The following is a 139,442-nucleotide window of genomic DNA, read 5'->3' as shown; positions in this document are numbered from 1 at the left end:
CACGCCTGCAACGCATGTTGCACGCGCTGACTGCCCCCACCTGTCTGACCCAGAGTGGGAGGCCCTCCAACGACTGTCAACAGTCATTGTGGAGGCGGCCATAGCTACGATGCTGCGTACGCTATCGCCGACAGAGCAACATGGTGTTGCTCTGGGGTTCATCATGAAGGAGCAGCGCGATGCTGCTTCCTCAGCGACGGCGTCGTCGGGGACGACACCGCGTGCTCAATCATTAAAATTGAGCGTGAGCAATTATGTAGGAAGAGAGGGCGAGCCTCTCCTCCGATGGCTTGTCGAACTCGACACAGCCATTGCGGCTCGACGTATCGTCGACCAGTTGTCAAAGGTTGCGTTCGCCATGTCATGTCTTGGCGGACGAGCGAGGGGTTGGGCGTACGGACGCCGACTCTCAGATCCTATGTGCTTTAGCACGTACGATATATTCAAAGAGGAGCTCAAACAAGCGTTTGAGCCCCCGCAAAACGAGTTCCGGTCGAGGGCGGAGTTCCTCGACCTTCAGCAGGGTAAGCATGACGTCCATGCTTACGCGCAGCGCGCACGATATTTGGTATCAAATATCGTGACTAACCCGATTGACGAGGCGACCAAGGTCGTCATGTTCATGAAAGGACTTAGAGATGGGCCTGTGAAGACCTATCTCTTCCGAGAGTACCCGAGTACTCTCGAAGCTGCGATTACTCTTGCCATGCAAGAAGAGTTTAGCCTGCGGCAGGCTAAACTGCATGTGAACGTGCCGAGGCCGCAACTGCGCCCGGTAGCGAGGCCGGGAGGTCCGGAACCAATGGACCTCTCGAACGCAACAACTGCTGGTTACCAGCAGCAGGGAGGTAACGTGCGATGCTTCCGTTGCGGAAGGATCGGTCACTTTGCACGGGAGTGCACAGCTCCCATGCCCCCTGGAGGTGGCCGTCGTGGCGATGTTAGGCATCGCCGCGGACCAACAAAAAACGCGAACATCCAGTAGGCGCGGGGCGCCCTACTGGTAATGCAGTCGCGCGTGCCGACATCGGGCACGCGACACTGAGGACTGCAGCCCCCAGTGAGACCAGCTCTCACTGCAAGAAACAAGATGACAGGCCGAACCTAGTCATCTTGAAGGTTTACTCGAAGAGAGCGAGTGACTCTCTTCGAGCTTTGGTAGATTCAGGCGCGACGAACAACTTTGTTCGACTACGAAGCCTGTCGAGACTTGACTTCGAGGAAGTAAATGTACCTCGAAGTCTTCTGGAGGTACGACTGGCAACAGGTGCCATCGTGAAGACCGAGAAGCGCGTCGTGAACGTGCGCTTCTCGTACAAACAACGAGTGTTTGTCGAACACTTTATCGTCCTGGACCTGGACGATAACTTCGACGTGGTAATGGGCACGCCGTGGCTTGCACGGCATGATCCGGTGATAGACTGGAAGAAGCGCACGCTCGTGCGCTTCGGCCGCGACAGCGGAACAGAGAGCGATGGCCCTGTTACCGCAGCGCATGCACCAGCAGGTCCGCGCGGCTCACCAGTCGAGACAGCGCTAAATGCTGCTGTCCCGGAGTGCCCAAGAAGTGCGCGAGGGCGCGCACAAGCGAAACCAACGTCGGCATTGCTACCGACGTCAGAAGCAAAAGATGTGCTGGTTCCAGGAACCAACACCCACGTTCAAGCGTGTAAGGGACAGTCCCTGACCCGAAGCGGTCAGGTCGACAACGACGCGTCGGCTCCGGGAGCCGACGCACCCTCGGTCATGAGGGGCTCCGCCAATGAATGGCGTCGAGGTGACGAAGGCGTGTCAACTCCGGGAGTTGACGCTGCAAACAGTGCGGACGGTTGCAAACGTACCGCACTGACGCAATTTGCATGCTGTCGTGCAGCCGGGCTGCACGACGAAGCGCCATGCGATCAAGCCGGGCTTGATATCGCGCGCCCGCAGACAGGGTCTGCCGGCGAAGGGACACATTACTGTGCAGCTGGGCTGCACGAAGGAAAATGCGGTCAAGCCGGGCTTGATACCGCGCGCCCGCGGACAGGGTCCGCCGGCGAACAACTGTCCACGGCCGGGCCTGGACCAGAAGAACAACTGTGCGGAGCCGGGCTCCGCACAACAAGAAGACGGCGCAAGCGAAAAACGCTGCGCAAGTCTCGGTCCGGGACCGAGACGCAACAAGAGCAGTCTGCTGGGCAGACTGAGGCGGTGACGCCGGGCGTCGAGACGCTGAACGTCTTGATGCGTATCGATACTGGATTCCAGTATCGTGACATGGAACTCGCTAATCCTCCGACGAAGGCGTAGGAGTTGACTTCGCTTCCAGTCATGAACTGGAATCGCTTCACGCGCGACTTGCACGATGGACGCATCGAGCAAGTCTGCGTTCTTTCGGACAGTGAAAGAACGGCGAGCGAGAGCGAAGGGCTGAGGCAGCTCTTCATGGGAAGTACCACTGAGAGTGAAGACACTCTCAGTGCGAAGACGAAGCGAGAGCGCTTCGAGGAACAAGGTTGGGACTCGCTGAAGTCGAGTCCCTATTACGAATTGTTGAGGGAGTACAAAGACGTACTCCCGGAAGACATTCCTGCGGAGCTTCCGCAGGATAAGGGCATTCAGCACGATATTGATCTCGTGCCAGGCACGAAGTACTGTGTCACGCGGCAGTGGCCACTGCCGCGAGAGCAAGTGAAAGCGATCGACGACTTCTTTGAAAGTCGTCGTAACGCAGGACAAGTGCGGGAATCAAAGTCCCCGCACAGTGATCCGACGTTCTGTGTCAAGAAGCCACAGGGCGGATGGCGCATCGTTCATGCCAACAATAAGCTGGACGATGCGACGGTACCGGCGCAGACGCCGATACCGCGAAAAGATGTTATCATCGATTCGATGGCCGGGAGCACCGTTTACAGTGCTCTCGACTTGCGAGATGGATTTTATCAAATCCTAATGCGTGAGAGCGATATCCCTCTCACGGCAGTGAGCACGCCAAGCGGCATGCTCTGGGAATGGCTAGTAATGCCGCAGGGGCTTACGAACGCCCCTGCGACTTTCAACAGGTGCGTGACGCACTTGTTGCGCTCGGTGCGCGACTTTGCACCGAGCTACTTCGATGATGTATTCATCCACAGCAGGGCTGTGGACGGGAAGACCGACGTAGAGATGCACAGAGTGCATCTCCGGAAGCTACTTGAGCTTATGCGAAAGCATAAGCTCTACGCGAATCTGAAGAAGTGTATCTTCGGGGCGAGCGAGATACCCGTCCTCGGGTGTCTCGTAGGGAAGAATGGTGTTCGCCCTGGCCCGGAAAAGGTCAGAGTGATAAATGAATGGCCAACGCCTTCAAGTGTCAAGGAACTGAGGCAGTTCCTTGGCTTGGCCACGTACTTGTGCAAGTACGTGGAGGATTATGCGGGCAAGATCCGCCCGCTGTCACAGCTTCTTAAGAAAAAAGCTGTGTGGAATTGGATATCCGATTGCCAAAAGGCATTCGATGCAGTCAAGCGGGGCTTGACTGAGGCGCCGATCTTGGCAGTGGCTGACCAAGATCGCCCATTTCACGTATTGTGTGACGCATCCGACTTCGAGATCGGATGTGCGTTGATGCAGCACGATCACGAGGGCCGTGATCGTGTCGTCTACTACCAATCGCGTCAGCTGAAGCCAGCTGAGCGCAACTATCCGGTGCATGACAAGGAACTCCTTGCCATGAAGTACGCACTCGCAAAGTTCCGAGTGTATTTGCTTGGAAGTAGACCATTTGTGGTCTACATCGACCATGCATCACAGCGCACTGCAGTGAAGTCAACACACATATCACAAAGAATGGCGAGATGGCTCTCATTCTTTGCGGAGTATAACTTCCGGGTCGAATACAAACCCGGAAGATTGAACGTGGTGGCCGACGCGTTATCACGTCGGTCGGATTATGCAGAAGTTGCTGACGTCAATGCCATTGACGCCATGCGATCGAGCAAACCCACATCATCTCTGTTGGGCGACGTGAAGGCCGCGTTCGCGCACGACGCGGACGCGAAACTCTTGCTGGCCTATGACACAACACCTTCTGACATGGCTCGTCAGAAGTTGCCCAAGCACCTTCGTGCGCGTGCACACCGATATCGGGTGCACGACGGACTGCTTCTTTATAATGCAGTCGACGACAACGCGGACCGCGTTGTCGTGCCGAATGACCATGACCGGCGACTCAGGATCATGTACGAGTATCACGATGCCCCGACTGCGGGACATCTCGGACGTGAGAAGACATACGTCCTTTTCACGCGCGACTTCTACTGGCACCACCAGTATAAGTGGGTGCGCAAGTACGTCCGTACTTGCGAGGTATGCCAACGCGTAAAGCCTGCGCCATTCGCGCAGGCTCCTTTGCAATCACTACCGACTCCGTCGGAGTGTTGGAAGTCCATGTCATTGGACTTCATCTTTGGTCTTCCCCCGGATAGCGGAGGGAACACCGGTGTTGTGGTCTTTGTAGACCGCTTCAGCAAGATGGTACATCTTGCTGCGGTGCCAGCAGAGGTGACCGCGAAGCAGACCGCCCGTCTGCTCGTCGACATGGTGTTCAAACACCATGGCATGCCGTCCGACATCGTGTCGGACAGAGACCCGCGCTTCACAGCGCACCTGTGGCAAGAAGTGTTTACACGTCTTGGGAGCCAGCTTTCAATGTCGACTGTGGATCATCCGCAGACGGACGGTCAAACCGAGCGCGTGAATCGCGTGCTCGTCGATATGTTGAAGAGCTACGCTCACTCGTTCCAATACTGGGGCGAGTGCTTATCGATGGCAGAGTTTGCCATCAATAACTCAGTGCATGCCTCGACAGGGTATACACCGTTCTACGTGAATGCCATGCGACATCCACGTCTACCGAGTTTACTCGGAGTGATGGCTCCCACTTTAAGTGGGGGAGGATCTACGACTGCAATACAGCAGCCGCAGAAAACCGCTGACACTTGCACAGTGTCAGCTGCAACAATGGACAAACCACATGAGTCTGCGCAGGGCGCAGACTCCCCCAACAACAAGGCCAACGACCACGGGTCTGTGCAGGGCGCAGACACCGCGAAGAACCACGCAGAGGCCGGGCCTCTAGCGGAGAGCGAGTTGAATGACTTCAGCTCGGATGCAATCAATTCCATCACCAAAAGACAAGCCGTAATTCGGTTTGTCCAAGACACAATAGCAGCTTCTGTTGATCAACAGAAGCTGAACGCAGACAATGCGGGCAGAGGCAACACAAATGAATTTAAAGTTGGTTCATTAGTTTTGTTAGCTACACAAAACCTGCCTAGACATGCAGTTTCGGATTTCGGAGCAAGCAACCTTGCTCCGCGCTTCATCGGGCCGTTCACTGTGTTGGCACAGCACGGCAACGCATACACGCTAGACACACCGTCTAGCATGCGCCTCCATCCGACCTTTTACGTCGGACGGCTGAAGCCATACCGGCAGCACGAGCCATCTAGCTCGGCTGACCCGAAGCCTCGGCAGGAGTCGAGGCAGAAGCGGAGGACTTGGCCTCGGCGACGAGCAACCTCTCCTCCAGCGCGCGGACGCGCTGGAGCAACCCCTTCACCCGGGTCCCCAACTCGACTTGGATATTCGAGGCGGTCTGCGAGACCGCCGCGACTTGGGCCTTCTGGTTTGCCAGCTCCTGCTGCACGGCGGCGAACTCAGCGCCCTGCAGACGCTCCACGGCGGTCACCCGGTCGTGGAGAGGCGCATACTGATCAGCCCGGGGCTGATCATACCCGGGCGTGTTCCCACCCCCGCCACCGCCGATCCGTGACGCCCGCGGCTCAACCCGCTGGATTGTTGAGCGGATTGTTGACCATAGTATCCCGAAAACGAACCCTCAAGGGGCTCGTTTTCGTATTCGTTGGAGAGGATTTCCTCCCCATCGAGATACATGGGAGCCGCGGAACGTCTTGCTGGAGGACGTTCCGGAAATGGTGAGGGCGTACGAAGAGCAGTACGCGCTGGCGCAGCGGAAGTAACACGAGCGCTGCGATCATCGCTAGCGCCCGAACCCTCACGTGCTAAGAACTTAGCACGGAGCTCTTTGAGACTCTCAGGCACACGGAACGACGTGTACCCGTTCAGGTCGCGGTCGCTCAAGCGGACCGCGCCTGGAAAGCACTTCGTGCACTGAAAGCCCTCGGGCACAGCGCACGGTACATTCGCCTCCTCAGCAGCAACATGAAGTTGCTCCAGCTTTCCACGCTTCGAGTACGTCTCGAAGCGATCACGCGCTTGCTTAATCCGATCACGGTAAGCACTCGGCCTCTTGTTGAAGTTCTCAACAAAGGCGTTCCAGCTTTGACAAAGTGCCTGCCACTCGGGCACTTTGCTGCGAGAAGAGGTCTTCTTGCTTTGAAACCATCGGAGCTCATGAAAGAGTCCGATATAGTAATCGCGCCTTTGATGCGTGCATCAAAGTGCAGCTCGGCAGCCACAGCGTCATCTTTGATGGCGCTGCATACGTACAGCGGCACCTCATTCGGAGGTACCGAGTTCCCATACCGGTCCGCGATCTCGGGCGTGGACGGCATCCATGGATCGCGCGCTGCACCTGCAGCGCGCGGAGAGCCTTGAGCTTTGACATCACGCGCTGCAGCAGCTGAGGGCCCCAGCGGAAGCGAGTGGGGTATCGCTCTCAGTACGCGAACGCTTCGAGCTCGAAGCGTCCGATTCGTCCCCTTCACGCGGACGAACGTTCTTGGCGTGAGGGTCGAGCGATTCGCTCGACACTGAGTCTTTATGCTTTGAGGGCGAGTCCTCCTCGCCCTCCATGTCTTCATCGTCGTCGTCGAAGTCGACGACGTCGACATACTTCGCCTTCTGACGCTCGAAGTAGTCGTCGATGGAGAGATGACTCCCCACCGACTTCGAGGTCTTCTTCTGTGGCGCGCTCATCGTTGAATGAGCGCGGGTTTCTTCTCCAAACGCGGAGAATTGACGAATGGTCAATTCCAAAAGATTGACGTGCGGGGACCCCGCGCGTCTAACCTTAAGGGGGGGATGGTGTAACGGGGTTCCACGTACAAGTGGCTGCAAGCCACTTGTAAATTTAACAGATAGGTTATCTGTTAAACGTTTTGGATACTTCCTCACATTGGTGTAAGACACACACCGATGGATACATTGAAGTGGACCACCACAGTGAGTGGTCCACATATATCCAAAAGATTCTATTGGTAGAAAGCAGCATCTTTCTACCAATCAGAGACGTGCATATTAACGGGGCTCTGACAGCCAGCCGCTGTCAACCCCTTTCATAGATGATAAACAGTTTTTAGCAGATTTTAGAGGAAGATCAATTTACAAACAATAGAGTTCTCATTTTACCTTAAACTAGCTACTTGGAGTCTTATCTAAGTTAAATTATATTTGTGTATTCAAATATAATTAACCTAAGTAATTACGCTTCGTCATACACGTTGCGCAACGTGTAAGGTAAAGTAGTGAGTCAAGTTAGACCCACTACACCGCCCAATCCCGGCCACAAGATCCTGGCGTAATCAGGATATCACTGATTTGCACCCAGGTGTAATCAGTGTAATCAAGTGATGACTGACCCAGACAGGTCAATGGAAGGACGCCAAGGCAGCGACACGCATTCACGGGCGTCGCCAAACCAGTAGCTTAGTGGGTGTCTCACCCTTGTTCAAGGTGTACCCAGGAGATGTTTGCACCCTTACTTGATAGGCCCTTTGTATGTGCATGTGCATGATAATAATCAGAGTTTGTTTTGCCCGAAGACCGCAAGCTGCGGAGTTCGTCTTGCGCCAACGGGCGTGTTGCTTCACAGGGACCAAGTCCCTGCCCCCGGCGGTGCGCGCAAGGTCAAGTGGAGTCGCTACGAGTGTTCTACGGTCAAGCTCAGCTAACTCCAAATAAATTCTAGTTCAACAACCAAGCCTTTTCGTGTTTCGGCCCGGTTTGCCTTCGTTGTTGTATTTCCACACGCGGGACATTGGTTTTGTTGGTTTTTCGTGCTGGTTGGCTGGTTTCCTGGCGGTGCTTCATATTTTCGGGCGGAAGGTGCTCCGCTCTGAGGTTTCGGCAGAGCAACACCTGGGATAGTGGTTTCTGGGGTTGCTAGTGGTATCCGTGTGGCGCAAATAGTCTGGGATAGTGGTTCCCAGCTTCGCTGTGTCGCCTACATCAAGGCGTGGTGCGCGGAAGTCCCAGGGTGTAGAGCGAGAACCCTGGATCAAGGCAGGCTCAGACCGAGCCAACTCTCGGGGCCACTCTGGTCTGAGGGGCGAGTGAAGACCGTTGTGCGGCTCTCAGTCTGAGCCGCCGGAGAAAGTGTCGTGACTGGAAGCGACTCGAAGCCGGAGTCGCTGAGCAAGGAGGAGGCTGTTCAGGCCCAGAGTCCAAGGGCCTGAAAAGAGAAGTGGACTAAGTGTGTGTGGAGTGAACGTGTTTATATTCAAGAAAACGGGGCACAGCGGACTCAGCACGTGCGTACAAGGGCCTTCCAAGCACGGAGCAAGCTTCGTCTGGGGGCATCTGGGAACTGTCGAGTTCGGAGGCAGCTGGTGTGACCGACGCAAGTCTGGGCCCACAGCGTAGCCTTAGGAAGAACCAAGTCAAGGGATTGCAAGAGTGAGGAACACACGCCTCACCAAGATTGGGATCTGAGATCTAATCTCAGATTCTGAGTTGAGTGGTCTGATATCGAGGTCTAGACGCGAGGCTATTCCCTGGTTTTGCAGCCCGCATCGCCACAGCTGGTGCGCGTGCCCGGATCAGGAAATGACTTTGGTGACGGACGTGTGCAAGTCATGTCAACTGCTCCCGACTCGAAAGTTTCCCAGACAAGTGGTGAGATGCCTGAGTCTTCGCTTCGGCGAAGTCTCAGAGTTGCTGGTTTGCCGGCTGAAGTGATGACGGAAAATGCTGGGACGCCCAGGTCCAGCAAGTCGGAAAGGGTCCCAGAAAGTGATGATCTGAGCGTATTTGCGGAGGAAGAAGCTGAGATGAGTGCTGAACCTGAAGCTGCGCCCAAAACGGAGGATGCCGAGCTGCCGCCCAGCTCGCCTGTGAAGAAGCAAGCTGAGACTGGCCGATATTCGGATCCAAGGCATGGTGTTCCGAGAAATGATGGTCCGAGTCTGGGATTACCCCCAGCGAGTCACAGTTCGACACATCGAGGGAGTTTCTCAGCTGAGATGACCACTGCTCAAGCGCCGAGTCCCAGCCCGGAGCCAACCACTGGGAGTAATCCCGGTAGCCAAGCCAAGGGTGGTGCGCTCAGCCTTTTGGGTAAGCGCGAGCTACATCTGAGAATGAAAAGTGTTTCTGGGGCTGGGACGACCCCTACAAGGCTGAGTTACGCGCCTGGTATCACACTTCACAGCTATGCAAGTGGTGGCGGTGCTTGGCCAAGTACTCTGTGGCCTGAGCAGAGAACCACTCGCAGATTGCAAGGTGTGCCTGAGGGAGAGGCTGAGACTTGGGCTTTGGCCCCACTCCCAAAAATGACTGATGAAGAAATGCTGAGCTACGCGCGATCCCAGTTTGAGATGTGGATGGGAGTCCCAGCTGGGACTGTTCATCCGGTCGACATCGCGTACAACCCGGTTACGACCTGTGGGGATTCATCAAAGCTGCTGAGTCGACCGGTCGACACTTGTTTTCTGTGACCCGGTCGCCTGCCGCTAGGTGGCTGAACGTGTTTCGAGCTCAGCGACGTCGACTCCCCGTCATCTCAGACCTGAGAGCTGTGAAAGTTTCGTTGAAATTGCTTCCACCGATTGCCTGTGTGGCGCTGTTGCAGACTATGCGCTGTGAAGTTAGGTATGAATTTGTGAACCGAGTCCCAGCTTGGCCCAGCTTGGATGAAGTGTCTGGGGTCCCAGATTTTCGGGTCCGAGTTGAGATCGAGCGAATTGCTCATTTCCTTGGCATTGAGCTGGCGACTTGGAAATCCGTGGTTGGTACTGCAGCATACTATGTTCGACAAACCTCAGATTCTCTTCAGACCCAGTCTGCCGCTCAGGGATCTGAGACCCAACTCTGATTCTCAGTTGACCGAGATGGAGATGTGGCTATGGGTGAGGATGCCCAGCTTTTCCTTGGCCCAGAAGTGGTGATGCGTCTTCAGCTTACTGGTCTTCGGCCGAGAAGCCCAGCTTCGAGCTTGGATGAAGAACCAATTCGCAAGAAACCCCAGCTGAGCCATGAACCGGCTGAGATTCCGCTGGCCTCGTCGCCCTCAGATCCTTCGATTCCTTCAACATCTCTGCTATCCTGGCAGGGGTCTGGGAGTGATTCGGATGCTATGCGAAGTGCGAGATCGGGCACAGTTCCAAGTGTGGTCGGTGCAAAAGCTGGTTCTGACGCCTCCATGGCTGGGAATGACCAAGGAACGGACCTGGCTGGATTAAGTTCCTCGGGATCGTCTCTGATGTCCTTCTCAGATTATGGTGTTGGAGCGGGAACGTTTGGACCTTCTTCAAGTGCAACGGTGATGATGGGATCTGTGACCTCAGCCGGGCGGAGCAATTTCCCAGCTGTAATGGTCTCAGTTACACCCCAGACTACTTCAGCCTCAGCTCGGTCTGAGACTGGGACGGCCAGGGACGTGAACCCCTCGAAAGTGCCATTGCCTGGTACACCAGAATCTGAGAAGAACACACTCAGCGGCATGAATGACGCAGAACCTCAGAGAACTGTGACCCCAAACGTGAAGCCGACTTGGGAAATTCGTCAGACCCCGCAATATGATTTCCGGAAATTTCTCAGCCTCCTGTGACTGACACTGAACTGGAGAATTTGTATCAACACGAGATAGCCCGAGTCCGAGCTCAGGCGGAAGCCAGAATTGCTGCGGCTCAGGCAAGACTCGCTGAGCTCGAGGCTGAGCTGAGAACTTTACTTGTGGAGCAAGGAGCTGAGTCGATTGATCACCGCGCTCAGCACTACATTCCCCAAACAAGTTTCAACTCAGCTCCCGGATCTCAGAAGCCAGAGCATCAACTTCAGTTGGAAGCACTTGAGCAATTGGCCAAGCAGAGGGCTGAGGAGGAATCTCAGAAACGCAAGGAAGATGAAACCCGAGCTCGGTATCTCTTGGGTGTGCAACGAAGTCTCAGGGAAGCTGAGGATCGAGCTCGGCAGGCTGAGCGGAAGAAAGCTGAGGAAGCTGAAGCGAGCCGCATTCGAGCCGAATACGAATCTGAGCTGAGAATGATGAATGAGAAATATGCCCAAGCTCAGATCGAACACAAGAAGGCAGTGGCGATCCAAGAAGAGAAAATCTGCCGCTTCCAAGCGGCTCAAGACCAACTTCGCCAAACTGCTGTTTCTCGATCTCAGTTTGAGACCCCAGCTCAGGTTATCCCAGCCATCCCAGTTACATCTCAGACCCCCGGAGACTCTGTGACCGCTCAGATTGCTCAGCTGACGAGTATTGTGCAACAATTGGTAAAAGTCAGTCAAAGCAAGACAAGTTCAGCTGGGAAAGCTCAGACTTCAACCAGGACCAAGATTTCTGAGACCAAATCTGAGACCAGATCTGAGATGAAGTCAGGCTCAGCGTCTCGCCGAAGTCAGAAATCTCGGACGTCGCCGCCAGAAGGCCCAGATGATAGCGGATCTGAGTCAGACGACTCCAGCTCAAGTGACTCTTCTCAGGACGAGCTCGAAAATCAGTTTGGAGCTGTGGCCCAGTCCAAGATTGCTAATCCCAGTTCTGGGACTCGAGTGGTAGTCCAGGCGATGATTCCCCATGATGCTCTGGAGAAGTTCAATGAATATGCACCCCTGGAAGACCGAGTCAACTGGTGGGAGCGTTTCATGTACTATGCTACCATGGCACCCTGGGATGAACGAACTCGGATTGTCCAGCTTCGCATGAGACTCTCAGGTTCTCTGAAAGATTGGTGTACTCAGCTCTCAGATGATGTCCGCTCAGACTGGAAACAGCTTTCTCACATTTTCAAGAAGGAATGGTGCCGAAGCATAGGTTCCAAGGCTGAGCGGTACTATGAGATGAGGATCCGAGACCGGGAGACCCCCCAGAATGTTCTTCTACCGGCTCAACCGTGCTGCAAAGAAGGCCAACATCGCTTATCTGAAGCCAACCCCAGACCGTGAGGCGCATATTAGGCGCTTCATCAACGCTGTGGGTGATTCTCGGCTGAGAACCACTCTGCAAGGTCAGAGGTTTGACACCCTGAGCGAGTTTGAGGAGACTTTGAAACGTATTGAAGCTCTGCAGCGAGATGAAAGCCGGGACGCTCAGCAAAAGCGAAGCCCCTCTCAGACTGTGCAGTTTGACAGGTTTAAGCCTCAGCAACGACGAGCTGAGGGCCGGGCATTCTTGGCTGATGGAGGAAATTTCGACTCAGATCTGAGACGACATGTCCATCTCAATGGTGACTCTGAGACCCCCTCAGATAGCAAAGCTGAGACCGAAACTGAGACCGGAGCTGAGGATCAGAGCTCCAAAGAGGCACAGATGTCCGGGAAGGAGATCACAGAACCATCCGAGCTCAGCTGTACAACAGCCCTGCTGGATGAGGAGATTTACCGAGTTGCTGAGAAATTGGCTTGGAAGCCCAGATCCCAGCCCAGAAGTGATGAGTACCAGCATGCTGAGACTTGTGGAGAATGCGGCAGCAGCCGCCATACTACGGAGAAATGCTGGAGCAAGCTCATCTGTGGACGTTGTCACGAAGAGGGTCACCCGACTCAGTTGTGTCGACACCAACCATGTTCCAAGTGCGGCGGATACCATCGCCGGAGTTTATGCGACATGTGGTTGGCTCTGAAAGCAGTACAGGATGTCATCCGAGCTGGGGGTTCCATCGAGGGCCTCGCTCCTGAGGTAGTTCAAGCTCTGTTGGATGGCCCGGAGTCTGGGATGCCGTTAAACCACTAGGCTCGCTGGTCTGGGAACCAGTCCGTGACGAGCCGAAGTTCAAAGCATGCGGCTTATATGCATATGTGGGTTCTGCCCTTCCATGTTGGCGCAGTTATAACCCCAAATGTATGTCTTCATTTGAGCAAGGATGTGTTTATTCCGTTGGAGCTGACCTCGAAGACCCAGACTCCGAGGCTGAGCTTGAGAACCATCTCGAGTTTGCCCTAGTCCCAGATCAGAGATATGGCTGGTGGAGCAATCACACTTTACTTGGTGAAAACCGGGCGGTGGCAAAGGTGCATGGAGCGATTTTCGATCACAGATTACAGATTATGTTGGATTCTGGGGCTACTACGAGTTTTATGAGCTTAGACCTTGCACGCAGGTTAAGGCTCAAGCTCAGACGCGGTTTCAGACTCAAAGTAACTGGGGTCGGGGACGTTCGCATCTATGTCTCAGCACAAGCTAGGATCAAGTTGACGCTCGGAACTCGGGTTGTTTACATCATGGATATCTGGGTTGGTAATGTTGGAGAAGGTGTCGACTGTCTTCTGGGAATGGACTTCATGATTGCTGCTGGGGTTCGCCTCTGTGCACGCGATGGCTTGGTCCAACTCTTAGATGAGGAAATCCTTTTCTTGGTTGGAGGACCTGAGGTGGATCACATTGGTTTGGAAATCGGAGTCAGAATGTTGGAGACCGCCTGGCTACAACCAGGAGAATCTGCGATTCGCCCTGTGAAGTATGACCGTGCCGACCCTCAGAAAGTCCAGGAATGGGCTGGGAGGGGCAAGCAATGGGTGACACAATTCATCTATGGGGCTGGGAGGAAACCGAAAGCAGTCAAGATTGTCAATACCTCAGACCGGTTGACCCCAGTATATCAACACACCGTAGTTGCTTGTTTGGTGGAGAAGGATTACCTGCCACATGGAGACTTTTTTGTACGGCCGCGATCTCGGAAGTATCGGGAATGGGCACAGTTGATTTTTGAAGCTGAGCCCTCTGAGGATTTTCTGAGACGGGAAGAGGAAGCTGAGAAACTCCGGGAGTTGAACAAACCCCCTGCCGTTGAGAAGCATTCTTATCCTTGGCCTCAGGAGATCCTAACGAACCCGAGATTTGCGCGAAAATCTGAGCCGGAGACCAAAGAAGGCTCTGAGACAGCAGCGGCCTATGTCATTAAGGGCCAATCTGAGTTGAGATCTCAGATTATGGATCCAATTTCAGTTCAATATCAGACCTGTCCGCCATTGCCACCGGAAATTCCTTCTCGGCCTGAGGAGGAGAGTCCCAGAAGTAATGGGGGTCACGCTCAGATTACGGGTCCAGACGTTTCTCTGCCTGAGAGTGACGAATCTCAGAAACGCTTCGATGGTGATGAGTCTGAGACCTGGTCATCTCCGTGACACTTACTGGGGGTGGTGAAACTTCTAAGAGTGCTGATCAGGAACTGAAGAGAGTTTTTTCGAGACAATCTGAGACTTTTGTGGGCAACCCCAGATCTCAGCTGGACGAGATTTTTTCCCGATGTCAGAGAATGGAGGCTGAGATAGATGAAGAAGCTATGGTGTTTTATCACGATGGAAGCGCGCTGCTGAGCGATCTCCGAGATCAACTAGCGGTTCTCCCTGAACTGAAGGAGTTGAACCCCAAAGCGGACCTGAACTCAGTTAACATCGGCGAAGTTGGTGAAACTACACCTGAGATGGACTCCCAGATCCGGGAGATCTTGGAAAGACATCACGCAAGTTTTCTGGGAGATGGGAATGCAGTCCCAGCCCCTGCGTGAGGTGTTGTCTGTGATTTAGATGTTGGTGACGCCAAGCCTATAGCTCAGCGCTTGAGATCGATTCCTCCGCATCTGTTGCCGAAGGTGTACGATCTTCTCAAAAAGTTACTGGAAACTGGACTGATCGATACTTCACACTCAGATTGGGCATCACCCATTGTCATTGTGATGAAGAAGAATGGAGTTGATATTCGACTTTGCATTGACTACAGACTGGTGAACCAGCTGATCTAGCTAATGCATTACCCTCTGCCTTTGATCGATGACTTACTGATTGGGTTTGAGAGTGCGATGTGGTTTCTCAGCCTGGATATGGCTAGTGGATTCTGGGCTGTGCCTATGACGATCAGAGCTAAGCTCATCTCAGCTTTTATTTGCCCGTTAGGCCATTACCAGTGGACTCGCATGCCGTTTGGACTAAAAAATGCCCCGCTGATCTGCCGACAAATGTTGGACAATTGTCTGTGGAGATTTGTCCGCCTCTCGGCCTCGGAAGAGGCTCAGGTGGACCCAGATGTACTGAGGTTTCTGGGGATTAAGCCAGAGGGCTCAGACGGAGTTGAGAGTGAATTGCCGGTGTTGTGCGCAGAGCTGACGGTGTTTCGGAGAAACATCCCAGCCCCTCCTCAGCTGAACTCAGTTCTGGGACGAAGTTCGTATATCGATGACATTGCCTATGGAACTGAGACCTGGGATCAACTGTGTATCGACCTGAATCGATTGTTGTACCGACTGCGATACTGGGGAATTTCTGTGAGCCTACCCAAGAGTGAATTCGGTAAAAAGACGATCTCGTATTTGTCCCACGAAATTGGGGCTGAGGGGATCCGAGCTAACCGAAAATCGCCAAGGGAGTCCGGGGTTTGCCGTTCCCGTCGACTTTGAAGGGGGTTCAGTCTTTTCTGGGAAGTCTCAATAACTACAACAAGTTTATTGAAGACCTCCAAGTTGTAGCCTCTGTCCTCTATGAGTTGACCGACGATCAAGTCCGGGAAGGCCGAGATCTCAGTCGAGCTAAGGAGGCGTTTGGGATCCTGAAAGAGAAAATTGTTTCGACGCCATTGCTCAGACACCCAGGCAGGGAAATGCCGTTTGTGATCATAGGTCACGCTAATCCCTGGGCTGTCTGTGCCGTGCTGGGACAAGAATACGATGGAGTAATCCATCCGGTGCGTTACACCGGAAGAGTGCTTCATGATCAGGAGCTCAGATACCACCCAGCTGAGAAAGAGGTCGTAGCCCTACTCAGGGTTCTCACAGTTTTCTACATAATGCTGGTTGGATGCAAATTGCTGAAAGTCTACACCCGGTATTCAGTTCTGAAGTGGTTGTTCAGGTCTCAGTCCCTGGAAGGTTGCTGTGAGCAATGGGCTGCTCACTTGGCTCCATAGCCCTTGGAGGTTCACAGAATAGAGCGTGACGAAAACGGACTCGCTGCACTTCTGGGAGCTGGGACTACCCCCCGGGAGCAGGTTGACAAAATCGCTGAGAACCTGATCCCAGCTAAGGGACGTGTAGTCCGAGCTCCGCCCATCAGTCTGGAGATGCTTGAAGCTGATTACGAGGGATGGCTGCTTAGTTTTGACGGAGCAGCTAAACTTTCAGATCGGCGAGGCAATTCTGGGTGCATCCTGTGGAAGTTGCCGTCCTGCGACTTTGTAGAAGCTCGAGGTTTTCATTTCGAAGGTGTCACAGTGAATGAAGCCGAGTATCATGGTCTAATCGAGGGCACTCGCATGGCTTTGGAACGTGGAATCTCAGATTTGGTTGTAGTTGGAGATTCTCGAATTGCTATTCAGCAAGCACAGGGTTTGATTCAATGTTTGAACCCTGGGCTTCAATTATTGCTGGCTCAGTTCGAGTCTACCCGCCTCAAGTTTAAATCGCTGAGATTAGTACATGTCAAGCGAGAATTCAATGCTGCCGCAGATTATTTGACCTCAAAGACTCTCCTTGCTAAGGGCCCAGTAGTGGTTGATGACCCGGTGGAACTGAGTCAGCTCAGACAGATGAATCGGATCCCTGAGAAATTGGTGAAATATGAGGTACCTGAACCTGCAAACTCCTATACGGAAAACTCAGTTGTCAAAAAAACTGCGCCCGGACCCGAGACAGAACCAACCTCTCTCGAAGCTGCGGCTGCACCATTGACTCCCGACGCAAAGATTTTTGTGGTCACTCGTAATCAAGCCCGGCGCCAAGAAGCAGGCGCTGATGCAGACAACGAACCCCCAACTGAGACTTCAGAAATCCAGGCTGAAACAGAGCCTAGGTATGTACCTGAGATGACGACACCCGCCGCATCAATAGCCGAAAGGTGGCGACGAATCCTCGTGCAGCAAGAAGCTGAGCCCTGGACAAAACAGCTCAGAGCTTATCTTCAAGGTGAGCTTGAAGACATGTTCGCTGCCGAAGCTGAAGATGTGGCCAAGGTTATGGATCGTTACGTGCTAGACTCTCGGGATATCCTGTATTATCTGAGCCGTCCTACCCAGGTCGACCCAGGGACGCCACTGGGAATCTGAGATTGGTAGTACCTTCCGCTCTCAGGGATGATCTGTTGCAGCAGAGCCATGAAGATTATCAAGGCGGCCATCAGGGAATTACTCGCACCTTCGAGAGACTTCGCCAGGAATACTATTGGCCTGGGATGTATGCAGATGTGGAGCGCTATGTCAAGGAATGTGTGGATTGTGTCACTACTAAAGGAGCTCCGCCCAACCCAGGGCCTTCGTCCGGAAATATTCTGGCGTCTCGGCCCTTTGAGGTGGTCTCTATGGACTTTGTGACACAGCTTCCTAAGTCAGACCGTGGCAATGTATTCCTGCTGCTTTTCCAGTGTGCTTTCTCAGGGTATGTCATTGGGCGACCTATGAGTTCTACTACAGCTCAGGATGTGGCTGAGGTTTACATGGAATATGTCTTTCAGAGGTTTGGAGCGAGAGAAATGCTGCGTCATGACCGAGATCCTCGGTTTATGAGTGAGGTTTTCACCAAGTTCCGGGAAATGCTGGGAAGTCGACAGCGTGCGACCCTAGCCTATCACCCTCAGGCCAATGGCCAGCAAGAACGCTCTGTGCAAACGGTAGTCCGAGCTATCCGAGCTTACGTCTCCGAGCCTGACCAAAGCGACTGGGACGACCAAGTGGAAAAGTTGATGTGGGCTCTGAACACGTCCTTCGACGCTACTCGTCTCGACACTCCATTTTATCTGGTTCACGGTTGGGATCCGAAGAGCACAGTATCAGCTATGCTGGGATCTCCCCCGCTGGGCTGGATCAAAGGACTGCTTACGAGTGGCGACGGAACGTGCAGAGGCAATATGAGTACGCCCAAGCTTGGGCTAAGGATCTCTAAACTAAAGCCAAAGAAAAACGTTCGAAAGCTCAGACTAAGGTCTGGGCTGAACTCTCTGAAAGGCGAAAGTCAGGGTTTGCTGTCGGTGATGCTGTTTGGTTATACCTGGCCCGAGTGCAACCTGGACTAAGCAAGAAATTTGCTCATCTCTGGCATGGGCCGTTCCGGCTCTTGGAAGTCTCAGATGACTATCGGTGCAAGCTGAAAATCGAGGGGACTGGGTAAAAGCTCTACCTGTGGGTTCATGTGAGTCGACTCAAGCCACGAGCACTGTTCCCAGACCGACCCACAGCTGAGATTGATGTTTCTGAGGAAGATGATCTAGACGCAGGTTTACTACCCGAGGATATTGACGAGCCCGATAAAACGCAGCATGTCTATGAGTTTGAGGCCATCCGAGATGTCCGCTGGGTCAAGAGAACCCGGACGTCGAGAAGAATCCGAGAGTATTTGGTAAAGTGGAAGGGTTATTCGGAGTTGGAGTGGCTGCCGATGTCGCAGCTGAATTGTGGAGCTTTACTTTACGAATTCAACAAGAGCATGCGAGCGCAGGCACGGTTTAAAGCTATGCAGTCTGGCGATGAATCTCCTGAGCCTGAGGCTCAGTAGAGGTATTCAGCCTAAACCGTGGATGTGTTAATGTTGCTTTGCGTTTGAAATTTGTTGAAGTTTTACATGTTTACCCTATTCTGAAGATGCCTGGAGTGAGTCGAAGCGGTTCCTAGCTGAGGAAGTGAAAACAAGCTGAGATGCATAAGAACTCAAGTGACACACGCAATGCAAAATTGTGAGGACGTCATATTAAGTTAAAAACGCTACATCTCTGTGGACTACTCATCCTCCTCTCCTCGGTGGCGCCGAAGGCTCTCCAAAACTCTCTCCAACCCAGCTTGATCGTAAATGATGCTTGGGTCGATCGGATTCTGGGCTCGCTCTTCATCGTCCAGTGGGTCTCTTTGGAGCTCGACCGGGGCCAGGTCCAGAAACGCGTCGTCCGAGCTGCGAGTGGCGAATTGCGTGCGAGCCGGCTCCGCATCGTCCAAAGTTTCGAGCTGATCTGGGAGCGAGATCTGGCGACTTGGGTCGCGAAGGATCCAATGACAAGGATCGTGAGGGACGATCCGGAGTCCAGGCTTGTACCAAATATCATCCGTGTAGCCTTTGACGCGTCCCAGATCATCCAGGAGCTCCCGACGTCGAACCTCGAACTCGGCACTGCGCTCCTTGCGGTCACGGTAGAGGCCCACAAGCCCAGTAACACCCATACCTGCAGCCATGGCTTCATAATCAAAACGTGTATCCATCGTGACCCAGTGCAAGCGTTCCCAGTAAGCTCGCCGCCAGAGGCTCATGAAGTTAACAATGTGCTTCAGAGCGCGAACCATGACCGGGCTCAGATCGCGACATCGAAAGAATACCAGAGTCTGGATTCGCTGATTCCACATGGCATCCCAGGGCTTGGTCTTGAGAAGTTCCAAGTACTCGACCGGCTCCCAGCGCTGGTGCAGGTGCTGAATATGTCTCTTGCACGGCGCGTATCTGGGGAAGCCAAACGTCTGCCGAGGAATGTCTTGGACTCTGCTGCTATAATGCAGCCAGCTACCTTGGCCAGGTTGCGGATCTTCGATAACTCCATCGTCTGGGCGCGATGTGAGCCCTGCCTTAGAGCGTCCACTCGAGCGAGCTGAAATCTGCTGCGGAGCCAATGTACGAGCTGGGTCAATCGCTTGGTCAGACACTGGAAGCTGCGGATCAACAGGACTGGACCTACCATGCGAAGTCGTACGGGACGAAGTCTTGCCGCGCTTGGAAGTTGAGCCACCGGCAGACGAAGTTGGGTCGCGTATCCTATTGCCCCCACTCGAGCTTCTCCCTGAAGCGGCACCTGACTTGGAGCTCTTGACTTGGTAGTGCCCGCCACTGCCCAGCTCATCATCATCATCATCGGCATCGTCGTCGACATCTGAGAAGTCAGTGTCGATCGAAGAGTCGTCGTCCTCGTCTTCCGGGCTGGGCTTCTCAGGCAAGGGATCCCAGTTGGGCGGCAGCTGACTCAAGTGTACGTCGCGGACCCGCTTGATCGCTGCCTCGTAGTATGCTGACGGCACGTACGCCAGCCAAGGCGTGGAATCCAGTCGCTCCCAGTTGATCGCCGAGACCAGCATGCTCACGAGGGCCTTCTTCCCAAATTGGTCCTTCAGGAGTTGCGACTTCCCGGCCTGGTCCACGGGGTCCCAGAAGTCGACGCCGGCGCGCATCAATTCCCTGACGTCGCCACGGACATGCTCCCACGGCAGATGTCGTGGGAGTTTGAGCGCTTCCAGACGATCTGAGACCCGGGAAGGAGATTCCTTGGAGGCGCGAACCTTCTGGGGCGAATGGGACGAAGGGTAGCCGGGCAGATTCATCCGATCGTTGATACGCTTGATCCTGAGGTGCTTGGATGGACTAGTGCTGGAAGCGGCGAGAAGACCTGAAGACTTGCTCGGCTGGGCTGGAGCTTTGGCTGCCTTGCCACCAGCCATTCGGGCGCTGCTCAGCGAAGGAGTCCGGGTGGAGCCTGGCTTCTTGTTCTTTTTCTTGCTCGGCTTTGCTGTTGACGTAGCCTTGGGCTGAGCTGACTTGGCGCTGGGCTGCGCCGAGGCTTGAACTAGGTTCGGGGCCGAAGTGGGAACCTGAGCCGATGTCACTGGCGCCGCCGGAGGCACAGCCGAACCCAGGAGAGGCATCAACGTCGAAGCCGCAGTGCTGAGAACGATCGTGGACGCTGGGCTTGATACTGGGTCGGCGGAGTTGAGCGGAACGTAGGGCCCACAGTCACCCGAGGTCTGGTCCCGCGCCGAGATTTGGAGCGTCGTCCTGAAGCTGGCTGTGACGTCCGTCTGGCTCTGGAAACGCTGAAGCAGCTCATACAGGTGCTCCCAGTGCCCCGAATCCCTGCAGTTCGACATCAGGAAGTTCATCAGCGCCTCAGCTGAGAACGGGACCGCGCTCAGTAGCTGGTGCTTGAGCTGCGTGGTGTAGACGTCGCTGGCGTGCAGGGTGCTCTGGCAGGCGGCGAGGTCGCTGCCGCACTTCTTCAGCTGCCCGCAAAGCGCTTGGTTCTCAGCTTGCGCGTAGTTCAGCCTCTTGGTTAGCGCTTAAACTTCAGCTTGAAGTAGTCGAGCCGGACTGCTGGCCGGAGGTGGAGCTGGTGGCTGCGCCCTGAGCTGATCCCGAAGCTTCTTGTTCTCGGACAACTGGAAATTGAGCTGAGCCTCGGCGGCCTGGAGCTCACCACGGACCACCTGTTCTCGCCCGGCTGCGGCAGCGTCGTACTGGTAGGAGCTTTGATAGTCTCGCATCTCCTGAGCATGGCGCTCGCGGTCGCGCTTCAGCTCCACGGTCAGCCGATTGATCTCGGCCGAGAGCTGTCCGACTTGAATGTTGGTCGCACCGCCGGGACTGGGACGCTCGAGCGCTTGAGTGTAGTTCAGCACGCGCTGCAAGCACTGGGCCGTACCGACAACGCGGCGCGCGAAGTGCTCCACGCCGAAACATTGCACCAGAGGGACAGTCTCTCGCTCGAAGCGAATACACGATCTTGGATCCGAAACGTTCAGCGGCGCGAAAGCGACTGGTTGGATCACGTCCTGCGAAGCGGTGACATGTGCCATCCTGTTCAACCACGCCAACTCGTTGCTCGAGAAGCGCGTGACGTCTTCAATGCGCGCGACCCCATCCAACCCTTCAACGAGGTTTGCGCGGTTCTCGATGTCGTCAAGCGTCGCGCGGACCCGAATGGTGGACGGCACGGACGACGGGTGGTGTTGCGAGGGACTGAAGAGCGTGAACGACCGCCGTGGACCCGCCGGAGACGTCGTCGAAGGCGTTGGCAACGCTGGCGGTGGCGTCAAGGCTGCCGTGCTCACTGATGCGAGCGTCGTGGACGCGGAGGGGGGGGTGTAATCGACGTGCAGGAGCTCGTGGTGCTGCCGGACGGTGGCTGCGAAGCCAGTAGTGCCGGTGCAGAGCGCGGGACAGTCGAGGCGGATGCTGGAGTCGCCGGAGACATGCTGGAAGCTGCCGAAGATGTCGTGGAGCCCGTGTGCGCCCTCGTGGATGTCGCCGACGACGCAAACGCGCTTGTGGAGGTCGCCGTCGCCGTGAACACGGTGACGGAAGCCGTGGGAGTGCTGCCAGAGGCCGTGAACGTGCTGCTTGTGGTCGTGGACACACTGCCGGCGATTGTGGGAGCCGCAGGAGCGCCCCGCGACCCCGCGTCTTGTCCGCCGCCACCTTGCGATGGTGCGGGGAGCCGCTGGTCGTCCGCGCGGTCGTCGGCCATCCGAAAATTGTGCTGCGCGTGCCAGCGCTGCAATGTGAAGTTCTGTGACTCCGGACTGGTCGCGAAATGTCTGGGCCCGAGGCCCGGGAGCCGCGGCAAGAGATTTCGCGGCCAGGACGAGTGTGGGCATCTTTCGGTTATGTGCGTTGGGGCCAACTCGAGAATGATCTCTTTGGACCCAGCGCACATAAGGGACGGTTGTGACGAGGTCCGAGCCAATTCTAGGCCAGGACCCATCAGTCAGAAGCCCAAACCCTATCACGTACCGGCCACATGTCACTTGAAACGTGGATATTTCTTGACCCAAGTCTGTTTTTTGTATATAATTCAAGTTGTGCTGGCTACATCTGGAAACTGAGTTCTGCGAACGTCGAGTTGCAGCGACCCCAGCTGAGATTTGGATTCGGTCTGGGGTCTGAGGTCTGATAATCGTTCTAGAGGCCACAGATCTGAGGTTCCAGGCCTTGAGTCGGTCTATAGGCGGAGAGCTGAGCCCTGGCCTTCTGGGTCTGTGATTTGAAGCCCCATGGTTGCTTAAGTCTCGGACCCCAGGTCTCAGATTGGTGACTTCACAGTTTGGAATGCCCGGGGTTCTGAGACCTGAGAGTGATGGCAAAAGTCTGAGACTTTGTGCTTTGGAGTTCGGTCTGGGGTTTGCCTGAGGACCAGACTCTGAGATGTGCAGTCTGGTGTCTGGGAAGAGGGCGTGGCGTGCGGCGCCTGATTTCATCTCGGCTCTGGGGTGCCACAGCTGCGATATGGAGTCAACATCGTAATTTTGCCCCCAGCTCAGATTCCCAGACTCAGAGTCCCAGAAGTTGAACCAAAACTGAGACTCGTCAAATTGGTTGGACAGCCGGGATATGGAATCAACATCGTAATTTTGCCCCCAGCTCAGATTCCCAGACTCAGATTCCCAGAATTCGAGCCAGAATTGAGACATGTCAAATCGGTTGGACAGCCGGGATATGGAATTAACATCGTATTTTTGCCCCCAGCTCAGGTTTTCAGCCCGGCAGTCCCTCAACTTGTGCCAAAACTGAGACACGGTGATTGTGGGCGCAAGTTGGTGTCTGGATGCACGATGTTCGTGAGGATAAGTGGACACTGGTGAAAGACAGCTGACGCTCCGAGCCTAGGACGTGACTAAGAGCCTATGGCGTGCCTGCAGGGCCTGAAGTGCGACTTCGTGGTCTCGCATATGAAGTGGGTACACAACCGATGGCTACATTGCCGGTCTGGGGGCAGCGGTAGTTGCTCTTTGAAGTTGGCGGTTGCCGCTTGGAAGGTCACTCTGAAGGGTCGCCCCGTTGTATCTTTTCGGCCCCTTGTGTCAGGCACACAAGATTCGGCCTGACCAGTCGCCTATGGATCTGGGCCAACGGGAGCCACAGGATCTGGGCGTCATCCGGATTACACCTGATTTGTACCCAGAGAAATCAGTGTAATCAGGTGATGACAGACCAAGTCCGCCCAATCCCGGCCACAAGATCCTGGCGTAATCAGGATATCACTGATTTGCACCCAGGTGTAATCAGTGTAGTCAAGTGATGACTGACCCAGACAGGTCAATGGAAGGACGCCAAGGCAGCGACACGCATTCACGGGCGTCGCCAAACCAGTAGCTTAGTGGGTGTCTCACCCTTGTTCAAGGTGTACCCAGGAGATGTTTGCACCCTTACTTGATAGGCCCTTTGTATGTGCATGTGCATGATAATAATCAGAGTTTTTTTTGCCCGAAGACCGCAAGCTGCGGAGTTCGTCTTGCGCCAACGGGCGTGTTGCTTCACAGGGACCAAGTCCCTGCCCCCGGCGGCGCGCGCAAGGTCAAGTGGAGTCGCTACGAGTGTTCTACGGTCAAGCTCAGCTAACTCCAAATAAATTCAAGTTCAACAACCAAGCCTTTTCGTGTTTCGGCCCGGTTTGCCTTCGTTGTTGTATTTCCACACGCGAGACATTGGTTTTGCTGGTTTTCGTGCTGGTTGGCTGGTTTCCTGGCGGTGCTTCATATTTTCGGGCGGAAGGTACTCCGCTCTGAGGTTTCGGCAGAGCAACACCTGGGATAGTGGTTTCTGGGGTTGCTAGTGGTATCCGTGTGGCGCGAATAGTCTGGGGTAGTGGTTCCCAGCTTCGCTGTGTCGCCTACATCAAGGCGTGGTGCGCGGAAGTCCCAGGGTGTAGAGCGAGAACCCTGGATCAAGGCAGGCTCAGACCGAGCCAACTCTCGGGGCCACTCTGGTCTGAGGGGCGAGTGAAGACCGTTGTGCGGCTCTCAGTCTGAGCCGCCGGAGAAAGTGTCGTGACTGGAAGCGACTCGAAGCCGGAGTCGCTGAGCAAGGAGGAGGCTGTTAAGGCCCAGAGTCCAAGGGTCTGAGAAGAGAAGTGGACTAAGTGTGTGTGGAGTGAACGTGTTTATATTCAAGAAAACGGGGCACAGCGGACTCAGCACGTGCGTACAAGGGCCTTCCAAGCACGGAGCAAGCTTCGTCTGGGGGCATCTGGGAACTGTCGAGTTCGGAGGCAGCTGGTGTGGCCGACGCAAGTCTGGGCCCACAGCGTAGCCTTAGGAAGAACCAAGTCAAGGGATTGCAAGCGTGAGGAACACACGCCTCACCAAGATTGGGATCTGAGATCTAATCTCAGATTCTGAGTTGAGTGGTCTGAGATCGAGGTCTAGCCGCGAGGCTATTCCCTGATTTTGGTGCCCGCATCGCCACACTTCCCCCGGATAGCGGAGGGAATACCGGTGTTGTGGTCTTCGTCGACCGCTTCAGCAAGATGTACCATCTTGCTCCAGTGCCGACAGAAGTGACTGCGAAACAGACGGCCCGTCTGTTCGTCGACATGGTGTTCAAACACCATGCCATGCCGTCCGACATCGTGTCGGACCGAGACCCGCGCTTCACAGCGAACCTGTGGCAAGAAGTGTTTACACTTCTTGGGAGTCAGCTTTCAATATCGACTGCGGACCATCCGCAAACGGACGGCCAAACCGAGCGCGTGAACCGCGTGCTCGTCGACATTCTGAAGAGCTACGCTCACTCGTTCCAAAACTGGAGCGAGTGTTTGTCGATGGCAGAATTCGCCATCAACAACTCGGTGCATGCCTCGACCGGGCATACACCGTTTTATGTGAATGCCATGCGGCATCCCCGTCTGCCGAGTTTACTCGGAGTGGTGGCTCCCACTTTAAGTGGGGGAGGATCTACGACTGCAACACAGCAGTCGCAAAAAGCCGCTGACACCTGCACAGTGTCAGCCGCGACAACAAGGAACAAGACAACCACGTCTGCGCAGGGCGTAGACTTTGGCAGGAAGAATCAAGGGTCAGCGCCCTGCGCTGACCCCCAGAACAAGGAAAACGAGTCTGTGCAGAGCACAGACTCCACAAGGAACAAGGACCACGGGTCTGCACAAGGCGCAGACACCGCGAAGAACCACACAGAGGCCGGGCCTCTTGCGGAGAGCGAGCTGAATGACTTCAGCTCGGATGCAATCAATTTCATCACCAAAAAGACAAGCCGTAATTCGGTTTGTCCAAGACACAATAGCAGCTTCTGTTGATCAACAGAAGCTGAACGCAGACAATGCGGGCAGAGGCAACACAAATGAATTTAAAGTTGGTTCATTAGTTTTGTTAGCTACACAAAACCTGCCTAGACATGCAGTTTCGGATTTCGGAGCAAGTAAGCTTGCTCCGCGCTTCATCGGGCCGTTCACTGTGTTGGCACGGCACGGCAACGCATACACGCTAGACATACCGTCTAGCATGCGCCTCCATCCAACCTTTTACGTCGGACGGCTGAAGCCATACCTGCAGCACGAGCCATCTAGCTCGGCTGACCCGAAGCCTCGGCAGGAGTCGAGGCAGAAGCGGAGGACTTGGCCTCGGCGACGAGCAGCCTCTCCTCCAGCGCGCGGACGCGCTGGAGCAACCCTTCACCCGGGTCCCCAACTCGACTTGGATATTCGAGGCGGTCTGCGAGACCGCCGCGACTTGGGCCTTCTGGTTTGCCAGCTCCTGCTGCAGGGCGGCGAACTCAGCGCCCTGCAGACGCTCCACGGCGGTCACCCGGTCGTGGAGAGGCGCATACTGATCAGCCCGGGGCTGATCATGCGTGTTCCCACCCCGCCACCGCCGATCCGTGACGCCCGCGGCTCAACCCGCTGGATTGTTGAGCGGATTGTTGACCATAGTATCCCGAAAACGAACCATCAAGGGGCTCGTTTTCGTATTCGTTGGAGGATTTCCTCCTCATCGAGATACATGGGAGCCGCGGAACGTCTTGCTGGAGGACGTTCCGGAAATGGTGAGGGCGTACGAGGAGCAATACGCGTTGGTGCAGCAGAAGTAATACGAGCGCTGCGATCATCGCTAGCGCCCGAACCCTCACGTGCTAAGAACTTAGCACGGAGCTCTTTGAGACTCTCGGGCACACGGAACGACGTGTACCCGTTCAGGTCGCAGTCGCTCAAGCGGACCGCGCCTGGGAAGCACTTCGTGCACTGAAAGCCATCGGGCACATCGCACGGCACATTTGCCTCCTCAACAGCAACATGAAGTTGCTCCAGCTTTCCACGCTTCGAGTACGTCTCGAAGCGATCACGCGCTTGCTTAATCCGATCACGGTAAGCACTCGGCCTCTTGTTGAAGTTCTCAACAAAGGCGTTCCAGCTTGACAAAGTGCCTGCCATTCGGGCACTTTGCTGCGAGAAGAGGTCTTCTTGCTTTGAAACCATCGGAGCTCATGAAAGAGTCCGATGTAGTAATCGCGCCTTTGATGCGTTTCCGCATCAAAGTGCAGCTCGGCAGCCACAGCATCATCTTTGATGGCGCTCCATACGTACAGCGGCACCTCATTCGGAGGTACCGAGTTCCCATACCGGTCCGCGATCTCGGACGCGGACGGCATCCATGGATCGCGCGCTGCACCTGCTGCGCGCGGAGTACTGAGGCCCCCAGCGGAAGCGAGTGGGGTATCGCTCTCAGTACGCGAACGCTTCGAACTCGAAGCGTCCGATTCGTCCCCTTCACGCGGACGAACGTTCTTGGCATGAGGGTCGAGCGATTCGCTCGACACTGAGTCTTTACGCTTTGAGGGCGGGTCCTCCTCGCCCTCCATGTCTTCATCGTCGTCGTAGAAGTCGACGACGTCGCCGTACTTCGCCTTCTGACGCTCGAAGTAGTCGTCGATGGAGAGATGACTCCCCACCGACTTTGCGGACTTCTTCTGAGGCGCGCTCATCATTGAATGAGCGTGGGTTTCTTCTCCAAACGCGGAGAATTGACGAATGGTCAATTCCGAAGATTGACGTGCGGAGACCCCGCGCGTCTAACCTTAAGGGGGGGATGGTGTAACGGGGTTACACGCACAAGTGGCTGCAAGCCACTTGTGAATTTAACAGATAGGTTATCTGTTAAACGTTTTGGATGCTTCCTCACCTTGGTGTAAGACACACCAATGGATACAATGAAGTGGACCACCACAATGAGTGGTCCACACATACCCAAAGATCCTATTGGTAGAAAGCAGCATCTTTCTACCAATCAGAGTCATGCATATTGGCGGGGCTCTGACAGCCAGCCGCTGTCAACCCTTTCATAGATGATAAACAGTTTTAGCAGATTTAGGAGGAAGATCAATTCACAAACAATACAGTTCTCATTTTACCTTAAACTAGCTACTTGGTGTTTTATTTGATTTATATTATACTTGTGGACTCAAGTATAATAATTCATATTATTAATAAACTCCTACGCTTCCTCATACACGTAGCGCGACGAGTAAGCTAAAGTAGTGAGCCAAAGTAGGCCCACTACAGCCGCGCCCGTGGCCTCCTTCAGCGCGGCCGACTTATCTTAGCTTTGGCCTTCTAGGCCTTCGGCCTCTCGGTCCGGGGTTTCGAAGGTGCTTTCGCACCGCGCGAGCTGCGCTTGGGAGGCATGCTTCCGGTCGTCGTTGTAGTGGGTCTAACTTGACTCACTACTTTAGCTTACACGTTGCGCAACGTGTATGAGGAAGCGTAAGTACTTAGTAATTACTTAGGTTAATTATATTTGAATACACAAATATAAGTTAAGTAAGAAAGGATTCCAAGTGACTTAGATTAGGTAAAATGAGAACTGTATCGCTTGTAAATTGATCTTCCTCCTAAATCTGCTAAAACTGTTTATCATCTATGAAAGGGTTGACAGCGGCTGGCTGTCAGAGCCCCGCCAATATGCATGACTCTGATTGGTAGAAAGATGCTGCTTTCTACCAATAGGATCTTTGGGTATGTGTGGACCACTCATTGTGGTGGTCCACTTCATTGTATCCATTGGTGTGTCTTACACCAAGGTGAGGAAGCATCCAAAACGTTTAACAGATAACCTATCTGTTAAATTCACAAGTGGCTTGCAGCCACTTGTGCGTGTAACCCCGTTACACCATCCCCCCCTTAAGGTTAGACGCGCGGGGTCTCCGCACGTCAATCTTCGGAATTGACCATTCGTCAATTCTCCGCGTTTGGAGAAGAAACCCACGCTCATTCAATGATGAGCGCGCCTCAGAAGAAGTCCGCAAAGTCGGTGGGGAGTCATCTCTCCATCGACGACTACTTCGAGCGTCAGAAGGCGAAGTACGGCGACGTCGTCGACTTCTACGACGACGATGAAGACATGGAGGGCGAGGAGGACCCGCCCTCAAAGCGTAAAGACTCAGTGTCGAGCGAATCGCTCGACCCTCATGCCAAGAACGTTCGTCCGCGTGAAGGGGACGAATCGGACGCTTCGAGTTCGAAGCGTTCGCGTACTGAGAGCGATACCCCACTCGCTTCCGCTGGGGGCCTCAGTACTCCGCGCGCAGCAGGTGCAGCGCGCGATCCATGGATGCCGTCCGCGTCCGAGATCGCGGACCGGTATGGGAACTCGGTACCTCCGAATGAGGTGCCGCTGTACGTATGGAGCGCCATCGAAGATGATGCTGTGGCTGCCGAGCTGCACTTTGATGCGGAAACGCATCAAAGGCGCGATTACTACATCGGACTCTTTCATGAGCTCCGATGGTTTCAAAGCAAGAAGACCTCTTCTCGCAGCAAAGTGCCCGAATGGCAGGCACTTTGTCAAAGCTGGAACGCCTTTGTTGAGAACTTCAACAAGAGGCCGAGTGCTTACCGTGATCGGATTAAGCAAGCGCGTGATCGCTTCGAGACGTACTCGAAGCGTGGAAAGCTGGAGCAACTTCATGTTGCTGTTGAGGAGGCAAATGTGCCGTGCGATGTGCCCGATGGCTTTCAGTGCACGAAGTGCTTCCCAGGCGCGGTCCGCTTGAGCGACCGCGACCTGAACGGGTACACGTCGTTCCGTGTGCCCGAGAGTCTCAAAGAGCTCCGTGCTAAGTTCTTAGCACGTGAGGGTTCGGGCGCTAGCGATGATCGCAGCGCTCGTATTACTTCTGCTGCACCAACGCGTATTGCTCCTCGTACGCCCTCACCATTTCCGGAACGTCCTCCAGCAAGACGTTCCGCGGCTCCCATGTATCTCGATGAGGAGGAAATCCTCTCCAACGAATACGAAAACGAGCCCCTTGATGGTTCGTTTTCGGGATACTATGGTCAACAATCCGCTCAACAATCCAGCGGGTTGAGCCGCGGGCGTCACGGATCGGCGGTGGCGGGGGTGGGAACACGCCCGGGTATGATCAGCCCCGGGCTGATCAGTATGCGCCTCTCCACGACCGGGTGACCGCCGTGGAGCGTCTGCAGGGCGCTGAGTTCGCCGCCCTGCAGCAGGAGCTGGCAAACCAGAAGGCCCAAGTCGCGGCGGTCTCGCAGACCGCCTCGAATATCCAAGTCGAGTTGGGGACCCGGGTGAAGGGGTTGCTCCAGCGCGTCCGCGCGCTGGAGGAGAGGCTGCTCGTCGCCGAGGCCAAGTCCTCCGCTTCTGCCTCGACTCCTGCCGAGGCTTCGGGTCAGCCGAGCTAGATGGCTCGTGCTGCAGGTATGGCTTCAGCCGTCCGACGTAAAAGGTTGGATGGAGGCGCATGCTAGACGGTATGTCTAGCGTGTATGCGTTGCCGTGCCGTGCCAACACAGTGAACGGCCCGATGAAGCGCGGAGCAAGCTTACTTGCTCCGAAATCCGAAACTGCATGTCTAGGCAGGTTTTGTGTAGCTAACAAAACTAATGAACCAACTTTAAATTCATTTGTGTTGCCTCTGCCCGCATTGTCTGCGTTCAGCTTCTGTTGATCAACAGAAGCTGCTATTGTGTCTTGGACAAACCGAATTACGGCTTGTCTTTTGGTGATGAAATTGATTGCATCCGAGCTGAAGTCATTCAGCTCGCTCTCCGCAAGAGGCCCGGCCTCTGTGTGGTTCTTCGCGGTGTCTGCGCCTTGTGCAGACCCGTGGTCCTTGTTCCTTGTGGAGTCTGTGCTCTGCACAGACTCGTTTTCCTTGTTCTGGGGGTCAGCGCAGGGCGCTGACCCTTGATTCTTCCTGCCAAAGTCTACGCCCTGCGCAGACGTGGTTGTCTTGTTCCTTGTTGTCGCGGCTGACACTGTGCAGGTGTCAGCGGCTTTTTGCGACTGCTGTGTTGCAGTCGTAGATCCTCCCCCACTTAAAGTGGGAGCCACCACTCCGAGTAAACTCGGCAGACGGGGATGTCGCATGGCATTCACATAAAACGGTGTATGCCCGGTCGAGGCATGCACCGAGTTGTTGATGGCGAATTCTGCCATCGACAAACACTCGCTCCAGTTTTGGAACGAGTGAACGTAGCTCTTCAGAATGTCGACGAGCACGCGGTTCACGCGCTCGGTTTGGCCGTCCGTTTGCGGATGGTCCGCAGTCGATATTGAAAGCTGACTCCCAAGAAGTGTAAACACTTCTTGCCACAGGTTCGCTGTGAAGCGCGGGTCTCGGTCCGACACGATGTCGGTCGGCATGCCATGGTGTTTGAACACCATGTCGTCGAATAGACGGGCCGTCTGCTTCGCGGTCACTTCTGCCGGCACCGCAGCAAGATGGTACATCTTGCTGAAGCGGTCGACGAAGACCACAACACCGGTATTCCCTCCGCTGTCCGGGGGAAGACCAAAGATGAAGTCCAAAGACATGGACTTCCAACACTCTGACGGAGTCGGTAGTGATTGCAAAGGAGCCTGCGCGAATGGCGCAGGCTTTACGGGTTGGCATACCTCGCAAGCACGGATGTACTTGCGCACCCACTTGTACTGGTGGTGCCAGTAGAAGTCACGCGTGAGAAGGACGTATGTCTTCTCACGTCCGAGATGTCCCGCAGTCGGGGCATCATGGTACTCGTACATGATCCTGAGTCGCAGGTTATGGTCATTTGGCACGACAACGCGATCCGCGTTGTCGTCGACTGCGTTGTAAAGCAGTAGTCCGTCGTGCACACGAAAGCGGTGTGCACGCGCTCGAAGGTGCTTGGGCAGCTTCTGACGGGACTTGTCAGAAGGCGCTGTGCCATAGGCCAGCAAGAGCTTCGCGTCCGCGTCGTGCGCGTACGCGGCCTTCACATCATCCAACAGAGATGATGTGGGTTTGCTCGATCGCATGGCGTCAATGGCATTGACGTCGACAGCTTCTGCATAGTCCGGCCGACGTGATAACGCGTCGGCCACCACGTTCAATCTTCCGGGTTTGTATTCGACTCGGAAGTTATACTCCGCAAAGAATGAGAGCCATCTCGCCATTCTTTGTGAAATGTGTGGCGACTTCACTGCGGTGCGCAGTGATGTATGGTCGGTGTTGACCACAAATGGTCTACTCCCAAGCAAATACACTCGGAACTTTGCGAGTGCATACTTCATGGCAAGGAGTTCCTTGTCATGCACCGGATAGTTGCGCTCAGCTGGCTTCAGCTGACGCGATTGGTAGTAGACGACACGATCACGGCCCTCGTGATCGTGCTGCATCAACGCGCATCCGATCGCGAAATCGGATGCGTCACACACTACGTGAAATGGGCGATCTTGGTCAGCCACTGCCAAGATCGGCGCCTCAGTCAAGCCCCGCTTGACTACATCGAATGCCTTTTGGCAATCGGGTGTCCAATTCCACACAGCCTCCTTCTTAAGAAGCTGTGACAGCGGGCGGATCTTGCCCGCGTAATCCTCCACTTGCACAAGTACGTGGCCAAGCCAAGGAACCGCCTCAGTTCCTTGACACTTGAAAGCGTTGGCCATTCATTGATCACTCTGACCTTTTCCGGGTCAGGGCGAACACCATTCTTCCCTACGAGACACCCGAGGACGGGTATCTCGCTCGCCCCGAAGATACACTTCTTCAGGTTCGCGTAGAGCTTATGCTTTCGCATAAGCTCAAGTAGCTTCCGGAGATGCACCCTGTGCATCTCTACGTCGGTCTTCCCGTCCACAGCCCGGCTGTGGATGAACACATCATCGAAGTAGCTCGGTGCGAAGTCGCGCACCGAGCGCAACAAGTGCGTCACGCACCTGTTGAAAGTCGCAGGGGCATTCTTAAGCCCCTGTGGCATTACTAGCCATTCCCAGAGCATGCCGCTTGGCGTGCTCACTGCCGTGAGAGGGATATCGCTCTCACGCATTAGGATTTGATAAAATCCATCTCGCAAGTCGAGAGCACTGTAAACGGTGCTCCCGGCCATCGAATCGATGATAACATCTTTTCGCGGTATCGGCGTCTGCGCTGGTACCGTCGCATCGTTCAGCTTGTTGTAGGCATGAACGATGCGCCATCCGCCCTGTGGCTTCTTGACACAGAACGTCGGGGCACTGTGCGGGGACTTTGATTCCCGCACTTGTCCTGCTTTACGACGACTTTCAAAGAAGTCGTCGATCGCTTTCACTTGCTCTCGCGGCAGTGGCCACTGCCGCGTGACACAGTACTTCGTGCCCGGCACGAGATCAATCTCGTGCTGAATGCCCTTATCCTGCGGAAGCTCCGCAGGAATCTCTTCCGGGAGTACGTCTTTGTACTCCCTTAACAATTCGTAATAGGGACTCGACTTCAGCGAGTCCCAACCTTGTTCCTCGAAGCGCTCTCGCTTCGTCTTCGCACTGAGAGTGTCTTCACTCTCAGTGGTACTTCCCATGAAGAGCTGCCTCAGCTCTTCGCTCTCGCTCGCCGTTCTTTCGCTGTCCGAAAGAACGCAGACTTGCTCGATGCGTCCATCGTGCAAGTCGCGCGTGAAGCGATTCCAGTTCATTGCTGGAAGCGAAGTCAACTCCGACGCCGTCGTCGGAGAACTAGCGAGTTCCATCTCTCGATACTGGAATCCAGTATCGGTGCGCGTCAAGACGCTTAGCGTCTTGACATTCGGCGTCACCGCCGCAGTCTGCCCAGCAGACTGCTCTTGTTGCGTCTCGGTCCCGGACCGAGACTTGCGCAGCGTTTTCCGCTTGCGCCGTCTTCTTGTTGTGCGGAGCCCGGCTCTGAACAGTTGTTCTTCTGGTCCAGGCCCGGCCGTGGACAGTTGTTCGCCGGCGGACCCTGTCCGCGGGCACGCGGTATCAAGCCCGGCTTGACCGCATTTTCCTTCGTGCAGCCCGGCTGCACGGTAATGTGTCCCTTCGCCGGCAGACCCTGTCTGCGGGCGCGCGATATCAAGCCCGGCTTGATCGCATGGCGCTTCGTCGTGCAGCCGGGCTGCACGACAGCATGCAAATTGCGTCAGTGCGGTACGTTTGCAACCGTCCGCACTGTTTGCAGCGTCAACCCCCGGAGTTGACACGCCTTCGTCACCTCGACGCCATTCATTGGCGGAGCCCCTCATGACCGAGGGTGCGTCGGCTCCCGGAGCCGACGCGCCGTTGTCGACCTGACCTCTTCGGGTCAGGGACTGTCCCTTACACGCTTGAACGTGGGTGTTGGTTCCCGGAACCAACACATCTTTTTCTTCCGACGTCGGCAGCATTGCCGACGCGGGTTTCACTTGTGCGCGCCCTCGCGCACTTCTTGGGCACTCCGGGACAGCAGCATAAAGCGCTGTCTCGACTGGTGAGCCGCGCGGACCTGTTGGTGCATGCGCTGCGGTAACAGGGCCATCGCTCTCTGTTCCGCTGTCGCGGCCGAAGCGCACGAGCGTGCGCTTCTTCCAGTCTATCACCGGATCATGCCGTGCAAGCCACGGCATGCCCATTACCACGTCGAACTTATCGTCCAGGTCCAGGACGATAAAGTGTTCGACAAACACTCGTTGTTTGTACGAGAAGCGCACGTTCACGACGCGCTTCTCGGTCTTTACGATGGCACCTGTTGCCAGTCGTACCTCCAGAAGACTTCGAGGTACATTTACTTCCTCGAAGTCAAGTCTCGACAGGCTTCGTAGTCGAACAAAGTTGTTCGACGCGCCTGAATCTACCAAAGCTCGAAGAGAGTCACTCGCTCTCTTCGAGTAAACCTTCAGGATGACTAGGTTCGGCCTGTCATCTTGTTTCTTGCAGTGAGAGCTGGTCTCACTGGGGGCTGCAGTCCTCAGTGTCGCGTGCCCGATGTCGGCACGCGCGACTGCATTACCAGTAGGGCGCCCCGCGCCTACTGGATGTTCGCGCTTTTGTTGGTCCGCGGCGATGCCTAGCATCGCCACGACGGCCACCTCCAGGGGGCATGGGAGCTGTACACTCCCGTGCAAAGTGACCGATCCTTCCGCAACGGAAGCATCGCACGTTACCTCCCTGCTGCTGGTAACCAGCAGTTGTTGCGTTCGAGAGGTCCATTGGCTCCGGACCTCCCGTCCTCGCTACCGGGCGCGGTTGCGGCCTCGGCACGTTCACATGCAGTTTAGCCTGCCGCAGGCTAAACTCTTCTTGCATGGCAAGAGTGATCGCAGCTTCGAGAGTACTCGGGTACTCTCGGAAGAGATAGGTCTTCACGGGCCCATCTCTAAGTCCTTTCATGAACGTGACGACCTTGGTCGCCTCGTCAATCGGGTTAGTCACGATATTTGATACCAAATATCGTGCGCGCTGCGCGTAAGCATGGACATCATGCTTACCCTGCTGAAGGTCGAGGAACTCCGCCCTCGACCGGAACTCGTTTTGCGGGGGCTCAAACGCTTGTTTGAGCTCCTCTTTGAACACTTCGTACGTGCTGAAGCACGTAGGATCGGAGAGTCGGCGTCCATACGCCCAACTCCTTGCGCGTCCGCCAAGGCAGGACATGGCGAACGCAACATTTGACAACTGGTCGACGATGCGTCGAGCCGCTATGGCTGTGTCGAGTTCGACAAGCCATCGGAGGAGAGGCTCGCCCTCTCTTCCCACGTAATTGCTTACGCTCAACTTTAATGGTTGAGCACGCGGTGTCGTCCCTGACGACGCCGTCACTGAGGAAGCAGCGTCACGCTGCTCCTTCATGATGAACCCCAGAGCAACACCATGTTGCTCCGTCGGCGATAGCGTACGTAGCATTGTAGCTATCGCCGCTTCTCCAATGACTGTTGACAGTCGTTGGAGGGCCTCCCACTCTGGGTCAGACAGGTGGGGGCAGTCAGCGCGTGCAACATGCGTTGCAGGCGTGTTGGAGCTCTCCATGAGCACCTCCGTGCTCATGTGGTTCTCGGCTCCGCGTTCGTACACCGCGTACGAACGTCAAGCAGTCGGTCGTTGGACGGACTACAAAGAGCTACCAGGTGTAGTGGGTCTAACTTGACTCACTACTTTAGCTTACTCGTTGCGCAACGTGTATGAGGAAGCGTAAGTACTTAGTAATTACTTCGGTTAATTATATTTGAATACACAAATATAAGTTAATTCCGATAAGATTCCAAGGGACTTAGATTAGGTAAAATGAGTACTGTATTTGTTTGTAAATTGATCTTCCTCCTAGAACTGCTAAAACTGTTTATCATCTATAAAAGGGGTTGACAGCGGCTGGCTGTCAGAGCCCCGCTAGTATGCATGACTCTGATTGGTAGAAAGATGCTGCTTTCTACCAATAGGATCTTTGGGTATGTGTGGACCACTCATTGTGGTGGTCCACTTCAATGTATCCATTGGTGTGTCTTACACCAAGGTGAGGAAGCATCCAAAACTTTTAACAGATAACCTATCTGTTAAATTCACAAGTGGCTTGCAGCCACTTGTGCGTGTAACCCCGTTACAAAAGGAGCCTGCGCGAATGGCGCAGGCTTTACGGGTTGGCATACCTCGCAAGCACGGATGTACTTGCGCACCCACTTGTACTGGTGGTGCCAGTAGAAGTCGCGCGTGAGAAGGACGTAAGTCTTCTCACGTCCGAGATGTCCCGCGGTCGGGGCATCATGATACTCGTACATGATCCTGAGTCGCAGGTTATGGTCATTTGGCACGACAACGCGATCCGCGTTGTCGTCGACTGCGTTGTAAAGTAGCAGTCCGTCGTGCACACGAAAGCGGTGTGCACGCGCTCGAAGGTGCTTGGGCAGCTTCTGACGGGACTTGTCAGAAGGCGCTGTGCCATAGGCCAGCAAGAGCTTCGCGTCCGCGTCGTGCGCGTACGCGGCCTTCACATCATCCAACAGAGATGATGTGGGTTTGCTCGATCGCATGGCGTCAATGGCATTGACGTCGACAGCTTCTGCATAGTCCGGCCGACGTGATAACGCGTCGGCCACCACGTTCAATCTTCCGGGTTTGTATTCGACTCGGAAGTTATACTCCGCAAAGAATGAGAGCCATCTCGCCATTCTTTGTGAAATGTGTGGCGACTTCACTGCGGTGCGCAGTGATGTATGGTCGGTGTTGACCACAAATGGTCTACTCCCAAGCAAATACACTCGGAACTTTGCGAGTGCATACTTCATGGCAAGGAGTTCCTTGTCATGCACCGGATAGTTGCGCTCAGCTGGCTTCAGCTGACGCGATTGGTAGTAGACGACACGATCACGGCCCTCGTGATCGTGCTGCATCAACGCGCATCCGATCGCGAAATCGGATGCGTCACACACTACGTGAAATGGGCGATCTTGGTCAGCCACTGCCAAGATCGGCGCCTCAGTCAAGCCCCGCTTGACTACATCGAATGCCTTTTGGCAATCGGGTGTCCAATTCCACACAGCCTCCTTCTTAAGAAGCTGTGACAGCGGGCGGATCTTGCCCGCGTAATCCTCCACTTGCACAAGTACGTGGCCAAGCCAAGGAACCGCCTCAGTTCCTTGACACTTGAAAGCGTTGGCCATTCATTGATCACTCTGACCTTTTCCGGGTCAGGGCGAACACCATTCTTCCCTACGAGACACCCGAGGACGGGTATCTCGCTCGCCCCGAAGATACACTTCTTCAGGTTCGCGTAGAGCTTATGCTTTCGCATAAGCTCAAGTAGCCTCCGGAGATGCACCCTGTGCATCTCTACGTCGGTCTTCCCGTCCACAGCCCGGCTGTGGATGAACACATCATCGAAGTAGCTCGGTGCGAAGTCGCGCACCGAGCGCAACAAGTGCGTCACGCACCTGTTGAAAGTCGCAGGGGCATTCTTAAGCCCCTGTGGCATTACTAGCCATTCCCAGAGCATGCCGCTTGGCGTGCTCACTGCCGTGAGAGGGATATCGCTCTCACGCATTAGGATTTGATAAAATCCATCTCGCAAGTCGAGAGCACTGTAAACGGTGCTCCCGGCCATCGAATCGATGATAACATCTTTTCGCGGTATCGGCGTCTGCGCTGGTACCGTCGCATCGTTCAGCTTGTTGTAGGCATGAACGATGCGCCATCCGCCCTGTGGCTTCTTGACACAGAACGTCGGGGCACTGTGCGGGGACTTTGATTCCCGCACTTGTCCTGTTTTTACGACGACTTTCAAAGAAGTCGTCGATCGCTTTCACTTGCTCTCGCGGCAGTGGCCACTGCCGCGTGACACAGTACTTCGTGCCCGGCACGAGATCAATCTCGTGCTGAATGCCCTTATCCTGCGGAAGCTCCGCAGGAATCTCTTCCGGGAGTACGTCTTTGTACTCCCTTAACAATTCGTAATAGGGACTCGACTTCAGCGAGTCCCAACCTTGTTCCTCGAAGCGCTCTCGCTTCGTCTTCGCACTGAGAGTGTCTTCACTCTCAGTGGTACTTCCCATGAAGAGCTGCCTCAGCTCTTCGCTCTCGCTCGCCGTTCTTTCGCTGTCCGAAAGAACGCAGACTTGCTCGATGCGTCCATCGTGCAAGTCGCGCGTGAAGCGATTCCAGTTCATTGCTGGAAGCGAAGTCAACTCCGACGCCGTCGTCGGAGAACTAGCGAGTTCCATCTCTCGATACTGGAATCCAGTATCGGTGCGCGTCAAGACGCTTAGCGTCTTGACATTCGGCGTCACCGCCGCAGTCTGCCCAGCAGACTGCTCTTGTTGCGTCTCGGTCCCGGACCGAGACTTGCGCAGCGTTTTCCGCTTGCGCCGTCTTCTTGTTGTGCGGAGCCCGGCTCTGAACAGTTGTTCTTCTGGTCCAGGCCCGGCCGTGGACAGTTGTTCGCCGGCGGACCCTGTCCGCGGGCACGCGGTATCAAGCCCGGCTTGACCGCATTTTCCTTCGTGCAGCCCGGCTGCACGGTAATGTGTCCCTTCGCCGGCAGACCCTGTCTGCGGGCGCGCGATATCAAGCCCGGCTTGATCGCATGGCGCTTCGTCGTGCAGCCGGGCTGCACGACAGCATGTAATTGCGTCAGTGCGGTACGTTTGCAACCGTCCGCACTGTTTGCAGCGTCAACCCCCGGAGTTGACACGCCTTCGTCACCTCGACGCCATTCATTGGCGGAGCCCCTCATGACCGAGGGTGCGTCGGCTCCCGGAGCCGACGCGCCGTTGTCGACCTGACCTCTTCGGGTCAGGGACTGTCCCTACACGCTTGAACGTGGGTGTTGGTTCCCGGAACCAACACATCTTTTTTCTTCCGACGTCGGCAGCATTGCCGACGCGGGTTTCACTTGTGCGCGCCCTCGCGCACTTCTTGGGCACTCCGGGACAGCAGCATAAAGCGCTGTCTCGACTGGTGAGCCGCGCGGACCTGTTGGTGCATGCGCTGCGGTAACAGGGCCATCGCTCTCTGTTCCGCTGTCGCGGCCGAAGCGCACGAGCGTGCGCTTCTTCCAGTCTATCACCGGATCATGCCGTGCAAGCCACGGCATGCCCATTACCACGTCGAACTTATCGTCCAGGTCCAGGACGATAAAGTGTTCGACAAACACTCGTTGTTTGTACGAGAAGCGCACGTTCACGACGCGCTTCTCGGTCTTTACGATGGCACCTGTTGCCAGTCGTACCTCCAGAAGACTTCGAGGTACATTTACTTCCTCGAAGTCAAGTCTCGACAGGCTTCGTAGTCGAACAAAGTTGTTCGACGCGCCTGAATCTACCAAAGCTCGAAGAGAGTCACTCGCTCTCTTCGAGTAAACCTTCAGGATGACTAGGTTCGGCCTGTCATCTTGTTTCTTGCAGTGAGAGCTGGTCTCACTGGGGGCTGCAGTCCTCAGTGTCGCGTGCCCGATGTCGGCACGCGCGACTGCATTACCAGTAGGGCGCCCCGCGCCTACTGGATGTTCGCGCTTTTGTTGGTCCGCGGCGATGCCTAGCATCGCCACGACGGCCACCTCCAGGGGGGCATGGGAGCTGTACACTCCCGTGCAAAGTGACCGATCCTTCCGCAACGGAAGCATCGCACGTTACCTCCCTGCTGCTGGTAACCAGCAGTTGTTGCGTTCGAGAGGTCCATTGGCTCCGGACCTCCCGTCCTCGCTACCGGGCGCGGTTGCGGCCTCGGCACGTTCACATGCAGTTTAGCCTGCCGCAGGCTAAACTCTTCTTGCATGGCAAGAGTGATTGCAGCTTCGAGAGTACTCGGGTACTCTCGGAAGAGATAGGTCTTCACGGGCCCATCTCTAAGTCCTTTCATGAACGTGACGACCTTGGTCGCCTCGTCAATCGGGTTAGTCACGATATTTGATACCAAATATCGTGCGCGCTGCGCGTAAGCATGGACGTCATGCTTACCCTGCTGAAGGTCGAGGAACTCCGCCCTCGACCGGAACTCGTTTTGCGGGGGCTCAAACGCTTGTTTGAGCTCCTCTTTGAACACTTCGTACGTGCTGAAGCACGTAGGATCGGAGAGTCGGCGTCCATACGCCCAACTCCTTGCGCGTCCGCCAAGGCAGGACATGGCGAACGCGACCTTCGACAGCGGGTCGACGATGCGTCGAGCCGCTATGGCTGTGTCGAGCTCGACAAGCCATCGGACGAGAGGCTCGCCCTCTCTTCCCACGTAATTGCTTACGCTCAACTTTAATGGTTGAGCACGCGGTGTCGTCCCTGACGACGCCGTCACTGAGGAAGCAGCGTCACGCTGCTCCTTCATGATGAACCCCAGAGCAACACCATGTTGCTCCGTCGGCGATAGCGTACGCAGCATTGTAGCTATCGCCGCTTCTCCAATGACTGTTGACAGTCGTTGGAGGGCCTCCCACTCTGGGTCAGACAGGTGGGGGCAGTCAGCGCGTGCAACATGCGTTGCAGGCGTGTTGGAGCTCTCCATGAGCACCTCCGTGCTCATGTGGTTCTCGGCTCCGCGTTCGTACACCGCGTACGAACGTCAAGCAGTCGGTCGTTGGACGGACTACAAAGTGCTACCAGGTGTAGTGGGTCTAACTTGACTCACTACTTTAGCTTACTCGTTGCGCAACGTGTATGAGGAAGCGTAAGTACTTAGTAATTACTTCGGTTAATTATATTTGAATACACAAATATAAGTTAATTCCGATAAGATTCCAAGGGACTTAGATTAGGTAAAATGAGTACTGTATTTGTTTGTAAATTGATCTTCCTCCTAGAACTGCTAAAACTGTTTATCATCTATAAAAGGGGTTGACAGCGGCTGGCTGTCAGAGCCCCGCTAGTATGCATGACTCTGATTGGTAGAAAGATGCTGTTTTCTACCAATAGGATCTTTGGGTATGTGTGGACCACTCATTGTGGTGGTCCACTTCAATGTATCCATTGGTGTGTCTTACACCAAGGTGAGGAAGCATCCAAAACTTTTAACAGATAACCTATCTGTTAAATTCACAAGTGGCTTGCAGCCACTTGTGCGTGTAACCCCGTTACAGTCGTGGAGACCGTGGGGTTTGCTCGGCGATGCGCCAGTTGCTTTCTGGGGCCCGAGAGCCGAGGCGCAAGAGCTCGCGCCGTTGTCGATGGATTTCGACTGTGCGAGTGAAATGTGCGTCGCCACCGTACCCTCGCTCTGATTGGTCGATATGATCAAATCTAAGTGGAGGAGGATGTAACGGGGTTACATGGAATAGGGGGCACTATTCAGGGATGGCTACATAAGGTCACTCCTCTGAGTAGTGACCCAATAGGCTTGAGAGCCAACCGATACATTTTATATAACGGAAATTCCCGATTAATACCCTCTACCCAAATAGTACCCTCTCAGAGTAACCCGGCAGTAACCCTACAGTAACTCACGTACCCTACCCTGCTCTGATGACCAGTCATCTTGTTACACCTCACTTCACTATAGAACGCAGCCCCAGCCATTCACTAGCGCTGCCTGCACACGTTCGCAGCACCCCAACACCGCCACTGACAGCAACACTGTCATTAACTCAGTCTCTGCTGCTGGGTTTGCAGACAGCTACCTGGACTGGCACGTTGCGAAGCACGACGTGTATGGTGAGCATTTCTGTACAATCTGGGAAGCCGCTGACAAGGACCACGAGGATATGGACGACTTTAACCTGGACGAGCTGCACGACGCTCTTGATGATGCTGCACTGATCGACGAGTAAGCTAAGGTAGCGATGTAACCTTTTGGTAATACAGAGTAACCTTTCGAGATTTTGTGAGGGGTACTATTAAATAGTGCCCGGGGTATTATTCCGTAATTTCCGTTAGTATAAACTATAGGGAACTTCGGATTTGTATGCAGGCCAAATCTGTACTAACCTATAAATACATTCAGTCTTAGATCTACCGTACTTCTGGTCAATCAGTCCCCTTAGGCCAGGGACACGTGAACTGCCGTTTACTGAGAGTTTGTATACTCTCGTTAGCACACTTCCTCTGTGCAAGGTGCTCGTGTGACCCCGTCACACCTGGCGCCAACCAACTTGGCGGGACTACCTGTCCGCACTGCAACTGGATGCTTACCCGCATGTGACTTGATCTGGCTCCTGTCTTACTCCTTCACGCTGGAAACCAATATTTCTGCTACGCCGAAATTCCCAAATGTCACTTGATGACATCCGAAAAACAGCCCAAAACGATAGTTCTTCGAATTGCGAATTTATTTTCCGCGGATAATGCCGTTTGCGTCCAGGGTGCACTCAAGTTCTCCTCCGTACCTGAAGTTGCGGTTGTATTTTTTCTATTTTAGTGGAATATAATATAATATCCATTTACAGAGCTACAGCTACAGTATACCTGACACTCCCAGATTGAAACTCATGTTGCTCACCTTAGCTTATCTACGTTGGACATCGATACTCCCAAGTTCACCAAATAAAAGATCCACTGCCTCAACGATAAAAGTATCGCTTCCCCTGGCCGCCGAATGTGAGCGTCATACCTGTTGGAGTAATGGATCTCACAGAGGAATTAGGACAGAGGAGGACAGTGCGTCATGGACTTGAATCCAAGTTAGCCTAACCTGCCCCGTCATCTGAAGAGCCAAACCATGAAGTTCCCGCCCTCCATCGTCGTTCTCCTTGCTGCCGTGGCTGCCGTGCCCAGCTCTGCCACGCGTGACCTGGGAGAACAAGCTGCTCCGCGTTTCAAGTTTGTGAGGTCATGCGACGTGGATGCCTGTTCCCAGCCAACTACGACAAAAACATTAACACCAGCACATGCTGCAACCCTCCCAGTGATCATCCTGTGTACAAAAACTTTAAGCTCTGCTGTGTCCAAAGCTGCACGATCAACTCCCCGTGTATTGTTAAGTAGACATCAAGTGGGTGGCTGAACAAGCAAATCAAATCAAGGCATACACTTCGTTGGAGTAACCAATTTGAGTACTTAGTATCTTTCCAACGCAAACAATGCACTCGACTACTCGGTGAATCATCAAAATGAATGTGTCAGACAATCATATATTATTGTGTTACTTTCATTTAATGAAGTCCACGCGGAGCGGGACGGTGTCTGGGGGAACAAGACCAGAGCTCGGGAAAGTAATTATTCTAGTTTACTGAGAGAGTGGGTCAACTGTCGCTGGACTCTGTAGCACCCGCGGCCACGACAGGATCACCCGTCACCTTCATCCTCAACTCCACGCCATTTGACGAGCAAAACAGTTAGAGCCCGAGTTCGACTCGCGACCAGCTCGTTTTGGAGCTGCATCGCATGGGTTAACCTTCGTGCAACATCTGATTAATGCGATTGGCTAATATATTTCAAGGTATTTCGCACTTCGCTAAGGTGGCCGACACAGGTAGCATCCAAGTAACTTATCCTTTTGTGCAAGTTATTATAAACACCAAACGGTACTCTCTACACAACTCATATGAGATTTAAAGGGTATTTGACTCGGCAAACTCGCACACCTGCTGGCACCGCCCCTTAGCTCTGAAATAAATTTCAGAGAATTTATTTGTCATACTTGTTGCTAGCGTTGTTGGATGCACACAGTTGGATGCATTGGATACATATTCCCCAAAACCGACCGACGGTACGTCGGTCGTACAAAATAGATCGGATTTAAAAATTCTATGTTCTAATATTCGGGAAACTATGCCCTAGCTCTGAAATAAATTTCCTAAACTATTCTCTGGCCTGCTACTCACCTGTTTTCTTTCATAACTGGTACTCATCCGATTCATTCTGCTGGACACTTATAAAGCAAGTTCTACACAGGATAGTCAAGGGGACAAAGGGAAGTAACCTTTCAGTCCATGTTCGCTGCATGTACCGTATATATCGCTCGGGAATAACTGTGTACCTCAGAATTTTGTTACTGTAACTCGGCATGACTTAGGCCGGCTGAGACTAAAACCCGGGGTGACTGACCCAGAGTAACCTGTCTCACCTGACCGAGACCAGCCAGCAATACATCTCACATACATGTACAGTACTGTCACAGCAATCCTGTCAGCCTGTCAGCATTGCTGGTCCAGCTTGGACCCCAGGCTCAGCCTGCCTGACGCTGGGGCTTAGCATTGCTACATGTACTGTAGAGTCTGCAATAAACCACGGGTTCATTGCAACACTCGTAAAAAGTTCCTGTCCTATATAATTTGTTGGCAAATTCTGAGTTTTTACGGCGTAAAAGCTGGACGTGATCAGTCATTGCGCCTTTTACATACAAACATTAAGATAAAGACGTTGGTATATCTGATCTCTGCATCATTTTTGACGAAAACCTGACAGTTTTTACGTAGGCCGTGCGTTGCAATGAACCTACTGATGAATTTGTCCCTTCTACAACAACAATCTGGGATCGACAAAAGATCTGATTGATTTGCTGCGCCGTCGGGACTTCGGCGAAAACGCCAAGTGGAAAAAATGCCTTTATTTGGTATGTACTGCTCATGTGTTAAATTATAATCCGTGCTCTAATCTACTGTAGCCCCGACTTGTAATGGGAAACAAGTGACCCATGTATTACAGTCATTCCAGGTAACGGGAACATGTAAATTCTGCTAATTTCACGGTGAGTGGACAGTCACCAGTAACGTAACATGTTTTTCATACTAGCGATATTCTTTGTACGTGTACCTTGATACTAGTACATGTGTACATAGGTCGGAATCGCACCAGCCCGTTACATGTACATACAGTACTTACATGTATTTCATGCATATAAAAAACAGACGGACTTCAAATCTAAAGCACCAGCACGCGGCACGCGAAACACATCATTTGGCAGTCGATCAGCCAGCTTTTTTTGCTATTCAGTACGCGAGTCCTCACTTCCTGTTTCGCCATCAAGCAACCAAGTCGTCGTTCCAAGTCACCTAGCAATGCGTCTCTCCTACGTCCTGCTACTGGCTGCGGCTACCCTTCTCGCCCGTGCTGACGCGTTGTCGACTGAAGGAGGCGCTGAAAAGCGGCTTCTCCGAGCGCACAAGACTCACAAGAAGGCTGCCAGTGCCACCGCTGCCGAAGAAGAGCGTGGCGACGGCTTTCTTGGTCTGTTCGGCAAGCTCCCTGAGGAGCTGCCGCAGTTCCAGAGGATGATGATTCAACCAGAGTACAAGAACAACATTTTCGAGTCATGGAGAAAGGGTATGGTCTCTATTGAAGGGGCTACTGCGTTCATGATGTCGGAGAAACTGACAGCTGACGAAATTAAGCTCTGGACAGAGCGCTTTCTTAAATATCTTCATGACCATAAGGCCGCACAAGAGGCCGCTGAGGCCGCCAGAGCCGCTGCTCACGCGAAGTAAATGAGATATTCAATTTGGTACTTCAGTTTCCGTCATTTGCTAGGCTTCGGCAGAAGCAGTACGAAATATTATAGATCCGTTAGAGTTGTTGAACTGCAAATGTTTTACTACTAGTAGTACGAACATACCATACATATGGTATAAGGAATATCTATTATAGCCACCAGTTCCAGAGTAACTCGAAAAGAATTGTCTTTTAATTGAGAGCCAAGGACAGAGTCAATCAACAATTTATGTATTGCCAACTATTGCACCATGTGCGGTGCTGCTAGCTGAGCGTCCCATACGTCTCGATTGTACTACTCAAGCGTCTCAAATATTGTTTCGTGCATCGCGCGGCGGTGAACGCTGAAAACGAGCGCTGCTCGCGAGAACAACCTCTTGGTTTCGCTTGAGGCGACCGACATCCATTTGAGGTCAAAGCTTCTTAACATCCTGGTAGCGGTCAATGGTGGTGGCCCCGCGATGGTGAGTACCAGCCTCCGTCCACGCGTCAATCAGAAAACTCGACGGGATTGGCTGGGAAATCGAGCTTGTACAGCGGATTCAGTAGCGTAGGGCGGGTCGAGCGACGCGTATTTTCGCTTCAGAGGTGACAATGGCAGTTTTTTATAATGAAAAAGTTGAAGTGCGATTCGTAGTTCGGTGCATCGATAGGCAACTCCCTTCACGATTTTCGATCAGCTTTTGGCACACCTGGCGCTACGTCGGGCGGGCCGTAAGGTTCTCCATCGTGTTGGGGAATGCGACAAAAGCTTCGGAGAGAGGTATTGAACAGTGCGCAGGAAATCGAAGAATGAGGTTGCCAAGTACTGCTCGTCGAGCTCACGTCGAGCTCTACACCTTTGCCCGTCCGAACTAAGAATAGTTTTAAGCAAAGCGATACTGTAATATTTGACCTTTTCGCACAATTGACACTACTGCTACTAATCACCAACGAATCAGAGAATACTTGCACACAAACCGAGACTGCCCTCCGGTGTTTGAGTTGACCGCGCACTGTACTTGTAGGTTGGCGCCCTTCGACAGTGGCAGCACCAACGTAGCTCGCTTGCCTTCTTGGCACGACCGCAGCCTCGTTTGCAGGAGACGTTGTAGTTAGTTTCATCGAAGTACTGTAGACAACGAGGTCGTCATCTTGCTGGTGCTTCTTCAGCGCCTTCGCAAAGACCTGGCGCTTAGTCCTGTTGACCAGGTTGTTGCATGTCATAGGCTCAATCCGCGTCTGATTGACCGTGAATGTCAAGCGACTTGGAGCCAGTCAGCGCTGCCGGCGCGGTGGGCAGCGAGGATGCGGAGCTTCTCTCTCGGCTGGCGAGTGCTTGGGGAGTGAGGCTTGGCGGGACATCTGTGCGCGAGGAGGGGGATCGAGTTGTGAGAGACGCCTGCCTGGGTCGGAGCTCAGAGCTTCTCGCCGCGCCTTCGCGCGCATTTTCGTGCTAGGGCGCGCTCACCATTCATTCTGCGAGCGCGGGAGCGCACAAACACCGGAGGCGCAGTCTCGGTTTGTGTGCAAGTATTCTCTGATTCGTTGGTGATTAGTAGCAGTAGTGTCAATTGTGCGAAAAGGTCAAATATTACAGTATCGCTTTGCTTGAAACTATTCTTAGTTCGGACGGGCAAAGGTGTAGTTGTAGATTCAGGCGTGAAGCATGATTGCTAGTGCCAATAGCAGTAATAGGAGTGCCCTAGGTGGAAACGCAAAGCTTCCTGCACGGTAGTCGAGCTCGGCAAAATGAACCTTTATTTGGACGTGGTTGGAGACTTGAGCAAACAATAAATTTCGCGTGTTTTAATTGCAATAATTTTTTGACAGCTTGATTTTCGAGCAACCCTGCACACTCCCCTTTTCGCACTTTGACTATGACTACACCATTTCGTCATAGCTGAAATTGGGCTCATTCCGCAGGAATTATGTTATGCAGCACGCCCCTAAGTCATAAAAGTTATCCCCGAACAGTACAAGTTGTGTTCGCACAAACGCTGGTTATATAGCAAACGCTAGCGTTTGCAAATTGTTAGTTGATAGCAAAAGATACTAACACGTTGGTGGAGTTAGGCGACTTTTCATATAACTAGCATGTTCGACAATATATGTTTAAGTGGTGTTACGTGAACTCATGTTTGACCATTTGCTGGGTTTTGCTATGTTTCCATGAGTGTGGATTTCGATTGACGAAGTAGTGACCTCGAGTAACGAATTCATAGGGGTGGGGTGGGGGGAGGTATTTACGGTTAGTCCAATTTCACAAACATGTCTGCGGATTACACTAAGCATTGACTCTATCTTACCGTTAGCATTGCTGCACGTCATCTATGGTTTCAGTGTTCGCAATTGTACGATATGTATGTCAAAAAGCATCAACAAGCGTAATTAAAGTTATGTTTATTGATGTCAAGACCTGATTTGTGTTTTTTTTACTTCTACCTAGAACTTCCCTCTATGCACTCTTCGTGCTAGCGCATACATGTTTGTGAATTTTACGAGACACTAACTAATTGTAAGTGCTACTTGAAGTATTTGCAGACGTTTGCACCAATTCATAACCCCCTCGAGGTCACTACTTCGTCAATCGAAACTAGTGCTGGTGACAATCACTGCACACAACTACAAAAAACAATTATCCGTATAAAGCGCAGCAAAATTGACGTACAACATGAGTTCACGTCCTACTAAAGTAAGTACCTCAAACGTAAGTTCATCTAACTCCACTAACATACAATTATTCATATCCTTCGCTGGCTTTAGGGTAGTTTCGCCTGACTCCACCAACGCATTACCACATGTATTCCTACTTGTACGTAGTATACACTTTCAAACAGTTTGCAAACGCTCGAGTTTGCTATACAACCAGTGTTACTACTTGGTGTTTATGGTGAGGCTGCAGGTGTTGGACATTCTTTTTCATTCCGTCAGTTTGAGCCTGTAATTCTCTTAGCTTCTTCTCTCGCGTTCACGCACGCATTATTTTCTGGATCTTACAAAGAAGCACAACGACAATTAAACGATGATCTCAAAAGGTAGCAACCGAAGACAAGACAGTCGCTTTCAGATCGGGTATCACGCTGACATTGCCTACATTTCATGTCAGCAGCGCTTACACTACAATCGGTATTTTCATAATCTCGTAAACAGCCGAACATAAACTTATCGTAGCCTTATAGAGCCCGCAGCGCGCATATTCAGGAGAAATCTGCCACATTATGCCAGGAGTTATGTGTGCTTACTTGTGAGGCTACCAGTAAGCAATTAGAGTTGCTCCGTACCGCGTCAAGAGGAAACGAACAGCTAGAAGCAGGTCAGGTCAATTGTGTAGTGCATGAGCAGATCGTTTCCGAAGCTTTCGATCAACGATGTGCAAGTGTAAGCCGGTCCACTGACCACTCCTGCTCCAGCACATGTCCTGATGGGACAAGAGTTTTTACAAGGACCCACACTTCATTGTTCAATCTGCAGCCTTCCACACAAGCGTCATTTGCCCCCTTCTACCCCATCGACACCATACCAACAAGGTCTCATGAGGCTTCCGACTACAATCGGATTAGTCGTCGCCGCTGCATCAGCCTACCCATTTTCGTCGTTGGCGCAGCAACCTGGAGCTCAAGTGCCTGAGGTGCACCCCTCCCTGCCCTCCCAACGGTGCTCAGCCGTAATTGATGTGCTGCAGCAAGTTGGCAAGACGAGCTCGTGTACGACTGAGGAATCGTCCGTGGTAATTGATGCGAATTGGCGCGATGTCAACGCGGTGGGAACGACCAACCCGTGCGTTGCGGATAACAAATGGAATTCGACAACTTGCTCGACCCCGCAAGAGTGTTCTGAGATCTGTGGACTTGAAGGAGCCGACTATTCTGGCAACTTCAGTATCATTACAACTGGTCAAGAGCTCAACCTGAAGCTAGAAAATCCCAGCGGCGTCGGCACACGCGTGTACATGCTGGATGCGTCGGGAGTCAAGTACAAGCAGTTCCAGCTGCTCAACCAGGAGTTCACTTTTGACGTCGACGTATCGAATCTACCGTGCGGCTCCAATGGAGCTCTCTATTTCGTCAAAATGGATGTCGACGGAGGCACTGCGCGTTTCCCAGCGAATACTGCTGGTGCTACGTACGGCACCGGAGCCTGTGGTGCTCAATGCCGCCAAGACGTTCATTTCCTTGATGGCGAGGCTAACCTGGACGGCTCGTTCGGTTCCTGCTGTGCCGAGATGGATATCTGGGAGGCTAATAGTATGGCCATGGCCTACACGAGTCACGCGTGTTCTACGAGAGGCCAGCAGAAATGCACCTCGGTGAAGGACTGCGGAAGCGCGGACGAGACTTGCTACACTGGCTGGTGCGACAAGAACGGCTGCGCCTTTAACGCGTTCCGCATGGGCCACCAGGAGTTCTACGGTCGTGGCAAGGACTTCGACATCGATACGACTCGTCCGTTCACCGTCGTCACACAGTTTGTGGCGGCCGGCAACACCGAGACGGGGGAGCTAGCGGAGATTCGGCGTCTTTACAAGCAGGACGGTCGCGTCTTGGACAACCCCAGTAGCACGTGGCCTACCCTCAACGGCACCGACTCCATCACCGACGCCATGTGCAACACGTCCAAGACGTACTTCGATGATCCTGCGTACTTCTCTAGTGGCCTCGCTGAACTTGGTCGCGACATGGTCGGTGACATGACACTAGCCATGAGCGTCTGGGTTGACTATGGTCTCAATATGAGCTGGTTGGACAGCCACTTCCCGGGAGATGATCCGACGCAGCCCGGTGGTTTGCGTGGCAATTGCCCCTTTCCTGGTGGTGACCCGGAGACGATTTTCGCCGAGAACCCGAACGCCGGAGTTAAGTTCATGAACATCCGTTCGGGAGACTTTGGGTCGACGTACTAGATGTGATGAAGTTTCACAAGGATAATGTTGCATTTGTAGCGGTAACTACACCCAGTGTCACGCGCAACTGCAGCGTTGCCTACGGATCACTTGTCTCCAGGACACGAGCCCGCCGTAGTAAGGCATATTCCAGCCAAAGGCCATTGCGACATCCGACCAAGGTAACCCCTTTAAGGTATGCAAATGCTAACGGGAAAAATGCAACCTGTCCGTCCCGCACTTCAGTCCATAGTCCATCACACTCGGTCATTGACACTTTTCCACGAAGCGTCCAGTAGTAGAATCTAACGATAAACGAGGTGTTTTGATTCAGAACCTAGAGCTACGAAAGAAAGAGATTTCATCAATCGATGTGGTGATTTCAGTGCCATCTGTGTCGAAGGAATGGTATCATTTACGCAAGTAGATTGCGCTCGTGAGCGGCGGCGTAGTCCACGAACGGGCCCTCCGCTACAGCGCCAGGTTTCTTGCTCTCCACGCCGATTTTCAGGTGGTCCCAAGTCACCGTACTCTTCAACCCTGGAATCTGGTACAAGTCTCGCAGGTACTGATCATTGCAAAGCGTTGACACTCAGTAGAACAAAACCAAGTGCTTCACCTAAATTACGGTTGAAACTTACCTCGGCAACGTTCGTGAAGCTTGTCAAGTGCTTCTCGTCAGTCTGAAGTAAGTTGGCTCACGTCCAAACGGATGAGCGAGTGGAACATGCGCACATCCGCTTCGGTCACGCTATCGCCAACCAGGTAGCGCTGCTGGGCAAGAATGTCGTCCAGCTTAGCAACGGCCGCGAAGGCCTGGGCCGTTGCTGACGCAACGTCATCTGCCGATTTGGAGACCAATTTCTTGATCAATGCCATGCTGACCTCCGCCACGATACCATCGTTGGCAGCATCGATCTTCTCCTGTAGGACTTCGGGGTACAAGTGCACATCGGACGGAACCAAGTCGCGGAAACCCGAATCCAATGTGCGCAAGATGCCCGCGGAGTCGTCCGACACGATGGTGCGCTTCACTTAACAGGGTGAACCACAGACAGATCAACAACATCTTCGAGACCCAAGAGGTTGCGAGCAGCAAGAGCTCGGCAAGCAAAGGGGCACGAGAGCGACACGTAAAGGTGATAGCGTCCTGATTCAGCTGGAAACTCGGCGTCAGCGTTCGGTTCAATCCTGAAGTTGTACGGGACGGGTTTGACGGTCATCTTGGAGAGTTAGAGAGTTAGCAGTGGCTTGTAGCGTTTTCACTTGAGTGAATGTTGAAAAAGACAAAGAAAACAATCGAAGTACATGTAGCTTGGGACCCTGATGTTTATGGACAATGTAGCATCATACACGAATCAAACTTTGATGACGTCGATCTGAGACCATCACTTTGGGCGCACTGCAATGAGGTATACCGATATTTCCTCAATTTGTTGCGGATGTTTAAACGACAACAAGCTCTCAGGTGCGTGTGTTTGTGAATAACGTATTTAGGTTACTTACAATGCGCCGATTTCCTGCCATGCTGAATCTGAACTCCTTTCCGTTCTCTGTTTATCATTCATGATCGGGCTAAAAGAAGATGACTACCGAATTCCTAGAAGAGCTAGTAGGTAGGACAAAGGAAAGCCTTGGTCGACATTCTAGTTTGAAAAGAAAAAAAAAACTAGCAGAAAACGAGTTGCGATCACCAGTCTTGCTCGTCACAGCCGGAGGCTGCTACTGACTGAAGCAGCCAATGATCCACATCGTTTGCCAAGAAAAATTGAAACAGTTTCCATCGGAAAAAATGATCCTCATGCCCTGCTGTGGGATCAGACTGCACACTCCGTTATGTATCCATCGCAATGTTAGCCAGACGAACAGCCATTTTGTTGTTACTACGATTGTGGTGGGTAGGTGCGAACACTGGCGCGGTCAGCGTTCTCGATATCTCTGCCAGCAGCATAACCTGGGACGCATGCACGGTACGCGTAACTCCGGGTTGGCGTCGATGTCCGTATCTAACAGATTTGTGTCCGTATCGGTTAGGTCCGATTCCACTTCTAAATTTGCAAAAGCCAAGATAAAGAAAACGAATAGCGTCGGTGCCAAAGTAACACACGATTATTTTGGCGTGTTCAAGATGCTACTTCATAAAGATATCACGTTGCTGCACAACAGGACTAGGAATTCAACCACCCCGCACAACTGCTTACGCGAGCTGGGCACGCTCGTGCGCGGCATCGTAGTCGACGAACGGGCCCTCCGCGGCGGCGTGGGGGGCCTTGTTCACCATGCCGATCTTGAGGTGGTCCCAGTTCACCGTGCTCTTGAGGCCTGGAATCTGGTATAGCTCGCGCAGGTACTGCAATAAATACACAGCAAAATCAACAGGAAGAGACAATATCATGTCAGCAACCTGTCCTCGACTCCAAATATGTCAGCAAGAACTCACCCCGACGATGTTCGGGTACTCCGTCAGGTGCTTGTCGCTCTTCAGCTGGTACACGTCCAGGCGGATGAGCGTGTGGAAGAGGCGCACGTCCGCCTCGGTCACGCCCTCGCCCACTAGGTAGCGTTGCTTGGCCAGGATGGCGTCCAGTTTGGCCAGCGCCTCGTAGGTCTTAGCCTCCGCCAGCGCCGCATCCTCGGGCGACGGGGCGAACAGCTTCTTGAAGAAACCCATGGTGACCTCCGTAACAATGCCGTCATTAGCCGCGTCGATCTCGGCGCGCAGCTCCTCCGGGTACAGGTGCACGTTGGACGGCACCAGCTCCCGGAAGCCCGAGTCCAGCGTGCGCAAGATGCCCGCCGACTCCTCCGACACGATGGTCTGCGTCTTCTTGTCCCACAGCACCGGCACTGAGAACGTGCGCGGCGCGGGGTCCACCTTCTCGTACAGGTCGCGCACGAACTTGACGCCGTTCACCGTGTCGGGGATGCAGTCGGTCGTGGGGTATGTCTTGCCATTGGCGCCCGTGAAGGTGGGGGACGTCTCTGGGTCCACGAAGGTCCAGCCCTTGTGTTCGTCGGCAGCATCGTCGGGCTTGGTCTTCTGGAAGATGGGGTGCGCCACCGACAGGCCGATGACGTCCTCCAGGCCCAGCAGGTTGCGGGCGGCCAGCGCGCGGCAGGCGAACGGGCACGAGTAGGTGACGTAGAGGTGGTAGCGGCCCTTCTCGGCGGGGAACTGGGCGTCGGCGCTGGGCTCGATCTGGAAGTCGTACGGGGCGGGCTTGGCAGCGGCCATGGTGGAGAGGAAGGGAGTTGAGCGCTTGGGCGACAGTTGTCGAATGACCCGTAGCATGACCTGGTGATTGGCAAGTGAGGTGAGCTGCTCATACTAGCACTGTACTGTACTAGTAATACGGTAGGTGACAGTTACCGATGGGTTACGTGATTACGAAGCAGGATTGCGTAGATCGATTGAGGTTTTAAACCAATCACGGCGCTGATATTGGGCGACGAGCCATTTTGTAGTGTTGTGAGTGGTTGAAATCCTTCCATAGGAATGGTGGTCAACTTCAACGTCAAGTACGTCAGCGGATTGCGCGTGATTGCCATCAACGCGGCGTTAAACGGATACCTGGTTTCTGGTGTTCTTGTCCTACTAGAGCTAAGGGTGCTCGGGAAATGAGCCTAACCTGACCGCGTACTAGTATCGCTTGAATGACCACATTCTCTTCCCAGCTTGCTGCAGCTGGTCCTCATCATCGGAACCGTTCTAGCTGTCAGGTTTTATCGTTGATGTTCCGTCGGTTGGCAATTCGTTGCAGAGTGCAACTTGCTGTGTTTTGAGCCGTACAGACAGTGCTATAGTACATGTAGCATGATGCTCACAACCCCATCCTTTTTTTCTTTCTAACGCGTGCATCGATTGCAAGGACCAAGGCAAGGCGGGCGATGGCATCCCATTTCTCTTCCTCCGTCTTGACCCCACGGTACTTGACAACATGCTCCGATCATCGAAGCTCATTTCCCAATTTGCCTTCAAGTGCAAAAGCCTCAACCACCACTGCCGCCCTCTCTCCACCATGGCCGCCGCTAAGCCTGCCCCGTACGACTTCCAGATCGAGCCCAGCGCCGACGCCAAGTTCCTCGCCGAGAAGGGCCGCTACCACCTCTACGTGGCTTACTCGTGCCCTTTTGCCAGCCGTTCGCTAGCGGCTCGCAACCTGTTGGGCCTCGAGGACGTCATCGGCCTGTCGGTGGCGCACCCGGTGCATCAGAAGACCAAGCCGGGCGACGACAGCGACTCGCACTCCGGCTGGGCCTTCGTCGACCCGGAAACCACCCCCACGGTCGTCGGCAAGAACGGCAAGGAGTTTCCCACTGCCGACTGCATCCCCGACACGGTGAACGGCGTCAAGTTCGTGCGCGACCTGTACGAGAAGGTGGACCCCGCGCCGCGCACGTTCTCAGTGCCGGTGCTGTGGGACAAGAAGACGCAGACCATCGTGTCGGAGGAGTCGGCGGGCATCCTGCGCACGCTGGACTCGGGCTTCAGGGAGCTGGTGCCGTCCAACGTGCACCTGTACCCGGAGGAGCTGCGCGCCGAGATCGACGCGGCTAATGACGGTATTGTTACGGAGATTACTATGGGCTTCTTCAAGAAGCTGTTCGCTCGCACTCCGGAGGACGCTGCAGCGTCCGAGGCGAAGGCCTTCGAGGACATTGCCAAGCTCAACGAGCTGCTGACCAAGCAGCGCTATGTTGTGGGAAGCAGCGTTACGGAGGCCGATGTGCGTCTGTTCCACACGCTCATCCGTCTGGACGTGTTCCAGAAGAAGACGAATGAGAAGCAACTGGCCGACTTCCCGAATGTTGTGGGGGTAAGTTGTTTGAATTTGGAGACTGCTTTTCTTCTTTGGGGACAAATACTGACGTCTACTTTGTTATGGATGTGTAGTACCTGCGCGATCTGTACCAGCTCCCTGGACTCAAGAGCACGGTGAACTGGAACCACCTCAAGATCAGCGCTGAGAACACTCAGCCTGATGTTGTTGTGGAGGGTCCATTTGTCGACTACGACGCCGCCCATGAGCGTGCCCAGCTCGCGTAAATGTATCCAAGACAGTTCAGATACTGCATGACAGAAAGTAGCGTTTTCGGCGTGCCGATTCTCTAATCACAATAGCTACTCATTCCCCTCGAGTGACTTTTATTGTGTTTTCAAGAGCGGAGAAGTTGAAACCATGCAAAATAGCAGGCAGAGCACTGTGTTTGAGCACACTCCAAAGCACCAGACTTTGTTTTGAATAAATGTGGCAGATTAGATGTATTTGCTTTCATCTTGCTGGCTTTTCGTGGAGTCAGGCGAATTTAAAAGTGAAATGGGGACCTTGTTGAATCCGCCACCAAAACAATTAGACCTTGCTACAAGTATTATGCTGTCAAACTGAGGGTAATACGTACCGGAGTGTCGGAGCGAGGTAAGTGTTGTGTAGACTGTCCGCGTTAATATTTTGCTAAAGGCAGCCCCCCATTAACGCGACGAGGTGGATAGCGGGCATTCCAAGTTTCCTACTGATAAGGAAGCACATAATCCAGAAGGAGAGGATTTTCAGCAAGCAATAGGCTAGAACGTTGAGAGAATGGTATTGTCCAGGTTGGTGGGGGTGATCGAGTCGAGTTGGCTGTAGTATTGCCGATTTGTCATGTTGTACGCAGTCGCCACAAAGGCCGCTACAGATGGGTTGTCAGTACACCCAATATTCGTAATCTCGATCTAACGAAGACGAACACCTTAACGCACCGTAGAGGACTGGGACCATTGCTTCAACATACTTGTCAAGAAAAACGAATTCAGCTGTGAATAGAACTTGAACTGCTTTGGCGGTGATATTTTCCTTATTTCTTCTTGGTGATACATTGCTTATACGATTCTTTTGAACATGCTTTAAGGCCGACACTGAAGGGCCTGGAGCTGGGTGAATCCGGGTTACGATTTTTGAACTAGACAACAACACGCTGATTGTAGGAAGTAAGGATCCAACAGAGACTGTCGGGGCAACTGTAGATGACATGAAGTTGGTTGAAGCGTGTTTGCTCTGTGCTGTGCAACGTTGCATAGACGCCATCGCTTGAGCTTCATGGTCAACAACCAGTTGACATAAAATTTCGGACCGCTTTGATCTGCTAGAAGTGAAGACTTGATTGATACTCACCACCATCTTGTCGATATCGCTAATACTAGTAGCTACCATCGACTGGACACCATCCACTGCCATCGCCGCAAGTGTGGTCGGTAGCTTCGCGGAATTTTGCAGCGCAACAGACATGTAGAGTGCGCTACATACCTCGACATTGAAAATCAAAATTTCAGCCTTTACGTCGTAGCGGTTACCAATGAGCCAGCTGAGCACGTTGCGACCAATTATTTTTATGAAAGGTAGCAGGCCAACGTAGATAACCTGCCCATTGGGCCAGCTGATGGAACCCATACACGTAGATGGGATAAAGCACGACTGACACGGCGAGCCATCAAACGACACACCAACAACGAATAAACCGCCACATGAGTTCTGGGGAGTATTGGAGTCGAGACTTGTAAATTGCTATCGTTGGTGGAATTATGACGAACAACCACCCAGGAGCACTGACAAGCAGCGTGACAGGTACAGGAAACCCAACAAGCAGTGACGCTACAAATGCTGAGCCCCCCCCCCCCCCCCCCCCCGATGTGAACGTCCCCATCAAGCTTAGTATCGCTACCGTATTCCTGGTAATATCCACTTCGGGTAGGAAAGATTGAAAGTTCGATAGGATGCCTGGTGACAGCACAATTAAAATTGACAAGTGTCGGATCCAGAACGCATAGTTCTCCCGAGTGCCCGCTTCTGGAGATGCCAACGGGATAGCCTCCAACGCAGTTAGGATAAGCACGCACGGAAGTGGTAGCAAGATGCAGATGAACACGGCCTTGGCAAAACTTGTGTCGTTCAAGAATGCCTGCAGATTTTGTATTCGATCACCGCTCACACGGCCGTGCAGTTCGACTTGTGCCAGTTCCCATATCGCAACCGCGGAACGAAGAAATCGCCGACACCTGCCCGTGATCCCCATCAACGACGCTCTGAACTTTGACGAAATACTGTATGTAGCGAACCTCCACGAATAGCGCGCCCTATTTTCAGTGAAAAGCTTTCAGTCAGTCAGCAATGGCTAGCAACACCTCTGTCAGGCATCTTTGGAGGAGAGGAGACAAACCCAAAAGTAAAGCATGGCCAGCAAGAAGGTGCCACACTGCAGTAAATTACTTGATAGATCCTATCATATCACTACTCGTGCTTCAAAGTGGCGCTTGTTCTTCACTACATTATTAATACTATTTCCTGGCATACACTTAGAGAGTTCTAACGCTGAAAGTGTTGAAGAGCCTTCCATGCACTTCGTTAGGTTCAACATCCCAGACGGCAGGTAGACCCTCCTGATTAGCAAAATCAGACCCGCAAACCAATTTCACGTACGGGATCCGCTCGTCACTTGTCCCTTGCCAGGAACGTGACCAACAAGCTGGCTCGGCAGCTCTGAGTCACGCGGCGCTTGCTGAACACGAAGCTCCGTCGCCCTCGATCCATTCTGCCACTTGCCTCCCAGCGCACAAGTCTAAACCACCACCAACTGCACCGCCGTTCTCTCCACCATGGCCGCCGCCAAGCCCGCCCCGTACGACTTCCAGATCGAGCCCAGCGCCGACGCCCAGTTCCCCGCCGAGAAGGGCCGCTACCACCTCTACGTCACCTACTCGTGCCCGTTCGCCTGCCGCGCGCTGGCCGCCCGCAACCTGCTGGGCCTGGAGGACGTCATCGGCCTGTCGGTGGCGCACCCCATCTTCCAGAAGACCAAGCCCGACGATGCTGCCGACGAACACAAGGGCTGGACCTTCGTGGACCCAGAGACGTCCCCCACCTTCACGGGCGCCAATGGCAAGACATACCCCACGACCGACTGCATCCCCGACACGGTGAACGGCGTCAAGTTCGTGCGCGACCTGTACGAGAAGGTGGACCCCGCGCCGCGCACGTTCTCGGTGCCGGTGCTGTGGGACAAGAAGACGCAGACCATCGTGTCGGAGGAGTCGGCGGGCATCCTGCGCACGCTGGACTCGGGCTTCCGGGAGCTGATGCCGTCCAACGTGCACCTGTACCCGGAGGAGCTGCGCGCCGAGATCGACGCGGCTAATGACGGCATCGTGGTGGAGGTCGTCGGCGGGTACTACAAGAGGACGTTCGCGAAGACACCGGAAGATGCTGAGGCAGCGGAGACCAAGATCTTCGATGCAATGGCTAATTTGAATGCGCTGTTGGTCAAGCAGCGCTACTTGGTGGGCAAGGGCATCACGGAAGCCGATGTGCGTCTGTTCCAGGTTCTCATCCGGTTGGATGTGTACCAGAAGAAGACAGACAAGAGGCACCTGACTGACTTCCCCGTTGTTGTCGATGTGAGTCTTTGAGGGGTGTTTGCGATGATGTCGGCGTTTGTACTGATGATATGATCTCTGTGTGCCGTGCAGTACTTGCGTGACCTGTACCAGACCCCGGCGTTGAAGAAGACAGTCAACTGGGATCACTTGAAGCTCGGCGTGGAGAACAAGCACCCCGAAGCTGTTTACGAGGGCCCATTCGTTGACTACGACGCGGCCCATGAGCGTTCTCAACTCGAGTAAGTGCGCTGGCTAATGATACCGGGGACTGCCAACATGTTGAGTAGCGACAAATGCGGATTGCACCGCAACAATTACTTTCTGCTTCACGATATTGGGAAGTGTGGTATTTAGTTCGCTGTGACTCACAACTAGGTAGTGAATGCTGCTTTGGGCGAGTTCGAGGCACGACAAAGCTGCAGCGCACCATCACCCCCAGCATACGCAGTTGTAGTCTGTACTTCATTCGCCGCGCACTATTGTCCGTACAGCCAAGAAAACTCACAGATATTAGATACCGCTAAACGATGTGAATCATACCTTGCATGATTCATGCCATGACGTACGAGCCAGCCGTGGATTGCTTCACTCAATCTCCTGTTCTCTGGCTGGAGTGCCAAACGTGAAATGCGCACTAATTCGGGCATGGAGGTGACAAAAAGAGTTCACCACATAAATGCTGGGCGGACATTGGCCCCACTATTTAATAGTTTAACTACGCACTCTTGTCTTGCTGCTAGTCTACATATCGTTGGTCACTGGATGGTTGCAGGTCGGGCAGCTCATGTTGATGTTAAGCTGCGGGATCAAGCACTCGTCGTGGAAGCGGTGGCCGCAGTGCAGCCTCGTCGTGTAGTAGTATCGGCCATCAGCTGCCTCCATCGCTTCCTCACACAATGCACATGTCTTCACAGTTGTCGAAGAGGCTGGATCCGGAAGAATCTCGGCTTCCGAGATTGTCGTGGATCTCGACTCCAAGAACGAGGACGTCTCCGTGAGGCTACTGCACGACCGCAGACTCCTGATGCTGCGACTGGAGCTAGTCGTCATGGACTCGTCCGCTTCGTCGGAAGTAGCGGTGAGCGAGTGCACGGAGCCGCGGGCGCGGTGCTGCTGGCCGGCAAACGCCCACTGCTTGATGGGGAACTGCCGCGTGTCGCCGCCACAGACGAAGTCCAGCAGCGCGTCCGCCACGGCCTCCGTAAGCACGCGGCACGAGTGGCTGGCTCTGCTCAGCAGCGAGCTCTGCAGCGTCTTGACGTAGGCCACGAGCGCCTCGCAGCGCTTCTGGACGAGGTGGTCGGACGTGGCCGAGTGGAAGAGGCGCGGCTTGGGGAAGTAGCTGCTCACGAAGCTGTAGAGCCACGGGCACGGCGCGTCGCAGCGGTGGCCCACGCACAGCGCGCGCGCCAGTCGCCGCTGGAACACGCGGCAGTCCTCGAAGGAGTAGACGACGGCCCAGCGCCGGCCCGAGGGCAGGTGCTCGGCCGACAGGATGTAGCGCACGTCCCGCTTGACCTTCTGCGCAGAGAAGCCGAAGGAAAGCTGCTCGAGCCACGCGACGGACAGCGGCACGTAGGCGCGGTTCCCCATTGCGTTGGACGCCATGGACAGAAGCGGGAGGGAGGGAAGAGAGCGGCGAGGGCGCAGGAAGCGGACCTGCGCATTAGGTGGAAGGGCGAAAAGTGGCCTCTCGAAGATAGGTACAACGCGCCTGACTTGAAATTTGTATACGCCAAAGTGTAGGCTGAAGGAGATGGGCGCGGATCGACGGAAGGATGCGCCGACGTAATCGAACTATGTCTGAAATGAATTCAACGGGGTATCATGTTTAGTCGATACTTGCTCAGAACAAGCCAATCCCGCTAAAAGATCGCTACAAGCTGAAATGACAGGCTTATTTGTTTTCTGGTTACTGGCCAAACCGTCTGCCCCGTTCTTTCGGGGCAAAGAAAAAGCCCGCGGTGCGTAAACCAGGATGGGCTGAGTGAACGTTGACGCGCTAGGTACGAGTTCGCGTGGTGTACACACTCAAGGTCCGCTACACCAACTATCACCAATCATTTCGATCCGGGTCGAGGGGGCAATTTCTCATGTCCGACTGAAGTCCTACCCGATGCATGCGCCTATTACCCCACCTTACGATGCTGCACTTGCTTTTTGCTGTGCGCCGCCAGCGGTTCTCCTCCATTCGTCTCGGTCCTCTGCGCACGGCGCGACTACCGCAACTACAAAATTAAGCAAATCGGGCGGGCACCGGCGGATCGACTGGCCTCCGAGTGACCTCCGGTGCTCCTGCTGCTTTCTCACCGCGTTCGGTCAGCAGCCTGCAAGGAACGCGTGCGTTTAGTTAGCACCACAGCGCAGGGCTTCGAGAACCATTCGACCCAACGGCCCGTCGGCAGAGCCGTTCCTTTTTCCTCCGCCGGCGTAAGCAGCAGCAACCGAGTGGCAGTCAGCGAGCGAGGGTGGACAGCCCCGCCTTGCAGTGGGTGGAGCCCGAGCCCCGGCCCAGAGCAGCACCAGCAGCGCAAGTCGGTGCCGGCGCGTCAACCTCCTCGTCGGGTAATCCCAGAATGCGGTGCCGAGCGGCCATTGGCCCGAAAAGAGCACTTTGGCGCGCCGCCGTTGGTCGAATCGCGCGGTTAGGGTGCGAAAATTCCCTCGTACATGTAATCACCTCGAATGATGGTCTCTTTCCAGCCACTCAAGGTCGCTGGTCATTCCCCAACTTTCCCTCTAGAGAGCATGCACACGCCAGTGATGAAGGCCGGCAGCCTGAAGCGCAATAAGCCGCTGGCGCTGCCCGCCAGCGTGGCGTGGATGGAGCGCCTCAGCATGGACATGACCACGGCCGCCAACAAGCGCCCCAGCCTCGTCAAGCGCAACAACACGCTCTACCAGCTGCAGCTCACGTACACGCCGGCGCCCGGCCAGCAGCCCACGCGCTGGACCGTGTCGCGCACCTTCGACGAGTACCGCTCGCTGCAGCGGCGGCTCGTGAAGGCGCTGCGGCCCGGCCACAAGTGCAACGCCGAGTGCAAGTGGCTCGTGAACGTGGTCAAGAACCACTTCCCCAAGGCCTCGCTCTTCTGCAAGAACTGCCCCAGCACCGTCGAGAGCCGGCGGTTGTCGCTGCTGCGGCTCATGACCACCGTCAAGGCCTCGCTCGTGAACCACGGCAACGTGGGCTGCGCCGTCTTCCGCGACCACGTGAGCGAAGAGTTCGCCGCCTTCGTGGTGGGCGACTGCAAGGACGCCGACGTGCAGCGGCTGCTCAAGCACACGGCGTCGGCTTCTGCCGCGTCCACGGCCTCGACAACGTCCACCACGTCCCGCGACGAGGGCGCGGCGGAGGACGATCTCACGGCCTCCGCGGTGTCCTTCACCTCGGACGAGGAGAACCTGGTGCTGGACTTCGAGTTCGACAACTTCGCCGACTTCGAGTGCGGCCTCTGCGGGCTCAGCCTGGACGCCGTGGAGGAGGGCGAGGCCGTGTGCTCGTCGCCCTACTGCACCACGGTGACGTTCGAGTGCGGTCACCAGTTCCACGACCTGTGCGTGCTGCCGCGGCTGGACGAGGAGGCCAACTGCCCGATGTGCAAGAGAGTCTAGAGCCGCCACGAAGCGAGAAATGCAATGTTCCAGTAGATAACAATGATAATGTAATGCAAAGCAGTTGCGCAAGAGCAAGCAATCGTTGAGTTGGTCTGCATTCCTGTCTTCCTGTCTTAGTTGCCGTTGCTCGCGAGGCGAGTTCAAGACGGCCTCGGTGATGTGTGGATCGGTCAGGAAACGAGGCCGCGCCGCTGCCCCGTGGAACGCAAGCAGAGGCCCGCGGTGGAGCGCAATCGGGCCGTCTCCGCTCGCCTGGCATGACCGAACTCGACTGTCGCATGTGGCAGCAAAACCACACGCAGCGTCCATGCAGAAGTGCCCCATGCAGAAACGCGTTTAACGCCTGCGCTGCCGGCGATACGACTCGTATTACGAGGCCTGCAAATGTCTCCCCGTCCACTACCGGCGTGGCACCTCGGCCACCAGCGTCGGCACCTTCCTTCAGATTTGGGGGCGAGTCGTTGCGGGGAATCGAGCGGCAACGCAACGCAGTAGAGACCGGTCGCCGTGGCAATTGCCCACGCTCGCTTTCGTCCCTCATTGAAGCTACATATCCAGCAAGCATTGGGTCTCAATTTGGGAGCAATCCGATGACTCCCGAAGCAGCAGGAACTGCACGCGCGACCAAAGCTGTCGACGAACAAGTGCAATTGCAGCGAGTTGAAGTGTGTGTCGCAACATACCCAGCAACGGTTTTGCCGCCGAACAATGAAGGCAGCCACCACGCTGCGAGTCTGCCAACGCAAAAATATTAAAGTGATGCCGCCGCCACAGCAGCGCAACTCTGTCGTCAATAGCCTCTAAGCGAAGTGTTGGTCGTACGAGTTGAAGCGATACATGTACGCTGGTGTCCTCACGCACGCGTTGACGCCGTCGATCACCAAGAGCGCTGTCCTCACGTTGGTAGACGCAGATGCACCCAAATGAAAAAAATGCCGAGCGGATCGGAATCCGGCTCAGGAAGAAATCAGAGCTGCGTCGGCCGTGCAAGAATCAAACTCGCACAGGAATGCTGCTGCTGTAGCTGACAGCCCGAAATTTGGTGCAGTCCGACCGACCTAACGGCCACCACAACGGCTTCGCAGCTCGCTGTCAGCAGCACGGTGATTGCCGGGTGTGTCTGCAATAAATTCCGAGCGCTTCACAAGCGGCGGCACCGCGGCGGATTGGCTGCAACGCGGTGGCAGCCATCAAAATGTCGCGCCCTCCTGGCCGACCTTGGGCCGACCCCACTGCTCAATTTGCCTCATTACGGCCAGGGCGATTCGCCAGTCGAGCAAACCAACGCGATCATGGGTATCTCGTCGTGCGCTTCAACGTGCAGCACGCCGATCATCAACTTCTCGGGCTACTACCGCAAGCGTGCGGCTTCAGTGGAGCTGCCGGAGGCCACGGCGTGGCTTGAACACCTGCAGCTAAACCTGCGCACCGTCACGAACGCCGGCCCCAGCAAGGCCACCCGGGTGCAGTACGAGGTGCGCGCGAGCTACGCGTCGCCGCGCTGCTGCCAGGACGCACCTCAGCTCGTGTGGACGGTCACGCGGCCCTTCGACGCCTACAGGCGCTTCCGCAAGCAGCTGCTGCGCCGCCTGCAGCCCGGCCACGCGTGCCCCGCCGAGTGCAAGTGGCTGTACGCCGTGGTGAAGAACCACTTCCCCAAGCCTAAACTGCTCGCCGCCAACTCGCCGCGCACGGCCGAGGCGCGCAGACAAGCGCTCGTGCGGGTACTGCGGACGCTGCAGGCGTCGCTGGTCAACCGCGGCAACCAAGGCTGCAGCGTGCTGGTGCACGGTGTGTGCCGCGAGTTCGCCACCTTCATCCTGGGCGAAAATGCCAAGCTGCCCGACGTGGCCATGGCGCTGAGCGGCTGCAGCTCGGACCGCAGCACGCGCGACTCGTCCGCGTCCTTCACGTCGGACTGCAGCGACGATGAGGACTACTGCGAGGACATCTCGCCCTTCGACGACCTGTATGGGTGCAGGAGCGGCCGAGGATACTGCAAGTCCGAGTCCGGCCAGTGAAGGAAGAAGCGACGATGACATCGCTACAGAAGCATCATTTACACGGAACACAGCACAGCAGCTTCAACGGAGCAGTGCAGCTCAGGACAAGACATGACAGCTCGTGCCCCGCGCGATGTCGTCGAGAGAACCAAGGCTATCGACAGAGAACTGCGCAGAGCTCCATAGGAGGAGGCCGAGGAGGTCAAGGTCTCGCAAGCAACCCGGTGTGGTGTGGCGTTAGACAGACGTGCCTCTGCGGACCGCGGAGAAAGAGACCGTCGCAGCAGCAATGCAAGCAAGCGTGTACATTTTCAGTCGCCTTAGTACTGTACCATTAGTATCAATCCAGCTTGCGTCGTGTGAATGCTTGTTTAGCTGCCGTCGACGTAACCTATGATGTCGCTCTCGCCATAGACATGCTTGGGCTCTCGGAGTTGGACTGGGCTCCAAGAGCTGCGAGCCTTGAGGCGGGATGACGCTCGCTTTCCTGTCCTGCGGGCAGCACGCACCCTTCAAGCGTATGCACAAGGGTCCCTTGTGCGTACGAGAGATTCAAAGTGCGTTCACGACGCACTTGTTGGACAGACACCGAAGTGCCTCCTGCTGCTGGGACTTCAACGCCCGTTAAACGTAACACCAGCTCGCATGTCCACGTGGTGTCAACTGGCCACGCCACGTGGTTTGTCTCCAGGAGACTCTCCTCCTTGAGCGCTTGTGGGCCAAGCCGCGTGAACCTGGATCGCCTCCATCTGCCGCGAACTAACGCAGCCGTTCCACATGATCAGCAGTGTGATTCCTCTGACAACACCATCGCACTCGTAATCGGCCCGAACTAACGGGTTGTGCTGGGCTGGCGGTGCCGTCGTGCTCGCCATTGAGCGGTGCTTCCAATTCCAACCCTTGTTAAACGCCCTGCAGACGTTCCACTCGACTGACGTGGACCTGCCACATTGATCTGACCCCGATCTTGACTCCACGAGCGCGCCAAGCCTAGCGGAGCTGCAGGTCAGTCTTATCCCGGCCTCTGCGGGTGTATCTGGCCATCTCACCCGCCAAGCAAAGTTTTAAAGTTTGAGCACGCTCTTCTGGTGGTCAGCGCTGTGTGTTCACCACCGCTCGACGACGACAACGACGGGTTGCGCGCCTATCGCCGCGTTGCGAGCGCCGTGCGCCAGGAGCGTTCGTCTCCAAATCTGAACGAACGTCCAACCGACTGATGCCCCGCGGCACGCCGTTGCCGTCGCCGTCGCCCTCGCTGGGATCGCAGGCGTCGCCCGCCTCCTCCATGAGCCTCAAGAGCCTACTGCACACTCCGCTCGCCGAGCCAGATCTGGTGGTCTGGCTGCGCGACCTCACGCTCGACATGACCACGAGCCACAAGCCTCACCAGAATGTCCGCTTCGAGCTCGCGGTGTGCCGCAAGCACCCGAAGGCGCAGCTCTCGGTCGAGGCCGAGTCGTGGACACACAGCCGGCCGTTCAGCGACTACAGCGCGCTCCGGAAGAACCTGCTGCGAGAGCTGCAGCCAGGACACAACTGCTCGGCCGAGTGCAAGTGGCTCTACACGGTCGTGAAGCAGCACTTCCCGAAGACGCAGATGACCTTCGCGCTATGCTCACTCAAGACCGAGCGGCGGCGAGCCGCGCTGCTGCGAGCGATGACCACAATCCAGTCGACCCTCGTGACCCACGGGAACCGCGGCTGCAAGGTGCTCATGGGGGGCGTGCTCAACACTTTCTCAACGTTCCTGGTCGGCGACAGAGTGTCGCTGTCGAGCTCCACCTCACCGGCGCTGCCCTCTCGACAAGGCCTGTTGGGTCTGCCTAGTAGTCTCGGGCGAAGGCTCGCGAGCCTTCGCAGCCTCGCACGCGTGCGCGCCAGATGAGAGGCGCGTGAAGCTCCTTCCGTAGCGTCTCGTAGCAAGTCCTGGCGAGCGAACGAAGCGACCTGGGCGACCAAAGGTAACCGCGTACTATACGAACTTGTCCTATTACCGACCGCCGCAGCGGCCACGGCATTTCAAATCGCTTCCACATCCTTTAGTTGAAGAGCTTGCGCACACGCAGTGAGGTGACTGCGCTCGCCCCACATCCGGGCGATATACACACGCTGGCAACCCACTTTGCAATTCCCAGGAAGCGACAGCACACGCAGGCAGGTGCCATCCTAGCGAGAATCGACTGGATTCGGGTCGATTGACATGGTGGCGGACGGAGTTGACGCGCGCACACATTCTCGTCTCACTTCAACTGCGACCACCACTCTGCACATACAGACCTTACTTGCGGCATCCGGTTCGCCACGTGGGCTTACATTTGGGGCGGACGATCAGCACCCGGGCGTCACTCACGTCGTCAACAACATACTTGCAGCCTACGCGCGTTGAGGGTTCAGCTGGAATCTCGATCCTTGCTTCCGCTCGTGCTGCGTGGATTGCCAACCTGGTCGCACCCTGGCTTACGGGCGTGCTGTAGAGCACGAGTTGAGTCCCATCAACGCGCGCTCTGCTCTGCTCGCTCAATCTCGAGATGGCACGCCGGAAAGCGAGTCCAAGTTGAACATAGCCGGCAGAGCTGAAGCTGAAGCTGCGCGGAGAAGCGTTGCGTGGATTTGCGGGCTATCCAGCGGATTGTGGAGTTCTGCTGCTTCAGCGCGCGCCTCGGCGTCAACACGCGGGCCACCGAGAAAATTCGCTGCGGACAGCGCTTACGGCTCCGGCTCGGAGATTGTGCGGAGCGACCATAATCGTCAGGCCGGAGCCAGCCACCGGTTGTTAAGTCGGCTGTCCGTTTGGCGCGCCGCTCCAGTTGGCTCATTTCAGAACTCACCTCAGTGTACAATGACCTCGCCCACCACAGCACCCCTGCCGGCTTACAACTCGTTCGCCGCGCGCAAACGATCGTCGCCGGCCGTCAAGCCGCTGCCCGAGGCGGTGGCGTGGCTCAAGGACCTCAATCTGGAGATGACCTCTACCAACTCCATCCGCAGCGCCGTGCAGTACAACCTGCGCGTGCAGTACCAGCCTCAGGGTGCCGCCGCCTCGAGCTGGGACGTGCGGCGCTCATTCGACCAGTACCGGTCGTTCCAGAAGCGCCTGCTGCGCAAGCTCCAGCCCAAGCACACCTGCAAGGCCGAGTGCCGCTGGCTCTACAGCACCGTCAAGAAGCACTTCCCCAAGCCCACGCTGCTCGGCTCGCACTGCCCGCCGATCGTGGACCAGCGCCGCCGGGCGCTGCTGCAGCTGCTGAGGACCGTGCAGGCCTCCATCGTCAACCACGGCAACCGCAACTGCAAGATCATGATGGGCGACGTGAGCCAGGAGTTCGCCGCCTTCCTGTCGGGCGACGGCGCCGACGGCGCGACACCCCCGCTCACCCCCACGACGGGCTCCGAGATGGAGACGTCCGCCGGCTCGCTGCCGTCCTTCACCGGCTCCGTCACGTCGGACGACGGCGAGGAGGAAGACACGGTGAGCTACGACATGAACGCGTTCGCCGACTGGAGGCTGCCCGTCGAGCACAGCCTCCTCGAGCGCACCAGCAGCTCGCCCATGTAAGCCAAGTATCTAATATTTAAGCCCATACCTAGAGACCTAAAAGCCTAAACCATAGAACACGTAACCTATGCATCACCTCCAAACATGGTTTGTTTGTTCGCCTGGATTTTGGTATCGGGGTTTGACACCGAGCTGCAGCAGCATGCGGAGTCAAGAAGACCGCGCGTGCCTGCCGACAGCATGACGTGGAGATTCATTCATGTTCACGCAGCCGATTGCACGCAAGCCGGCCGCCACGCACGCGTCAAAGACAAGCTTGCAGCACGATCGAGCGGCGAGCCCAACGATCGTGCCGTGCTGTGCTGGTACAGGTGCAACAGGTCGTTGCAGTCGTTGCAGTTCGTTTTGACGCGGCCTGGCCAGCTGGACGGGTGTGTTTAGCTCCGCGTGGTGGTGGCGGTGCTGCCGGCTGGATTTTTCCAGCGGGCTCGAGTGTGGACGCCTTTTGGCCGCGCTGTTGCCGCGTCGGACCCCGCATCGTCTCATGGGGAGCGAGTGCTCCAAACGACCGCGCGACGTTCAAAGCGAAGCCATCAATCCGAGCGCGGCACTCACGGGGGTAGGAACACGGCGAAGCAGCGGCGACGCCACGACGGACAAGATCAAGATGGGGCCGAAGATTCGGAGCCCGGAGCTCCGTCGGTCTCCGACCGAAGCGCGCTGGCCACGTCAGCGCCGCGGCGCCAGTGCAAGTCCGGGGCTCCGTCTCTCGCCGCCGTCGTCGACGAGCACATGCACTTTGGACATCGACGCCACGTCGTCCACTCGCGCCGGCTGGCAGCAACGGGCCGAAACGCCTGGCCAACCTCTTGATGCTCAACGGCGATGGCTGCTGGTTGCTAGCTGCACTGCTGCCTAGGTGCCTGTATGTAGCTGCTGCATGAGTGCTTCATGGCAGAGAATGAAGCTGCAGCAGGAGAATTTTGTCATATCAGCAGCACACCTAGATACCAAGGAGAAGCAATGTTCTCCTTGGTGTGCGTCACGCAGCTCGTCCGTCCATCACTCGAATGGGTGCGATCCAGGTCGGTGCTGGTCGTTACGGCGCGCGGGCCAATCGCAGGCCGCCAGCGACCCGGACAGGCTCGTAAGCATCGGTCATTCTACAACTGGCGCGCGGCGGAACGTTCACTTCCAGGCTCACAGCGGACCTGCGGCGCAGAAAAGCGCGGAAGGATCTTCAGAGCAGCAGCAGCAGCAACAGTACAGTGCCATTCTCTAAGCAACAGGCAGCAGGCAACAGGGACCGCAGTATGGTCGGCACCATGATCGAGAACTCGTCGTGCAGCACTAGCAGCAGCACGAGCACGAGCACGAGCACTAGCTCGAGCAGCGGCAGTGGCGGCTGCGCCGGCTCGGCGCCGCGCTCGGCCGCATGCCTCAAGCGCGCCGGCCCCATGGCCGTGCCCGAGACGGTGGCGTGGCTGGACCACCTGACGCTCGAGCTGCACACGGCCTCGGAGGGCGGCAAGCCGCAGTACCAGCTCACCATGAAGTACAGCCCGCCGAAGCTGGCGGCCGGCGCGAGCTGGACCATCGGCCGGCCCTTTGACGAGTACCGCGCCTTCCAGAAGCGGCTGCTCAAGCGCATGCAGCACGGCCACTCGTGCGGCGCTGAGTGCAAGTGGCTCTACCGGGTGGTCAAGCACTACTTCCCGCAGAAGTCACTCTTCTGCAACAGCTGCCCCAAGGTGGTGGCGGCGCGCCAGCAGACGCTCATCCGCTGCCTCACCACCGTGCAGGCCTCGCTCGTGAACCGCGGCAACCACGGCTGCCGCGTGCTCGTGCACGACGTGGCCGCCGAGTTCAACCGCTTCGTGGTCAAGGGCATGAAGGACCTGGAGGCCTCGGCCGCCACGGACTCCTCCGAGCTCAGCGCCGTCACGCGCGACTCACTCGACTCGCTCAGCGAGGGCGAGGACGACGACGACGACGACAGCGACTCCGAGAACGAGCAGGAAGAGGAGCACGAGTGCGACGCCTGCCACAGTCGACACGCCGTGTGCCGCACGCACAGCAGCCTCAAGACATAGAGCAGCAGCAGTCAAGCGCAGCCACGAGCGCGAGAAGGGGAAGAGCACCTTCGTGTACACTATTAGTCAAGTACTACGCAGTAGTTAACAGGTTAGTGCCTGGTAGGTGTCGGTAATACAGTCAAGGAGCAGAGCCGCACCATCAACGGGCACCGTCTTAGTCATGCGTGCGACTAGCTACATGTACACCATCAAATGGGTTGGGACATGCCGCCTGATGACTACGATGACTCCGAGCGTCGTCAATGAAGACGCACACCTGAAGACGCACACCTCGCTTGTCGCAGGAAGGAAGGCTGCAGCTCAGCGTGCAGCGAACCCACTTCTTGGGAACGGATATTTGAAGCCATGTGAGGTTGAAGCGGCGCCAAATGAGACCGTCACTTGGCGATCTTCCGGCAGAGAACGATGGTGGGGGCTCGCCGCGTGCGGAAGCGCTCGACGTGCGCGTGCCCGCTGCTGCCGACGTACGTGGGCCTGCTGGAGCCGCTGCAACTGACGCTGCAGGCCGCGCGCGACACCCAACGCCCGCTCTTCGTGCTGCACGTCCAGCGCCGCATCAATCCTTGCTCGGGCGCCTCCAACGGGCGTCAGAGCCCAACCAGCACCAGCAGAAGCAGTTCGTGGAGCTCCACGCACCCCTTTGAGGACTTCGAGGCGCTGCACCGGCGGCTGACGCTGGCGCTGCAGCACGGCCACTTCTGCAACGCCGGCTGTCCGTGGCTCTTCTCGCTCCTGACCAGCGAGTTCCCCAAGAAGCACATTTTCCAGCGCAAATCGAGCCCGCGGACGGTCGAGGCGCGGCGCGCCAAGCTGCTGGAGCTGCTCACATCCACGCTCGAGTTCCTGCTGGACAGGAAGAACCACGCCTGCAGCGTCGCCACGACGGACGTGGCCAAGCTGCTGGCCGAGTTCCTGTACGGCGAGGACGCCGTCGCGCAGTACATCCTCGAGTCGTACTCCGAGACGGAGAGCGCCTCCACGAACAACAGCAGTCGCCGCAGGAGTCTGGGCGTCCTGTGTAGCGAGCAGGAGGACGCTGCGAGCAACCAGGATGCGGCCAGCACCAATAGTGGGGAGTCTGGCGCCGGCCCCAGCATCTGCGGTGTGTGCAGCGGAGCGCTGACCTGCGAAGCCGACACGACCAAGAGCGACAGCGGCACAGAAGCGAGCCCCGCCAGGGAAAGTCGACGCCGGTCTTCCGTCTACGCCACGGTGCTGCGGTGCGGCCACCAGTTCCACGACGAGTGCATCGTGCCCGTGCTGAACGAGACGCTGCGCTGCCCGACCTGCCACCACCTCGAAATCAGCCACGACACCAGCCCTGACTGAAGTGCGCGCGGTGGTAAACATGCCGCTCTGCGCTTTGTCATGATCAAGACAATCCAGTCGCCGTGGGGTCATTTAATACGACGCGGCTAATCGAGCGGTGCAGTCTGATTACACCGCGTGAAGCTGCGCGATCAGAGAGGCATCAACAGCAAATCGCTCGGTACTCTGGAGTCCAGATGCCCGGCGATTGCTGCAATCGGGACACCCGGCGTGGCCGCATAATCCAGCAGACAAGCGCACGACCATTGCTGGTCTCACGTGGCCAGCACCGCCGCGCTGCAGCCTTTCATTGCCCAATTTGCCTCGCAGCAACTACAGCACCCCGCCACCTACGATAACTTCAACGCGTTTCGTTCACGGCGCACAATGATGTCCTCCGGCTCCAGCATGTCGCTCTCCTCGCGTCGTCGCCGCCGTCGACGCGCGACCATCGCCGGACCCCCAGGCACGCCCGCCAAGAGCCCGTTGCCCTCTCCAACTTCGTTCCGAGCGCCGACTATCGCGTACCTGGACCAGTTCGAGCTCAGCATGACGGCCACGAAGGTCAAGCTCGAGCACGGCAAGGACGTTCGCTACGCACTGACCGTGACCCCCACGACGGACAGCTCGCAGCAGTGGACTGTGAGTCGGTCGTTCAAGGAGCTGCAGGCCTTCCAGCAGCGACTGCTCGAGGTCATGCAGCTCGGCCATCTCTGTCACGCCGAGTGTCCGTACTTGTACTCGAGCATCAAGGGCCGATTCCCCAAGGAGTGCTACCTCTACTCGTCCAGCTCATTCGTCATGGGCAAGCGCAGCCACGCCATCGAGGAGTGCTTCAACACGCTGCTGGAGGCGCTCCGCAAGCGCGAGAACCACTCGAACTGCAGCATTCTGCCGGGCATCGTGGCGCAGGAGCTCATCTCGTTCCTAAACGAGGACCTGCCGATCGAGCACGAGTTCCGCTGGGAGAACTTCGGGAGCTTCTCCAAGACGCCGAGCAGCAGCTCGACGTTCTATAGCACGGACGGCAGCAGCCGCAGCTTGACCCCCACGGGTGGGTCGGGCCACTGCTGGCACTCGAACAGCGACAACAGCCTCGAGTCCTTCGGCAGCAGCAACAGCATGAACGTTTTGGACTTGTGCGGGCTGTGCGCCAATGACGACGCGGCCAAGGGGTCGTTGACAGCGCTGAGCTGCGGCCACCGATTCCACGACGAGTGCGTCGTGGCCAAACTCAACGAGACGCTGGCGTGCCCCACGTGCGGCCAAGCTCTGAGCTGAGACCCTACTTGCCTATTCGTAGCGTTTTCATGTACTCCTGCCTTATTCCCAGGGCGCCGAAAGTAATAATTCCGCGCTCCATCAATTAATCGATCGATCAACCGATCAATCAATCAATCAATCGATCAATCACGACTTCATCGGTCTTATTCCTCAAGCTGTTGAGAATTGCGCTAAGTTTTTCTTTCACCTGGGGCCACCCAAAACTATCACATCGACATCAATTCACATCCAAGAGCAATTGCGAGCCCTCAGCTTAGTGGACATCGCCACAAGCTGCTCATCGGACCGTGCGACTCCCTGGGCAGTATCCAGGCCCCCACCTTCAAAAGGCCGCTATGAGTGTTGTGGACGCGCATAAGATGCTGCGATTGGGCTACGGTGCATTTTGGTGAGCTGTGTTTCAAGGTGTCGAGCCGTTACTGATGATGCCGCCCAGCTCAAAATGGTGCAAACCGAACAATCATGTTGGGCGACCTTGACCAGCAGGAGCGCTGCACTGCATTCCCCATTTCCGCCCTCACCAGCAAAATAACACTTGACAGACATCGCTAACGCTGCAAAATGAGCTCGAAACACACTCGGAAGAAGCGATTGCTGCCCGTTGGCCCGCTGCCGCCTCAGGTTGCGTGGCTCGACTGCATTTCGATGGACGTGACGCCGATAACTGCCAACCCGCGGACTTCCTGTCGTCGAGTTGACTACCTGCTCACGGTCAAGTGCCAGTCCCGAGACCCGTCGGAGGTGTCGACCTGGCACCTGGTGCGCTCCTTCGACGAGTTTCGCTTCTTCCGTAAGCGTTTGGTGGCGGCGCTACAGCGTGGCCACTTCTGCCAGGCCGAGTGTCCGTGGCTGTTCACGTTCCTCAATAGCTACTACCCCAAGTCGCAGTTGGTGGGCAGCTCGCTGTCCCGGGTGGTGGCCAGACGCAGGAAGACGCTGACGCGCAGTTTGGCTACGATCCGCAGCTTCCTCCTGAACAGAACCAACCACGTCTGTCCGCTGGTCATGCAGGACGTCGCAAAGGAGCTGCTGGAGTTCGTGGTGGGCGAGCCGCAGGACCGACACGGACAGATACCCGAGTGGCTTCCACAACTGCTGCAGAGGTGGCGGGACGGAGACGTGGAGCTGCTGGAGGACTCGGCCAGCTCGGACGAGACGGCGTCGAGCGACGAGGCGGCAGTGGAGAACTGCGCGCTCTGCGAGAACCCGCTGGTAGGCCCTCATCTGAAGGACAATAGACCCGAGCAGGACGGCGATCGCTGGTCGCAACTAGTTGTGGCGGAGCCGATCTCGACGTTGTCATGCGGCCACCACTTCCACGACGAATGCTTGATCGACAAGCTCAACGAGGCACTGCAGTGCCCGACATGCGGCCACCAGGAGGCTTGGTGAGGCGAGGCTATTGAACATTGACAGCGTATAACAATGTACGGAAGGAGAGGTGTGGACACGAAGTAAGTAGAACCAAACGTGTTGAAGTGCAAAAGCATAACAGACATTTTTTTTACATTGAAACGAAGAGCTCACGCAAAAAATACCGGTGACACTACAGTCCAGTTCTCGACGTCCACTTTCCAAGGCCAGTTCTCGACGTCCAGTTTCCAAGTCCAGTTCCCGCCCGTGAAGAATACTGCAGCGGCATTTGCTGCAGCTGTAGAAGCACTGGTGTTGTAAACACTGAGCTCAAAGTTTTGATTTTTTACAGCTCCAGGCCTTTTCCCGAAGATACTTTCTGGAAGCTTGGGCTCTTCCGCGCGCACCCGAGAGAGCGCGTTGCTGCACCGGCACAGCTTCAGCACTTGCTCGGATGTGTTGTTCAACATACAAATCGCGGAACGTTGGGCAGTCGTGATTCACGATGTGACGGGAGCACTTGTCCAAGAGATCTTCCGCCTTCGCGCTCGCGTCACTGCTATAACTGAGCCTCGACTGGTAATAAATGTATGCGTAAGGAACTCCGACTTGGATGAGCTCACATGGAGCTTCCAACGCAGCTCGTCGCGACACGTTTTGCATCGGGAAATTGGGAACGTATGGAGCTCCATCACATGGTGTCAACCGAGAGCGAGCCATGGAACGGCGCGAGGAGAACGCTCTGCATCTGCTCCAAAGGCACCGAGACCATAACGGCGTTTACGCGCGGTGTGGTCCAGCTGGATGGCGGCTTACGCTCGGCCCCACCTGCCGTGATACATGTATGCGAAGCGAGGCGAGGAGGGCAATGGACGCAGCCTCGCTCTATACGACGAGAAGTAGCATAGCGATTCACCAACGCACGTGCCACCATGGTGGCGACCCTGGAGGTATGTAAACCCTCGGTTCGAGTCCCTCGCACGAGAGTTTCCTCTCGCACTTGGCGTCGCCGCGTTGTGTTTAGCACCTTGGCCAGTGTCGCAATATGTAGGATTCACGAGCCCCCATCCATCGATCGCTGGACTCGGACTTTGGCGGCTGAGACCAAACAAGTCTCTTTTGGTGGAGTGAATAAACTGCGTTACTAACGTTGACCGTCCTGCTGAAAACGCCGCGTCGGGCCGTTCTATTTTCCAACCCATACTGAAACCAAGTCTGGATGGTTCAGAGGGGATCTCAACTGCCGGACGATGGACTTGTTCCGACCCGGACTAAAAAAGCCAGATCCCATCCACCCGATAATTTCGCGAGTGGGTCTCCGCTCTGCAGACTGCAGGCGATGGCTTCCCAGCTGGCCCGTCCACCCAAATGGCAGCGCAGCGAACAAACCCACCGCGAAGAATCCATCGCGCAACTTCATTCAGCAATTCGATCCGTCCGTGCCTGTCAGTCGCTCCCGTTTCGCCAGCGGTTAGACAGTTCTAACCAGTCGCCTGCCTGAGAATGGCCACGGACTCGAACTCGCCCATGCAGCTGCAGCGCCACCCCAAGTGCTCGGCGCTCTACGCCTCGCGCGTCCGCCGCAACTCGCGGGTCGCCGCCCCGGAGCCGCTGGCCGCCAGCGTCGCCTACTTGGCCAACGTGGCGGTGGAGGTGACCACCAAGACGCTGAACCGAGACGCGTCCACCTTCGCGCTGACCGTGCACGACCGCAAGTCCAGCTCCACCTGGCGCCACCTCCGCTCGTACGCGGACTGCCGCGCCTTCCAGGCACGCGTGCTGCAGGCGCTGAGTCGCGGCCACCTCTGCTTCGCCGAGTGCCCCTGGCTCTTCGCCTACGTGCAGCGGGCGCTGCCGACCGAGCGCCCGGCCCACCATTTGCTCCGCGTGGCCGGCCACGGCCCCAAGCCCCGCGTCGTGGAGAACCGGCGCCAAGCGCTCGCTAAGCTCTTCGCGACGTTGCAGCGCGTGCTGCTCAACCCGCTCAACCAAAAGTGCACAGTGCTCATGCAGCAAGTGGCGCCCGAAGTCATGACGTTCATCACGAACCGAAGTGAGGACGCCGGTAAGGAGTCTCTAAACTCGCCGACCAACGACCGACCGCTGGCCAAAACCTTCTCGGAGTCGTTCATGTTCGAGATCGACGAGCACGAGGAAGCAGTGGCAGCTGACGTTGACGCTGACGCAACGTACGGACAGGCGAGCACCGCCACCACGGCGAGTCTCGACGATTTGGAGGAAGAATCGCCACTGGAGGAAGAAGTAGAAGCCACTGCAGCACTGGAGAAAGTGGTGGCCGGCCAGCGCGTGTGCTGCGCCATGTGCGCCCTACACAAAAGTCGGTCGGACGAGCAGGTTTTCGCCTGCTGGCGAGCCGAAACTATGAGCAGTCGGTTTATGAGGCTGCGGGCGGGCGCCGGCGCCGAGCGCGTTTCCATCGTGGCTAAAAGGCAACAGACACCATCACAAGCAGAGCAGGAGACACAGCAGGTTAAGGCCGTGTGGGAATCGCCCACGTATTCGCAACGCGTGACGTCACCCTTGGAATCGATGGCAGTTCTAGGTGGTCGCGGGTCGGACGTCGTCGTCGTGGAACATGACGGAACCCCGAAGGACCCTTTTCCAGGCTCCCCGAGCACGCCCGGCACCCCGCCCCGAGACTCGGTCACGTCGTCCAGGAGCTCGTCGGTCTGCGAAATCGACCTGGCCATGTTGGACTCGTGGAACTTGTCGGGGCCGGCACCAAAATCGAAACCGGCATCGGCGCCGGCGTCGAAATCGTCGCCGTCTGCCGGACTCGAGAACATTCGGCGGATGCCTCGTCGGTCGCTCGTCGTGCTCAACTCGCTGCGCAGCAAATTCTCGACCCGCAAGAACTGCATGGGTGTCGCTATTTAAGAGAAAAAGTATGGTCGCACAATGAAATGCTAAAGAAAATATCAACAACAACGTAGGCAATGCCACCTCACCACTCAACGGCGCTGAGTACTTGGCTTTGTGGACACGGGAATTCCAGATTGATCGATAGGAAGAAGAGATCGCATCGAAGCACTGCGCCACCTTGTTGCTGCTACAAAGAGATCGTTGCTGCAGTTCTTGGTGGCAAAGTTAAATTGCGCCGCCTCGCAGATTGCGCCGGGCGCCACCAGTGCCCGAGACGTACCACGTCTCGCGTATCGATAGCGGTATCGACGTCCGACCTCATCTAGGCGAATAGACAGGTAGACACGCTGGCGATTTTGACGTACATCAGTAAGCCCTTGATACGAACGATGCGACGAGTCATCGAGCGTCCTGTTTTCTGACGCCAGCGCGGCTTCAACAGCAGTCGATCATTGCTGGATTTGGATGGTCGAGGCCAGGAACCATTCCAGATGCAAGCTCAAGCACTGAAGCTGTGGACCCCCGACGAAGTATGTAGTCTGTTCCTGCGGATTTGGGCGTGAATTTCCTTCAACTAACTATTTTTTGCTCTTTTTCTCGAAAACCAGGACAATCTGCTGCGTGAAGCTGTTCGCCAACACGGAGCCCAACGATGGGACCTCATCGCCTCGGCCGTCCCGAACCACTCGGAGGCTTCATGTTCCGCTCGCTGGGAAGAATTGCAAAGTCGACGGGCTTTGGCGCGACAACCATGGACTCAACACGAAGACGAGATGTTGAGCTCCATTGTTGAACGTGAAGGTGCGAGTCAGTGGACGGTGGTGGCGTCGCTGTTGCCCGGACGAAACGCAAAGCAATGCCGGGAGCGGTGGCACCACCAGCTCGATCCGTCGATCAAGCGAGAAGCATGGTCTGCTGATGAAGACACGCTGCTGGTGACTCTGCAGCGGAAATTTGGGAACGCGTGGTCTCGGATGGTGGCGTATCTACCTGGACGTACGGACAATGCTATCAAGAACCGCTGGCACTCGGCCCAGTTGCGACGACGCAGACGCGCGAGTAATTGGCATTCGGATGTCGAGAACACTGTCGAGAACACCAGCCGTGAAGCTATCACGCAGCAAGTTCCCGCCTCTTCAACCAGCGCAATACAAACCTACTCGAGCGCTGTTTCAAGTGTGGCCGGAGAAGAAGAGCACTCGAGTTGCGCTTGGAATGTAGTCGATGATGTTGACCTGGTTTGGGCAGAGCTTGCTGAGATCCTGCTTGACGAAACTGAATGAGTGCGTTGCTGACTTTCTGGAGGAATGCCGACGGGCTCAAACAGAAATATTACTCTAGATGAGTTGTCATGGAAAGCAGTAAAGAGAAATCTGTGTAACTGTATGAGAATGGTCTGAGTTAGCGCGTGCGAAATGTTGAGTGTGCGGTGTGATGGCAGTGACTTGTTTCGTTCGCAGACACCATCCATCAATCATTCACAGCGCATACGAGCAATGGGAGACGTGGCGCGTGGATGTAGACGTGGACATGCGTGGACCTCCATCGTTGGAAGTTCTTGACTGCTTCGTGAAGCCCCCCAAAAGCAGGTAGTCGCATTTGGAAATGTTATTCTCTCACAAAAAGTGGCGTTATGAACTAAGCCGTGGGGTCTGGCATGGCGCTGTCCAAAACAGCAAAATTGCTTGAAGAATTCTTTTCATGTGATCACAGTCTTGAAAGCCTCGTCGCACGAAAGTTTATTTACCTGAATTGATCGATGCTAGGGATAGAGAGCGAAGAGACAAAGCGTTGGACGGCGCTCTCACATCTGAGCCAAGGTGAGACTCAGCCTCCGGCCGGAAGTGAAGCACATTATTTCTGCCAAGCCGCCCAAGATGAAAGTTCCAGCACGAGCACGGTGGGCTCCAGCTGAAGTAAGGCGCTTCTGCGATAGCTACTAAGATGCCTTGACAACCAAATGGAACTCGTTAATTTTGCTTCATTTGAGCAGGACGACCTGCTTCGTGACGCTGTTCGCCACCACGGGGTACGGCATTGGGACTACGTCGCCTCGGCTGTCCCGAATCACTCGAAAGCATCTTGTTCAGCTCGGTGGGATGAGCTCCAGACGCCTCTTACCCGACATCCATGGAGCATCCAAGAAGACGAGTTCCTGCGGACGTTCGTGGGCTGCGATGGCGCGAGTCAATGGGCGATCGTAGGGTCACATTTGTCCGGACGAAACGCGAAGCAATGTCGGGGACGGTGGCACCACCAGCTCGACCCGTCGATCAAGCGAGAAGCATGGTCTGCTGATGAAGACACGTTGCTGGTGACTCTGCAGCGTAAATTCGGGAACGCGTGGTCTCGGATGGCGGCGTATCTTCCTGGCCGTAGAGACAATGCCATAAAAAAATCGCTGGCACTCGGCTCGCTTCAAGTCTCGCAGGCAATACGCGGAAAACCGGACCTGGGCTTCGGGGAACCTGAACGTCGAGAGCCAAACTAGCTCGATAGTGCCGTTGTTACCACAGGAGTTTGGTGTGCACGACTCGCTACCGCCCTCGATATTGGAGTCGAATCTCGATGCCGACCTAGAGCGCATGTGGACTGAGGTGGCAGCTTGCCTATTTGATGACCCATACGACGGTGACGGCCACGATAGCGAGTAGCTTTGACAAGGCACTGTTCTCCAGTATCGGGGTCTTGAGAATTGATATGGCTCGTGCGAGCCACTCAGGAGAATCAGAGACCCGCTCTCAATTTGTAGCTGGTAGAAGAACAAGTTCTTGAGACTCGTATGTAAAAACCTTCTTCCTGTTCGTTCCTATCCTGCAGCCTCACATTTGCGTAGGACGGGCGTCTACTAGCCACTTTACGGCTTTGGTGCTGGCGAAAGTAGCTTCGCAGAGCCCGTCGATGTCACGGAAAGCGGCGACACTGGAATGAGTTTCCTCGAGCCTGAAGACTTGGCAGAAAATGAAAGCCGTTCCTTCAATGCATTCCTCGCTCTCTCGCTCAGAGAGGTTTCCGTCCCATTGCCGGCGTGGGAGCTGCTACCGCTGCCCTTCCTTTGGCGCCGATTTTGCCGGTTTGCAACCTTTTTAATGTTGAATTTGGTCACGTGCGCCACGAGCATGATCTTGTTTTCCTGCGGAGAGAAGGTTTGGCGTTTTCGAGCGTAGCAGAAGTAGAATAACGTGTAGAATATGACGATGAGGGCGAACCCCATGGCATCAATGCCCCCGTCATCGTGAATGGTGAGCAGCGTCGTTGCCATAAGAATCCAAACCAACAACGAGCAGATGGCGCCAGCGATTCCGAACGGACTGCGAAACTCGGAGCTCTTGATGTTGCGGTAGTTCCGCTTCAGCGCGATGTAGCCGATACATTGGCCTGAGTACGACATGGCCGCGGAGAGCATGCAAATTCCCACAAAACTATCTCCAACCTGTGGCAAGAAGTAGACGAGGATGCAGAGTGCGTAGCTCCATGCCGAACCGATAAGTAATGCGTTGTACGGGGTGTTGCTGCTTGCAGTTGTCCTGGCGAAGACCGGAAACAGTAATTTCGATGTCGACAGTGCGGCGATGAGTTTACCGTACGCCCACATGAAGCCGAACGCTGTCCCGAAGGCTCCTGGGAGCGATAGCAGGGCACTGGACTCATTCGAGATACCTAGAAACTGCGTGAAACCTAGGTTGAAGGGGATGTCATTCGTCGGCAGATCGACCACTCCAGGGGCAAGCGATAGCGTCACAAAAACGACCATGACCCCGGTCACGAATACGATCGATATGCAGGACAGCTGCGCTACTGGAATAACTTTCTTCGGGGCATCGATTTGATCGCACGCTAAGCTTAATGCCTCGATCCCCACGAAGAACCACGCAGCGTGGGGCAGTGCCAGCATGAAGCCTCGAAATCCCCCGATGAATTCATAGTCGGGGATAGCAGCGTATTTGGAGAAATTCACGTACGGGAGCGAGCCGAAGCAGAAAAGCACGAGGAAAAAGATTGACAGCACCCCAAGAAGCCCGCTAACGATCCAGAAGACCCGGTCCCCCTTGATGGTTATCGCGAGGGCGGCCACGTAGAAGATGGCCCAGGTCAACGGGTGATATGGCGCCAAGCTGGGCGCTGCCCCCACTATAAGCTCGGCGAACGAGATGACGGAGGCCGACACGTAGACGATGTACTCGGTTATATCGCAGCACCCGATCATGAAGGCTGGGTAGAACCCAAGTGTGCATCGTGCCAGACCGTAGGCGCCTCCAGCGAATGGCAAGGCTCCGTTGATTTCCGCGATGCAGCACGTCAGCAGCAGATACCCGACTCCGATGAGGAAGTACGCGATGATGAAGCTGAAAGCCCCAGCCTGGACGCCCCCGTTCCAGTCGAAGTATTCTCCCCCGATCACGATGGTGATTCCAAGCAAGAAGATGTCGGCTTTTCCAGGTTTGTATCGCGTTAAAGCATTGCCAGCGGTTGGTCCCACCGCAGTGCTCTGAACGTCTTGAGAGCTGGAGGATTCGCCAGAATTGGGTAGAAGGTCACTGCTAGAGGGTGGGGCTTGCAGAACTTTACCAGACGACACCAGAATGTTGTGCATTTTGGCGAGAACCATGGCGGTTGACGGGCCTGAGCACCAGAAGTGTGATTCGTGACTGCATTGTGACGGATTATTTTCAACGAGGCATTCTCAGGAGGACCGACGTGACGGTACGACGTAGTGTTGGGGATTAAATAGTTCGACAGTTTCTTCGATGGCGTGGCTAAAGCAGTCATTAGGCCGTTGGATGTGGAACCTACGACGGCACTTCCTCGCACACTTGCCCCTGTTACATGTTTCCCACTTTGATGTTTCGGTTTTGCAGGATTCATCACCTTTTGGTCCGAAGATACCGGCTTCACTGCATGGATCAGAAAGCCCTCCTTTTTTTGCAACCATCTTGATGGTGAACGGCCACGAACACGATTTTTTTTGTGTAGTGTGAACGTTTGGTAACTTGAGTGTAGCAAACGTGGAACGATGTGAAGGGACCACAACGCTAATGATTTTGAGCCGACCGAGGCAGCTTGTGGTGTCTGGATTCTTGGCCTACATCTTCCAAAATTCACAACGTTGGTGTCGAGTGCAGCAAAAAAAAAAGAATACCATGAGGCTTGCTCCGATTGTATTGCCCAGTAGACGCGGGAAACAGAAGCTGCACTGACTGGACTTGCTAAACTAACGTTAATTACTTTGAGGAGGTCGCTCACCGTAGGACCAAGTGACGAAATGGGAATTTTCAGCCGCACAGCGGGTGAACATGCTTTTTTCCGCAATTTGTCGGCTTGAGACGCCTCTGTTCCCCTCGGGTGTGATGACAGCTACCGGTTGAATTAACAATTCGGTTTCGCCGGGCGGCAGTGATCTTCCTGGCGTTGGATTTTGTGGCCTGTGCGATCAGCAGGACCTTATTTCCTGATCCGAAGTCGCCAACAAATTCAAGCTGAACATTGGATGCACACGTGCCGAAGTTCGAATAGGGGAGCGATTCAAGGCAAAAGAGAAGGATCGTGGCCAGCGACGTAAATCCAACAAAAATGTTGACTAGCCAGCAGAACCGGTCGCTTTTGATGTTCTTGACATTGGTAGTTGTGTAGAAGAACGTCCACAACACATGCTGATACTCCCCAATTGTCGATAGCGCGACGAGGAGATTCGTGAACAAGAGCACGCCGGCTGAAACGTACGCGGTTTACTCAAGAGAGTCGCAGCACCCGATCTGAAATGCAGGGTAGAGCCTAAACGAGAGCGCGTTAAACCGTAAGAACCGCTTGCCACCAGAAGAGAACTGTTGATCTCACCCAGGCAAGTGCACACGTAATGTACGCGGTAGCCATAAGCAGGCACGGGATAAGGAACGTGAAGATTCCAGCCGAGAGTCCGCTATTCCAACCGAAGTACTGGCCTCCGATCGTGATACTAATTCCTAGCAGGTAGATGTCGAGCTTCCTGGGTTTATAGCCGCGTTCTTGTACAGAATTCACCAACCCTGCAGTCGTATGAGCATCCCGAACACTCGAAGGATTTGGCAGGCGTGGTAAATTTTCATGTCGGCCAGACTGTTTGAGTTTTAGTGAAAAAAATTGTAGGTAGTGAAGGGCATCGAGGACCACGATGTTTGAAGTAGAGAACTGAAGGTTCAGACTCGAGTGAAAAGCCGTGTCGGCCAGCCTCCAAAAACAAGAGATAACGAGACGCAGCATATTCTTGAGAATCGATAGGAACACCGGGATAAGGCGAGATTGTCGTCTTGGTGTTGTGGCTTCAATTGACGAACACACGTAGGCCCAGGTCTTGCATTGTTTACTAATGGGACTAAATTGACATTCCAACTATTCTCTTGCATCGCTCCTGGCCCCCTAGCAGACCGCACAATGACGTTCAACGTCTAAAATGCAAACGAATAACTGTGAGAGGTGCGCCTAAATCAGTGCGGATGTCGTGATACAAGTTTTAGAGCAAATCGAAAAATCTAGGGGCATACTCGCGTATCTGACAGAATTTCGTGCATCGGTTCGAGCTAGCGTAACCCGCTCTTGTTCGCCGACGAAACGTGCACTATCCTCTTGGACCTTTCAACTTGAGATGTATCTGTGTTTGTACGCCTGCTAGCTGTGAATGCGTGGACGTGGCTAGTTCGCTTTTGGCGGCTCGCTGCTACTTTCTTGATGTTAAACTTCGTCACGTGGGCGATCAGCATAACTTTGTTCTCCTGGGCTGAGAACGTCTGCTGCTTCCGAGCGTAGGCGAAGTAATACGTCGACAGTGCCAGGACCATGAGCAGAAATGCGATGAGCGCTACTCCACTGTCATCTTGGAAACCAATCAGTGCGATGGCAGTGAAAATCCAGATAACCATCGAGTAGAAGGCCCCCCAAATTCCGAATGGACTCGAAAAAGACGAACTCTTGATGTTTTTGTGGTTCCATTTCAGCGAGATGTAGCCGATGCATTGCCCCGTGTACGACACAGACGCCGACAGGATGCAAACTCGGAATAACTCTGCTGTCAGAATGGGAAAAATGTACACGATAATGCAGAATCCGTAGCTACAGATTGATCCGAGCAGCAGCGCGGCGTAGGGCATTCCGTTGCTTTTGGTGCTCGTCGAAAAAATCGGAAGCAGCAGGTGCGAAGCTGACATGGCGTAGATGATTTTACCGTAGCACCACATGAATCCAACAGCTTTGGCGAGTGTTGCTGGCATCGATAAAATGCTAGTGAAACCGTGTGAAGTGTTGAATATAAGTTGAAAGCCTCTGCAAAATGGAAAAGGCTCAGTGGCGAGTGTGCTGACACCAGGTGGTAGGGAAATCGTCACGAAGAAGACCACGATTCCGGTCGTCACTAGCGTCGAAATACATGAAATTTGAGCTGCTGGGATGATCTTCTTTGGGTTTTCAATGTTGTCACTTGCTAACGTGAGAGATTCAGCGCCTATGAAAAACCAAGCGATCAACGGGAGCGCGTTCATGAAACTTGTGAAGTCGCCGACGACGGCGATGTCCGATTTTGCAGCATATTTGTCGAAGTTGACGTACGGGAGGGAGCCAAAGCAAAACACTGCCAGGACGACAAGTGAAGTGATTCCAAGCCAGCGATTGACGAGCCAGAACACACGGTCGCCCTTGATATTCAAAGCTAGTGCCGTCAAGTAGAAGATGGCCCAGAGCAACGGCCGATAGTCTAGAATGGCCGGAATCGCTTCTGCTAATAGATCGGTGAACGCTAGCACCCCTGCCGACACGTAAGCCGTGTATTCGAGTGCATCACAGCAGCCGATCATGAAGGCAGGGTAGAACCCCAGTGTGCATCGCGCCAAACCGTACGCTCCACCAGCAAATGGAAGTGCACCATTGATCTCAGCCAGACAACTGCAAAGCGTGATGTAGCCACTAGCGATGATGATATACGCGATGAGGAGCGAGTAAATACCAGCCGAGACACCACTGTTCCAACCAAAGTACTGTCCGCCGATAGCGATGCTGATGCCAAGCAGGTAGATGTCCAACTTACCCGGATGGAATGTGGCGGGTAGCTGGGGTTTGAGAGGCCCCGGTGTCGTATTGGCTTCGCGGACGCTTGCATTCCTCGGCGTACTGGGAAGATTTTCACTGCGAGGGGCTTGACTTGGTAGTACTTTTCGCGACAGATAGAGGATGTCTCGAATGCACGAGATCATTGAGCAAGAGCTGTGTGCTGTTCGTTGGGATGCGCTATGACTGTCGTAGCCCACGTTAGTCCGCACTCAGGTATTTCGGCGGATAACACGGACAAGTGCGCACGAACGAAACGGCCTGTATGGACTCCACGTCTGTGGACACAGTATTTCTGGTGGTGAATTAAACCCTTTTTAATGGAGAGGCCTCCGACGATCCCTTGGCATTGAGCTGAAACAACGATAAGGATCAGCATTTTCGTTTTACTTCCGCTCGCGAAGAAGACTCGACTAGACGTAATGATCGCGCTGCCAAGATGTACTCCACCCCTTTATGAAAACCCTTGAAGTACGATGCTTTTGTCTGAACCCGACATACAATTCAAGGGCGAATCTGGGCTAGCACAACAGAGGCTTTCAGAAGCAATGTGAGGTCATGGCTAATGCGTTCATGTACAAATCTCTATATCTTGACGTAGTGAGTTATCTCGCGTTATTCGAGCGCACAACTAGTTTGGCACTTACGAGGCCCCACTTGCCGTTGGTCTCTGTCTGAGAAGTTTCGGTGCCCCCAGTGTGTTTGCTGTTGCTGCTAAGCTTCTTGACTTTATTTCTACCAGCGGCCACCTTTCTAGCATTGAACTTTGTCACGTGAGCCACCAGCATCACTCGATTTTCTGCTGCAGAGAACGTCTGACGCTTCCGTGAGTACCCGTAGTAGAACACCGTGAGGGTTACCACTGTCACTCCGAACGCGATGACCTCCACTCCGCCGTTATCCTGGAACGCAACCAGCGCGATGATGGCTAAAATCCATATCATCATAGAGTACGCGGCCCCTGCAATGCCAAACGGACTCTGGAATTCTGAGCTCTTGATGTTGCGATAGTTTCGTTTGAGGGAGATGTAGCCGATACACTGGCCCGTGTACGACATGAATCCCGACAGAATGCAGATGCGGAACAAGTGGGTGCCTACAGCGGGGACGAAGTAGGAGATGATGCATAGAATGTAGCTAACCGCAGAGCCTGCCAAAAGGGCCCCATAAGGAGTCTCGTTCTCTTTCGTGGTCTTGGACAGGAACTTGGGTAGCAGGCGAGACATAGCCATGGCGACGATGAGTTTGCCGTAGCACCACATGAACCCGAAAGCAGTAGCGTATGTAGCAGGAAGTGACAGCACCGTGGCCGCATGATGGGAAAGCTTAAACATAAGCTTGAATCCTCTGTTAAACGGCACGAGCTCCGTCGGGAGCGTTGCTAGCCCTGGAGGGAGCGATGCTGTCACAAAGTAGACAACCAGTCCACTGGTAAACAGTGTCAGAACGCACGAGACTTGAGCTACCGGGATAATTTTCTTAGGTTGGTCGACCTGATCACTGGACAAACTGAGCGCTTCTACACCAACGAAGAACCAAGCCGCCAGTGGTAAGGACTTCATGAACCCGTGGAATCCGTCGACAAATTCAAGGTTGGGGACAGCGCCATATTCTGCAAAATCGACGTATGCGAGTGATCCAAGGCAGTAAATCACCACGATGACGAGCGAAAGTACTCCAATGCCCAGGTTGAATACCCAGAAGACTCGACCCCCTTTGATCTGGATACACAGCGCGCTTGCGTAGAATAGTGCCCAGAGCAGGGGTGACAAAGACTGCAGCGACGGATCAGAATCCAGGATGAGGTCGACGAAAGAAATCACTGATGCCGAGACGTACGCGATGTACTCGAGTGCCTCGCAGCATCCAACCATGAATGCCGGATAGAATCCTAGAGTGCACCGAGCCAGTCCGTAAGAGCCTCCTGCAAATGGCAGCGCGCCGGTGATTTCTGCCGTGCAGCAGCATAAAGTGGTGTAGGCCGAGGAGAGGAGAATAAACCCGGTGAAAAAGCTGTAGATACCTGCGTTGATTCCTCCGTTCCAACCGAAATACTGGCCACCGATGACGATTGTGATCCCTAGCGTGAAGATGTCCCACTTGCCAGGTATGTATTTGGTTGCTGGTGTTGTACTGGCGGATGGGCCTGACGCTCGCTGGGCATCGCGCGAGTCTGCTTGTTTCTCGCGGCTAGGCTTGATTTGAATCGTAGGAGGTGACAGCGGCTGTACTAGCATCGTTCGTCGGAACGGGCTGCGAACCATGATGAAAACTGGCGCTCGAACTCGCGTGGACGCAAATGTAGCAGAGCTGCCAAGTCCAATTGTGCTATTTCGGATGGCAAGATGCACCAGAACTCCTCAAGACAGCATGGATAAGACTTCCGAGGGAATCCTAATTCGCGAACGGATAAAGAGAACAGTTGTATAGATAGCAACAAAGGCTTTCATTTGATAAGACGGTGTATCATTTTTTCTCGATGAATATTCAAAACATTTCCGACGTCGCTCCTTGCTATTTTTTTTAATTCCATGGTCACGCTATCTACCCAAGCTCGTTATTGATTGCATCGCTGACCTGGCTGATCTTAGCACCGGTTTAGCGTTCTCCGTCTGCGATGTCTCTGTGCCAGCCCCTGTGCGCTTACTGTTGCTACTAGTCTTGTGTCGTCGCCCGGCGGCAACCTTCTTCACGTTAAATTTCGTCACATGAGCTACCAGCATCACGCGGTTCTCCGCCGCTGAGAACGTCTGACGCTTCCGCGCGTACCCAAAGTAAAATGCTGTCAGGAGAATAACAATGATGGAAAATACGATGATTTCGACGCCTCCATCGTCTTGGAAAGCGACCACCGCAATAACCCCCAAGACCCAGACCACCATCGAGTACAGGGCACCAGCAATGCCAAAAGGACTCTGGAACTCGGAGCTCTTGATATTGCGGTAGTTGAGCTTGAGCGAGATGTATCCGACGCACTGACCCGTGTACGACATGAACGCCGCTAGAATGCAGATCTTGAACAGGTTTTTGCCTACCGCAGGCACGAAGTACGAGATAACGCACAACGCGTAGCTGATAGCTGAGCCTGCCAGGAGGGCGCCGTACGGAGTCTCGTTCTTTTGTGAGATTTTGGACAGGAACTTTGGTAGTAATCGCGACGTCGCCATGGCGACGATGAGTTTGCCGTAGCACCACATGAAACCGAATGCCGTAGCGTACGTTGCTGGCAAGGATAGTACTGTGGCCGCGTGGTGCGATATCTTAAACATAAGTTTGAATCCTCGGTTGAGAGGCACCAGTTCTGTTGGAAGGGCTTCTATGCCCGGTGGAAGTGATACCGTCACGAAGTAGACGAACAGGCCGGTAGCGAATAGCGTCACGACACAGGAAACTTGAGCAACAGGGACAATTTTCTTGGGCTGGTCTACTTGATCGCTTGACAAGTTGAGTGCCTCAACACCGACGAAGAACCACGCAGCTAGAGGGAGGGCCTTCATGTAGCCGTGGAAACCACCCTTGAATTCGAAGCTGGGATGCGCACCATATTGTCCAAAGTTGACGAACGCGAGAGCTCCTAGACAGTAAATCACCACGATAATGAGCGACACCACTCCAATGCCGAGGTTAAATACCCAGAACACTCGGCCCCCTTTGATTTGGATGAAGAGCGCGCTGGTATAGAATAGAGCCCATAGGAGAGGGGAATACGCATTCAACGAAGGTGCAGCGTCAACGATGAGATCGACGAACGATATCACGGATGCCGAGACGTACGCAATATACTCGAGCGCCTCGCAGCAGCCAACCATGAATGCTGGGTAGAATCCGAGAGTGCACCGAGCCAGGCCGTAGGAACCCCCAGCAAAGGGCAATGCGCCGGTGATCTCCGCCGTGCAGCAGCACAACGTGATGTAAGCACTAGCAATGAGGAAATATCCGATGAGGAAGCTGTAGACGCCGGCGTTGATTCCCTCATTCCAGCAGAAGTACTGGCCGCCGATGACAATTGTAATGCCGAGCATGAAAATGTCCAATTTGCCGTGCCTATATTTCGGCGTATTATCAGCCGAGGGTCCCACGGCAGCCGATGGGCTTTGAGCATCAGCTTGCTTCGCTCCACTAGGTAAAATCTGAACCGTTGAAGGCGCCAGGGGCTTGACCAAAGTTCTTCTCCTGAATGGACGAACGCTGAAGAATTGCATCGGCCACGCTGAGCTAGATGGTCTTGAACTGCTGAAATGGGCTTGCTCTAAGACTTTGCAGGTATAATAGTTGAGACGCTATTTCGATGGCTCAGATGTATCGCTGGAAACTCCCGAAGACGAGAGGGGGGCGGGTTTCGGTCCATGAAACGTGTACCCTTAGGAAAAAAATAGAGATAAAACTTGAGTGAGCAAGGCTGTTGGTCGTGGTTGTCTGAAGCAAGTAAAACATTATTTGTGCAATAGGTACTCGAGACTCTAGCGTTATGTTTCCAAGTTACTATCGCCCGGTGCTTCGAACACTTCTTCCACTTCTAACAGACCTAACAGACCTGACGGATATCCCGATGGTCGCCTTGTGGTTCGAGTGCCTTCCTTCCGAGGCCTCGCTGCCTGTGGCGTGGTGGCTGGCGCTCGTAGAACTTGCCGATTGGTGCTTGTGTTGCCGAGCTGCCGCCACTTTCTTGATGTTGAACTTTGTCACGTGGGCGACCAACATGATTCGGTTCTCCTGGGGGGAGAACGTCTGACGTTTTCGTGCGTAGGCGAAGTAAAACACCGTCAGAGAAGCAACTACTGCCAGAAAGGCGAAGGTCTCCACGCCACCGTTGCCTTGGAACGCGATGATCCCAACGAAACTCAGCAGCCACACGCACATCGAGTAGAAGGCTCCCCACGATCCAAACGGACTTCGAAACTCGGAGCTCTTGATGTTGCGGTAGTTGTGTTTGAGCGAGATGTAGCCGATGCATTGTCCGGTGTACGACATGAAGGCTGCGAGCATACAGATATTGAAGAGGTACTGTCCGACCGCTGGGACCCAGTACACTACAAGACACAAAGCGTAGCTGATGGACGATCCGGCAATGAGTGCGGCGTATGGCGTCTCGTGAGCTGTCGTTGTCTTGCTGAGGAATGACGGCAGGAGCTTTGACGTTGCCATCGCTACGATGAGTTTGCCGTAACACCATATAAACCCAAACGCTGTCGCGTAAGTCGCTGGCAATGATAGAACTGTCGCAGCGTGACGAGGGATGTTAAGCATCAACGTGAAGCCGGTGTCAAATGGCACCAGCTCTGCTGGTAGTGATGCAAGCCCCGGGGGAAGTGAAGCGGCGACAAAATACACAAATACCCCAGTCACGAAGAGCGTCACGACGCACCCGACCTGAGCTATGGGGACAATGTGCTTCGCATGCTCGATTTGGTCGCTGGCCATTGGTAGAGCCTCCACTCCGACGAAAAACCACGCAGGTAGAGGCAAGGCCTTCATGAAACCTGGAAACCCGTCAACAAATTGCATGCTCGGAACATCCGCGTACTTTGCATAGTTGACGAACGGGAGCGAGCCGATGCAGTAGAGCACGACAATTAGTAGCGAGACGCTTCCAAGTATGAAATTGAAGCGCCAAAATGCCTGACCGCCCTTGATGTGGAATACGAGCGCGCTCAAGTAGAACAGCCCCCACAGCAACGGACGGTACGCTTCGATCCCGGGCGCAGCATCCACAACAAGTTCCACAAAACCAATCGTCGACGCTGAGACGTACGCCATATACTCGAGGGCTTCGCAACAACCGATCATGAACGCAGGATAAAACCCAAGCGTGCAACGCGCGAGTCCATAGGCACCACCCGCAAAAGGCAAAGCTCCAGTAATCTCGGCTGTGCAGCAGCACAGAGCGATGTAGGCAGTTCCGATGAGAAGAAAACCGATGAAGTAGCTGTAGAGGCCGGCGGCGACGCCTGCGTTCCAACAAAAGTACTGCCCGCCGATGACAATGGTGAGTCCGAGCATGTAGATGTCCCATTTACCCGGCTTGTACGCCGCTGCGGTGTTTTCAGCGCCTGGCCCAGCGACCGCCGCGACAACTCGAGTCGTAGCCTGTTTGAGAAGCATGGGCGACTCCAGGGCTGGCCGTGATGGGTTGGACTGCACCCGGACGGATCGAATCGTTTGAGAAGTTGGGGCGACAGAAACCTTGAACGTCATTCGGCCGAGACTGACAACCGCTCCAATCCTGCTTTGGGGAAATCAATAAATGCAGTCTATGGGGTCAGAGTTGAGACCAGAATACCCGAAGACGGAGTTAGAACTGCGAGCCGATCGCAAGAATGAAAAGCGCATTTTACAGGGCCACGGGGTACAGCGTGTTACATCTCCAAAATAGTTGTGCAATTCAATCCGAAAGCGGTTTGCCGCAAGACTACATGGACCCCATGTGTCCCGAGGTGGCTCCACTTCAACCGTCTGCAGCCATGGTTCTATTGGTTGCAATAGCCATGGTCGTATCGGTTGCAATTACTGCTGCGCCGAGGCCTGGAACGCTTGATTCGACGGATTCGACAGAGACGATGGAGCTGAACCTGAGGCTGCCGCTGGAGTTCTCCTGGATGGACGAGGAGCGCCCGCCTTTCGTGCCCGGACCGATTCCCCCGTGTCTCGCATGTACATGCGCTACATGCCCTACGCCCGACTTGGTGCGCGTCGTGTGCTGGAAGCGATGCGGGATCCGACGACGATGGAGGGCTCGGTTGCTGACGATGAGCGTGAGGCGAAGGCTGAGAGCGACGCTTAGACGGAGGACTCGCGCTTCCCGCTGCCAGCTCCCATGGAGCATATCATGAACTCTAATGGTGGAAATGATTACCGGCTCGAACATTTGTTAAGTACTAACTGATGCGAACGGACAGTCTTCCAACGTCATTGCCATGCGATGCAACATCTCTCAGCAAGTGGGATCCTCGTAGCACCCGAAGCCAAATCATGTGCCCCTCAAGGATGAAGTGAGATCTTAGATCCATTTTTGTGCGGCGGAACAAGAACGCCTCTCTGGACTGTGTCTTGCTTAGTGTCAACTCTAGATCTCCAGCCCTCCCACATTTTAAACGCCTGCGCCTCTCTGGACTGTGCCTCGCTTGGTGTCAACTCTAGATCTCCAGCACTCCCACAATTTTATAATCAGGAAAATGAACGAGGCGGAGCGCTGCGCAAAAAAAAAACAAATGGTCATCTATAGGTAGTACTGAAGGTAACAACACTTGTATTGGGGAAGCAGATCTCTATCGCGATCTGCTTGATCGAAAGTGAATACAGTACAGAAAGCCTCCAGTGCGGTTTGGTAGGTTTGGGCGCACTACACCCGTGAACACTCGTTGAGAGAGCACAACCATCCAGGACGAGTGTATCACTCGATCCGTGGAGGGCTGTGAAATTCTATGATATGGAGAGCTACGCTATAAACTAGGAGGTTGAGTCTACAGCGACTCCATGTACTTCTTCTGCAGCTCGAAGGCCACCAATGTGATGCCGAAGAGCGGCGCTTGCACCATCATCCGAGGTCCTGCGCCCTTCATCAGCGCCTTGGGTCCGTTAGCCGCCACTACCTTCCGGACGCAATCCATCATGCCGGTGTACGGGGACCCCTTCATCTGCAGGCGTGTTTTGATCACATCGGCCGGTGTGCAGATGGCTGCAGCGCCAGCACCCGCCACAGCGCCCGCCGTCACAATAGACAGCACCGAGTTCTTGCCCGTGGCCTTGTCCGCCCAGGCGTCTCGCAGCGTGGCGTAGGACGGGAAGAACAGGATCGCGTAAGGCACGTCGCGCATGAAGCACACACCGGCGCCCTTGTACATTCCGCGGATTCCCATACTCCGCGCGATCTCCATGGCCGTCTGTCGTTCGGCCACCGGCAGCGCCGTCTGCATCTGCAGTCGGATCTTGACGATCTCAACCTAAAATCGAGCACCAAGGTCAAAGTCTCAGTTAGTGAACCTGACGCCAAAACTCCATGAACGGGTGAAAGTGTCAAGCTCTTACCGGGTTGGTGATGATGGACTGGGCGCATCCGGCGCCTGCACCGGCCAGCGCCTGCTTGGCCATCGACAGGTTGCCGTCCGCGTCGGCGAAGTGTTCGCGGAGCTGCTCGTTGACCGCCAGCTTGATGGCCTTCTCAGGAAGCACCCCCATGAGCGTGGGGGGCAGGCCACGGTACAGGCCGCGCAGACCGTCGGTGGCCACGATGTGTTTGAAGCACTGCAGCGGGCCCGAGAAGGCCATGCGGCCGCCCGTGCGCGTCTGGCCCTGCAGGTGCGTCTTGACGATGTCCATGGGGAAGGTGGCGACCATCCCGACGGCGCCCGCCATGCCGCCCACCGCGAGCTTCAGGTGCAACGGGATTGCGGCGGGCGTCTTGAGCGTCTTGGGGGCGCTGGCCGCCTCTCGCGAGCCCAGCGGGCGCACCTTGAGCTGCGGGATGTGGCGGAGCGCGGCCGAGGACGTCATGCTGGACAAGTCGCGGGCGACTAGGACGGACGTGGAGCTGCGAGACCGGAAAAACGGGAATGAAGCAGCGCCAATTGCCTCGAAAGCATGGCGAAGAGCAGATCGAGCTGCGGCGAGTGCTGGGAGGCACGCGATGACCCGGTGGCACCGGCGACGGTGCAGCAGCTTCAACTGGTGGAGGGCTCGAGATAGCCAGCCGTTTTATTCTGCTTGGGAGGTTTCGGCTTGCTGACGTGACGTCGCCCCGTGACGTCGTCCGTTTGACATGACTAGATAAATAGTTACTGAACAAGTCTATCTACATATGAAAAAATGGTATAAATAGCTTGACGCCAGGAGGTGTAGAGTTTATGAAGTTTCGATAAATAGCCATTGAAGTTGCCAAGCTATGTAGTAAATGCAACTATGGCCATGAGACAGACCCAATGGGGACAGCCGTTGGGGACACTTTGGCGCACTGTGCTTATCAGCACAGTTTGGAGGGAGTGAGGCATATCGTTCATGCACCGGCTGCGTGTTGGGCTCTGGGGACCCCTTTTCGCAAGAATCCTGCGCACAGAGAGCGCGGTGACTGCAGGCTTTGCAGCACCGGCATTTGCTGGTGTCGAGCTGCAGAGGACGCAGCACTCAGCGCGGTTGGGTTGCTGGAGTGTACCAAGCGTTGAATGCGCCAAACAAGCGAGAAAACCATGGAAGAAGCAAAAAAAAGTTTGAAAGTTTTGGTTCAGTAACGCGCTTGTGGCAAGTTTGGCTCTTTAGGTTCGCGCTATGGAACGCAGGCTGAGGCAGCCCAAAAGAATATTCTACTGGAGATTACCGTTGCTGCACATGCGCTTACGCTGCTTGGGTGCAGTGTTAAGTTGTGCCAGAGACGCAGCGCAAGTTGAAGTGCTCCGCAACTTCAGTTTCTGCACGACCTTTGCATGGAAACGCGCTGTCAAACAGAACACTTGCTCCCAGTATGAGGGTACTTTTGCAAATACTACCGTTAATCAAAAATGTGTGGACGAAAACGGAGCTGTGCTTGTGCTCTTCATGCACTGCTCGATGCGTCTTTGCCAAAACTGCGCGTGGTTACCTAAGGCCTTATGTGAAAGTCCAACACGTCACCTTTGCTTCTTTTGCAAACGTGCAACCGGTTGCAGGTTGGCTCGAGATGGCTGATCGTTGCTTTGTCTAGTGCTTTTCCTGCGTTGAGTCTCAGTTTGTCAAGTGGTGGTTATACGAGTGAGCGGTAAGACTGAATGCTTCAGTACTAAGCTGGAGCGTGTCCGGCACTCATGATCCCTTTTGTCCTCAATATCGATTGCAGAGTAACCAAAATTCTCTTGCGTTACCTGAGCTAAGCAGTTCGGAATGAGAGAACCCATGATTGCGATCGGCCACCGCAAGTTGAATTTAGTTCCTGTCGATTTTATAGCAAGATAAAGGGAAAACGAAATTGTATTCCTATCGTACTCTTGAACGAACTCGGATCGAATATTCGCCACCAACTACGACTTCGAAACCCACACTACGGAAATCCGAATACCGCACCATCGAGGCTCATAGATTCCACGATCGCCTCCTTCGGTCGCACAGCTGAGTAACTCTGAGCGCAGGCGTGGCCATCTAGCTCGTGAGCGCGAAGATCGTTCTGTTTTCTCAGGTCCAAACGGTTTAGGTGTGAGCAATATGATATTCTACTTCGTGCGTTGCTATGCTCAACTTTGTACTACTGGTAGTAGCGTTCTCGAAGCACAAGGTCTGGAGTGCAAACAATAATCTTCAGCCGATTCCGAACATCTTTTCGCTGTATGAACTGTTCACTTAGCATCTTGCGAACAATAAACAGTAAGCCCGACTGGTACCAGCGCCGGTTGTGGTTTGTTCGCTAGACTATGCGCTGGAGGGTTATACTGTACTTCGACATGAACTAGTTTGCTAAGGTCTGACTCTCACATTGCTTTCGCTTGGAGCGGTTTAAACAGGATATAGTAGCCACGTTCGCAAAATGCGACCACGGACTGGCTGATTCACCCTGTGTTTATACTGATGAGACTTAATTAAGAAATGAGCCGACGTTTACGTGAAGATTGCTTTTTTCTCTGCTATGTATTCCAATTCGTGAAGCGGCAAGCTTAAAAATTAAAAAGAGGTTTGCTTGTACCCACGGCAACCACAGCGTCTATTGTGCGCAGCCTTCGCATTAATAAAGGTTTCGCGCAGTAGAATAGTATCCTTTCAAATTATCGCAAAAATAACTTATGCGTCTCACAAAGGTGGCTTGTATATTTCTAGCTTCACTACATGTAGTGGGCTGTTAACGTGGGTGCATCCATCGATCGGGTCTAAGCCACAATAAAAACAAACAGGCACTATGTCTTCACCAAGCGCTATGGAGCTGACTTGGTAGCGATGAAGTCATCACAATCAACTCCAAATACATTATGCAGCCGTTCGTTTTTCCTGTAGAAAATCCTTCTCATCCATATCTGCCACTTCAAAAACGGCTTTATATGACGGAAGTAACTAATGTATGTGCGATGGCTGGACTAAGCGTGCACCCTGTGGAAGCTAAAATACATCACAAAATGCCAACAAACAGGGTATTCTCAACATTGGTAGTATATTGTAGATAGCAGGTTCGGTGGAAACTTTTATTATCTAACTTTGAAGTATTTCATCTGCCCATTCCAACAGCGTTCCAGCTCACTCTCAACAACGAAGACATTCTCATTCCTTCTAACCTTTATTGCTCTCGTGATAGCGAGTTTCCAACGAAAATACTTTGGTAGCAGGAGTGCTTCAGTAAGAAATTTCGACACCACAAAGCAACATATCATCACAGCTCCAACATACCCTGCAGCATTCGAGCCCCCAGTCGAGGGCTTTGCTAGTTGGTTCCTGGGCAAGTTTCATCGTTAAGAGCGTAAACAAACCTCCGCAGTGCACCGAAAAGCACGCATACTTGAAGTGATTCCCTATCACCACGTTCATCCAGCTGTAGCTTCGGAGAGCTTGGCCGGCCACAGTATGGATATATCATGATCAGCTTCAGACGGCTGATTTGAACTGAACGCCGCACCTTACGCTAATGAGCTTCTACGGGATACCTGCAATGCCGTTCCCGAACACAGGAATCGTGTGACTGCTTTGGAACCGGGCGAGAAGCAATGGTATCATTATTTGGAAGGATGTCACTCAACCCGCTGTGATAGCAGATAATTCCTCTACGTAAAATACTGAAATGAAAAAATTAGTAGCGTCCATAACTTCTTCTACAGTAGACATGCGATTGGACCGCGGATGGTTGCATTCGACGCGAAATGTTCTTCTTGTGGCTCTCCTTCTTCAAACACTGAAAAGCGTTAAAATTGACTAAGATTTGAGCACTATGAGATACAGTAGGGTACCTCGAAGTAGATTACATGCTGTTTGAGACCAGCCAGACCATTTTAAACCGACCTTCTGGGACCAGTTAGGTCCGCCATGTGTACGATACGGTCGAGCCAGACTTTTCAAAAATGTTGTCTACCATATGCCGCGAATAGTTATAGTCGACACAGGCGGTTGTGGCACAAATTGTGCCACACAATACAGAGGCCGCATAGAAGTCACTAGAGTACAGTATGTAGCAGGTTGACAGATCGAAAGTAATGTGCCTGCGGTCATATGGGGTTGCATTTCAAGTTCCTTCCCAACAGGGCTGGCTCCTCTGCCAAGTTCTTCCACTGCACACAACGCGCCCTGGACATTTCCCGTTCTGTGAGCAGCTTACACGATGCCGTACTTGCACGTGACACTATTTAGTGCCGAGGACCTCCCAGCCAGCGACTCGATCCTCGTCGGAGGCAAGAGCGACCCCTACGTAGTTTTCAAGGTAGGCAAGACCGAGCACCGCAGTCTGTGCCACAAGAGAAATCTCAACCCGGAGTGGAGTCCGCCGGAGCGCTACACTTTTCACGTGGAGAACCCCACCACCGCGGTACTCAGTATCAAGATATTCGACATGGATTTCCTAATGAGGGATGACCTTCTCGGCACCATCGTTTTGCCCGTGGCCAAGTTCGAGGACAGCATGGGCGTCAGCACGCTCGAGTACTACCCCGTATCAGTGCCAAACGCATTTTCAAAGCAGAATTGCCAGTCAACGCTCAAGTTGGAGATTTGTCTGAAGTCGACGAGAGATGACGACGTGGAAAAGCGCCTTCACGTCTGGGAGAACCAGTCTCGGTCCTTCCGGTCCGGTTGGCAACCCGCAACAACCTCAGCGCGGCAGCAGTGGTCGTCGCACGATAACTCTCTCACCTCGAGTGAGTTCAAGAACGTTGTCCCTACAGCTCCGATTGGGATGACAGGGTCAGGATGGGAGCTGTGTATCGCTCAAGGAGATGGTGAAGGCTGGCTGTACGCGAAAAGTGCTTCAGGACCCTGGAGCTCAAGCAGCACCACACTTACCCGTGTGCGTCGACGCCTATGGGAGAACGTCTATCGACTCGAAGGCTCGACGGAGTCACCAATTTCAGACTGCTGATTGTCGTGATTAATAACAGACCACGATGCAAGACTTTTCAAGCTCAGGAGCAAACCACACTCGTGGAGAACAATGGCGCTAGAGCTGGATTTGCTTTCGTATGCAACAGAGGGCGCGCGCAACTCGATCCTGGACAAAGTTGGAATCACCGCTTCGTCGCTGCGATTTCAGCCGAAGTCACGATGAAGAGTGTTGTGGTGACCGATGCGTGGATCGGCGACCGTCACGTTACCCAAAGCGAGGTCGAGTTGGGCTTCGCTCGGCAAGACCTGGCCCGTTAGACGACCCCAAGCAAGGAACGGTGTCTAGCGTCTTGGACGGTGTGTGACCTTTTCACCATGTGCTCAAGATGGAGAACAACGATGACGCCGTTGGATTGAGTTCCGAGGACGAGCTCACTTGAATCGTGGTGAACGATGGCGTCACCGCTTCGTTAATGGGAAGGCGCCGTTAAAACAATGGAGAGCATCGTGATCACTGACGCATGGGCCGGCCCTCACCACCTTACGAAAGATGAAATCGAGCTAAGTTTTGCCGGACAAGACGTGAGCTTGCCCGGTTCGCATCCAGGCGTGCATGCAGCGCAATGTCTCGAGGGGCTCCCTTTTTGGCAGGCTCGACCTCGGCAAATCCGGTGAATCTAGGCGACGCTACGTGTCGTTGTATGCAACAGCGCTTGACAAGCTCACACTCGAAATCAACGACTCGAGCTTTCGATTCGGGTTCGTGTGCAACAGAGGGGACTTCGATCTGCAAACCGGTCAGAACTGGGAGAGCAGCTACGAAAATGCAGCGGCGGCAGCCTCCACGGTCAAGACTATCGTGATCGTTGACGCTTGGTTGGGAGATCGACCTCTTCGTGCGGACGAAATTGAGCTTCGCTACGTTCGGCGCGAGTTGAATCGTATAGGACTGCCCAATAATGTTGGAAATATCGGTTTTGGCTTCCCCAGTCCCGACAGGCCCAAGCCTATCTACATCTCCTAGTATATTGCTGAGGAGTGGACTGGCAAAGAAGTATTTAAAGTGGAGAACCATGACACACGTGTTGGATTTTCCTTTGAGTGTTCATTGGAGTTGGTGGCGCGACGCGAGAAGTTGAATTTTCCTGGGGAAGTGGATAGGTTACGGTCTCTTTAGCTTCCCTTTGGCGGGTGCTCTTCGCAGTAGTGGAGAATTGCAACAAACTGCTCAAGATTGCTGAGCACGTCGAACGCAAGCTCCGGAACGACGCACTGCAGTCCGTGGATGCAATTAGGTCATTGCGATCTCAAGTTGAGGCTCTTGCTCAAGATGTGCTGCAATCTACACTGTAACCACACTGACAACGTTGTTCCTTTTCAAGAAACAATGCGTCCGGTATCCAGGATGACCTCTTGCCTGCGTAGTGGCGCCTTAAATTTACGAAGAAGTTGGAATAATTCGTCGACTTTTGTCGCATTGGTATCGTGACATATAGTTTGTGACGCACGCCGGGCTGATGAGACTTCAATAATCTTGCCTCGACACGCCTTTCATCAGCATACCGGTTTTGCTACACAAGCAATAACAACAGACGCAAAACAGCATCGACATCTGCGTCACGACCGCCAAGTTGGGTCAACCCCAGCGCGAATTTCAAGCCACAAAGACACTTGGGATCCTCCAAACACCTGGTCTGCAGCGTTGAGGCGTTGGCTTGCGATTGTTTAGCGCCTTTCAGCTGTGGGTATGCACTGAACTCGTGCGATCAACCGAGAACCGAGAGCGAGCTGGCAGTAAACAGGAATAAACCCGAGCGCGCTGGCTAAGACGGCGGCTGCACCAGTGCCCACTGAAATGGCACTGTAGATGAATATGCTGCTGTCTGCAGAGCGCCTCCAAGCAGGTATGGGATGGTTCCGCTCTCAACTTTTCCAGGACTATCACGCAGATCGTTCGAACAATTTGAAAGTTTGTTCATATAACTTGTCCACACTTCCAAACCAGCACTCGAGGTCGATCAAATTCCGATCGATTGGTACGGATTGTCGATGGCAATGGGAATCGGAAGTTTGCGAGTCTGTTCGGTCACCTTTGTCTCGTCTTGGGCTGCCTTGAATCGGAAACTTTGGGATAAATTCGGCATCACGCAACATCCACGCTTCTTTTACTTTTGTCTTTCCTGCGGATAGATAGTATGGGTTGCATGTAGTTAGATCGCTACGATCAGGAATCTATTGCTATCTGACCTGATCAGATTGCTTCAAGGACGCATATTTGCCTAAGACTTCGTACTCTCTCCGAGAACGATGTCATATGCATGCATTCAACCGCAAACCGAGATTAAAAGTATGAACCCAGACTTCTCCGCCAGCTGAGTTTATGCAAAGAAAACAACATTGAGCAGGACATTACACTTGTTTCGCTCTCAAAGTGGCAGAACGTCGTGTTTGATACATGTACAAGTGTCCTTCCAAGTCCGTCTCGATGTCGGTGGTCCGTCGAAGGGCTTGGATAGGAGGTGAGAAAGTGTCATGTAAATTACGAATACGTCGCTGCGGAATTGGTGCACGTTGACGCTTTCGTGAGGTGGAACCACCCCGCTATTGATAGGGGCCTTCTAACTACCTCGAGTACGTGAAGATAGCGCTCGTCACGACCAGATGGAAATACCTGCGTGGCAACGCTGCGTAGCAATCAGTCGTCAAACTGTTGCAATGGAATGCGACACCAAAATGCGCTCAGTCTTCACTCTTGTCTCCAAAGCGATTCGCACGGGGAAAAATTACTGGCAACATATGCAGATCGGTCGCAGCGAGCGATACTCGGTCGAGCGCATGTTGGCACTTCGAGACTATTACGAACAAGCGTCACTCCTCCGGGTCTTGTTCGTGTGCTTCGTCACGCCGTTACCAGCCTTCACTGCGGTGATTTTGATCGAGTGCATTCCGTTGGCTTCCCCCGCCAAAGGCTGGCGAGCCAACTACGCGTTCTGGATCCGACTGTTCTTATCGAGCTTCCCCATGGCGGTGGGCGGCGTACTGCAGGTGAAGCAGGTGGTTCCGCCAGGGGTCATTTCGAACAGGTTAACCTTTTTGATCGGCTTGGGGACCGCGGTGGGCTACGTGTCGTGTGCGATCGCACTCGCGGCGTTGTGGACATTTCCAGTGCCGTTTGGGTATGCGTTGATGGTGGGTCCGTTCGTTCTGTTCTTCATGGCGAGCTTCTGCGTTGCTCTCGGGCCGAAAATGTTCTCGAAGCCATTGCGTCAGCAGATCCTTCCACCATTGTCAGTTCTTGTGGCACAAGGCGCCCTTGCAGGCTGCTACCCACCATTTTACGCCATATTTCGCCAGCTTTCAGGTTTCTACCAGACCTCCTTCGTCTTAGTGCTGCCGATAATTAAGGTGCTGAGCAAGCAATATATCGCGAAGGTATCCGCTCACCTTCAAGAGTGCATTGGGCCAACGATCATCTTTTCGGTGGACGTTTGCAACGTCCTCTACAGCATCATCTGTATGCAAACTGCGGTCTCGTCACTCACGAGTATCTTCATCTTCGGCTCTGACGCTTTCTTCGTCTTGATGGCGCTCCGGACCATTTACTATCAAATGAATCCCGCCACAGTATGGCCTGAAAACGCGTTGATTCAAAGAAGTCGACGGAACTGCCTTCAGTCGTTGCCGGTATTGGTGCGCCAAGCATCCCAACAAGGTGGTATAGTTATCGACCCCAATCAGTCTGTTCGCGTGTGTGCACCGTTCGCGTTGCCTCTTGCGGCTGGTAGCAAGGAGTTGATGACTGAGCTTTGCTGTGCCACGACAGGAAACACGCTGACATTTGCTGGAAGTCCTGCCTCGCCTCTACGCCGGGGATCGAGCCTTCCTGATACTCTTAACCATTCTCTTGTCGGAGATTTACGGACTGAAACACAGCCAAATTCAACGATCGAGGCGGAAGCAAGAAAGTACCAAATACTTTCTCAAGGCGATCTGAAGACGAAGTCGATGCCTGGACCACACCCGTTCAAGATTAAAGCAGCTTCACGGAGTGTGTCGCTCAAGGCGATATCTAGACTCAAACTTGTGGCGTCTGTAAGGCTTCGTCCCTCACAGACTAAAACTGCTGCGCAAGAGGTTCATGACGCCCTCCAAGCGCTCTTCCACTCCGAATATGAGATGATGGGGGAATACGTCGAGTGTATATTGCCGATGCTGTACGTGGTGTATCTCGCGGTTCTCTATCAGCTTCCTACTGCCGCCTACTACCCTCATATGCATTCATTAACACCTGCAAAACTGAGAGCGACGCTCGGAAACCTGATGCTCTACTCGCTTGTCGAAATCACATCGTTTCTTGGGGTCAGTGTATTGCTAAAGCGAAAGTTTGGCTTCTCTCCGCTATATCAATTGGCATTTGTATTGGAAACGCAAGCACGCGCCCTACAGAGTCAGTTGCTGATCTGGGTTTTGTGTACCGTGCAGCTCACTTTGGTTCATAATGGTGCGTATGGAGAGTCGTTTGAATCTGTGGGTTGTGGTGGCTAATTTCTTGTGTATCTTGTCGAGGTCTGAAGGTGTTAATCTCGACGATCCCTTCAAAACACCAGAGTATGTATAATCTGCAATATGAAATATCACGTTTGTTTCACTTCTCGCAGACGCATTGGTCGAGGCTTTCATTGTCAAATCGTTGCAGGCACGTTGTCATCTTTTGCGTTAGCACATGCAGTTGAAGTGAAAATAATGTACCTGAATTAGAAACCAAAGCACTTTGTCACGAAAATCCCCATTTTAGCTTGGAGAACGTGGCCAAAACGGTCCCGAACAAATTCTGCCTTTGGCTTACCCACAAACCTTCAAGCATGGGCGAACTGGTCAGAATTCGTTGAGCAACGCTTGTTGCGGTTCCCTTTGCAACTTCAAGGGGATGGCACGAGGAGTAAGAGTCCACTCCGTCGTACCGGAAAATCAACCACGCATTCTTGCCTCTCTCGGTGTCTTCGAACGAGTATTCCGCGCGGTCCAGAGGTATTGGAACAGCGTCCAGGTTGGGCACCGCGGCCGGTACTCAGTCGAGCGACTGCTTGCTTTCCAGGAATATTATCAGCGAACGTCTCCAACTCGCGACTTCATCGTGTGCTTTCTTGCATTATTGCCCTCGTGTTTCGTCGCTACGCTGATCGAGTTGATCCCTTTAGCGCCACCGGATGTTGGTTGGAAAGCGACTATACGTTCTGGGCCCGGTTGTGTGTGACGTCACTGTCAATTTCCACCGGAGGTGTGTACCAAGTGAAGGAGGTTATTGACCCAGAAGTCATGTCCACTACTGGAGTCATGGTCACCGCCGTCAGCTCGTGTGCCCTTAATGTAGCTATAACCATCGCACTCGCAGCTTTATGGGCGTTCCCAGTCCCGTTTGGATACGTCTTGACCGTCGGGCCGTTCATCGGCTCTTACATGATCCTGTTCTTACTCAGTGTCGGTCCACGCGTGTTAGCCACGTCCCCGATTCTGCGTCGGCAGATCTTTTTGCAGATGCTGGTGGTCGCAGCACAAGGAACTTTGGCAATCGCATATCCAGCATACGGAGCGATCTTTAACCAATTGTCGACGGTCGGACAAACCGTCTTCATCGTTGTGTTGCCTATTATCAAATTCTCCATCAAGCAGTTCGTTGCCAAGGCGTCCGCACATCTACACGAGTATGTGGGGCCAACGGTGGTGCTTTCGGTCGACGTGTGCAACGTTCTCTACGTTGCTCTCTGCGTCCAGACGGCCGCCTCACCGGTAACTTCAGGCCTACGTATTGCTTCCGATGCCTTTTTCGTTTTGATGGAAAGATTGTTGTCCATGAATTCCAAACTACCGAAAGCTCTTGACTGTATCCGCAACCTCCGAGCATTGTTACGGGACGCATTTCGTTGCCCCGAATCTTCACGCGTGCCGATTCGTATTCGTGCTCCGTTTCCCCTATCTCTATCGGATGAAAGCAAGGCCTTTATGCAAGATCTGGAATCGGTACGCCGAAGATATTCGGTTCAAACTGCTTTTGGAAAGGAAATGTTCGTAGAATCGATGACGAATCTCCGTGGACCGAGTACGCACACTGACTATTGCGACAAAAGAGAATTGAGCGGCGAAAAGCTATCGTACAAAACGAGTTCGGCCCATAATTCGCTCCACTACGTCCAGCCCCCCTTCGACGCAGCGCATCGGTGCGTGCTCGACCTTCGACAGGCCAATCTTGGTACCGAAAGTGACGAGTTCGACTCCAATATTAAACAGCTTTCCAAACTCTAAACGAAGTCGAACGTCAGGTACGGCTTCGAGAGCAGAAACGTATCACCGCCAAACAGTCGTCGCAGATGTCCAGGACTCGCTCCAGGCCCTTTTCCACACCGAATACGTCGTGGTAGCCGAGTTCATCGAGTGCGTTATTCCGATGCTGTACGGAGTCTACCTCGCAGTTCTGTACCACCTCCCAACCGCCCAATACTACCTGAACGTACGGACACTCACCCCGGAGAAGTTTGCAAATACAGAGCTGAACATTATGCTGTATGCAGCGGTCAAGTTTTCGTCGTTCCTTGGGATGAATCTGCTGCTCCAGCGCAAGTTCGGGTTTTCGCCGCTGTATCAGCTTGCGTTCGTGTGCGAAACACACGTTCATACGCTACAAAGTTATCTCTTTGTCTGAATCATGTTTATTTTTCCAATCACACTGGACCACAACGGTAAATCATTTGTATCGTGCCTAGCTGCTAGAAGTTAGCATTCAGAACTGTTATTGGTATTCTGTAGGCGTTGGTCTTGAGACGCCTTTCAAGTAAGCCCCCCCCCCCCCCCCCCCATCGGCGCCGAAACTCTCAATTGGCACCGGATGGTGACGTTATGTCGTCAGTGTGTTCGTGGAGAGAGCGCAATATACCAGGTACAAGTCGCGGGAACGGATTCCAAGTTTCGATCGAAAGAAAACTCGTAGTGACTAGACGAGGTGCACTACTCCGGTCGGTTAGCTGCCGTGTTCATAATGGCACATGGTGACATTCCTACCATATCACTAGGAAAACAATTTATGCATTCGTTTTCCTCATTTTTCGCCTCTGGACAGTATTGACATTGGCCAAAGGCTCTTCCACTATGGTACATCCGCGCAGATTTTCATGCGTAGAATACCGAGCTTATTGTTGGTGTAGGAGGAATAAATGTGCGGTTAAATCCGTCCTAGATACTCTTGTTCGTTGCGAGACATCAGCAGCTGTCAGTGCTTCGATCTCGTATCATACATCGATTGTCAGTGTCGGGGTTTGTTCAAGAAACAACGTTGAAAATAAACCTCGTTGCTCTGGCTCACGGCCAGGAATACCTACATGAAACATACGAAGTTATCGATGAGCTAGGCTGGCGCCACTCGTGCCGCGGAGAGCAACGACTCGCCGAGTAGATTCACGTACCAACTTAACGGGATGGCACTAGATGCTCGAGTTCATCCAATTGTCACTGTCGACCAACCGCGGATTCTGGTCGTGCTTGGCGTCTTTGAAAGAGTGTTCCGCGTGGTCCAGAGGTATTGGAACAGCATCCAAGTCGGGCATCGAGGCCGGTACTCAGTCGAACGATTGCTGGCTTTTCAGGAATACTACCAGCGAACGTCTCCAACTCGCGCCTTCATTGTGTGCTTTCTCGCGTTAGTGCCACCTTTTATCGTCGCAATTTTGATCGATCTGATTCCCTTGAAGCCACCTGATCTAGGGTGGAAAGCCAATTACGCGTTTTGGCTACGACTGTATGCGACAGCTTTGCCGATCGCAACTGGGGGCTTTTACCAAGTGAAGGAAGTCATTGAGCCAGGAGCAGTATCCAACCGTGGCGAAATCGTCGTAATTGTTGGTACAGCAACGTGTTACGTGGCTTTGGTGATGGCAACCGCTGCGTTATGGAAGTTCCCGATCCCATTTGGATTCGTGTTGAGCATTGCCCCGTTCATTGGAATCTACATGGTACTCCTCACGTTGAATATTGGCCCACGTGTCCTAGCCAGGTCCCCTACTCTACGGCGGCAGCTTACGTTGCAGTTGTTTGTGGTGGCTGCGGAAGGTATTTTGGGGATAGCGTACCCAACATTCGCGGCTATCTTCCACCAACTCTCGCGTACTGGGCAAACCGCTTTCATCTTTGTGTTGCCAATAATCAAGTTCTCTATCAAGCAGTTCGTTGCCAAGATGTCGGCTCATCTGCACGAGTACGTGGGTTTAACGGTGCTTCTTTCGGTCGACGTGTGCAACGTTCTCTATGTTGCTATCTGCGTACAGACGGCTGCCTCGCCGATAACTTCAGCTCTGCTAATTGGTTCCGATGCCTTTTTCGTTTTGATAGCTTTGCGGTCAATCTACTACCAATCGGATGTAGGGCAAGCGCGACAAAGATTGTTGTCCATGAATTCAAAACTTCCTGCTACCCTTTACTACATTCGGAACCTCCGAGCCTTGCTACGCGACGCCTTCCAGAGCCCTGCCGCAGTTAGGGCTCCACGCGTGCCGATCCGAATTCGCGCTCCGTTTCCTCTACATTTGTCGGCGGAAAGCGTTGCATTTATGGACCAGCTGGAGCTAGTAGGCCGAAGATACTCAGTTGAGCTCCCCAAGGAGGCTACTGCAGACTCGACCATGTCTAAAACTTGGTCTCGTGGGCGCAGTGCCAAGATTCACTACCACGAGAAAAGAGAGTCGAGTCGAACAATGTCGCCAACACCACCGCACAGTTCTAAAGACTATCTCCAGATTCCGTCCACACCCCAGCGTATCAATTCTTCGTTTCCAAGACCTGTACTGGCTCATAAGGTATCTGGTAAGACTTCAGTAGTGAACAGCATTCGACGCTCAACAAGGAGTAGCGTGCCACGCACCACATCACGGGCCGAAACATATCACTATCAAACAGTCGTCGCAGATGTTCAGGACTCGCTCCAGGCCCTTTTCCACACCGAATACGTCGTGGTAGCCGAGTTCATCGAGTGCGTTATTCCGATGCTGTACGGAGTCTACCTCGCAGTTCTGTACCGCCTCCCAACTGCTCAATACTATCCGAACGTACGGACACTCACCCCGGAGAAGTTTGCAAGTACAGAGCTGAACATTATGCTGTACGCAGCGGTCGAGTTTTCGTCGTTCCTTGGGGTAAATCTGCTGCTCCAGCGCAAGTTCGGGTTTTCGCCGCTGTATCAGCTAGCGTTCGTGTGCGAAACGCACGCGCGCGCCATTCAGAGCCACACAATTATATGGATCTTGTACGTTCTGACACTGACGCTGGATCACAATGGTAAGTCAGGTTGCCTTTACTGTTAGTCGACGAAACCCGATTCTTGACGCTTTCGTTGTTGGTTTACTGTAGGCGTTGACCTTGAAGCCCCTTTCAAGTAAGTGATATCACTGCCACTGTAATCGACAGCACTCAACACCGTTCTAGTGTCCCCTGATCATCAATCAGTGCAATAATTGTAGCACCAAACAATTGTATTTAGTACACACCAATAATTATACAATCAATTGTTCTGACAAATCTGATAAGTAATTATTGGAGTGAAATCATTGGGAATAACTCGTAAATATGATTAGTACTGTATAATAATTGAATAATTAAACTTATAAAAAGGCTTTGCTGGGTACAAACACTGGCGAACTCTTCCTTGAGCTCTGCACACATCATTGTTCCTGGCATCCTGGGATATGTAAAGAACAAGGAATGGTGGAGATGAGATGTGTTTGAATATACATATTTAGTGTATATATATATATATACATACATAGCACGACTATCCAGCACTCGAAATACCAGCATGGATGGACAGAATTCATTCAGCTGCGCAGCTACAATACCCTCGCGAGTTCACTCTGCGACTCGACAATGACACTAGACAAACGAGTTCATCCTTTTGTTCTCGACAACCAACCGTGTCTATGAAAGAGTTCAAGGCCATCCACAGATATTGGAACGGCCTCCAGGTAGGCCATCGAGGTCGCTACTCGGTCGAGCGACTGCTTTCCTTTCAAGACTATTACCAACGGACGTCGTCAAGTCACGCCTACCTGGTGTGCTTATTTGTTCTTCTTCCCGCGTTTACAGTCGCGATTCTGGTTGAGTTCATTCCGCTGAAGTGGCCTAACGAAGGCTGGAAGGCCAACTATGCGTTTTGGATACGATTCAAATCGACGACGTTGCGGCGGTAGCTTTTCTTGCAGATGCTGGTGATCGCTGCCCAAAGCATGTTGGCGATAGCATACCCGACATTCGGAGCAGTTTTCAATCAACTAGCGGGGTATTGGCAAACCGCCTTTGTGTTCATTCTACCTGTAATCAAATTTTTCATCAAACAGTATATTGCCAAGGTATCTGCACATTTGCACGAGTATGTTGGGCCAACGGTTGTACTTTCGGTCGACGTGTGCAATGTTCTCTACGTGGCTATCTGCGTGCAAGCAGCAGTATCCCCGATAACATTGGGGTTGCTGATTGCCTCTGATGCCTTGTTTGTTATTTTGGCGCTGAGATCAATCTACTACCAATCCGACGTATCGCAAGCGCGTCAAAGAGCTTTGTCCATGCACTCAAAGCTTTCGACTAACTTGAAATGTATTCACAATCTTCGAGCTTTGCTACGCGATGCCTTCCACGGTCAAGACACATCTGGAGATGCACAGACTCCGATACGTATTCATGCTCCATTTCCCTTACCGCTATCAAATGAAAGCATGTCATTTCTCAACGAACTGGATCTAGTACGTCGACGATATTCGGTTGAAGCTGGGGGCGCGTACGAAGAACCGAACACAGCTAAAAGCGTTCCTCGCAGAGAAAGTGTCAACGGCCAGTGTAATTTGCAGCGAACATCGAGTAAATCGACGACAACTTCAAAAACCAGGTCAACACGTAACTCGCAAGAACAACTTGAAATCCCTCCCCTCCCGTATGTTGGTACCAAGAGTGCCACCGACGCAACTGAAGTAACCGCTAAACGATCTGCGTCGGCTTTCAACAGTGCCACACGCACTAAACGCAGTAGTATATCTGGCGCGACATCAAGATCAGAATCGTATTACCATCAAACTGTCGTCGCAGATGTACAAGACTCGCTTCAGGCTCTATTCCACTCCGAATACGTCATATTAGCTGAATTCATTGAGTGGGTTATTCCGATACTGTACGGAACCTACCTCGCTGTCCTGTACCACCTACCAACCGCTGCCCCCATACGCGCACACTCACTCGAGGGGAATTTGTGAGCACGGAGATGAATATTATGCTGTATGCGGCTGTCGAGCTGGCATCCTTTGTTGGGGTGAATCTGTTGCTTCAGCGCAAGTTTGGATTTTCGCCAATGTATCAGTTTGCTTTCGTCTGTGAGATGCAAGTGAGTACGCTCCAGAGTCATCTCTTCGTCTGGATCTTGTGTATTCTGCAGATAACACTTGTGCACAATGGTAAGTCTAAAGCGCAAACGTGGTTGTACATTCGTTCAGTGATTGATGTCGCCGTTCTGTCTAATTAGGTGTCGACCTGGAAGCTCCTTTCAAATGAGGCCTTGTGCACTATGTGTGTGGAATTGGGCTAATAAAAGCTGTGTTATCCGATATCGATTAAAAGTGAAGGAACAGTTCTGACGACAAAATTGGTCTGGAGACAAGTGACACCAGCCAATCCTGACACAAAGGTGAACACGCATTCAATCCTAACAGGAGCTAGTTGTATCAATTTAAATACGTCTTAGACAGTGAACACTCGACATAGCGCATGCTCCCCTTAAGAATTTTTCGAAAACAAAGTTGGGGTTAAAAATGCAAGGAGATAACGAACAGCAAACGCGTCCGCGAATGATGTGTCCTCGACAGAAGGTCTCGCCTAACGTACTACCACAGCTACATCTTTTCCGTCTAATGATCAACAGCTTTGAGCGGGTAGCTCGCGTAGTAGGGACGTATTGGACAAGCCTTCAACTTGGACGTCGAGGCCACTACTGTGTCGAGCGATTGCTCTCATTCCGAGATTACCACGTACGCACGTCTCCAACCCGAATTTTAGTTGTCCGTGCGACTGGGTTACTCCCAGCATTCCTCGAGACGACTTTAGTTGAATTCATTCCGTTGAAGGCTCCAAACGAAGGATGGGAAGCTAACTATGTCTTTTGGGTCCGATTGTACGTGTCCTCGCTCCTCTTTGCTTTTGGTGGCGTTTACCAAATGAAGGAGGTGATTGAGCCAGGAGCTGTCTCCACAACTGGAATCCTCGCTACTGCTGTCGGTTCCTGCACGTGTTACGTGGCCCTAACGATGTTGGCCGTAGTGCCATGGAAGTTCCCAATTCCCTTCGGGTATGTGCTGACTATCGGGCCGTTCGTGGCGTTTTATATGGTTTTCTTCACGTTGAGTATCGGTCCACGTGCGCTCACGAATTCACCAACGTTGCGTCGCCAGATTTTCTCATAGATGCTGGTGATCGCTGCTCAAGGCATGTTGGCGATAGCACATCCGACATTCGGTGCGATATTCAACCAGTTCTCGGGTCACGAGCAAACTACTTTTATATTCGTACTACCTACGAACAACTTTTGCATCAAGCAACTCATTGCCAAGGCGTCGACGAATACGCTTGAATCCGCTGGACTGACCGCCGTCTTGTCTGTAGATGTGCGCAGCGTTCTCTATGTGGCTATCTGCGTGCAGACGGCAGTATCGCTAAAAACCACTACCCCTATGATCGCTATCGACGCATTTTTGTAGTACTAGCTTTCCGCTCCATTTACGAGCAAACCCACGTGACACAAGCCTAGTTGGCTGCAATCCTAGCGAATCTACCCAAATCCAACTACGTTCAGAACTTAATGGTGTTAATCCGGCATAATGTTCTACTGGCGCGCGCAGCGGATGCATTACCGGTACCAATCCGTATTCGCGCACCGTTCCTCTGCCCCTTTCAGACCTTACAGGAGAAAACTGATCAATGACAACGAGACGAACAAACCAGGAAGTGGAGTTAGCGGTGAATAGCTACCTGGATCCCGCATGCGGAGAAGATAACGCTACCAATTGCAGTGTTATAGATCGTTGCCTTTACTTCTCAACGATCGGCGAATCACCCCAGCTCCATAACCGCCCAGTAGCAATCGATGTAAATCGCCATTAATTCTGGCCCGACTAAGTTAAGTGCTTATCCCCCAACGAATCCACCACTCTGCGGGTTCGAATTCATCCAGTTTTATTACAATTGATTCGAGATATCACGCAGCCTCCAACAACGTTCAGGATGCTCTCCCGGCACTATTACATTCCGAATACATCGTCATGGCAGAGTTTATTGACTGCATCACTCGCCGGGCTTTACGCAATCTATCTCGCCTCTCGGTATCATCTTCCAACGGCGGGTTACTACCCGCACACTCGATCGCTGATACCCGAAAAATTTGCAAGCACGGAAACAAACCTCATGCTCCATGCATTAATCGAGCTGACACTGTTCGTGGTTCTGAATCTTCTACTCAAACGAAAATTCGGCTTTTTTCCGCTCTATCAACTCGCATTCGTGTTCGAGACGCACGTGCGCACCCTCCAGAGCCATCTTTTTGTGTGGGTTTCACAACCCAACTTAGAAGTGCCAAGAATACCTGTGCTCGCAAAAAGCAAAATGAAGGCCGCTTAATTCACTCTGCATCATCCCTTCTTTTACAGACAGACATAGTACAAATGGGATCGACGGCAAAGGTCCACCCTCAAGAACTTCTAAGCCATCATGTTCTCGACACGTTTGCCCCAATTTTTAACGCCGCACGAAGATACTGGACTAGCCTTCAGGTCGGTCATCGCGAACGATATTCAGTCCAGCGACTCTTGTCCTTCAGAGACTATTATGAACGAACTTCGCCGACTCGAGTATTTGTCGTGTGCACAGTGTCCTTGATTCCAGCATTCCTTCTGGCAATTTTGATGGAGTGTATCCCGTTGAAGCCCCCCCGAAGCAGGCTGGAAAGCTAACTATGCGTTCTGGATCCAACTGTTCGTGTCGTCACTGCCGATTTCATTTGGTGTAGTGTTTCAAGTGGTAGAAGTACTTGAGCTAGGAGTCATATCGACAGCTGGAATAGTCGTGACTGCGGTTGGATCCTGTGCGGGTTACGTGGCATTGACTATGGGCATCGCAGCCTCGTGGAAATTCCCAGTGCCATATCGGATAGGTGTTCTGTGTGCCGCCGTTCGTAACGTTCTACATGGTTCTTTTTGTACTCAGCATTGGGCCGGGAGTATTGGCGCGATCACCCGTACTACGGCAACAACTTTTCTTGCAGCTGCTCGTCATAGCCGCTCAAGCTGTATTAGCAATTGCATACCCGCTTTTTAGTTCGGTGTTTAATCAGCTTTCTGCTAGGCAACAGTCAGCGTTCATCTTTGTCCTGCCAATCATCAAGTTTTGCATCAAGCAAGTGATTGCCAGGATGTCTTCGCACCTTGAGGAATGCGTGGGACTGATTGTCGTGTTCTCGGTCGGCGTTTGTAATGTGGTGTACGTTGCGTTTGTATGCAGACAGCTATTTTTCCTCTCACATCTACGCTCATGCTAGCGACAGATGCGTTCTTCGTCATGATAGCGCTTCGATCTATTTACTATCATGCAGATACCAGTCACACCTGGAGGCAAAATCGACCCTGCAATTCGAAAAAAAACGCAAAGTCGGCTTATCTTCAGGGCTTGATGGATCTGATCCTTGAGGCATTCCGCTACGCTACCACGCCAAATGCATTGGCAGTGCCGATTCGAGTCCGTGCCCCCATAGAGCTTCCAGTCTCGTTAGATAGTGCGCGGTTTATTAGCGACCTAGTCCACGCGAAACGACGAAACGCCGGCGAAGTCCAGACTTGTTCTAGTCTGTCTCCTTGTTCATTCTCAAGGAGAGAAGGAAATCAAGGCCCCATGCCCCTTGAAAACACCCAACTCGTAAGCCAAGACTTTAACCACATAAGCGACGGCGCTACCACCGGATCAAATCGACGTATTGCTTCATCTCCTGGGACTTTGGGTATTGTGCCGATGGGACCCGATCGCTTTCTTGCCATCTCCAGCAATACTTTGTCGCTAGTCAATTTTGAAGAAGTTGTCCGTGCTAGCGCTCGTTCTACGGCAGCCGCTCCATCCTGCCACGGTCTCGCTATCACAGAAACTCGAGACGCGCTGCAGACGCTCTTCCACTCCGAGTATGCCGTGATGGCCGAATATGTCGAGTGCGCTATTCCAATTTTGTACGGCGTGTACCTCACGTGCCTATACCATCTCCCGACCGCCGCCTACTATCCTCACACGCGCTCAATGACACCTGAGAAATTTAAGCAGACCCAACTAAATTTCATGGTGTATGCGATGGTTGAATTCGTCTCCTTTGCTGGGCTCAATCTCCTGCTCAAGCGCAAATTTGGATTTTCACCACTTTACCTGTTGGCGTTCGTACTCGAGACGCAAGTGGGCATCGTGCAGGGGCACTTCTTTCTATGGGTCTCTTGGATCTTACCGATTACGCTTGTCCACAATGGTAAGCTTGCAACCAACGACATACAATCAATGCAAAAAATGAGAATCTGTACTTGTTCTAAGCTCACAGACAGTCGAGACTTTGATATGCGTGAGTAAAGGCTGGCTTTATTGTTGTGGTTAGCTCTGCTCTCTACTCGGCGAAATGCGGAATGATCTTGTCTGGGCCGGGGCGGAGCCCACTGGGCTGTGGGTTCATTAGGTATTGTCGTACGCAGCCAATGTGAGAGGTCGCAACATATTTCTCATACTCTCTTCTCGACATCAACACTGACACGGATCTGAAGCCCTTCAAGCACAGCACAAGACATTCAAAACAAACAGACCTCGTCAGTACCTTCATCGAGTATGCAGGCTGTTTGAAAATATCAATTTCCATCCATACGCATAGTGTTAACACACTCATGCGCGGATCTGGCCTTCTTTCCAGTCGCTGAGCTCCACACCATGCCAAATCCTCATACCACTAAGTGGCGTGATGCTCATCAGTCTGTGGGCTCTCTTCTGTTTGCAAACTGGGTCTCCTTGCTGGTCCCACACTCATGTGGTGAACACACCACGGATCCAGCTACTCAGCCTTATTTATTCCCCCGAACATAAGCTCCGCCATCGCCTAAGGCTGCCTTTCCGATTGCACGGACTCCAAGTTGTGCACGGTGGCGCCTAAATATCTCAATAGGCAACGGCTTCGTCAACATGTCGGCGACGTTCTCCTTCGACGCCACAGGCTTCACGGTTATCCCGTTCCTTGCCACGTACTCGCGGATTTTGAGGTCTTTGATTCGCAACTGCTTGGTACGACGGTGTTTACCAGCATGTTTCATCAATTCACGCGCACTACTAGAGTCGCAATAGAGTACAGTGCCCACTCTCGGCAACTGCAACTCATCCGCCAACTGCTCCAGCCACACGGCATCATGGGCTCCCGTGTTGGCCGCTATCAACTCTGCTTCACATGTGCTTTCTGCTAGGATGTTTTGCTTCCAGCTTTTGGCCGAAATTAGTTGTCCATTGCAGTACACAGTAAAGCCACTCACAGATTTCATGTCTCCCCCTTCTGAAGCAAAGTTGGCATCTGTATAGACCTCAATGTGGAGCTTCTCATTCTTCCTAGCTTCCACCAAATCATAATGCAACCCCATGTCCTGACTGCCAATCAAATAGCGAAGGACTCTTTTGGCTGCTCTCCAGTGTACCGCCGAGTACTTATCCAGAAACTTGCTCAGAATCCGGATCGCAGTCGCCAACTCTGGACGAGATCCACTCACCAAGTACTGCAGACACCCAACTAGACTGCGATACGGTAAGCACTCATCTTGCTTGTGCTCACCTTCTGTTGCTGGTTGCAACTTCACCGCATCAGTTGTCATTGGAATGTGCACTGGATACGCAGTATCCATGCGAAACTTCTGCATGATGTCCTGCGCGTACTTCGTCTGCTGGAAGATCACGTGCCTCTCCGGGTCGTACGCAATCTGCAATCCCAACAGGTAGTTTACATTACCCAACTCCTTCATATTAAATCGGGCCATCAACTTTCTAGCTATGAACTCCACATCTTGTTCACAGCCAATTAGCAAAATGTCATCTACATAGATCGGTAAGAGCACGAGGCGTGACTCCACACGAATCCAGTAGAGAGCCTCGTCCTTAAAGCATCTCCGGAATCCGAACTCCACCAATGCAATGTGTAGAGTACTGTTCCAATTCCGCGGTGACTGACGCAGGCCATATATACTCCTCTTCAAGAGACATACCCAGTCCTCGTAGCCCCTCTTCACGTGCCCTTGAGGCTGCTCCATGAAGATTACCCTGTCGGTGGGTGCATTGAGGAATGCAGTGACAAAATCATACTGCTTCACGACTGCACGCGTCATCCCCGCGTAGAGCAACACAAATCTCAGTGTCTCAAAACGAACCACTGGAGCAAACGTGTCGTCAAACTCCAATCCCCAAATTTGTAGGCAGCCAAGAACTACCAGTCTTGCTTTGTATCTTACCAAGCGGTGTTCATTCTCCTTGAGCACCCAAATCCATTTGTTTTTGAGTACATGAGCGTCCTCGGGTCGTGGCACTAAGACCCAAGTCCCATTCTTCAGCTGCGCTAGAAACTCCTCCCTGGTGGCCTCTAGCCACTTCGCACACTGGGGAGAGGCCATCATTTCATCCCACGTCACTGGAACATGCAGTCCCATCATTGCAGTTGCTGCCGTAGACGAGCTCAGCACACTCGCAACGAAATCTTTCAGGTGGACAGGTTTCTTCTTCGCGCGCTGTGAACGACGCGGGTTATTCACCTCTACAGGCACGTGACGCTTTCTTTTTGGCGCCGGTCTTCTTTCTTCTAGACTCACTTCCGTCTCATTAGGTTGCTGTGTCTCGCTATCAGAAGTATTCACATCCTCCCCTTGCACGCGCACATCATCACTATGCTCAACAGAATCAGGGAGCTCCACAACAGGTAACGGAACAAACGGCAACTTGTTACTATCAAGATCAGGTCGACGCCGCTGGCGATAGACTATGTTCAATAATTTCTCAACGTACTCGCTTGATACCGTTGTTTGCTCGTAGAACTTAATATTCTGTCGGCGATGCTCACTTATCACTCCACTTATCAAATCGAGGAGTCTATAGCCTTTCGTCTTGGTTGCGTAACCCACCATCAAGGTAGGTGCACCGCGCATCGACAATTTGTGAGCCCGATAAACCTTATCCACAAACTTGAGAGCCAAACAACCAAACGGGCGCAAGTGTTTCACACTTGGCTTCGTGCCATACACCTTTTCATATGGGGTCAAGTGGTCTTTGTTGCCCTTTGTACTTGTGCGGTTTATTGTTTCAATTACGTACGCTGCGGCCTCGCCCCACAACAAGCTAGGCATACCGCTGCTGTACAGGACCGCTCTCACTTTGTTGAACAATGTGCCGTGCGCCTTCTCAATTAAACAAGCCTCCTCTGGCGTGTGAGGATGCGAGAAAATTTGCAGCGACTCACCAGCCAATTGCTCGGCCATTGTCGTGTTCAGAAGCTCAGTGCCCTGGTCGGAATGGAACACACTCACCAGCATCTGATGTTTCGCCTTGATGAGATCCCGAAAATCCTTTAAGCGATCAACAGTCTCATCCTTAGTCTGCTGTCCATAGTACCACTGAAATCTCGAGCCTTCATCAATCAAATGCAGGTATACAGTGTACCCCTCCATGGTCGGTACTTGTATGAAGCCGAGATCCATGTACACTTTCTTGAACGGCACCGTTGTCCTCTTGGGAGCTGTTTTACGAAACGACATGCGCTTCATTTTAGCCATATCGCAGTCGTAACACTCCCCTTTAGCCTTCCGGCTTTCACGCCCCAAGTTTATGCCCACCACCAAGCCCTTGGCTTCCATTTCCCTTATCGCCTGCCAGTTCGCATGGGCTAGACGTAGGTGCCAAAGCTTTAGCGAGGAGGAGGGCGTACTCGTAGAAATCTGCAGCACCGACATCACTTTGCATGACCGCGGAATCTCCACAACTGACTGATACAAACCATTCACAATTCCAAATTTCCATGTGTATTTCATCGTAGAATTTGTCAAAGTGATCGATTCTTGATCGTCACTTGTTTGGGATTTGAACCCGTGGTGCACGTACATCAGCCGCTGCGAGAGGATGTTCGTGGCGCCGTCCACAAACAGAGCCTCGATGGTGATTGGAACTTTCATCCTTGTAATGGCATCAGTCATTACCAATCTGACCAAACCCTTGAACTTCGGCTTCAGCGTAGTAGATTTCTCCACCCACTTCATCACCGTTACTGTGTCTTCGGTCATCGAAATGAATGCATCGCTGCATCCACATACATTTACGCTTGATGCATTATCCAACACGAACGGCAAACACAATCCAGCAGCAGACTCAATCGTCGACAATTCATTAGTATAGCAAGGATCATCATAACTCTTCACCACATCGATCATGTGGACTGGCTTGCCTTTGGACTTCTCCTCGTAAGGGTTGTAGTATCCCGGTACGCCGTCATGGGTGTCGTCATTGCGTTGTCCCTTAGTAGCCTGCTTGCCCGTGCCTTTCTTGCCTTTCTTCGATTGGTCACTCTTCGGTGCAGTGCAATCGCGCTCAAAGTGCCCCCACTTGCCGCAATTCCAGCACTGAATATTTGTTCGTCTCCGTTTCTGTTGTCCACATCGGTCTCCACCACCACCGGAACGCCGCTTTTTACCTTGGGCATAGAAAGCACTCTCGCCGTGGGGCTGCTGTGGTGCAGGCGTGTATCCAGCCGCAGGCTGAGGTTGAGCATTTTTCCTCGCCCGCGCTTCTGATACCGACTTTGCCTGCTTCATCCGTTCTTCTCGGCTGGTCAATTTCACCTTCGCTTGCTGCAAGGTGTAATCGTCGAGATTGTCAAAGGTCTCAACCATACTTTCATATTTGTCACCAAGACCAGTCAGTAAAGCAGTAATCACCTCACGATCGGATACTTTTTCACCCATGACAGTCAACTCCTGACGAATAGCCTCTACAAGATGAATGCAATCACGGATGGATTCATTATCTCCATCAAATTCCACATTCAACAGCTCACGACGCTTGAACAGAGCTACAGCGAACGATTTCTTCTCAAAATCCTCTACCAATGCGCTCCACTTGGCCTGTGGCTTCTCCAAATGCGCCAAACGCACGCGAGTCCCGTCGTCAAGTGTGTTAGTGAGAATGTCGTTGAGAAGCAGCACCTTCGTCTTCCACTTCTTTCGTCGCCTCGCCGCCTCCTGGGATCCATCCCGCTCAGGCTTGGTCTCCTCTCCGACGAGGATCTTCCAGCACTTGCGAGCCTTCAATGCCGCCTTCAGTCCCTCCTTGTACGCGAGGAAATTCTTCCCATCGAATCTCAGGAACCGAACAGTATCAACACGATGGCTGCCCAGCCCTCCTTGGTTTGGGCTCATAACCATGAGAATCTGTACTTGTTCTAAGCTCACAGACAGTCGAGACTTTGATATGCGTGAGTAAAGGCTGGCTTTATTGTTGTGGTTAGCTCTGCTCTCTACTCGGCGAAATGCGGAATGATCTTGTCTGGGCCGGGGCGGAGCCCACTGGGCTGTGGGTTCATTAGGTATTGTCGTACGCAGCCAATGTGAGAGGTCGCAACATATTTCTCATACAAAATACTAAAGGTGTTGCTGTTGTTTCAGGTGTTGATCTAACGGCCCCATTTAAATGAGAAGCTGTCGTGATGTTACACCTTTGCGCTTGTAGGATACTTTCGGTACAGATCTCGGTCGCCACATCTGCTGACTCAAATCGAACAACCTCAAGTTGTAAATAATAATTATTTTTCCAATCCCATCAAGAATCCTTTCTAACAAGATCGGTGCACCCATGCGCATACTGCCGGGCAGCACATTCTCGAGGCCGCCGTGGCTGTCGTACAAAACCTGAGGAGCTTGGCGCCGCAGGTCTCAAATGCCTGCAGCCCCGGCTTGGACACGTCGCGCCTGAGAATGGAAACGAGTTGGCACCTGCTCTTGAGCAGCACATACACCACTTGGTCCAGTTTGGGTTTTCCCAGTATAAGTACAGAGGTTTGGTTGCATTTTTGACTTGGTCACCAAGAATAGTTTACCTGGACGTAAGGTAAGACTGCAGGGACTTTGAATGCAGTTTCTGCCGCCAGAGGTTAATGGCCAAACAAGTACATTATCGCTCGGGACGGGAAGCGATGAAAGAAATATTTCAAGCTGCTGTCGAATACTGGAATAACATCCAGGTCGGTCATCGCGGTCGATACTCCATCGAGCGTCTTCTGTCGTTTCGAGACTACTACCGACGCACGTCACCTGCACGAGTTGGCTTTGTTTGTCTCGTGTCGGTTGTCCCCGCGTTTGCGGTAGCAACTTTAATGGAATGCATTCCTTTGAAACCTCCGCAGGACGGCTGGAAGGCAAACTACACCTTCTGGATACGATTATATGTGTCGTCAATACCAATTGCCTTCGGAGCAGTCTTTCAAGTGAAGGACGTGATTCAGCGTGGTGTTATCTCGAATATTGGAGTCATTGTAACAGCCATCGGTTCCTGTACCTGCTACGTGGCGTTGACGATTTGGATTGCCGCGTTGTGGAAGTTCCCGATACCATTTGGATACGTGCTTACTGTGGCGCCGTTCATTATTTTCTACATGATTTTCTTCTTACTCAGTATTGGTCCTCGCGTCTTGGCCCAGTCGCCAACACTTCGGCGTCAGCTTTTGTCTCAAATGCTAGTTATCGCGGCTCAGGGCGTTTTGGCTATTGTTTACCCGATCTACAGCTCAGTTTTCAACCAAATGTCTGGCCACCACCAGGCACTTTTCATCTTCGTGATGCCCATTATCAAGTTCTGTATCAAACAATTCGTCGCGAAGGTGTCGGTGCATCTACACGAATGTGTTGGCCAAGTGGTTGTATTTTCAGTCGATGTGTGTAATGTGTTATATCTGGTGGTTTGCATGCAAACGGCAACATCGCAAGTGACGACGGCATTGTTGATTGGTTCAGACGCTTTTTTTATTGTGGCTGCTCTTCGATCCATTTACTACCACTCGGACGTCTCACAAGCACGCCAGTTCCTCCTAGATTCGCAGCCAACTTTGTTGATATCAACCAACTACTTAGACGGCCTGGTTGCGTTGTTCGAACACGTTTTCATTGGTTCGGAAATACCGAGTGTAGATATTCGAGTGCGCGCGCCATTCCCTCTCCCCCTCTCACGTGAAAGTGATCGGCTAATCGAAGAATACGCACGAGACAGAACGCCTGTCGAAGTCAGGTCTGTTGGGACAACTAACCATCACGTTCATATCCATCCAAAACTGGAGGCAAGCGAATTCGTGAAGCCTGGGATTGTCCCCAACATTCTCGATTTAAACCGTGTAGCCCCAGATAACTATCCTATGCAGCTATCATCCCTCGGCCCGCGTGTTGTACATACGCCAACATGTAAGATACGTGAACTAAATAATTGTGCACTGGGGAATATTACAGGTTTCACCATTCCTAAGATTCCCGGCGTCAAAGTGCACCAAGACGTAAAGGCCCAAGAAGTTGAGGATTCCCTTCAAGCGCTTTTCCATTCCGAGTACGTGGTTATGGGCGAGTATATCGAGTGCGTAGTCCCGATGCTGTATTCGGTGTATCTTGGTATTCTGTTTCATCTCCCATCTGCGGCTTACTATCCCAACACAAGAAATTTGACGCCTGACAGATTCGCGCGTAATGAAGTGAATATTGTGGCGTACGCGCTGCTTGAGGCCACATCATTCGCCGCTGTAGTATTCTTGCTCAAGCGCAAATTTGGCTTTTCGCCGCTATATCAACTAGCGTTTGTGTTGGAGACACACGTAGCCTCACTCCAAGGCCACCTTTTCCTGTGGATATCGGTCTTTTTGCAGCTGACACTGGTGCACAACGGTAGGTTTGGCATTTATGTCGGAATCGATGGGTTATTGATAATAGTCTTTGTCACTGTCGTAGGCGTAAATCTTGATGCTCCATTTAAGTAAACCCGCTACATATGCCATCGGTCCAAGATACATCACAGAGCAGCACATTCAGCCCTTCAACGCTATTTCTAAGTGATGCCATAGTTAGCAGTCCCCAACCTGCAGCCGTCGTTTTTAGATGATCCAATTCCCATCGTAAGCAATCTCGTAATATCTAGCATGGGCTCACATCACATCAAGGTCAAGCCAAAGGTGGCGCCACTGCAAGTTCACGTGAAGAACAGTCGGATATCCAGGATATACCACGGTCTGGCGCGATCGTGGTACCGAAGTCAAGTTGGTCACCGCAGCCAGTACTCCGAGCGCTTGCTAGCATTTCGAGACTACTGCCAGCGGACAACGATCATGCGAGCTGTGACCATTTGTTTCTTTACACCAATCCCTGCCTTGTTGGCGACGTCATTGATCGATTGCATCCCGTTGAGGCCCCCAGAGGACGGACGGAGGGCTAACAAAACTCTGTGGATCCGGTTGCTCCTCGAAGCTTTTGTAGTTACAATGGGACTCATCTCGCAGGTTCGAGGAGTCATCATGACAGGTACCATATCGAATGCCGGGGCGGTTGTCATCTCTGCTGGGACACGTGTCTGCTACGTTATGATCGCCATTGTAGTTGCGGCGTATTGGGAATTCCCGGTCCCGTTTGGCTTCGTGATTTCAGTTGTACCGGTTGTGGTGTTCTTTTGTGTGTGGACGATCCTGGTTGTCGGGCCAGGCATATTCTTCACGACGCCGTTAATTCGCCAGCAAATTCAATTAGTGTAGCTACGCAGGGTCTTGTTGGTGTGATGTACCCGGTCTTCAACACTGTGTTTAACCGCCTTTCGGGCGTTAGCCAAGCGGCGTTTGTTCTGGTCATGCCTCTGATCAAGTACACCACCAAACAAATATCGCCAATGCTGCCGCAAGTCTCCACGAATACGTTCCTCCGGTCGTCGTTTTTTCGGTGGATGTTTTCCACGTTTTCTACGTCGCGATCTGTATGCAATCGTCCAAATCAGTACTCACTACGATTGTCATGGTCGCTGCGGACGGATTTCATCCCGCTGCGAACGATTTTTCATCTGGCTAATATCGCGAAAAAGAGAAGAATTGACGATAGCTCGAAACCACCGGACATCGACTATGTCTGCGACTTGCCGGGGATGGTGCGGAATGTATTCCTTACGTCCGCCGCGACGTATAAGCGGATCCGAGTGTTTGCACCTTTCCCGTTAACGCTTCCGAAGGAAAGTGTCACCTTCATAAATGAAATCGGCCACAACACACGAGAAACACACATCTACACTTCTTCAAAGGTTCAAACATCTAAACGAGAGAGGTTGAAGTCAGTGTTAGGATTCCAGGGTTCAGGAAAGCGGCGTAAGCTAGCGGTAGCTGGTGCAATTTCCACCGTCAGCGTCGCGTCAAAGGTCCATCAAACATCCCCGGCAGAGTCTGTTTCAAATCCAAGTCATGGGTCGTTCCAACAGGAAAAGCATTTGTCAAGGTCAAAGTCAATCTCCAGAAATTTGGCAAAGCTCATGCACGCGAATACTGCAATCACGTCCGACAAAGCTATGCGAGCAGCTATCGGTCGCCGGGGCGTAGAAGAGGCTGCTTGGAAGGCCTTCGTTCATTCCGAATATCTTCTGATGGCTGAATACGTTGAAGCCGTGCTTCCGGCGTTGTATGTGGTTTATCTAGTGTTAATTTATCACCTACCAGTGGCTAGGTACTACCCTCATACGGCATCCTTATCCTCGGAAAAGCTAGTCCCAACCGCGGTTAGTATCATGATGTACGCCACAGTCGAGATGGTCACATTTATCGGGCTGTTGGTATTGATGAGACGGAAATTCGGAATGTCACCACTATACCAGCTCGCATTCGTGCTGGAAACACAGGCGCACACACTGCAGGGTCACTTGTTCGTATGGTCCATCTACATTCTGCATCTGCCACTAATGCACTACGGTATGGACTTAAATTTACGGTTGGCGTAATTCTTCATTATTAACTAGGTGACATGGTGCTGTATGGGAAATGCAGGTGTTGATTTCAACATTCGACTTTAACGAGGACTACCGTCGCATTAATGAATTAAAATATGATTGAAATCTCTAGATGTTACGTCCAAGCATTCCCATAAGAACCACAGGCTATAGAGACTCCATAAAAATAAAAAAGATGAGCTGAGTTTGTATGTCATCATTGGTCGACCCTGTCACTCTTGTCTTCACCGCTGTGCCTACTCAAAAGCCATGGGTCGCCTCGTCAAAATCAAACCGGCACCATTTCAGCTGTCCACCCATCGGTCATGGTTATCAGGCGTTAAACAGCAAGCATCGGCCGCCTGGAGTCGAAGTCAAATAGGTCATAGAAGTGAATACTCGGTGGAACGTTTGCTTGCGCTAAAGGACTTCTGCCAATGCAATTCAGTAACACGAGACCTTGCCGTGTGCTTCTTCACCCCATTACTTCCCTTGACGGTGGCTATTGCGATCGCCTGCAGCCTCCATCTGATGGGTGGATTAACTTCGGATTTTGGGTGCGATTATTTTTTACGGCTTTCTTTATTGCAGTGGGGCTTTCCTTCCAGGTGAAGGAGGTCATTATGGCAAGGATAATATCACACGTCGGAGTGTTTATGATCGCACTAGGCACAACGGTGTGCTACCTCGCCATGATGATGACCATCGCTGCGTTATGGAAATTTCCAATTCCTTACGGATTTGTGGTACTGGTGGGGCCCTACGTGGTCATTTTTTCCATCATGACAATTTTCTGCATTGGACCGAAGGTTCTAGCTCAGTCACCAGTTTTACGTCAGCAAATTCTTTCGCAACTTCTCATTGCGCGACGCAGGGAGTTCTAGCTATCGTCTACCCTATTTTTGGCGCCATCTTCTATCGACTGCCGGGGCCGCAGCAAACCGCTTTTATCATGGTCATGCCTGTTATCAAATTCCTCACGAAACAGATTATTGCTGCCGCTGCGAGGCATTTGCAAGAATACATGGGGCCTATCGTCGTGTTCTCGGTTGATGTTTTCAACGTATTTTATGTTGCAATCTGCATGCAAGCGTCCACATCCCTTGTAACAACCATTATAATGGTGGCGTCGGACAGCTTCCTCGTCATTCTGGCTATCCGCGCTATCCTTCATTCTACAAAAGATAGCGATACAGTATCGAATGCTAATCCCCCACAGCCAACCAACTGTCTAGAGACCTTGCCAGAGCTAGTCTGTGACGCTTTCTATGAATCAGCAGCAACCATGTCGATCATTAAATCTTTTCGCGTGTGGGCGCCTTTCCCGCTGGTGCTATCGAAGGAGAGCAGAAAGTTCATTACGGACGTCAAGCTTATCGGTCGAGGTACCCGTGAGAGCGTAACCAAGGAGTGGACGGCGAGGTTACGCTTGACCCAGCAATCCACTGGCAGGGATGTACCATTCCTGGAATCCCGAGGCACGCCCACGATGATATTGCAAACGAAACGCGACAAGTCGACACAAGTTCCTATGCAACAAATTCGGGTAGTTCCAGCGGACAGAGGGGTACCCGCATCATGTCAACGGCATAAATTACGGTTCGCCTGTTATATCAGTATATTTCTCTGGTGCGGTTTGATCTTCGAGTTTAGAAGCAGATTTCATCATCTGCAACTCTAACCGCTAGTTATCGTATGTGATGGAGTTCGTGGAGTTCGTGCAGTTCGTGGCGATGCGCTTGGCGCCATCTCAAAACAAAAATAAAAGTGACCTGAGCTGGAAAACGATGCTGCCTTCATTTTGACAGTTCCTATCTGGACAACTAGTGGTTTCTTCGTCTTCACGTTGCCTGCAAGAAAAAACCATGACAGATGCAGCTGGCTCCATGCGGTCGACACCTGCTCTCCCGGTTCATCAAGAGGGATTATTCACCATGTTGGCCAAAATGGCACAGAAGGCATCTACAACGTGGAGTCACAGTCAAATTGGCCATCGAAGCGAATATTCCATCGAGCGCTTGCTTGCCTTTCGAGATTACTACGAGCGTACCTCTATTGTGCGTGTTTTCATGGTGTGTTTCGTGACACCAATACCCGCTCTGCTACTGGCCCTAGCTATCGATTGCATTCCGTTGAAGATTCCTTCTGACGGCTGGAAGGAAAATTATGCGGCCTGGGTCAGGCTGTTCGTGATGATTGCTGCCATTTCTCTCGGTTTCATCGAACAAATCCGGGACGTGGTCATCAGGGCGACTATATCAAACACCGGGGCGGTGAAGGTCGCTCTAGGCACAGCCAGTTGCTACGTTGCAGTCTCCATTGCAGTGGCAGCAGCATGGAGGATTCCGATTCCCTTCGGATTAGTGCTCATGGTGTGGCCATACGTGATTATCTTTTCGACTTGGACTGTTATAGTTATCGGCCCTCGAGTTTTACTCCAGTCTTCGTTGCTTCAGCATCAAATCAAGGCTCAGTTCATGATTGTCGCCACTCAGGGAGTTGTGGCAATGGCTTACCCTCTGTTTAGTGCAGGCTTCAACCGTTTCTCTGGCTTTGAACAATCCGTTTTCGTGTTGGTCACGCCTTTGATCAAGTTTTTCATGAACAAATCATTGCCATCGCAGCCCAAAGTCTCCACGAGCACGTCGGTCCTATCGTCGTTTTCTCCGTGGACGTTTACAACGTCTACTACGTCGCCATTTGCATGCAGTCGGCAACATCCATTGTAACCACGTTGCTTTTCATTGCAGCAGATACCTTTCATGTTTTGATTGCTCTTCGGACAATCTTCCGCCAAACGCAAACTACTGTTCAGTATGGGTACTCAGGCCGATACTACTTTCTCGACTTGCCGTCCATCGTACGAATCTGCATCCAGGAAACCAAGTCTCTCTACGCTCGCAGCAAGCCAATTCGGCTGTTCGCGCCATTTTCACTCCCTTTATCACACGAAAGCAGAGCCTACATGGCTGAATTGGAAAAAATGGCAACCGAGGCGCCCGACCAGAGCACCGTCGCCATTACCAGGTCGAGCCAGTCATTGGATGCAAACGGGGAGATATCATCAGACCGAATTGAGAGGAGTTTGTCAAGAAAGTCATCAGCTGAAAGAAAATCGATCCCGTCGATTACGGTTCTCCAGCGGCACCAAGTAATTCCCACGAACCGAGACTCCGATCTACCCCTCAGATCCGTCAGCTGTCAAAAATGGAGTCCCGAGTCGTGTTGAGCCGAGACAAAATACTGATGCAAAAATCAAAGCCGTCGTATCAGCACGTTAAGGGTGAGCTTCAAGCCCTGTTTCACTCTGAGTACGTGTTGATGGCCGAGTACGTCGAGTTCATCCTGCCAGTGCTCTACGCGTTCTATCTCGCCGTCATTTTTCATCTACCAGTTGCGGCCTACTACCCCCACACGGCTACTTTGTCGTTTCACAAGCTGGAGACGACGCTAGTGAGCATCCTCGTGTTCGCAGTGGTCGAGTTCATCGCTTTTGCTGGACTTATCGTCTTACTCAAGCAAAAATTCGGGTTTTCTCCACTGTACCAGCTAGCATTCGTGTTGGAGACGGAGATTTGCACGCTACAAGGACATCTATTTGTTTGGACACCGTTCATTTTGCAGATTACCTTAGCCCATTACGGTACGTCATTTTTTTCTGTTGGGTTGGTTTACTTGGTACAATTCTTACTTTGTGTTTCATGCATCCAGGAGTCGACTTTACCTTCCATTTTCGAAACATTTGAGTATATGCTGACGGCTAGGAGACTGTGGTTGCTTTCAGTAACACTTGTTCACTTTTTCGACTAAAGAGCTTATTCTTATCGCCGCGATCAGAAAGATAAGTGGGGTTGTCACCTCCATCGAGCTAGTGCTAGCATTAGTTGTCGATGGGAGGGCATACCAACTTAATAAACTACGTAAAAACACGGACTTCGGAAGAGATTGAGTCCATCAGTGCCCAGCCTGCCACAACTACCGCCCCGCAATTTAAGCACCACCCGCCGATATTCAAGGAGGTGAAAGACCAAGCCGCGCATTCGTGGCACGGCACACGGCAGTGAATATTCCGTAGAGCGTTTACTCGCATTTAAGGAGTATTAGGGACGAACTACATTTGTCGTCCGGTCGCGGTGTGTGTTCTGACTCCAATCACCACTTTGACACTAGCTCTTGCCATCGATTGCATCCCGCAAGAGCCAAAGCTAGTTGGAGGGCAAAAACTATACCCTCTGGATTCGACTCTTCGTGGCTATGGCTGCAATTTCAAGACGCCCGGTTGCCCAAATCAAGGAGGAGGGACGATGTCCAATAGTGGTGCTGCCTAAGTCGCACTTGGTACAGTTTGCACGTATGTGATCGTCTCGATTGCGGTCGCCGCCTTGTGGCATTTTCCGATTTCGTTTGGGATGGTGCGGATGGTCAGTCCTTACGTATGCATTTTTTTCGTTCTTTACCATTATGGTCATCGGTTCTCGCGTGCTATTCGTTGTGAATAGATCAAGGCCCAATTGCTGGTTGTAGTAACTCAAGGTGTCGTGGCGGTAACGTATCCCCTCTTCAGCGCCATCTTTAACGATGGCAATAAAACGTTTTCGTGGAAATTACGCCGCTAATCAAGTTTTTCACCAAGTAACTCATCGAAATGCAGCACAGAGCCTACATGAATGTATCGGACCAGTTGCGGGGTTCTCGGTGGACATCTACAGCGTATTTTACTTGGCTATTTACATGCAAACGTCAACGTCTAGTGCGACAACTATGGTCATGGTAGCCTCTGACAGTTTCCACATCATCATGGCGCTTCGCTCCATTTTCCAGCAAACTAGTAGTCCAAGAGGCGGCAACTAACTATCTCCGGGACATGTCAAGTATGATTCGACGGATGTTAGAGACAGAAGGCAAATTTTACCATCGGCCTCGACAGGTTCGAGTGTCTGCTCCATTTCCGCTAGCACTTTTAAATGAGAATAAGGTATTCATCAAGATCCAACAGCACGAAGGAGTAGGACATACGGTAGGACCACCTTCGAATATGCAGACTACGCACAGGGCCGAGTCGAACGGAAAATACCGTGCTCCCGGCAACGATAAGTCTGCTGAAGCAGCGCGAAGTCGTCCCGAGGAGCTCAGCGCAAGTGTTGCACGCAAAGGAGGTTCAACTTTCGAAGATGGGAAGGAAAACTGTCCAGAAATTGCCTAGTTTTGTCGCCTCCAGCTCGAACGGGTCCTTGACTCGGCATTGACAAAAGAGGTGTCGCCACTTAAAACCATGGAGAAGGCTGGACAGGACGGACTCCAGACGCTGTTCCACTCCGAATACGTTCTTGTGGCCGAGACATTGAATTCATCCTACCAGTGCTGTACGCTCTTGATCTCGCAGCAAGTTTCCGACTTCCAGTGGCAGCGTACTACCGACACACCGAGAACATGACCACTGGTAAGCTAGAAGTATGGCAGGCAGCATTGTAACCTTTTCGGCTGTCGAGTTCGTAGGATTTGGCGCTCTACTCGTGCTGCTGAGACGAAAGTTCGACTTCTCGCCGTTGTACCAGCTTGCATTCGTGCTGGAAACGCATGTCCGAACTCTTCAGGGCTACCTCCTCCTGTGAACCTCATTTATTCTGCACCTGACGCGAGCACATTACGGTACGTTGAGTCTGTGATTGGCTCCATCGTGGAGGTTGTCCTCATTTGATTTGATTTTGCATTGTGCAGCCGTTGACTTCAAAGTCGTGTTCTCATAGAACCGTGTAGCAGTGAATGGCCAGATAGTGGAATCTGCGTGCGGTCAGCACTTTGGGGGTTTACTACATCGGTATCTTATCAACTTCTACTAGCTTCTCGATAATTTCTATAATCCCTTCGTGTGTGGTAATTTTATAAAGTACCTTCATCAGTTTTCGTGTCAAGTAAACGTGTTGCCGCCATTTCTCATGATATGATGAGCTATAAAAAATTCGCCCGTCCTCCGGATAAAAAATAGCGTAACTCTGGACGTTCAATTGGAGCACCGCTGTAAAGCTCAAGTACTCAATGCTTCCTGGCAATAGAGTGCAACCTGACCTCTCAGCACCCGTGCCAGCAACCGAAAGGAGTAGCACCAAAACAATCAAAGTACCAGTACGGAGACCGCTCTGCAATGTGTTACGGAGCGCATACGACCAATTTGCGCAGTCGTGGCACCGGATTCAAATCGGGAATCGACAGCAGTATTCGGTTGAGCGCGCACTCGCCTTCCGCGACTACAGCAAAAGAACGTCGCGTACTCGAGTTTTTGTCGTGTGCTTGTTGACGCCTGCGCCAGCGTTCGTCGTGCTGTTATTGATTGAATGCCTGCCACTGAAAAGCCCGGAAGAGGGTTGGGAGGCGAACAAAATAATGTGGGTGCGGATGTTGATCTCCAGTGCTTTTGTCGCTGGCGGGATCGTGTTTCTGGGGAAGACCCTGATCAGTGAAGCTCCAATCTCGACCGCCCAAGCGATCGCCATTTCCATTGTGTCAGCGATAAGCTACACGTTGATGGGCATTTTGCTCGCTGCTTTGTGGAAGTTCCCGGTTCCCTTCGGTCTGGTAATAATGGTTTGTCCTTTTGTGACCGTCATCATGACTTGGTTTCTCATTTGCATCGGCGCCCGTGAACTGAAGACGAACCAAAAGCTTCAGAAGCAGCTGGTCGGCCACACGATAGCTCTGTCGGCTCAGACGCTGCTTGTGGTGGCGTATCCGACGTTTAACGCCGTGTTTCTCCATCTCGACAGCGTAGAGCAAGCCATTTTCACGTGCGTGCTGCCTGTCATCAAGTTCATTGCGAAGCAAATCACAGCCCGCGTTTCAGCCCACATCCAGGATTTCCTTGGTGTAACCATCGTGTTCTCAGTAGATGTGTTCAACGTTCTCTACGTTGCCATCTGCATGCAAACGGCTCGCTCTCTGCTTACGACGGCTCTGGTCATGTCGTCCGACACATTGCATCTTGTGCTAGCGCTTCGCAACATCTACTATCATACAAGGACCAGCAAAGTCAATTCTACAGGGGATCACATCAACGCCGTAGAACGAGTTTTGTCGGCATTAGAAACACTTAAACCACGAGCTAAGTCCTGTTCCGGTACGATCCGCGTGTTTGGGCCCTATAAACTTCCTCTTTCGGCCCACAGTAAGTTCTTGCTCGACGAGTTTGACCAGAAACTGCACGGTCAAAATGTAGTGAAGACCGCCACAAATCAAACGAAAGCGCACTCCATGCTGACTTTATCCGCTCGAAGTGCTGCGCCAGTAAGTCGACGTATATCCCATTCTATCGCCCGTCGATCTTCAAAATCTGTGAGCAAAGCGAGCGTTCCGTCAACTTACAGGTGGAACGCACTAGTTGTCCCTGAGCCGTCGGGTAGCCAGGATAAGTTTCGTGCGGGGCCCCAGTACTCGGCTATCAAACTTTCTTCGCAACGAGCAAACACTGCACGAACGAGCGTTGAAAAAGCTATCGAGGAGGGGCTACAGGTTCTCTTCCATTGTGAGTACGTCATTTTAACCGAGTACGTCGAGTGCACGCTGCCAATATTTTACGCAGCGTATCTCGCAGGTCTGTACCACCTCCCAACCGCAGCCTACTATCCCTTCACCAGATCGATGACAGCAACCAAAATGGCATCGGCGCTCGTGCAGTTGGTCATCTATGCCTTTCTTGAATTGGGGTCTTTCGTGGGGCTGTATGTGTTGCTCACGCAACGATTGGGCTATTCTCCGGGATACCAGCTTGCGTTTGTACTTGAGACACATGCAGTTCTACTCCAGAGTCTACTATTCATATGGATCATCTTCATTGCACAGCTCACACTTGTCCATGGTGGTAAGAAATTATTGTGTGGATATTCGAAGTTACAAGGCGACTCACAGTGTGTGTGTTGCTGTACAGGCGTTGATTTTGAGGCCCCCTTCAAATAAAGTATTGCTTGAATTTACAGCGGGTTTATTACCTGTTTTTGATTCCGGCACAAGATACAAAAACGAGCTCGAGTCTTTAATAGACTTTTTCAACCTATAAATATTGGATAGTGTTCTCCAGCACGTTCGCACTCAGTAGCTTTCTGTGCTTGATGTAGCCACACCTAGTATCCGGATGGTCCTTCAGCACAAAATTCATCCTTCTTTCGAGGTATCTTCTGCCACAACCCAGGAATGCCCAAAAGCACAAGAAGCACAGGCTGGACTGGTACAAGTGTTTTTGGGAACGTATCGTGCGCTGGCCGTGCTTTGGTATCGAAGTCAGATCGGGAACAGACACGACTACTCTGTCGATCGCATGCTCGCCTTCCAGGACTACCATGATCGCACCTCACTCGCTCGAGTCGTCGTTGTATGCATATTTTATCCTATTCCGGCCTTTCTCATTGTTTTCCTAATCGAATGCATACCGCTGGCAGACCCGGCCGAAGGGTGGAAAGCCAACAGGACCTTGTGGATTGGTATGGTGATTTCAGCTTTCGTGGTTTCTGTGGGTCTATTGTTTCAATTTAAAGCCGCCATCCAAGCTGGTGTTATCTCTAATGCACGTACTATCGGCACAGCGGTTGCTGCTGCAATTTACTACACGAGCATGTCACTCGGACTCGCTGCTACGTGGAAATTCCCAATTCTGTTCGGCTTGGTCGTGATGGTCCTTCCGTACGAACTTTTTACCAATGGAGTGTTCATTTTTGGTATTGGGGTCCATCTTATAATGGCGAACGCAAAACTGCGGGACCAAATCCTGGCACACTTCCAGCTCAGCTCTTATTGGTAGCTGTATACCCTCTCTTTAGCGCCGTTTTCGTCCATTTACCGGCATCCCAGCAAGCGCTATTTGTGATGGTATTGCCCATGCTAAAGTTTGTGCTGAAGCAGATGATTGCTCGTGTATCTTTGCATTTTCACGAGCGAGTGGGGAGTCTGATTGTCTTCACTGTCGACGTTTTTAATGTCATCTATGTGTCGATGTGCATGCAGACAGCTCAGTCAGTGTTGACAACTATTCTCCGCATGGCATCCGACCTATTCCACCTTCTGCTGGCATTAAGAACTATTTACTACGTCACAAATGCTATTAAGAAGTACTGTCAGCGTGCCAGTACGCTTAGGAAATCGAGGTACCCCGTCAACTACCTCGAAGGAATGCCAGCAATGGTTCGTTCAGCGTTAGACGAAGCTCAGATATCTCAAATTCTGGTTTCGGAGATGATTCAAGTATTCGCTCCATTCAAGCTCGTGGTCTCATCCGAAAGCACGAACTTCCTTGCAGAACTGGCGACCAAAACTGAAGAAAGGGGTATCGTCACTGAAGTGACTTCTAAGCCGAAGAGAGGAGGGCCAGCTCTAACCATGATCCCTGTGCAGGTGCAAGACCGCACAAGTATCAGCACGGTAATTGACCGCACTAAGGGTCCCTCTCCACAAAGCTTGCGCCGACTCGGCCAAGTTCTCGTGTCGGGACAAATGGATCCGTGTCAATGCTAAGCTCGCCCGCCGTACCACCAAGATCAGCAGCACGAGCTTCTTCGATGAGAAAAAAATCATCGAGTGCAAAATCCATTTCGCACACGTCGTCGTCTCGCTCACTGTTGGTAAACTTACGGCGAGCGTCTCTCGTCCCCTTTGGCGCTCCAGTCTTGGATTCAAAATCTACCGAGGACGCGGCCTGCAGGCTTTATTCCACTGCGAATACGTCATACTAACCGAATACGGCGAGTGTGCGCTGCCGATGCTCTATATTGTTTACCTCGCCGGGTTAATGCAGCTGCCTACTGCAGCTTACTACCCACATCACGTAACTTATCGTCTGAGAAGATGAAATCAACCCTGATTGAACTCACTGTGTACGGCTCACTCGAGCTTGGGTCCTTTGTGGCTCTATACTTGATGTTAAAGCGAAGATTTGGGTACTCGCCAATATACCAGTTGGCCTTCGTGCTGGAAACTGAACTGATGACTTTGCAAAGTCTACTTATTGCCTGGGTCGTCTTTGCCCTGCCACTCACACTGGTACATTACGGTAAGATCTCGATCAAATCGATTTAGGTGGGCCGAATCCTGTGGAAGCTCACGTAGCGTGTTTGAGCTCACGTAGCGTGTTGTGTATAGTGCAGGTGTCGACATCAACTCGCTTATATCGTAGAAAGCAATAGTCGAAAAAACGATTGCAAGAATCGCACAGTTCAAGCTACATAATATGCTGAACTATAGCTCGAGCCTTGCAACCAATTTCCGGTTATTGTTGAATATAAAGCTTGCCATGGAACCAATTTGTGCTGACTGTTGCGTCAGTCTTCAAATGTGTAACCCGCATTAGTTTACCCGACCACTACCTCACAGACGCTATCTATCAAGAAAAAGTGCTGGCGACGCTGTAGCTGACGATAGTTACTGTAGTACACTATCTGCACTACAGTATACTAACTAGGTCGAGTGCATCCACGCAAATTTGAATGTGAAATCAGCACCTGCGAGACAGCGTCCAGAAATTTGAGCTTGAACTGCAGTGCTGAAGTACGCATGATACTCGGGGTGGGACGTACCGTAATGCTGCAAAGTAAACGCTAAACAGTACACAAATTCCCACGATGAAGTGTCCTTGCACCGTAGCCGCGTGGTTTTCCAGTACGAATGCTACTTGGTACAGTGGCTAGAATCAGAGCCTTCGTTTGAGTAGCACATGGAGTAAGGCAAGCGAGATAATTTCGATTGACCCGTACATGGCGAGCGTATCGAGTGTAGACGACATTTTGCTGGGGGTAAGTGCGCGGGAGTGTTCGTAGTAGCCACGATTCGGGAGGCAGTGCAGTATTCCTAGATATGTCGCATAGAGTAATGGAACCACGCACTCGACGTACTCACTTAGCGTTAGGTACTCGCAGTGGAATAGTGCTTGCAGTTTCTCCCGCACAGCTTCCTGCTCGCTTAGTTTCTGCGGGGTTTTAATGTTTGTTCTTCAAGTTTTGTCTCTTGTTAGCGAGGATTTGCTTTCCGACGAACGACTTACACCCGCGGATCGATGCGGCACAGCGTCATTAAATGCATAAACAGTCGATGAGCACGCCTGATTCAGCGAGTTGCCAAGGCTGTAGTCGATTGAAGAAGTTTGATAGACGTCTGTTTTTCTTTCCTCCGAGTATTTCACCTCCGTCGGGCCGAGCGGTTTGGCTGTACTCTCACGAGTAACTAATCGTAATCTTGTGGATCTTCTGGGACTGTTTCTGATAGAATAGGGCTCTTCAAGGAGCTCTCGGCTTTCTTTGGAGACTGACAGAGGTATGGTCGCATCAATTCGAATCATCTCCATCCTGGAACCACGTAGTCGACTGTCGTAAAAGACAGCTCTGAGCCTTTGTGGTAACTCGCCCGGCCGATTCTTGCTGAATACTTCGCCTTCGTAAGGCTGAATGTCCACGTTCGTTTGCAGGTAGATCGTTCGAACGGCAAATCCAATGGGGGCAATGCGTGCCGCGAAAATAAGAGGAATTGTGAGTGGAGACGTCGCGACTTGCATGCAAATCGACATGTAGAGCGCGCTGAACACTTCGACCGAGCACACGATGATCGTCGCCATGCACTCGTCCAGATCTGCTGAAACTCGAGCAAGGATGAATCTGATCATGAAGTTAATGACTGGTAAAGTGCAAACTAACATCGTTTGCTGAAGCCCTGAAACTCGAGTGAAGAGCACATCAAAAGTCGGGTAGATCAGCACCAGCAGTCCTTCCGCTGCACCTATGGACACATGTGCCTTCAACTGTTGCTGTAGTGTCTGTGAAGCAGCCAAGCGCCGAGGCCCAATCACTAAAGTTGTGAAAAAACAAAACAGCGAAATGTAAACCCCCCACGGTGGATACAATGCTGAAGGGGATCGGGAAGCCCCACGAGCTCGCGAGAAGCAATTGAAAAGCGACGAAGGAGGCCGAGGACGCCGACGCAATCACGACGGCTCCCATAGTCGCGATCGTGCCGGGTGTTAGCATCGGCTTCATCTGCAGCGCCCCACCGATTGAGACGAAGAAGAGCTGCCAGAACGTTCGTATCCAGAAGGCGTAGTTCGCCTTCCAGCCCCTCGAAGGGTCCACCAACGGGATGGAATCGAGTGCAACGGTGCCGAGAAGAGCGGGGGCTGGTGCCAGGAAGCACACCACAAACACTCGAAACGGACTAGTTCGCTCGCAGTATTCGTGAAGAGCGAGAGCGCGTTGCACCGAGTACCGACCTCGGTGGCCAACGTCCGCATGATCGAAAACGACCATCGCTCGCTCGCACAACTGAACCAGTCAATCCATCAGCTTCGCTCCAGCATCTTGATGGGGGCCTTTAACCTCTGTTGGTGGGTGGACAACGGGGCTTTGGGGGCCCAAGCCCGCCGAAACCCTGTGATCTTGCAAATCGTGGACGCGCATCTCGCGATGAAGGAGAAGTGGAATTGGTAAGGCCAGCGGACAAGACGCACAGCATTTTCAGCATATTTTAGCATATTGTATTGTTAGCAATAGAGGAGCAGCCGTGTGTCAAATTTTCAGCCCCCTCCGTGTAGCATCCTGCCAGCAGTGGAGTCGAATGTGCCCCATATGTCGTTGCGCCGTTGTTAGCTGGAGCTTTTTGACAGTGTTGGACGAACGCCCCCGACGGCGCAATAAAGTGGCTGCAGGTGGGCTGTCCAAGTAATAGCTGCAGTCTCCACCTCATGGCGTCTGGCGACCTCAGGCGTCAGAGGGATTCCCCTGCTACTACGTGCAGAGAGGCCCAGCGCCGCGCTGCAATACGTTCGCCCATCGACCACTGCACTACAAACCGCTCCGGACGGATCTGTCCGGGATACATGAAGCCATGTGCTGGTGCTGCTCACACTTCTGTTCGAGAGCTCCATGCATTCAAGCAGCACGGTGAATTGACCCCTGCGTGCTTCCAATACAGACATCTCAATCAGTTCACGGTCGCCGATCATCAGCAGTGGCGCCCCCTTTGGCAAAGAGGCTCGAGTCGTTGCAGGCTGCTGCACCCGCGGGAAGGCGTTAAACGGCGCCAAAGTTTGATCCGCTGGCCCTCAGACGGGCGGAGTTCACGTGTCCAGCGCAACGTGCAATGGTTTTGCCTGCCGGCGACTTCCCTGCGCACCGGAGCCCTGCAGGTGCTCTCTCTCTCTCTCGAGCCAAATCTTGGTAGCGGTAGCCTCTGAATCACGCGCGCACCGTCTGAGGTGGCGAGAGCTGCTTCGGCTCTCTGCTGCCTGAACCAGATACGGCTGAAACCCAGCGCGCGACTAGCCCAACGTGCCTGCGTGAGCCGCAGGGTAGTGTTCCAGCCCCGTTCTCACAATCGCTTCTGGAAGCGACACCCGTGACAAACCAGCGCCATGTCCACCTCGCAGCTCCGCTTCCGACGGAAACTCGGCGACGCGCTCTACGGCGAAGTCATGGAGTGCGAGCTGCACCACTCCGCGCCGCACTGCCCCAACCTGCCGCCGCTTCAACCAGGCACTCCACTCGTCGTCGCCGTCAAGTGCATGTCATTGCCCTGCGCCATCGACACTCGGAACCGATACGGACCCGAGCGCGTGCTCGACGACCCGCTGCAGGAGCGCCGAGTCGCCCAGCTACTCGCCTCCAACGGGGGCCACCGCAACGTCGTCGCCTCCTACTTCCACTTCCAGGAGCACCAGTGCCTCTACCTCGTCGGAGAGTTCTGCAACGACGGAGACCTCTACTCACACCTCGTTGCCACCGCGCGAAACGGAGTCATGGACGAGCAGCGCTCCGTCCTCATCATGACGCAGATCTGCCACGGCGTCGACTACCTGCACCGCGTGCTCGGCATCGCGCACCGAGACCTGTCGCTCGAGAACGTGCTCATGCACAATGGCGAGTGCAAGATCTCGGACTTCGGCCTGTCGGTGGCTGCCACCTGCCACTGCAGCGCGCGCGTGGGCAAGGAGTACTACATGGCGCCCGAGGTGGTGGCGGGCAAGACGTACGACCCGGTGAAGGCGGACATTTGGTCGCTCGGCATCATGTGGTTCATCTTGCTCACGGGATCGCCGCTCATCTCTGTCGCCTCGGAGCGCAATGAAGCCTTCGTGGCGTTAGCTCAGTGCGGCGTCACGGCCGTCTTTGAATCGTGGAAGGTCAGAAACAGGTTGTCGACTGAGGTCATGGACCTCGTTTCGAAGATGCTGAGCATTGACCCTGCCGAGCGGATTCCTCTCCACGAGATCTTGGAGCACCCGTGCGTGAAGGCACGTCGAGCGTGCTAACCCCCTGTTGTCGGGATACATGTTAGTGCGATGAATCGTGGGACACCACTACTACTATCTATTAAGATTGCGGTATACAAGTGCCGTTGTCTGCTTTGTCGGCGGTACAGCACTGTCGAGTCGTCATCCATAGTGGATTCTTGCTGTTGAACCGGTGCGCGCTGCCTGTAATAATATGTCCCAACTTCCGCGCCTGAGGTGGCGGTGTTCAGTCCTCCTTCGGTGGATACCAGCCACCTCGTGATTCGAGCCTGCGTTGGCAGTTGTCCGGAGTGAGCAAGCCAAGTCGGAGTGGGAGCGCGGAAGTCACGTGTAGTTTGATTGTCTGGAAGGGCGAGCTATCGCTAATAATTTGGGATGTAAATATGCACAGCTCCATGTTGGTAAGAGCTAAGCAAAAGCGTTGTTGTTGTTATATTGTGGTGCTGTTGATTCCATATCCATTATTCATCTTTACAATATTCAATATTCAATTATGAAATGTTGTGATTATCATCATTGTGGGAAATGAATATTTTAAAAGATTTTAATATTAATTCGTTCCTGAAATCCATCAGCAATCCCAGTTTTCACTTCACGGAATACCGACTCAGCGTCGGCTTCTCTTACATGCATGACACCACGTCGCATTCTTTCAGCCACCTCACATTCCCTTACCGTATATCCCATGTCACCGACGCTGTTGTTGAAACTTGTACACGATGTTTTCATTGCGCCGTCCTAGTGTCCAGCATTGCTTATAGTTCTCGAAGAAATGTTTATACAGCCATGAGACCGCTAGTACGGTAGAGTCCGTCTCCGGCTCAATTCGCCCGCAGACCAAAGCCAGTCTCCGTGAAATCTTGTCGTCGGCATTTGATCGGGAGTCCAGCTACCGAGTCACCCCAGTGGGCCTTCGAAGACTATCAGTAATCTCTCGTCTACGCGGGTTTTTGCCAAGTTGGCGCGACAGGCGCCCTCGAAATCACTGGACGTCCGGTACCGAGGTGGCCTGAAGTCCAGGGCGCATGGTCGAAAAACGGTCACATTCCCGAGGCTTTAAGACGCAAGGAACTTCGGAGAAGCGCGAGAAACCAGGAACCACATATCTTAATATCACCGTGTGCCTACAAACTCTCCTAAATACTAGGCAGACATCAATCGTTCTTAATCTCGCCAGCCCAAGACCTCCTGTAGAGTGTGGCTATCCCGTGACTGAAGTGGTGCGCTCCTGTCGTGCTGAGACACGTGCTCTCCCGTGTGGCGGCTAGAAGCTGACACGCGATGCCAAGAAGGAAGAACTCCAGCGCTGCATTCCTTGAAGTCGACATTCAGCATTTGAATTCAACGTCCTGGGGTGTTGGTAAGTGGTACGCTGTGTTATCCTGGTTTTTTTATCCCTGTTCATTCGACACCACACCATCAAGTCATTCGTCACTTTACGCGGTCGATATTTGTATTATTGTCATTGTGCTTGGCGACACTGTGGTGTGGTCTTGAATCGTAATGTAGAGTATGCCGCAGATCGTTCAGCATGTCTACCGCAGGCTGATGTTCTCGAGGAAAATAGGCGGAATCAATCGAACGCTAAGTCCCTAGACGTGCAGCGACGTCCAGTTACCGTGCTGTCTTAGTGTCATCATTCTCGTCTTCGTGACCACGATCGTGACTGGAAACGGACCGAAAGGTCAAGGAAGGACGATAAACTGGAGCGGGGTAAGCAAAGGAGACTCTTCTGTTAGTATCTCGGAGGCCAGTATACCACCCCAACCCGGACGCGGAGATCCATTAGAGAAGCAACTTCGAGACATGGAGCGGCTGACGCATTGCCTCATCAGTGCTGCAACCCGCCACGAACAAAGCTCAATCGTAATCCATTTCGCGGCTCGATTTCCAGGAATTCCCGAGCAATGCCAACGCAAACCGTGCGTGCCTTAGTTCGGATCGTGTCATCGAAGAAACGCTGACAGAAGGAAGCAGGCAACACTGTCGTCACCAAAGCTGAGGCAGACAGAGCGTCGAGCGAAATCCGATTCCCTAGAGTTGATGCCGTCGCCATCGCGCAGAGGGGCT

At 53.3% G+C, this 139,442-nt stretch overlaps 25 protein-coding genes across 25 annotated transcripts; 17 read left to right on the top strand and 8 right to left on the bottom strand.

Moving 5' to 3' along the window:
- Positions 1-18,865: 18,865 nt before the first annotated feature.
- IUM83_13707 (uncharacterized protein) lies at positions 18,866-21,913 on the bottom strand (the record flags this gene model as incomplete). The annotated part of the gene is made up of 2 exons (XM_067938401.1): positions 18,866-21,144; positions 21,208-21,913. 2 exons carry the CDS (start codon positions 21,911-21,913, stop codon positions 18,866-18,868), a joined length of 2,985 nt encoding a protein of 994 aa, XP_067790710.1.
- Positions 21,914-22,087: 174 nt separating this feature from the next.
- On the top strand, positions 22,088-42,092 carry IUM83_13706 (Proline rich antigen 2; the record flags this gene model as incomplete). Its single annotated transcript, XM_067938400.1, has 2 exons — positions 22,088-22,322; positions 41,935-42,092. 2 exons carry the CDS (start codon positions 22,088-22,090, stop codon positions 42,090-42,092), a joined length of 393 nt encoding a protein of 130 aa, XP_067790845.1.
- A 3,168-nt stretch (positions 42,093-45,260) lies between these two features.
- Positions 45,261-45,686, top strand: IUM83_13705 (putative secreted RxLR effector protein; the record flags this gene model as incomplete). Its single annotated transcript, XM_067938399.1, has 1 exon — positions 45,261-45,686. One exon carries the CDS (start codon positions 45,261-45,263, stop codon positions 45,684-45,686), a length of 426 nt encoding a protein of 141 aa, XP_067790708.1.
- A 3,518-nt stretch (positions 45,687-49,204) lies between these two features.
- IUM83_13704 (Exoglucanase 1) lies at positions 49,205-50,572 on the top strand (the record flags this gene model as incomplete). The annotated part of the gene is made up of 1 exon (XM_067938398.1): positions 49,205-50,572. The coding sequence occupies one exon, from the start codon at positions 49,205-49,207 to the stop codon at positions 50,570-50,572; it is 1,368 nt and encodes a 455-aa protein (XP_067790709.1).
- Positions 50,573-50,966: 394 nt separating this feature from the next.
- IUM83_13703 (Glutathione S-transferase) lies at positions 50,967-53,786 on the bottom strand (the record flags this gene model as incomplete). Its single annotated transcript, XM_067938397.1, has 4 exons — positions 50,967-51,119; positions 51,254-51,585; positions 52,766-52,901; positions 52,992-53,786. The coding sequence occupies 4 exons, from the start codon at positions 53,784-53,786 to the stop codon at positions 50,967-50,969; spliced, it is 1,416 nt and encodes a 471-aa protein (XP_067790713.1).
- Positions 53,787-54,570: 784 nt separating this feature from the next.
- Positions 54,571-55,598, top strand: IUM83_13702 (Glutathione S-transferase; the record flags this gene model as incomplete). Its single annotated transcript, XM_067938396.1, has 2 exons — positions 54,571-55,368; positions 55,446-55,598. 2 exons carry the CDS (start codon positions 54,571-54,573, stop codon positions 55,596-55,598), a joined length of 951 nt encoding a protein of 316 aa, XP_067790714.1.
- Positions 55,599-58,181: 2,583 nt separating this feature from the next.
- Positions 58,182-59,204, top strand: IUM83_13701 (Glutathione S-transferase; the record flags this gene model as incomplete). The annotated part of the gene is made up of 2 exons (XM_067938395.1): positions 58,182-58,979; positions 59,052-59,204. The coding sequence occupies 2 exons, from the start codon at positions 58,182-58,184 to the stop codon at positions 59,202-59,204; spliced, it is 951 nt and encodes a 316-aa protein (XP_067790711.1).
- A 498-nt stretch (positions 59,205-59,702) lies between these two features.
- IUM83_13700 (uncharacterized protein) lies at positions 59,703-60,569 on the bottom strand (the record flags this gene model as incomplete). The annotated part of the gene is made up of 1 exon (XM_067938394.1): positions 59,703-60,569. The coding sequence occupies one exon, from the start codon at positions 60,567-60,569 to the stop codon at positions 59,703-59,705; it is 867 nt and encodes a 288-aa protein (XP_067790712.1).
- A 1,140-nt stretch (positions 60,570-61,709) lies between these two features.
- IUM83_13699 (uncharacterized protein) lies at positions 61,710-62,576 on the top strand (the record flags this gene model as incomplete). Its single annotated transcript, XM_067938393.1, has 1 exon — positions 61,710-62,576. One exon carries the CDS (start codon positions 61,710-61,712, stop codon positions 62,574-62,576), a length of 867 nt encoding a protein of 288 aa, XP_067790687.1.
- A 1,295-nt stretch (positions 62,577-63,871) lies between these two features.
- IUM83_13698 (Phox homologous domain) lies at positions 63,872-64,600 on the top strand (the record flags this gene model as incomplete). Its single annotated transcript, XM_067938392.1, has 1 exon — positions 63,872-64,600. One exon carries the CDS (start codon positions 63,872-63,874, stop codon positions 64,598-64,600), a length of 729 nt encoding a protein of 242 aa, XP_067790852.1.
- A 1,198-nt stretch (positions 64,601-65,798) lies between these two features.
- IUM83_13697 (uncharacterized protein) lies at positions 65,799-66,467 on the top strand (the record flags this gene model as incomplete). Its single annotated transcript, XM_067938391.1, has 1 exon — positions 65,799-66,467. The coding sequence occupies one exon, from the start codon at positions 65,799-65,801 to the stop codon at positions 66,465-66,467; it is 669 nt and encodes a 222-aa protein (XP_067790846.1).
- Positions 66,468-67,421: 954 nt separating this feature from the next.
- Positions 67,422-68,138, top strand: IUM83_13696 (uncharacterized protein; the record flags this gene model as incomplete). Its single annotated transcript, XM_067938390.1, has 1 exon — positions 67,422-68,138. One exon carries the CDS (start codon positions 67,422-67,424, stop codon positions 68,136-68,138), a length of 717 nt encoding a protein of 238 aa, XP_067790854.1.
- A 1,253-nt stretch (positions 68,139-69,391) lies between these two features.
- IUM83_13695 (uncharacterized protein) lies at positions 69,392-70,171 on the top strand (the record flags this gene model as incomplete). The annotated part of the gene is made up of 1 exon (XM_067938389.1): positions 69,392-70,171. The coding sequence occupies one exon, from the start codon at positions 69,392-69,394 to the stop codon at positions 70,169-70,171; it is 780 nt and encodes a 259-aa protein (XP_067790853.1).
- A 408-nt stretch (positions 70,172-70,579) lies between these two features.
- IUM83_13694 (uncharacterized protein) lies at positions 70,580-71,503 on the top strand (the record flags this gene model as incomplete). Its single annotated transcript, XM_067938388.1, has 1 exon — positions 70,580-71,503. The coding sequence occupies one exon, from the start codon at positions 70,580-70,582 to the stop codon at positions 71,501-71,503; it is 924 nt and encodes a 307-aa protein (XP_067790735.1).
- A 387-nt stretch (positions 71,504-71,890) lies between these two features.
- On the top strand, positions 71,891-72,763 carry IUM83_13693 (uncharacterized protein; the record flags this gene model as incomplete). The annotated part of the gene is made up of 1 exon (XM_067938387.1): positions 71,891-72,763. One exon carries the CDS (start codon positions 71,891-71,893, stop codon positions 72,761-72,763), a length of 873 nt encoding a protein of 290 aa, XP_067790855.1.
- Positions 72,764-73,411: 648 nt separating this feature from the next.
- Positions 73,412-74,158, top strand: IUM83_13692 (Crinkler (CRN) family protein; the record flags this gene model as incomplete). Its single annotated transcript, XM_067938386.1, has 1 exon — positions 73,412-74,158. The coding sequence occupies one exon, from the start codon at positions 73,412-73,414 to the stop codon at positions 74,156-74,158; it is 747 nt and encodes a 248-aa protein (XP_067790856.1).
- Positions 74,159-75,622: 1,464 nt separating this feature from the next.
- IUM83_13691 (PROTEIN C09E7.6) lies at positions 75,623-77,017 on the top strand (the record flags this gene model as incomplete). Its single annotated transcript, XM_067938385.1, has 1 exon — positions 75,623-77,017. One exon carries the CDS (start codon positions 75,623-75,625, stop codon positions 77,015-77,017), a length of 1,395 nt encoding a protein of 464 aa, XP_067790857.1.
- A 476-nt stretch (positions 77,018-77,493) lies between these two features.
- Positions 77,494-78,285, top strand: IUM83_13690 (Myb-like protein; the record flags this gene model as incomplete). Its single annotated transcript, XM_067938384.1, has 2 exons — positions 77,494-77,532; positions 77,611-78,285. The coding sequence occupies 2 exons, from the start codon at positions 77,494-77,496 to the stop codon at positions 78,283-78,285; spliced, it is 714 nt and encodes a 237-aa protein (XP_067790858.1).
- Positions 78,286-78,879: 594 nt separating this feature from the next.
- On the top strand, positions 78,880-79,493 carry IUM83_13689 (myb domain protein 3r-5; the record flags this gene model as incomplete). The annotated part of the gene is made up of 2 exons (XM_067938383.1): positions 78,880-78,918; positions 78,996-79,493. 2 exons carry the CDS (start codon positions 78,880-78,882, stop codon positions 79,491-79,493), a joined length of 537 nt encoding a protein of 178 aa, XP_067790754.1.
- Positions 79,494-79,859: 366 nt separating this feature from the next.
- Positions 79,860-81,611, bottom strand: IUM83_13688 (putative transporter; the record flags this gene model as incomplete). Its single annotated transcript, XM_067938382.1, has 1 exon — positions 79,860-81,611. One exon carries the CDS (start codon positions 81,609-81,611, stop codon positions 79,860-79,862), a length of 1,752 nt encoding a protein of 583 aa, XP_067790698.1.
- Positions 81,612-83,556: 1,945 nt separating this feature from the next.
- IUM83_13687 (putative amino acid permease YfnA) lies at positions 83,557-85,047 on the bottom strand (the record flags this gene model as incomplete). The annotated part of the gene is made up of 1 exon (XM_067938381.1): positions 83,557-85,047. The coding sequence occupies one exon, from the start codon at positions 85,045-85,047 to the stop codon at positions 83,557-83,559; it is 1,491 nt and encodes a 496-aa protein (XP_067790758.1).
- Positions 85,048-85,677: 630 nt separating this feature from the next.
- On the bottom strand, positions 85,678-87,336 carry IUM83_13686 (putative amino acid permease YfnA; the record flags this gene model as incomplete). The annotated part of the gene is made up of 1 exon (XM_067938380.1): positions 85,678-87,336. One exon carries the CDS (start codon positions 87,334-87,336, stop codon positions 85,678-85,680), a length of 1,659 nt encoding a protein of 552 aa, XP_067790757.1.
- A 276-nt stretch (positions 87,337-87,612) lies between these two features.
- On the bottom strand, positions 87,613-91,174 carry IUM83_13685 (Amino Acid-Polyamine-Organocation (APC) Family; the record flags this gene model as incomplete). Its single annotated transcript, XM_067938379.1, has 3 exons — positions 87,613-88,744; positions 88,847-89,116; positions 89,607-91,174. 3 exons carry the CDS (start codon positions 91,172-91,174, stop codon positions 87,613-87,615), a joined length of 2,970 nt encoding a protein of 989 aa, XP_067790756.1.
- Positions 91,175-92,532: 1,358 nt separating this feature from the next.
- Positions 92,533-93,562, bottom strand: IUM83_13684 (Mitochondrial Carrier (MC) Family; the record flags this gene model as incomplete). The annotated part of the gene is made up of 2 exons (XM_067938378.1): positions 92,533-93,012; positions 93,098-93,562. The coding sequence occupies 2 exons, from the start codon at positions 93,560-93,562 to the stop codon at positions 92,533-92,535; spliced, it is 945 nt and encodes a 314-aa protein (XP_067790755.1).
- A 3,763-nt stretch (positions 93,563-97,325) lies between these two features.
- Positions 97,326-98,078, top strand: IUM83_13683 (putative C2 domain-containing protein; the record flags this gene model as incomplete). Its single annotated transcript, XM_067938377.1, has 1 exon — positions 97,326-98,078. One exon carries the CDS (start codon positions 97,326-97,328, stop codon positions 98,076-98,078), a length of 753 nt encoding a protein of 250 aa, XP_067790760.1.
- Between the last annotated feature and the right edge of the window lie 41,364 nt (positions 98,079-139,442).

Source organism: Phytophthora cinnamomi (genome assembly GCF_018691715.1).
Source record: "Phytophthora cinnamomi strain GKB4 chromosome Unknown Contig44, whole genome shotgun sequence".
NCBI lineage: Eukaryota > Oomycota > Peronosporomycetes > Peronosporales > Peronosporaceae > Phytophthora > Phytophthora cinnamomi.
Note: the sequence above shows the minus strand (reverse complement) of the source record. Positions and strands in the feature narration are given on the sequence as shown.